Raw genomic sequence first — 144,179 nt, forward strand, 5'->3', positions numbered from 1 at the left:
ACTTTCAGCCACATTACTAGCTTGGAAATACTTAGCTAAATCCCAACTTCACACCAAAAAAGGCTCAAAGTTTCAACAAATCAAAAACGTACCCCTCAAAATTTTTGGTTTAATATTAGAAACGGAAATTCCCTCTAATTGGAAACAAGTAGGTATTAAAAAACTAATGGATTTTCATGATGGTAAACACTTTATCAGTGATGATATACTCCGAATTAAATTTAAATTTACATCCGATGATTTTCACATTTTATCTAACCTAAAAAAACTCATTAAGAAGCTTTTGAGAAAAAGAACATATATAACAGACTCCACTAGTCTACTCATATGTAATCCTGGCAATAAGTATTATTGGAAATCTAGAAACATTTACGATTTTCTTAACTCTAGTAATAATCCCGAAAAAACTACCTTTATGTTTAACTGGGAAAAGGACCTCAACACTTCAAGAACTCAACAACAGTGGTCCAAAGCATTAAAATCAACATACTCGTCTAATATCTGTGCAAATCTTCACGAATCATACTTTAAAATTTTATCTAGGTGGTACTTCACCCCTTTTAAACTAGCAAAAATTTTTCCTGGTAGATCTCCTGAATGCTGGAGAAATTGTGGTGAAATAGGTAGTTTACTCCATATGTTTTGGGACTGTCCAAAAATCAGACCTTTATGGTCTGAAATTTCTGGTTTAATTGATGAAATCACCAAAACTAAAATCACTTTAACTCCACATAAAGCCCTGCTATCCCTTGATCTCGAAGATATTCATCCCTTTTATCGCTCCGTCATTATCCATCTATTCTTAATAACTAAAAATGCTATAGCACTTTTTTGGAAGGATGACACAATCCCCAAAATTAACGACATAATTGATAAAATGAATCTTCACGAGTCTTACGAAAGAAGCCATGCTACTGCAAACAACTACTATTTAACTTATAGTAAGAGATGGAAATGTTGGACAGATTTTAGAGCTACCTAACTTAGTCTTGGTCTCTCTCCTACTCCTACTTTTAGTCCAATTTGATTATCTGTACTACTGTTTATACTTAACAATCCCTAACCTCATTATTGTTTTACTAAACAACGGTTAAGTTTTTCACTTTATTTCTGTATTAAAATACATGATTTGCACCTGCAATGTACTTGTAATTGTACTGTTATAATTAGATATGTCTCTACTTATTTCATATTTGTAACATTACTGCTATATTTCCTTCCTCCCCCCCCCTCCCCCCCCTTTTTTCCTCTTTCCTTTGTTTGACCTTTGTCTGTTTAATAAAACAATTAAACTCATTCCAATACCCCCTCCCTTCTCCCCCCCTTTTATAAATGTAACATGTACATTTAAATGCTACTAAAGATACATTACTGTTACTTTAAAATTTAATAAAGTTAATTGAAAATGGAGAAAATTCAAAACATTCATTATTCAATATGGCCCAAACTATCAAAAACCAGCGGTTTGAATGAACACACATTTCTTGGTAGAATCATGCAGGACTGAAATTTTTGATGTTTTTCTACTCCTCTCATGAGCCCAAACAAGTCTCTAAAAGCATGAGTTTGCAACTACTTTACTTTTGGAGAAAATTCAAAACATTCATTATTCAATAGAGCCCAATAGCAAAAACCAGCGTTTTGAATGAAGAATCACATTTCTTGGTAGAATCATGCAGGATTGAAATTTTTGATGGTTTTTTACTCCTCTCAACAGCCCAAACAAGTTTCTAAAAGGATGAGTTTGCAACTACTTTACTTTTGGAGAAAATTCAAAACATTCATTATTCAATAGGGCCCAAACTATCAAAAACCAGCCGTTTCAATGAACACACATGTCTTGGTAGAATCATGCAGGACTGAAATTTTTGATGTTTTTCTACTCATCTCATGAGCCCAAACAAGTCTCTAAAAGCATGAGTTTGCAACTACTTTACTTTTGGAGAAAATTCAAAACATTCATTATTCAATAGAGCCCAATAGCAAAAACCAGCGTTTTGAATGAAGAATCACATTTCTTGGTAGAATCATGCAGGATTGAAATTTTTGATGGTTTTTTACTCCTCTCAACAGCGCAAACAAGTTTCTAAAAGGATGAGTTTGCAACTACTTTACTTTTGGAGAAAATTCAAAACATTCATTATTCAATAGGGCCCAAACTATCAAAAACCAGCGGTTTCAATGAACACACATTTCTTGGTAGAATCATGCAGGACTGAAATTTTTGATGTTTTTCTACTCCTCTCATGAGCCCAAACAAGTCTCTAAAAGCATGAGTTTGCAACTACTTTACTTTTGGAGAAAATTCAAAACATTCATTATTCAATAGAGCCCAATAGCAAAAACCAGCGTTTTGAATGAAGAATCACATTTCTTGGTAGAATCATGCAGGATTGAAATTTTTGATGGTTTTTTACTCTCTCAACAGCCCAAACAAGTTTCTAAAAGGATGAGTTTGCAACTACTTTACTTTTGGAGAAAATTCAAAACATTCATTATTCAATAGGGCCCAAACTATCAAAAACCAGCGGTTTGAATGAACACATTTCTTGGTAGAATCATGCAGGACTGAAATTTTTGATGTTTTTCTACTCCTCTCATGAGCCCAAACAAGTCTCTAAAAGCATGAGTTTGCAACTACTTTACTTTTGGAGAAAATTCAAAACATTCATTATTCAATAGAGCCCAATAGCAAAAACCAGCGTTTTGAATGAAGAATCACATTTCTTGGTAGAATCATGCAGGATTGAAATTTTTGATGGTTTTTTACTCCTCTCAACAGCCCAAACAAGTTTCTAAAAGGATGAGTTTGCAACTACTTTACTTTTGGAGAAAATTCAAAACATTCATTATTCAATAGGGCCCAAACTATCAAAAACCAGCCGTTTCAATGAACACACATGTCTTGGTAGAATCATGCAGGACTGAAATTTTTGATGTTTTTCTACTCATCTCATGAGCCCAAACAAGTCTCTAAAAGCATGAGTTTGCAACTACTTTACTTTTGGAGAAAATTCAAAACATTCATTATTCAATAGAGCCCAATAGCAAAAACCAGCGTTTTGAATGAAGAATCACATTTCTTGGTAGAATCATGCAGGATTGAAATTTTTGATGTTTTTTTACTCCTCTCAACAGCCCAAACAAGTTTCTAAAAGGATGAGTTTGCAACTACTTTACTTTTGGAGAAAATTCAAAACATTCATTATTCAATAGGGCCCAAACTATCAAAAACCAGCGGTTTCAATGAACACACATTTCTTGGTAGAATCATGCAGGACTGAAATTTTTGATGTTTTTCTACTCCTCTCATGAGCCCAAACAAGTCTCTAAAAGCATGAGTTTGCAACTACTTTACTTTTGGAGAAAATTCAAAACATTCATTATTCAATAGAGCCCAATAGCAAAAACCAGCGTTTTGAATGAAGAATCACATTTCTTGGTAGAATCATGCAGGATTGAAATTTTTGATGGTTTTTTACTCCTCTCAACAGCCCAAACAAGTTTCTAAAAGGATGAGTTTGCAACTACTTTACTTTTGGAGAAAATTCAAAACATTCATTATTCAATAGGGCCCAAACTATCAAAAACCAGCGGTTTGAATGAACACATTTCTTGGTAGAATCATGCAGGACTGAAATTTTTGATGTTTTTCTACTCCTCTCATGAGCCCAAACAAGTCTCTAAAAGCATGAGTTTGCAACTACTTTACTTTTGGAGAAAATTCAAAACATTCATTATTCAATAGAGCCCAATAGCAAAAACCAGCGTTTTGAATGAAGAATCACATTTCTTGGTAGAATCATGCAGGATTGAAATTTTTGATGGTTTTTTACTCCTCTCAACAGCCCAAACAAGTTTCTAAAAGGATGAGTTTGCAACTACTTTACTTTTGGAGAAAATTCAAAACATTCATTATTCAATAGGGCCCAAACTATCAAAAACCAGCGGTTTCAATGAACACACATTTCTTGGTAGAATCATGCAGGACTGAAATTTTTGATGTTTTTCTACTCCTCTCATGAGCCCAAACAAGTCTCTAAAAGCATGAGTTTGCAACTACTTTACTTTTGGAGAAAATTCAAAACATTCATTATTCAATAGAGCCCAATAGCAAAAACCAGCGTTTTGAATGAAGAATCACATTTCTTGGTAGAATCATGCAGGATTGAAATTTTTGATGGTTTCTTACTCCTCTCAACAGCCCAAACAAGTTTCTAAAAGGATGAGTTTGCAACTACTTTACTTTTGGAGAAAATTCAAAACATTCATTATTCAATAGGGCCCAAACGATCAAAAACCAGCCGTTTCAATGAACACACATGTCTTGGTAGAATCATGCAGGACTGAAATTTTTGATGTTTTTCTACTCATCTCATGAGCCCAAACAAGTCTCTAAAAGCATGAGTTTGCAACTACTTTACTTTTGGAGAAAATTCAAAACATTCATTATTCAATAGAGCCCAATAGCAAAAACCAGCGTTTTGAATGAAGAATCACATTTCTTGGTAGAATCATGCAGGATTGAAATTTTTGATGGTTTTTTACTCCTCTCAACAGCCCAAACAAGTTTCTAAAAGGATGAGTTTGCAACTACTTTACTTTTGGAGAAAATTCAAAACATTCATTATTCAATAGGGCCCAAACTATCAAAAACCAGCGGTTTCAATGAACACACATTTCTTGGTAGAATCATGCAGGACTGAAATTTTTGATGTTTTTCTACTCCTCTCATGAGCCCAAACAAGTCTCTAAAAGCATGAGTTTGCAACTACTTTACTTTTGGAGAAAATTCAAAACATTCATTATTCAATAGAGCCCAATAGCAAAAACCAGCGTTTTGAATGAAGAATCACATTTCTTGGTAGAATCATGCAGGATTGAAATTTTTGATGGTTTTTTACTCCTCTCAACAGCCCAAACAAGTTTCTAAAAGGATGAGTTTGCAACTACTTTACTTTTGGAGAAAATTCAAAACATTCATTATTCAATAGGGCCCAAACTATCAAAAACCAGCGGTTTGAATGAACACATTTCTTGGTAGAATCATGCAGGACTGAAATTTTTGATGTTTTTCTACTCCTCTCATGAGCCCAAACAAGTCTCTAAAAGCATGAGTTTGCAACTACTTTACTTTTGGAGAAAATTCAAAACATTCATTATTCAATAGAGCCCAATAGCAAAAACCAGCGTTTTGAATGAAGAATCACATTTCTTGGTAGAATCATGCAGGATTGAAATTTTTGATGGTTTTTTACTCCTCTCAAAAGCCCAAACAAGTTTCTAAAAGGATGAGTTTGCAATTACTTTACTTTTGGAGAAAATTCAAAACATTCATTATTCAATAGGGCCCAAACTATCAAAAACCAGCGGTTTCAATGAACACACATTTCTTGGTAGAATCATGCAGGACTGAAATTTTTGATGTTTTTCTACTCCTCTCATGAGCCCAAACAAGTCTCTAAAAGCATGAGTTTGCAACTACTTTACTTTTGGAGAAAATTCAAAACATTCATTATTCAATAGAGCCCAATAGCAAAAACCAGCGTTTTGAATGAAGAATCACATTTCTTGGTAGAATCATGCAGGATTGAAATTTTTGATGGTTTTTTACTCCTCTCAACAGCCCAAACAAGTTTCTAAAAGGATGAGTTTGCAACTACTTTACTTTTGGAGAAAATTCAAAACATTCATTATTCAATAGGGCCCAAACTATCAAAAACCAGCCGTTTCAATGAACACACATTTCTTGGTAGAATCATGCAGGACTGAAATTTTTGATGTTTTTCTACTCCTCTCATGAGCCCAAACAAGTCTCTAAAAGCATGAGTTTGCAACTACTTTACTTTTGGAGAAAATTCAAAACATTCATTATTCAATAGGGCCCAAACTATCAAAAACCAGCGGTTTGAATGAACACACATTTCTTGGTAGAATCATGCAGGACTGAAATTTTTGATGTTTTTCTACTCCTCTCATGAGCCCAAACAAGTCTCTAAAAGCATGAGTTTGCAACTACTTTACTTTTGGAGAAAATTCAAAACATTCATTATTCAATAGAGCCCAATAGCAAAAACCAGCGTTTTGAATGAAGAATCACATTTCTTGGTAGAATCATGCAGGATTGAAATTTTTGATGGTTTTTTACTCCTCTCAACAGCCCAAACAAGTTTCTAAAAGGATGAGTTTGCAACTACTTTACTTTTGGAGAAAATTCAAAACATTCATTATTCAATAGGGCCCAAACTATCAAAAACCAGCCGTTTCAATGAACACACATGTCTTGGTAGAATCATGCAGGACTGAAATTTTTGATGTTTTTCTACTCATCTCATGAGCCCAAACAAGTCTCTAAAAGCATGAGTTTGCAACTACTTTACTTTTGGAGAAAATTCAAAACATTCATTATTCAATAGAGCCCAATAGCAAAAACCAGCGTTTTGAATGAAGAATCACATTTCTTGGTAGAATCATGCAGGATTGAAATTTTTGATGGTTTTTTACTCCTCTCAACAGCCCAAACAAGTTTCTAAAAGGATGAGTTTGCAACTACTTTACTTTTGGAGAAAATTCAAAACATTCATTATTCAATAGGGCCCAAACTATCAAAAACCAGCGGTTTCAATGAACACACATTTCTTGGTAGAATCATGCTGGACTGAAATTTTTGATGTTTTTCTACTCCTCTCATGAGCCCAAACAAGTCTCTAAAAGCATGAGTTTGCAACTACTTTACTTTTGGAGAAAATTATTCAAAACATTCATTATTCAATAGGGCCCAAACTATCAAAAACCAGCGGTTTGAATGAACACACATTTCTTGGTAGAATCATGCAGGACTGAAATTTTTGATGTTTTTCTACTCCTCTCATGAGCCCAAACAAGTCTCTAAAAGCATGAGTTTGCAACTACTTTACTTTTGGAGAAAATTCAAAACATTCATTATTCAATAGAGCCCAATAGCAAAAACCAGCGTTTTGAATGAAGAATCACATTTCTTGGTAGAATCATGCAGGATTGAAATTTTTGATGGTTTTTTACTCCTCTCAACAGCCCAAACAAGTTTCTAAAAGGATGAGTTTGCAACTACTTTACTTTTGGAGAAAATTCAAAACATTCATTATTCAATAGGGCCCAAACTATCAAAAACCAGCCGTTTCAATGAACACACATTTCTTGGTAGAATCATGCAGGACTGAAATTTTTGATGTTTTTCTACTCCTCTCATGAGCCCAAACAAGTCTCTAAAAGCATGAGTTTGCAACTACTTTACTGTTGGAGAAAATTCAAAACATTCATTATTCAATAGGGCCCAAACTATCAAAAACCAGCGGTTTGAATGAACACACATTTCTTGGTAGAATCATGCAGGACTGAAATTTTTGATGTTTTTCTACTCCTCTCATGAGCCCAAACAAGTCTCTAAAAGCATGAGTTTGCAACTACTTTACTTTTGGAGAAAATTCAAAACATTCATTATTCAATAGAGCCCAATAGCAAAAACCAGCGTTTTGAATGAAGAATCACATTTCTTGGTAGAATCATGCAGGATTGAAATTTTTGATGGTTTTTTACTCCTCTCAACAGCCCAAACAAGTTTCTAAAAGGATGAGTTTGCAACTACTTTACTTTTGGAGAAAATTCAAAACATTCATTATTCAATAGGGCCCAAACTATCAAAAACCAGCTGTTTCAATGAACACACATGTCTTGGTAGAATCATGCAGGACTGAAATTTTTGATGTTTTTCTACTCATCTCATGAGCCCAAACAAGTCTCTAAAAGCATGAGTTTGCAACTACTTTACTTTTGGAGAAAATTCAAAACATTCATTATTCAATAGAGCCCAATAGCAAAAACCAGCGTTTTGAATGAAGAATCACATTTCTTGGTAGAATCATGCAGGATTGAAATTTTTGATGGTTTTTTACTCCTCTCAACAGCCCAAACAAGTTTCTAAAAGGATGAGTTTGCAACTACTTTACTTTTGGAGAAAATTCAAAACATTCATTATACAATAGGGCCCAAACTATCAAAAACCAGCGGTTTCAATGAACACACATTTCTTGGTAGAATCATGCCGGACTGAAATTTTTGATGTTTTTCTACTCCTCTCATGAGCCCAAACAAGTCTCTAAAAGCATGAGTTTGCAACTACTTTACTTTTGGAGAAAATTCAAAACATTCATTATTCAATAGAGCCCAATAGCAAAAACCAGCGTTTTGAATGAAGAATCACATTTCTTGGTAGAATCATGCAGGATTGAAATTTTTGATGGTTTTTTACTCCTCTCAACAGCCCAAACAAGTTTCTAAAAGGATGAGTTTGCAACTACTTTACTTTTGGAGAAAATTCAAAACATTCATTATTCAATAGGGCCCAAACTATCAAAAACCAGCGGTTTGAATGAACACATTTCTTGGTAGAATCATGCAGGACTGAAATTTTTGATGTTTTTCTACTCCTCTCATGAGCCCAAACAAGTCTCTAAAAGCATGAGTTTGCAACTACTTTACTTTTGGAGAAAATTCAAAACATTCACTATTCAATAGAGCAAAATAGCAAAAATCAGGTTTTGAATGAAGAATCACATTTCTTGGTAAAATCATGCAGGATTGAAATTTTTGATGGTTTTTTACTCCTCTCAACAGCCCAAACAAGTTTCTAAAAGGATGAGTTTGCAACTACTTTACTTTTGGAGAAAATTCAAAACATTCATTATTCAATAGGGCCTAAACTATCAAAAACCAGCGGTTTCAATGAACACACATTTCTTGGTAGAATCATGCAGGACTGAAATTTTTGATGTTTTTCTACTCCTCTCATGAGCCCAAACAAGTCTCTAAAAGCATGAGTTTGCAACTACTTTACTTTTGAAGAAAATTCAAAACATTCATTATTCAATAGAGCCCAATAGCAAAAACCAGCGTTTTGAATGAAGAATCACATTTCTTGGTAGAATCATGCAGGATTGAAATTTTTGATGGTTTTTTACTCCTCTCAACAGCCCAAACAAGTTTCTAAAAGGATGAGTTTGCAACTACTTTACTTTTGGAGAAAATTCAAAACATTCATTATTCAATAGGGCCCAAACTATCAAAAACCAGCGGTTTCAATGAACACACATTTCTTGGTAGAATCATGCAGGACTGAAATTTTTGATGTTTTTCTACTCCTCTCATGAGCCCAAACAAGTCTCTAAAAGCATGAGTTTGCAACTACTTTACTTTTGGAGAAAATTCAAAACATTCATTATTCAATAGAGCCCAATAGCAAAAACCAGCGTTTTGAATGAAGAATCACATTTCTTGGTAGAATCATGCAGGATTGAAATTTTTGATGGTTTTTTACTCCTCTCAACAGCCCAAACAAGTTTCTAAAAGGATGAGTTTGCAACTACTTTACTTTTGGAGAAAATTCAAAACATTCATTATTCAATAGGGCCCAAACTATCAAAAACCAGCGGTTTGAATGAACACACATTTCTTGGTAGAATCATGCAGGACTGAAATTTTTGATGTTTTTCTACTCCTCTCATGAGCCCAAACAAGTCTCTAAAAGCATGAGTTTGCAACTACTTTACTTTTGGAGAAAATTCAAAACATTCATTATTCAATAGGGCCCAAACTATCAAAAACCAGCGGTTTCAATGAACACACATTTCTTGGTAGAATCATGCAGGACTGAAATTTTTGATGTTTTTCTACTCCTCTCATGAGCCCAAACAAGTCTCTAAAAGCATGAGTTTGCAACTACTTTACTTTTGGAGAAAATTCAAAACATTCATTATTCAATAGAGCCCAATAGCAAAAACCAGCGTTTTGAATGAAGAATCACATTTCTTGGTAGAATCATGCAGGATTGAAATTTTTGATGGTTTTTTACTCCTCTCAACAGCCCAAACAAGTTTCTAAAAGGATGAGTTTGCAACTACTTTACTTTTGGAGAAAATTCAAAACATTCATTATTCAATAGGGCCCAAACTATCAAAAACCAGCCGTTTCAATGAACACACATGTCTTGGTAGAATCATGCAGGACTGAAATTTTTGATGTTTTTCTACTCATCTCATGAGCCCAAACAAGTCTCTAAAAGCATGAGTTTGCAACTACTTTACTTTTGGAGAAAATTCAAAACATTCATTATTCAATAGAGCCCAATAGCAAAAACCAGCGTTTTGAATGAAGAATCACATTTCTTGGTAGAATCATGCAGGATTGAAATTTTTGATGGTTTTTTACTCCTCTCAACAGCCCAAACAAGTTTCTAAAAGGATGAGTTTGCAACTACTTTACTTTTGGAGAAAATTCAAAACATTCATTATTCAATAGGGCCCAAACTATCAAAAACCAGCGGTTTCAATGAACACACATTTCTTGGTAGAATCATGCTGGACTGAAATTTTTGATGTTTTTCTACTCCTCTCATGAGCCCAAACAAGTCTCTAAAAGCATGAGTTTGCAACTACTTTACTTTTGGAGAAAATTATTCAAAACATTCATTATTCAATAGGGCCCAAACTATCAAAAACCAGCGGTTTGAATGAACACACATTTCTTGGTAGAATCATGCAGGACTGAAATTTTTGATGTTTTTCTACTCCTCTCATGAGCCCAAACAAGTCTCTAAAAGCATGAGTTTGCAACTACTTTACTTTTGGAGAAAATTCAAAACATTCATTATTCAATAGAGCCCAATAGCAAAAACCAGCGTTTTGAATGAAGAATCACATTTCTTGGTAGAATCATGCAGGATTGAAATTTTTGATGGTTTTTTACTCCTCTCAACAGCCCAAACAAGTTTCTAAAAGGATGAGTTTGCAACTACTTTACTTTTGGAGAAAATTCAAAACATTCATTATTCAATAGGGCCCAAACTATCAAAAACCAGCCGTTTCAATGAACACACATTTCTTGGTAGAATCATGCAGGACTGAAATTTTTGATGTTTTTCTACTCCTCTCATGAGCCCAAACAAGTCTCTAAAAGCATGAGTTTGCAACTACTTTACTGTTGGAGAAAATTCAAAACATTCATTATTCAATAGGGCCCAAACTATCAAAAACCAGCGGTTTGAATGAACACACATTTCTTGGTAGAATCATGCAGGACTGAAATTTTTGATGTTTTTCTACTCCTCTCATGAGCCCAAACAAGTCTCTAAAAGCATGAGTTTGCAACTACTTTACTTTTGGAGAAAATTCAAAACATTCATTATTCAATAGAGCCCAATAGCAAAAACCAGCGTTTTGAATGAAGAATCACATTTCTTGGTAGAATCATGCAGGATTGAAATTTTTGATGGTTTTTTACTCCTCTCAACAGCCCAAACAAGTTTCTAAAAGGATGAGTTTGCAACTACTTTACTTTTGGAGAAAATTCAAAACATTCATTATTCAATAGGGCCCAAACTATCAAAAACCAGCTGTTTCAATGAACACACATGTCTTGGTAGAATCATGCAGGACTGAAATTTTTGATGTTTTTCTACTCATCTCATGAGCCCAAACAAGTCTCTAAAAGCATGAGTTTGCAACTACTTTACTTTTGGAGAAAATTCAAAACATTCATTATTCAATAGAGCCCAATAGCAAAAACCAGCGTTTTGAATGAAGAATCACATTTCTTGGTAGAATCATGCAGGATTGAAATTTTTGATGGTTTTTTACTCCTCTCAACAGCCCAAACAAGTTTCTAAAAGGATGAGTTTGCAACTACTTTACTTTTGGAGAAAATTCAAAACATTCATTATACAATAGGGCCCAAACTATCAAAAACCAGCGGTTTCAATGAACACACATTTCTTGGTAGAATCATGCCGGACTGAAATTTTTGATGTTTTTCTACTCCTCTCATGAGCCCAAACAAGTCTCTAAAAGCATGAGTTTGCAACTACTTTACTTTTGGAGAAAATTCAAAACATTCATTATTCAATAGAGCCCAATAGCAAAAACCAGCGTTTTGAATGAAGAATCACATTTCTTGGTAGAATCATGCAGGATTGAAATTTTTGATGGTTTTTTACTCCTCTCAACAGCCCAAACAAGTTTCTAAAAGGATGAGTTTGCAACTACTTTACTTTTGGAGAAAATTCAAAACATTCATTATTCAATAGGGCCCAAACTATCAAAAACCAGCGGTTTGAATGAACACATTTCTTGGTAGAATCATGCAGGACTGAAATTTTTGATGTTTTTCTACTCCTCTCATGAGCCCAAACAAGTCTCTAAAAGCATGAGTTTGCAACTACTTTACTTTTGGAGAAAATTCAAAACATTCACTATTCAATAGAGCAAAATAGCAAAAATCAGGTTTTGAATGAAGAATCACATTTCTTGGTAAAATCATGCAGGATTGAAATTTTTGATGGTTTTTTACTCCTCTCAACAGCCCAAACAAGTTTCTAAAAGGATGAGTTTGCAACTACTTTACTTTTGGAGAAAATTCAAAACATTCATTATTCAATAGGGCCTAAACTATCAAAAACCAGCGGTTTCAATGAACACACATTTCTTGGTAGAATCATGCAGGACTGAAATTTTTGATGTTTTTCTACTCCTCTCATGAGCCCAAACAAGTCTCTAAAAGCATGAGTTTGCAACTACTTTACTTTTGAAGAAAATTCAAAACATTCATTATTCAATAGAGCCCAATAGCAAAAACCAGCGTTTTGAATGAAGAATCACATTTCTTGGTAGAATCATGCAGGATTGAAATTTTTGATGGTTTTTTACTCCTCTCAACAGCCCAAACAAGTTTCTAAAAGGATGAGTTTGCAACTACTTTACTTTTGGAGAAAATTCAAAACATTCATTATTCAATAGGGCCCAAACTATCAAAAACCAGCGGTTTCAATGAACACACATTTCTTGGTAGAATCATGCAGGACTGAAATTTTTGATGTTTTTCTACTCCTCTCATGAGCCCAAACAAGTCTCTAAAAGCATGAGTTTGCAACTACTTTACTTTTGGAGAAAATTCAAAACATTCATTATTCAATAGAGCCCAATAGCAAAAACCAGCGTTTTGAATGAAGAATCACATTTCTTGGTAGAATCATGCAGGATTGAAATTTTTGATGGTTTTTTACTCCTCTCAACAGCCCAAACAAGTTTCTAAAAGGATGAGTTTGCAACTACTTTACTTTTGGAGAAAATTCAAAACATTCATTATTCAATAGGGCCCAAACTATCAAAAACCAGCGGTTTGAATGAACACACATTTCTTGGTAGAATCATGCAGGACTGAAATTTTTGATGTTTTTCTACTCCTCTCATGAGCCCAAACAAGTCTCTAAAAGCATGAGTTTGCAACTACTTTACTTTTGGAGAAAATTCAAAACATTCATTATTCAATAGGGCCCAAACTATCAAAAACCAGCGGTTTCAATGAACACACATTTCTTGGTAGAATCATGCAGGACTGAAATTTTTGATGTTTTTCTACTCCTCTCATGAGCCCAAACAAGTCTCTAAAAGCATGAGTTTGCAACTACTTTACTTTTGGAGAAAATTCAAAACATTCATTATTCAATAGAGCCCAATAGCAAAAACCAGCGTTTTGAATGAAGAATCACATTTCTTGGTAGAATCATGCAGGATTGAAATTTTTGATGGTTTTTTACTCCTCTCAACAGCCCAAACAAGTTTCTAAAAGGATGAGTTTGCAACTACTTTACTTTTGGAGAAAATTCAAAACATTCATTATTCAATAGGGCCCAAACTATCAAAAACCAGCCGTTTCAATGAACACACATGTCTTGGTAGAATCATGCAGGACTGAAATTTTTGATGTTTTTCTACTCATCTCATGAGCCCAAACAAGTCTCTAAAAGCATGAGTTTGCAACTACTTTACTTTTGGAGAAAATTCAAAACATTCATTATTCAATAGAGCCCAATAGCAAAAACCAGCGTTTTGAATGAAGAATCACATTTCTTGGTAGAATCATGCAGGATTGAAATTTTTGATGGTTTTTTACTCCTCTCAACAGCCCAAACAAGTTTCTAAAAGGATGAGTTTGCAACTACTTTACATTTGGAGAAAATTCAAAACATTCATTATACAATAGGGCCCAAACTATCAAAAACCAGCGGTTTCAATGAACACACATTTCTTGGTAGAATCATGCAGGACTGAAATTTTTGATGTTTTTCTACTCCTCTCATGAGCCCAAACAAGTCTCTAAAAGCATGAGTTTGCAACTACTTTACTTTTGGAGAAAATTCAAAACATTCATTATTCAATAGAGCCCAATAGCAAAAACCAGCGTTTTGAATGAAGAATCACATTTCTTGGTAGAATCATGCAGGATTGAAATTTTTGATGGTTTTTTACTCCTCTCAACAGCCCAAACAAGTTTCTAAAAGGATGAGTTTGCAACTACTTTACTTTTGGAGAAAATTCAAAACATTCATTATTCAATAGGGCCCAAACTATCAAAAACCAGCGGTTTCAATGAACACACATTTCTTGGTAGAATCATGCAGGACTGAAATTTTTGATGTTTTTCTACTCCTCTCATGAGCCCAAACAAGTCTCTAAAAGCATGAGTTTGCAACTACTTTACTTTTGGAGAAAATTCAAAACATTCATTATTCAATAGAGCCCAATAGCAAAAACCAGCGTTTTGAATGAAGAATCACATTTCTTGGTAGAATCATGCAGGATTGAAATTTTTGATGGTTTTTTACTCCTCTCAACAGCCCAAACAAGTTTCTAAAAGGATGAGTTTGCAACTACTTTACTTTTGGAGAAAATTCAAAACATTCATTATTCAATAGGGCCCAAACTATCAAAAACCAGCGGTTTGAATGAACACACATTTCTTGGTAGAATCATGCAGGACTGAAATTTTTGATGTTTTTCTACTCCTCTCATGAGCCCAAACAAGTCTCTAAAAGCATGAGTTTGCAACTACTTTACTTTTGGAGAAAATTCAAAACATTCATTATTCAATAGGGCCCAAACTATCAAAAACCAGCGGTTTCAATGAACACACATTTCTTGGTAGAATCATGCAGGACTGAAATTTTTGATGTTTTTCTACTCCTCTCATGAGCCCAAACAAGTCTCTAAAATCATGAGTTTGCAACTACTTTACTTTTGGAGAAAATTCAAAACATTCATTATTCAATAGAGCCCAATAGCAAAAACCAGCGTTTTGAATGAAGAATCACATTTCTTGGTAGAATCATGCAGGATTGAAATTTTTGATGGTTTTTTACTCCTCTCAACAGCCCAAACAAGTTTCTAAAAGGATGAGTTTGCAACTACTTTACTTTTGGAGAAAATTCAAAACATTCATTATACAATAGGGCCCAAACTATCAAAAACCAGCGGTTTCAATGAACACACATTTCTTGGTAGAATCATGCAGGACTGAAATTTTTGATGTTTTTCTACTCCTCTCATGAGCCCAAACAAGTCTCTAAAAGCATGAGTTTGCAACTACTTTACTTTTGGAGAAAATTCAAAACATTCATTATTCAATAGAGCCCAATAGCAAAAACCAGCGTTTTGAATGAAGAATCACATTTCTTGGTAGAATCATGCAGGATTGAAATTTTTGATGGTTTTTTACTCCTCTCAACAGCCCAAACAAGTTTCTAAAAGGATGAGTTTGCAACTACTTTACTTTTGGAGAAAATTGAAAACATTCATTATTCAATAGGGCCCAAACTATCAAAAACCAGCGGTTTCAATGAACACACATTTCTTGGTAGAATCATGCAGGACTGAAATTTTTGATGTTTTTCTACTCCTCTCATGAGCCCAAACAAGTCTCTAAAAGCATGAGTTTGCAACTACTTTACTTTTGGAGAAAATTCAAAACATTCATTATTCAATAGAGCCCAATAGCAAAAACCAGCGTTTTGAATGAAGAATCACATTTCTTGGTAGAATCATGCAGGATTGAAATTTTTGATGGTTTTTTACTCCTCTCAACAGCCCAAACAAGTTTCTAAAAGGATGAGTTTGCAACTACTTTACTTTTGGAGAAAATTCAAAACATTCATTATTCAATAGGGCCCAAACTATCAAAAACCAGCGGTTTGAATGAACACACATTTCTTGGTAGAATCATGCAGGACTGAAATTTTTGATGTTTTTCTACTCCTCTCATGAGCCCAAACAAGTCTCTAAAAGCATGAGTTTGCAACTACTTTACTTTTGGAGAAAATTCAAAACATTCATTATTCAATAGGGCCCAAACTATCAAAAACCAGCGGTTTGAATGAACACACATTTCTTGGTAGAATCATGCAGGACTGAAATTTTTGATGTTTTTCTACTCCTCTCATGAGCCCAAACAAGTCTCTAAAAGCATGAGTTTGCAACTACTTTACTTTTGGAGAAAATTCAAAACATTCATTATTCAATAGAGCCCAATAGCAAAAACCAGCGTTTTGAATGAAGAATCACATTTCTTGGTAGAATCATGCAGGATTGAAATTTTTGATGGTTTTTTACTCCTCTCAACAGCCCAAACAAGTTTCTAAAAGGATGAGTTTGCAACTACTTTACTTTTGGAGAAAATTCAAAACATTCATTATTCAATAGGGCCCAAACTATCAAAAACCAGCCGTTTCAATGAACACACATGTCTTGGTAGAATCATGCAGGACTGAAATTTTTGATGTTTTTCTACTCATCTCATGAGCCCAAACAAGTCTCTAAAATCATGAGTTTGCAACTACTTTACTTTTGGAGAAAATTCAAAACATTCATTATTCAATAGAGCCCAATAGCAAAAACCAGCGTTTTGAATGAAGAATCACATTTCTTGGTAGAATCATGCAGGATTGAAATTTTTGATGGTTTTTTACTCCTCTCAACAGCCCAAACAAGTTTCTAAAAGGATGAGTTTGCAACTACTTTACTTTTGGAGAAAATTCAAAACATTCATTATACAATAGGGCCCAAACTATCAAAAACCAGCGGTTTCAATGAACACACATTTCTTGGTAGAATCATGCAGGACTGAAATTTTTGATGTTTTTCTACTCCTCTCATGAGCCCAAACAAGTCTCTAAAAGCATGAGTTTGCAACTACTTTACTTTTGGAGAAAATTCAAAACATTCATTATTCAATAGAGCCCAATAGCAAAAACCAGCGTTTTGAATGAAGAATCACATTTCTTGGTAGAATCATGCAGGATTGAAATTTTTGATGGTTTTTTACTCCTCTCAACAGCCCAAACAAGTTTCTAAAAGGATGAGTTTGCAACTACTTTACTTTTGGAGAAAATTCAAAACATTCATTATTCAATAGGGCCCAAACTATCAAAAACCAGCGGTTTCAATGAACACACATTTCTTGGTAGAATCATGCAGGACTGAAATTTTTGATGTTTTTCTACTCCTCTCATGAGCCCAAACAAGTCTCTAAAAGCATGAGTTTGCAACTACTTTACTTTTGGAGAAAATTCAAAACATTCATTATTCAATAGAGCCCAATAGCAAAAACCAGCGTTTTGAATGAAGAATCACATTTCTTGGTAGAATCATGCAGGATTGAAATTTTTGATGGTTTTTTACTCCTCTCAACAGCCCAAACAAGTTTCTAAAAGGATGAGTTTGCAACTACTTTACTTTTGGAGAAAATTCAAAACATTCATTATTCAATAGGGCCCAAACTATCAAAAACCAGCGGTTTCAATGAACACACATTTCTTGGTAGAATCATGCTGGACTGAAATTTTTGATGTTTTTCTACTCCTCTCATGAGCCCAAACAAGTCTCTAAAAGCATGAGTTTGCAACTACTTTACTTTTGGAGAAAATTATTCAAAACATTCATTATTCAATAGGGCCCAAACTATCAAAAACCAGCGGTTTGAATGAACACACATTTCTTGGTAGAATCATGCAGGACTGAAATTTTTGATGTTTTTCTACTCCTCTCATGAGCCCAAACAAGTCTCTAAAAGCATGAGTTTGCAACTACTTTACTTTTGGAGAAAATTCAAAACATTCATTATTCAATAGAGCCCAATAGCAAAAACCAGCGTTTTGAATGAAGAATCACATTTCTTGGTAGAATCATGCAGTATTGAAATTTTTGATGGTTTTTTACTCCTCTCAACAGCCCAAACAAGTTTCTAAAAGGATGAGTTTGCAACTACTTTACTTTTGGAGAAAATTCAAAACATTCATTATTCAATAGGGCCCAAACTATCAAAAACCAGCCGTTTCAATGAACACACATTTCTTGGTAGAATCATGCAGGACTGAAATTTTTGATGTTTTTCTACTCCTCTCATGAGCCCAAACAAGTCTCTAAAAGCATGAGTTTGCAACTACTTTACTGTTGGAGAAAATTCAAAACATTCATTATTCAATAGGGCCCAAACTATCAAAAACCAGCGGTTTGAATGAACACACATTTCTTGGTAGAATCATGCAGGACTGAAATTTTTGATGTTTTTCTACTCCTCTCATGAGCCCAAACAAGTCTCTAAAAGCATGAGTTTGCAACTACTTTACTTTTGGAGAAAATTCAAAACATTCATTATTCAATAGAGCCCAATAGCAAAAACCAGCGTTTTGAATGAAGAATCACATTTCTTGGTAGAATCATGCAGGATTGAAATTTTTGATGGTTTTTTACTCCTCTCAACAGCCCAAACAAGTTTCTAAAAGGATGAGTTTGCAACTACTTTACTTTTGGAGAAAATTCAAAACATTCATTATTCAATAGGGCCCAAACTATCAAAAACCAGCTGTTTCAATGAACACACATGTCTTGGTAGAATCATGCAGGACTGAAATTTTTGATGTTTTTCTACTCATCTCATGAGCCCAAACAAGTCTCTAAAAGCATGAGTTTGCAACTACTTTACTTTTGGAGAAAATTCAAAACATTCATTATTCAATAGAGCCCAATAGCAAAAACCAGCGTTTTGAATGAAGAATCACATTTCTTGGTAGAATCATGCAGGATTGAAATTTTTGATGGTTTTTTACTCCTCTCAACAGCCCAAACAAGTTTCTAAAAGGATGAGTTTGCAACTACTTTACTTTTGGAGAAAATTCAAAACATTCATTATACAATAGGGCCCAAACTATCAAAAACCAGCGGTTTCAATGAACACACATTTCTTGGTAGAATCATGCAGGACTGAAATTTTTGATGTTTTTCTACTCCTCTCATGAGCCCAAACAAGTCTCTAAAAGCATGAGTTTGCAACTACTTTACTTTTGGAGAAAATTCAAAACATTCATTATTCAATAGAGCCCAATAGCAAAAACCAGCGTTTTGAATGAAGAATCACATTTCTTGGTAGAATCATGCAGGATTGAAATTTTTGATGGTTTTTTACTCCTCTCAACAGCCCAAACAAGTTTCTAAAAGGATGAGTTTGCAACTACTTTACTTTTGGAGAAAATTGAAAACATTCATTATTCAATAGGGCCCAAACTATCAAAAACCAGCGGTTTCAATGAACACACATTTCTTGGTAGAATCATGCAGGACTGAAATTTTTGATGTTTTTCTACTCCTCTCATGAGCCCAAACAAGTCTCTAAAAGCATGAGTTTGCAACTACTTTACTTTTGGAGAAAATTCAAAACATTCATTATTCAATAGAGCCCAATAGCAAAAACCAGCGTTTTGAATGAAGAATCACATTTCTTGGTAGAATCATGCAGGATTGAAATTTTTGATGGTTTTTTACTCCTCTCAACAGCCCAAACAAGTTTCTAAAAGGATGAGTTTGCAACTACTTTACTTTTGGAGAAAATTCAAAACATTCATTATTCAATAGGGCCCAAACTATCAAAAACCAGCGGTTTGAATGAACACACATTTCTTGGTAGAATCATGCAGGACTGAAATTTTTGATGTTTTTCTACTCCTCTCATGAGCCCAAACAAGTCTCTAAAAGCATGAGTTTGCAACTACTTTACTTTTGGAGAAAATTCAAAACATTCATTATTCAATAGGGCCCAAACTATCAAAAACCAGCGGTTTCAATGAACACACATTTCTTGGTAGAATCATGCAGGACTGAAATTTTTGATGTTTTTCTACTCCTCTCATGAGCCCAAACAAGTCTCTAAAATCATGAGTTTGCAACTACTTTACTTTTGGAGAAAATTCAAAACATTCATTATTCAATAGAGCCCAATAGCAAAAACCAGCGTTTTGAATGAAGAATCACATTTCTTGGTAGAATCATGCAGGATTGAAATTTTTGATGGTTTTTTACTCCTCTCAACAGCCCAAACAAGTTTCTAAAAGGATGAGTTTGCAACTACTTTACTTTTGGAGAAAATTCAAAACATTCATTATACAATAGGGCCCAAACTATCAAAAACCAGCGGTTTCAATGAACACACATTTCTTGGTAGAATCATGCAGGACTGAAATTTTTGATGTTTTTCTACTCCTCTCATGAGCCCAAACAAGTCTCTAAAAGCATGAGTTTGCAACTACTTTACTTTTGGAGAAAATTCAAAACATTCATTATTCAATAGAGCCCAATAGCAAAAACCAGCGTTTTGAATGAAGAATCACATTTCTTGGTAGAATCATGCAGGATTGAAATTTTTGATGGTTTTTTACTCCTCTCAACAGCCCAAACAAGTTTCTAAAAGGATGAGTTTGCAACTACTTTACTTTTGGAGAAAATTCAAAACATTCATTATTCAATAGGGCCCAAACTATCAAAAACCAGCGGTTTCAATGAACACACATTTCTTAGTAGAATCATGCAGGACTGAAATTTTTGATGTTTTTCTACTCCTCTCATGAGCCCAAACAAGTCTCTAAAAGCATGAGTTTGCAACTACTTTACTTTTGGAGAAAATTCAAAACATTCATTATTCAATAGAGCCCAATAGCAAAAACCAGCGTTTTGAATGAAGAATCACATTTCTTGGTAGAATCATGCAGGATTGAAATTTTTGATGGTTTTTTACTCCTCTCAACAGCCCAAACAAGTTTCTAAAAGGATGAGTTTGCAACTACTTTACTTTTGGAGAAAATTCAAAACATTCATTATTCAATAGGGCCCAAACTATCAAAAACCAGCGGTTTGAATGAACACACATTTCTTGGTAGAATCATGCAGGACTGAAATTTTTGATGTTTTTCTACTCCTCTCATGAGCCCAAACAAGTCTCTAAAAGCATGAGTTTGCAACTACTTTACTTTTGGAGAAAATTCAAAACATTCATTATTCAATAGGGCCCAATAGCAAAAACCAGCGTTTTGAATGAAGAATCACATTTCTTGGTAGAATCATGCAGGATTGAAATTTTTGATGGTTTTTTACTCCTCTCAACAGCCCAAACAAGTTTCTAAAAGGATGAGTTTGCAACTACTTTACTTTTGGAGAAAATTCAAAACATTCATTATTCAATAGGGCCCAAACTATCAAAAACCAGCCGTTTCAATGAACACACATGTCTTGGTAGAATCATGCAGGACTGAAATTTTTGATGTTTTTCTACTCATCTCATGAGCCCAAACAAGTCTCTAAAATCATGAGTTTGCAACTACTTTACTTTTGGAGAAAATTCAAAACATTCATTATTCAATAGAGCCCAATAGCAAAAACCAGCGTTTTGAATGAAGAATCACATTTCTTGGTAGAATCATGCAGGATTGAAATTTTTGATGGTTTTTTACTCCTCTCAACAGCCCAAACAAGTTTCTAAAAGGATGAGTTTGCAACTACTTTACTTTTGGAGAAAATTCAAAACATTCATTATACAATAGGGCCCAAACTATCAAAAACCAGCGGTTTCAATGAACACACATTTCTTGGTAGAATCATGCAGGACTGAAATTTTTGATGTTTTTCTACTCCTCTCATGAGCCCAAACAAGTCTCTAAAAGCATGAGTTTGCAACTACTTTACTTTTGGAGAAAATTCAAAACATTCATTATTCAATAGAGCCCAATAGCAAAAACCAGCGTTTTGAATGAAGAATCACATTTCTTGGTAGAATCATGCAGGATTGAAATTTTTGATGGTTTTTTACTCCTCTCAACAGCCCAAACAAGTTTCTAAAAGGATGAGTTTGCAACTACTTTACTTTTGGAGAAAATTCAAAACATTCATTATTCAATAGGGCCCAAACTATCAAAAACCAGCGGTTTCAATGAACACACATTTCTTGGTAGAATCATGCAGGACTGAAATTTTTGATGTTTTTCTACTCCTCTCATGAGCCCAAACAAGTCTCTAAAAGCATGAGTTTGCAACTACTTTACTTTTGGAGAAAATTCAAAACATTCATTATTCAATAGAGCCCAATAGCAAAAACCAGCGTTTTGAATGAAGAATCACATTTCTTGGTAGAATCATGCAGGATTGAAATTTTTGATGGTTTTTTACTCCTCTCAACAGCCCAAACAAGTTTCTAAAAGGATGAGTTTGCAACTACTTTACTTTTGGAGAAAATTCAAAACATTCATTATTCAATAGGGCCCAAACTATCAAAAACCAGCGGTTTCAATGAACACACATTTCTTGGTAGAATCATGCTGGACTGAAATTTTTGATGTTTTTCTACTCCTCTCATGAGCCCAAACAAGTCTCTAAAAGCATGAGTTTGCAACTACTTTACTTTTGGAGAAAATTATTCAAAACATTCATTATTCAATAGGGCCCAAACTATCAAAAACCAGCGGTTTGAATGAACACACATTTCTTGGTAGAATCATGCAGGACTGAAATTTTTGATGTTTTTCTACTCCTCTCATGAGCCCAAACAAGTCTCTAAAAGCATGAGTTTGCAACTACTTTACTTTTGGAGAAAATTCAAAACATTCATTATTCAATAGAGCCCAATAGCAAAAACCAGCGTTTTGAATGAAGAATCACATTTCTTGGTAGAATCATGCAGTATTGAAATTTTTGATGGTTTTTTACTCCTCTCAACAGCCCAAACAAGTTTCTAAAAGGATGAGTTTGCAACTACTTTACTTTTGGAGAAAATTCAAAACATTCATTATTCAATAGGGCCCAAACTATCAAAAACCAGCCGTTTCAATGAACACACATTTCTTGGTAGAATCATGCAGGACTGAAATTTTTGATGTTTTTCTACTCCTCTCATGAGCCCAAACAAGTCTCTAAAAGCATGAGTTTGCAACTACTTTACTGTTGGAGAAAATTCAAAACATTCATTATTCAATAGGGCCCAAACTATCAAAAACCAGCGGTTTGAATGAACACACATTTCTTGGTAGAATCATGCAGGACTGAAATTTTTGATGTTTTTCTACTCCTCTCATGAGCCCAAACAAGTCTCTAAAAGCATGAGTTTGCAACTACTTTACTTTTGGAGAAAATTCAAAACATTCATTATTCAATAGAGCCCAATAGCAAAAACCAGCGTTTTGAATGAAGAATCACATTTCTTGGTAGAATCATGCAGGATTGAAATTTTTGATGGTTTTTTACTCCTCTCAACAGCCCAAACAAGTTTCTAAAAGGATGAGTTTGCAACTACTTTACTTTTGGAGAAAATTCAAAACATTCATTATTCAATAGGGCCCAAACTATCAAAAACCAGCTGTTTCAATGAACACACATGTCTTGGTAGAATCATGCAGGACTGAAATTTTTGATGTTTTTCTACTCATCTCATGAGCCCAAACAAGTCTCTAAAAGCATGAGTTTGCAACTACTTTACTTTTGGAGAAAATTCAAAACATTCATTATTCAATAGAGCCCAATAGCAAAAACCAGCGTTTTGAATGAAGAATCACATTTCTTGGTAGAATCATGCAGGATTGAAATTTTTGATGGTTTTTTACTCCTCTCAACAGCCCAAACAAGTTTCTAAAAGGATGAGTTTGCAACTACTTTACTTTTGGAGAAAATTCAAAACATTCATTATACAATAGGGCCCAAACTATCAAAAACCAGCGGTTTCAATGAACACACATTTCTTGGCAGAATCATGCCGGACTGAAATTTTTGATGTTTTTCTACTCCTCTCATGAGCCCAAACAAGTCTCTAAAAGCATGAGTTTGCAACTACTTTACTTTTGGAGAAAATTCAAAACATTCATTATTCAATAGAGCCCAATAGCAAAAACCAGCGTTTTGAATGAAGAATCACATTTCTTGGTAGAATCATGCAGGATTGAAATTTTTGATGGTTTTTTACTCCTCTCAACAGCCCAAACAAGTTTCTAAAAGGATGAGTTTGCAACTACTTTACTTTTGGAGAAAATTCAAAACATTCATTATTCAATAGGGCCCAAATTATCAAAAACCAGCGGTTTGAATGAACACATTTCTTGGTAGAATCATGCAGGACTGAAATTTTTGATGTTTTTCTACTCCTCTCATGAGCCCAAACAAGTCTCTAAAAGCATGAGTTTGCAACTACTTTACTTTTGGAGAAAATTCAAAACATTCACTATTCAATAGAGCAAAATAGCAAAAATCAGGTTTTGAATGAAGAATCACATTTCTTGGTAAAATCATGCAGGATTGAAATTTTTGATGGTTTTTTACTCCTCTCAACAGCCCAAACAAGTTTCTAAAAGGATGAGTTTGCAACTACTTTACTTTTGGAGAAAATTCAAAACATTCATTATTCAATAGGGCCCAAACTATCAAAAACCAGCGGTTTCAATGAACACACATTTCTTGGTAGAATCATGCAGGACTGAAATTTTTGATGTTTTTCTACTCCTCTCATGAGCCCAAACAAGTCTCTAAAAGCATGAGTTTGCAACTACTTTACTTTTGGAGAAAATTCAAAACATTCATTATTCAATAGAGCCCAATAGCAAAAACCAGCGTTTTGAATGAAGAATCACATTTCTTGGTAGAATCATGCAGGATTGAAATTTTTGATGGTTTTTTACTCCTCTCAACAGCCCAAACAAGTTTCTAAAAGGATGAGTTTGCAACTACTTTACTTTTGGAGAAAATTCAAAACATTCATTATACAATAGGGCCCAAACTATCAAAAACCAGCGGTTTCAATGAACACACATTTCTTGGTAGAATCATGCCGGACTGAAATTTTTGATGTTTTTCTACTCCTCTCATGAGCCCAAACAAGTCTCTAAAAGCATGAGTTTGCAACTACTTTACTTTTGGAGAAAATTCAAAACATTCATTATTCAATAGAGCCCAATAGCAAAAACCAGCGTTTTGAATGAAGAATCACATTTCTTGGTAGAATCATGCAGGATTGAAATTTTTGATGGTTTTTTACTCCTCTCAACAGCCCAAACAAGTTTCTAAAAGGATGAGTTTGCAACTACTTTACTTTTGGAGAAAATTCAAAACATTCATTATTCAATAGGGCCCAAACTATCAAAAACCAGCGGTTTGAATGAACACATTTCTTGGTAGAATCATGCAGGACTGAAATTTTTGATGTTTTTCTACTCCTCTCATGAGCCCAAACAAGTCTCTAAAAGCATGAGTTTGCAACTACTTTACTTTTGGAGAAAATTCAAAACATTCACTATTCAATAGAGCAAAATAGCAAAAATCAGGTTTTGAATGAAGAATCACATTTCTTGGTAAAATCATGCAGGATTGAAATTTTTGATGGTTTTTTACTCCTCTCAACAGCCCAAACAAGTTTCTAAAAGGATGAGTTTGCAACTACTTTACTTTTGGAGAAAATTCAAAACATTCATTATTCAATAGGGCCCAAACTATCAAAAACCAGCGGTTTCAATGAACACACATTTCTTGGTAGAATCATGCAGGACTGAAATTTTTGATGTTTTTCTACTCCTCTCATGAGCCCAAACAAGTCTCTAAAAGCATGAGTTTGCAACTACTTTACTTTTGGAGAAAATTCAAAACATTCATTATTCAATAGAGCCCAATAGCAAAAACCAGCGTTTTGAATGAAGAATCACATTTCTTGGTAGAATCATGCAGGATTGAAATTTTTGATGGTTTTTTACTCCTCTCAACAGCCCAAACAAGTTTCTAAAAGGATGAGTTTGCAACTACTTTACTTTTGGAGAAAATTCAAAACATTCATTATTCAATAGGGCCCAAACTATCAAAAACCAGCGGTTTGAATGAACACACATTTCTTGGTAGAATCATGCAGGACTGAAATTTTTGATGTTTTTCTACTCCTCTCATGAGCCCAAACAAGTCTCTAAAAGCATGAGTTTGCAACTACTTTACTTTTGGAGAAAATTCAAAACATTCATTATTCAATAGGGCCCAAACTATCAAAAACCAGCGGTTTCAATGAACACACATTTCTTGGTAGAATCATGCAGGACTGAAATTTTTGATGTTTTTCTACTCCTCTCATGAGCCCAAACAAGTCTCTAAAAGCATGAGTTTGCAACTACTTTACTTTTGGAGAAAATTCAAAACATTCATTATTCAATAGAGCCCAATAGCAAAAACCAGCGTTTTGAATGAAGAATCACATTTCTTGGTAGAATCATGCAGGATTGAAATTTTTGATGGTTTTTTACTCCTCTCAACAGCCCAAACAAGTTTCTAAAAGGATGAGTTTGCAACTACTTTACTTTTGGAGAAAATTCAAAACATTCATTATTCAATAGGGCCCAAACTATCAAAAACCAGCCGTTTCAATGAACACACATGTCTTGGTAGAATCATGCAGGACTGAAATTTTTGATGTTTTTCTACTCATCTCATGAGCCCAAACAAGTCTCTAAAAGCATGAGTTTGCAACTACTTTACTTTTGGAGAAAATTCAAAACATTCATTATTCAATAGAGCCCAATAGCAAAAACCAGCGTTTTGAATGAAGAATCACATTTCTTGGTAGAATCATGCAGGATTGAAATTTTTGATGGTTTTTTACTCCTCTCAACAGCCCAAACAAGTTTCTAAAAGGATGAGTTTGCAACTACTTTACTTTTGGAGAAAATTCAAAACATTCATTATACAATAGGGCCCAAACTATCAAAAACCAGCGGTTTCAATGAACACACATTTCTTGGTAGAATCATGCAGGACTGAAATTTTTGATGTTTTTCTACTCCTCTCATGAGCCCAAACAAGTCTCTAAAAGCATGAGTTTGCAACTACTTTACTTTTGGAGAAAATTCAAAACATTCATTATTCAATAGAGCCCAATAGCAAAAACCAGCGTTTTGAATGAAGAATCACATTTCTTGGTAGAATCATGCAGGATTGAAATTTTTGATGGTTTTTTACTCCTCTCAACAGCCCAAACAAGTTTCTAAAAGGATGAGTTTGCAACTACTTTACTTTTGGAGAAAATTCAAAACATTCATTATTCAATAGGGCCCAAACTATCAAAAACCAGCGGTTTGAATGAACACATTTCTTGGTAGAATCATGCAGGACTGAAATTTTTGATGTTTTTCTACTCCTCTCATGAGCCCAAACAAGTCTCTAAAAGCATGAGTTTGCAACTACTTTACTTTTGGAGAAAATTCAAAACATTCACTATTCAATATAGCAAAATAGCAAAAATCAGGTTTTGAATGAAGAATCACATTTCTTGGTAAAATCATGCAGGATTGAAATTTTTGATGGTTTTTTACTCCTCTCAACAGCCCAAACAAGTTTCTAAAAGGATGAGTTTGCAACTACTTTACTTTTGGAGAAAATTCAAAACATTCATTATTCAATAGGGCCCAAACTATCAAAAACCAGCGGTTTCAATGAACACACATTTCTTGGTAGAATCATGCAGGACTGAAATTTTTGATGTATTTCTACTCCTCTCATGAGCCCAAACAAGTCTCTAAAAGCATGAGTTTGCAACTACTTTACTTTTGGAGAAAATTCAAAACATTCATTATTCAATAGAGCCCAATAGCAAAAACCAGCGTTTTGAATGAAGAATCACATTTCTTGGTAGAATCATGCAGGATTGAAATTTTTGATGGTTTTTTACTCCTCTCAACAGCCCAAACAAGTTTCTAAAAGGATGAGTTTGCAACTACTTTACTTTTGGAGAAAATTCAAAACATTCATTATTCAATAGGGCCCAAACTATCAAAAACCAGCGGTTTGAATGAACACATTTCTTGGTAGAATCATGCAGGACTGAAATTTTTGATGTTTTTCTACTCCTCTCATGAGCCCAAACAAGTCTCTAAAAGCATGAGTTTGCAACTACTTTACTTTTGGAGAAAATTCAAAACATTCATTATTCAATAGAGCCCAATAGCAAAAACCAGCGTTTTGAATGAAGAATCACATTTCTTGGTAGAATCATGCAGGATTGAAATTTTTGATGGTTTTTTACTCCTCTCAACAGCCCAAACAAGTTTCTAAAAGGATGAGTTTGCAACTACTTTACTTTTGGAGAAAATTCAAAACATTCATTATTCAATAGGGCCCAAACTATCAAAAACCAGCGGTTTCAATGAACACACATTTCTTGGTAGAATCATGCAGGACTGAAATTTTTGATGTTTTTCTACTCCTCTCATGAGCCCAAACAAGTCTCTAAAAGCATGAGTTTGCAACTACTTTACTTTTGGAGAAAATTCAAAACATTCATTATTCAATATGGCCCAAACTATCAAAAACCAGCGGTTTGAATGAACACACATTTCTTGGTAGAATCATGCAGGACTGAAATTTTTGATGTTTTTCTACTCCTCTCATGAGCCCAAACAAGTCTCTAAAAGCATGAGTTTGCAACTACTTTACTTTTGGAGAAAATTCAAAACATTCATTATTCAATAGAGCCCAATAGCAAAAACCAGCGTTTTGAATGAAGAATCACATTTCTTGGTAGAATCATGCAGGATTGAAATTTTTGATGGTTTTTTACTCCTCTCAACAGCCCAAACAAGTTTCTAAAAGGATGAGTTTGCAACTACTTTACTTTTGGAGAAAATTCAAAACATTCATTATTCAATAGGGCCCAAACTATCAAAAACCAGCCGTTTCAATGAACACACATGTCTTGGTAGAATCATGCAGGACTGAAATTTTTGATGTTTTTCTACTCATCTCATGAGCCCAAACAAGTCTCTAAAAGCATGAGTTTGCAACTACTTTACTTTTGGAGAAAATTCAAAACATTCATTATTCAATAGAGCCCAATAGCAAAAACCAGCGTTTTGAATGAAGAATCACATTTCTTGGTAGAATCATGCAGGATTGAAATTTTTGATGGTTTTTTACTCCTCTCAACAGCCCAAACAAGTTTCTAAAAGGATGAGTTTGCAACTACTTTACTTTTGGAGAAAATTCAAAACATTCATTATTCAATAGGGCCCAAAGTATCAAAAACCAGCGGTTTCAATGAACACACATTTCTTGGTAGAATCATGCAGGACTGAAATTTTTGATGTTTTTCTACTCCTCTCATGAGCCCAAACAAGTCTCTAAAAGCATGAGTTTGCAACTACTTTACTTTTGGAGAAAATTCAAAACATTCATTATTCAATAGAGCCCAATAGCAAAAACCAGCGTTTTGAATGAAGAATCACATTTCTTGGTAGAATCATGCAGGATTGAAATTTTTGATGGTTTTTTACTCCTCTCAACAGCCCAAACAAGTTTCTAAAAGGATGAGTTTGCAACTACTTTACTTTTGGAGAAAATTCAAAACATTCATTATTCAATAGGGCCCAAACTATCAAAAACCAGCGGTTTGAATGAACACATTTCTTGGTAGAATCATGCAGGACTGAAATTTTTGATGTTTTTCTACTCCTCTCATGAGCCCAAACAAGTCTCTAAAAGCATGAGTTTGCAACTACTTTACTTTTGGAGAAAATTCAAAACATTCATTATTCAATAGGGCCCAAACTATCAAAAACCAGCGGTTTGAATGAACACACATTTCTTGGTAGAATCATGCAGGACTGAAATTTTTGATGTTTTTCTACTCCTCTCATGAGCCCAAACAAGTCTCTAAAAGCATGAGTTTGCAACTACTTTACTTTTGGAGAAAATTCAAAACATTCATTATTCAATAGAGCCCAATAGCAAAAACCAGCGTTTTGAATGAAGAATCACATTTCTTGGTAGAATCATGCAGGATTGAAATTTTTGATGGTTTTTTACTCCTCTCAACAGCCCAAACAAGTTTCTAAAAGGATGAGTTTGCAACTACTTTACTTTTGGAGAAAATTCAAAACATTCATTATTCAATAGGGCCCAAACTATCAAAAACCAGCTGTTTCAATGAACACACATGTCTTGGTAGAATCATGCAGGACTGAAATTTTTGATGTTTTTCTACTCATCTCATGAGCCCAAACAAGTCTCTAAAAGCATGAGTTTGCAACTACTTTACTTTTGGAGAAAATTCAAAACATTCATTATTCAATAGAGCCCAATAGCAAAAACCAGCGTTTTGAATGAAGAATCACATTTCTTGGTAGAATCATGCAGGATTGAAATTTTTGATGGTTTTTTACTCCTCTCAACAGCCCAAACAAGTTTCTAAAAGGATGAGTTTGCAACTACTTTACTTTTGGAGAAAATTCAAAACATTCATTATTCAATAGGGCCCAAACTATCAAAAACCAGCCGTTTCAATGAACACACATGTCTTGGTAGAATCATGCAGGACTGAAATTTTTGATGTTTTTCTACTCATCTCATGAGCCCAAACAAGTCTCTAAAAGCATGAGTTTGCAACTACTTTACGAGAAAATTCAAAACATTCATTATTCAATAGAGCCCAATAGCAAAAACCAGCGTTTTGAATGAAGAATCACATTTCTTGGTAGAATCATGCAGGATTGAAATTTTTGATGGTTTTTTACTCCTCTCAACAGCCCAAACAAGTTTCTAAAAGGATGAGTTTGCAACTACTTTACTTTTGGAGAAAATTCAAAACATTCATTATACAATAGGGCCCAAACTATCAAAAACCAGCGGTTTCAATGAACACACATTTCTTGGTAGAATCATGCAGGACTGAAATTTTTGATGTTTTTCTACTCCTCTCATGAGCCCAAACAAGTCTCTAAAAGCATGAGTTTGCAACTACTTTACTTTTGGAGAAAATTCAAAACATTCATTATTCAATAGAGCCCAATAGCAAAAACCAGCGTTTTGAATGAAGAATCACATTTCTTGGTAGAATCATGCAGGATTGAAATTTTTGATGGTTTTTTACTCCTCTCAACAGCCCAAACAAGTTTCTAAAAGGATGAGTTTGCAACTACTTTACTTTTGGAGAAAATTCAAAACATTCATTATTCAATAGGGCCCAAACTATCAAAAACCAGCGGTTTCAATGAACACACATTTCTTGGTAGAATCATGCAGGACTGAAATTTTTGATGTTTTTCTACTCCTCTCATGAGCCCAAACAAGTCTCTAAAAGCATGAGTTTGCAACTACTTTACTTTTGGAGAAAATTCAAAACATTCATTATTCAATAGAGCCCAATAGCAAAAACCAGCGTTTTGAATGAAGAATCACATTTCTTGGTAGAATCATGCAGGATTGAAATTTTTGATGGTTTTTTACTCCTCTCAACAGCCCAAACAAGTTTCTAAAAGGATGAGTTTGCAACTACTTTACTTTTGGAGAAAATTCAAAACATTCATTATTCAATAGGGCCCAAACTATCAAAAACCAGCGGTTTCAATGAACACACATTTCTTGGTAGAATCATGCTGGACTGAAATTTTTGATGTTTTTCTACTCCTCTCATGAGCCCAAACAAGTCTCTAAAAGCATGAGTTTGCAACTACTTTACTTTTGGAGAAAATTATTCAAAACATTCATTATTCAATAGGGCCCAAACTATCAAAAACCAGCGGTTTGAATGAACACACATTTCTTGGTAGAATCATGCAGGACTGAAATTTTTGATGTTTTTCTACTCCTCTCATGAGCCCAAACAAGTCTCTAAAAGCATGAGTTTGCAACTACTTTACTTTTGGAGAAAATTCAAAACATTCATTATTCAATAGAGCCCAATAGCAAAAACCAGCGTTTTGAATGAAGAATCACATTTCTTGGTAGAATCATGCAGTATTGAAATTTTTGATGGTTTTTTACTCCTCTCAACAGCCCAAACAAGTTTCTAAAAGGATGAGTTTGCAACTACTTTACTTTTGGAGAAAATTCAAAACATTCATTATTCAATAGGGCCCAAACTATCAAAAACCAGCCGTTTCAATGAACACACATTTCTTGGTAGAATCATGCAGGACTGAAATTTTTGATGTTTTTCTACTCCTCTCATGAGCCCAAACAAGTCTCTAAAAGCATGAGTTTGCAACTACTTTACTGTTGGAGAAAATTCAAAACATTCATTATTCAATAGGGCCCAAACTATCAAAAACCAGCGGTTTGAATGAACACACATTTCTTGGTAGAATCATGCAGGACTGAAATTTTTGATGTTTTTCTACTCCTCTCATGAGCCCAAACAAGTCTCTAAAAGCATGAGTTTGCAACTACTTTACTTTTGGAGAAAATTCAAAACATTCATTATTCAATAGAGCCCAATAGCAAAAACCAGCGTTTTGAATGAAGAATCACATTTCTTGGTAGAATCATGCAGGATTGAAATTTTTGATGGTTTTTTACTCCTCTCAACAGCCCAAACAAGTTTCTAAAAGGATGAGTTTGCAACTACTTTACTTTTGGAGAAAATTCAAAACATTCATTATTCAATAGGGCCCAAACTATCAAAAACCAGCGGTTTCAATGAACACACATTTCTTGGTAGAATCATGCAGGACTGAAATTTTTGATGTTTTTCTACTCCTCTCATGAGCCCAAACAAGTCTCTAAAAGCATGAGTTTGCAACTACTTTACTTTTGGAGAAAATTCAAAACATTCATTATTCAATAGAGCCCAATAGCAAAAACCAGCGTTTTGAATGAAGAATCACATTTCTTGGTAGAATCATGCAGGATTGAAATTTTTGATGGTTTTTTACTCCTCTCAACAGCCCAAACAAGTTTCTAAAAGGATGAGTTTGCAACTACTTTACTTTTGGAGAAAATTCAAAACATTCATTATTCAATAGGGCCCAAACTATCAAAAACCAGCGGTTTGAATGAACACACATTTCTTGGTAGAATCATGCAGGACTGAAATTTTTGATGTTTTTCTACTCCTCTCATGAGCCCAAACAAGTCTCTAAAAGCATGAGTTTGCAACTACTTTACTTTTGGAGAAAATTCAAAACATTCATTATTCAATAGGGCCCAAACTATCAAAAACCAGCGGTTTGAATGAACACACATTTCTTGGTACAATCATGCAGGACTGAAATTTTTGATGTTTTTCTACTCCTCTCATGAGCCCAAACAAGTCTCTAAAAGCATGAGTTTGCAACTACTTTACTTTTGGAGAAAATTCAAAACATTCATTATTCAATAGGGCCCAAACTATCAAAAACCAGCCGTTTCAATGAACACACATGTCTTGGTAGAATCATGCAGGACTGAAATTTTTGATGTTTTTCTACTCATCTCATGAGCCCAAACAAGTCTCTAAAAGCATGAGTTTGCAACTACTTTACGAGAAAATTCAAAACATTCATTATTCAATAGAGCCCAATAGCAAAAACCAGCGTTTTGAATGAAGAATCACATTTCTTGGTAGAATCATGCAGGATTGAAATTTTTGATGGTTTTTTACTCCTCTCAACAGCCCAAACAAGTTTCTAAAAGGATGAGTTTGCAACTACTTTACTTTTGGAGAAAATTCAAAACATTCATTATACAATAGGGCCCAAACTATCAAAAACCAGCGGTTTCAATGAACACACATTTCTTGGTAGAATCATGCAGGACTGAAATTTTTGATGTTTTTCTACTCCTCTCATGAGCCCAAACAAGTCTCTAAAAGCATGAGTTTGCAACTACTTTACTTTTGGAGAAAATTCAAAACATTCATTATTCAATAGAGCCCAATAGCAAAAACCAGCGTTTTGAATGAAGAATCACATTTCTTGGTAGAATCATGCAGGATTGAAATTTTTGATGGTTTTTTACTCCTCTCAACAGCCCAAACAAGTTTCTAAAAGGATGAGTTTGCAACTACTTTACTTTTGGAGAAAATTCAAAACATTCATTATTCAATAGGGCCCAAACTATCAAAAACCAGCGGTTTCAATGAACACACATTTCTTGGTAGAATCATGCAGGACTGAAATTTTTGATGTTTTTCTACTCCTCTCATGAGCCCAAACAAGTCTCTAAAAGCATGAGTTTGCAACTACTTTACTTTTGGAGAAAATTCAAAACATTCATTATTCAATAGAGCCCAATAGCAAAAACCAGCGTTTTGAATGAAGAATCACATTTCTTGGTAGAATCATGCAGGATTGAAATTTTTGATGGTTTTTTACTCCTCTCAACAGCCCAAACAAGTTTCTAAAAGGATGAGTTTGCAACTACTTTACTTTTGGAGAAAATTCAAAACATTCATTATTCAATAGGGCCCAAACTATCAAAAACCAGCGGTTTCAATGAACACACATTTCTTGGTAGAATCATGCTGGACTGAAATTTTTGATGTTTTTCTACTCCTCTCATGAGCCCAAACAAGTCTCTAAAAGCATGAGTTTGCAACTACTTTACTTTTGGAGAAAATTATTCAAAACATTCATTATTCAATAGGGCCCAAACTATCAAAAACCAGCGGTTTGAATGAACACACATTTCTTGGTAGAATCATGCAGGACTGAAATTTTTGATGTTTTTCTACTCCTCTCATGAGCCCAAACAAGTCTCTAAAAGCATGAGTTTGCAACTACTTTACTTTTGGAGAAAATTCAAAACATTCATTATTCAATAGAGCCCAATAGCAAAAACCAGCGTTTTGAATGAAGAATCACATTTCTTGGTAGAATCATGCAGTATTGAAATTTTTGATGGTTTTTTACTCCTCTCAACAGCCCAAACAAGTTTCTAAAAGGATGAGTTTGCAACTACTTTACTTTTGGAGAAAATTCAAAACATTCATTATTCAATAGGGCCCAAACTATCAAAAACCAGCCGTTTCAATGAACACACATTTCTTGGTAGAATCATGCAGGACTGAAATTTTTGATGTTTTTCTACTCCTCTCATGAGCCCAAACAAGTCTCTAAAAGCATGAGTTTGCAACTACTTTACTGTTGGAGAAAATTCAAAACATTCATTATTCAATAGGGCCCAAACTATCAAAAACCAGCGGTTTGAATGAACACACATTTCTTGGTAGAATCATGCAGGACTGAAATTTTTGATGTTTTTCTACTCCTCTCATGAGCCCAAACAAGTCTCTAAAAGCATGAGTTTGCAACTACTTTACTTTTGGAGAAAATTCAAAACATTCATTATTCAATAGAGCCCAATAGCAAAAACCAGCGTTTTGAATGAAGAATCACATTTCTTGGTAGAATCATGCAGGATTGAAATTTTTGATGGTTTTTTACTCCTCTCAACAGCCCAAACAAGTTTCTAAAAGGATGAGTTTGCAACTACTTTACTTTTGGAGAAAATTCAAAACATTCATTATTCAATAGGGCCCAAACTATCAAAAACCAGCGGTTTCAATGAACACACATTTCTTGGTAGAATCATGCAGGACTGAAATTTTTGATGTTTTTCTACTCCTCTCATGAGCCCAAACAAGTCTCTAAAAGCATGAGTTTGCAACTACTTTACTTTTGGAGAAAATTCAAAACATTCATTATTCAATAGAGCCCAATAGCAAAAACCAGCGTTTTGAATGAAGAATCACATTTCTTGGTAGAATCATGCAGGATTGAAATTTTTGATGGTTTTTTACTCCTCTCAACAGCCCAAACAAGTTTCTAAAAGGATGAGTTTGCAACTACTTTACTTTTGGAGAAAATTCAAAACATTCATTATTCAATAGGGCCCAAACTATCAAAAACCAGCGGTTTGAATGAACACACATTTCTTGGTAGAATCATGCAGGACTGAAATTTTTGATGTTTTTCTACTCCTCTCATGAGCCCAAACAAGTCTCTAAAAGCATGAGTTTGCAACTACTTTACTTTTGGAGAAAATTCAAAACATTCATTATTCAATAGGGCCCAAACTATCAAAAACCAGCGGTTTGAATGAACACACATTTCTTGGTACAATCATGCAGGACTGAAATTTTTGATGTTTTTCTACTCCTCTCATGAGCCCAAACAAGTCTCTAAAAGCATGAGTTTGCAACTACTTTACTTTTGGAGAAAATTCAAAACATTCATTATTCAATAGAGCCCAATAGCAAAAACCAGCGTTTTGAATGAAGAATCACATTTCTTGGTAGAATCATGCAGGATTGAAATTTTTGATGGTTTTTTACTCCTCTCAACAGCCCAAACAAGTTTCTAAAAGGATGAGTTTGCAACTACTTTACTTTTGGAGAAAATTCAAAACATTCATTATTCAATAGGGCCCAAACTATCAAAAACCAGCCGTTTCAATGAACACACATGTCTTGGTAGAATCATGCAGGACTGAAATTTTTGATGTTTTTCTACTCATCTCATGAGCCCAAACAAGTCTCTAAAAGCATGAGTTTGCAACTACTTTACTTTTGGAGAAAATTCAAAACATTCATTATTCAATAGAGCCCAATAGCAAAAACCAGCGTTTTGAATGAAGAATCACATTTCTTGGTAGAATCATGCAGGATTGAAATTTTTGATGGTTTTTTACTCCTCTCAACAGCCCAAACAAGTTTCTAAAAGGATGAGTTTGCAACTACTTTACTTTTGGAGAAAATTCAAAACATTCATTATACAATAGGGCCCAAACTATCAAAAACCAGCGGTTTCAATGAACACACATTTCTTGGTAGAATCATGCAGGACTGAAATTTTTGATGTTTTTCTACTCCTCTCATGAGCCCAAACAAGTCTCTAAAAGCATGAGTTTGCAACTACTTTACTTTTGGAGAAAATTCAAAACATTCATTATTCAATAGAGCCCAATAGCAAAAACCAGCGTTTTGAATGAAGAATCACATTTCTTGGTAGAATCATGCAGGATTGAAATTTTTGATGGTTTTTTACTCCTCTCAACAGCCCAAACAAGTTTCTAAAAGGATGAGTTTGCAACTACTTTACTTTTGGAGAAAATTCAAAACATTCATTATTCAATAGGGCCCAAACTATCAAAAACCAGCGGTTTCAATGAACACATTTCTTGGTAGAATCATGCAGGACTGAAATTTTTGATGTTTTTCTACTCCTCTCATGAGCCCAAACAAGTCTCTAAAAGCATGAGTTTGCAACTACTTTACTTTTGGAGAAAATTCAAAACATTCACTATTCAATATAGCAAAATAGCAAAAATCAGGTTTTGAATGAAGAATCACATTTCTTGGTAAAATCATGCAGGATTGAAATTTTTGATGGTTTTTTACTCCTCTCAACAGCCCAAACAAGTTTCTAAAAGGATGAGTTTGCAACTACTTTACTTTTGGAGAAAATTCAAAACATTCATTATTCAATAGGGCCCAAACTATCAAAAACCAGCGGTTTCAATGAACACACATTTCTTGGTAGAATCATGCAGGACTGAAATTTTTGATGTATTTCTACTCCTCTCATGAGCCCAAACAAGTCTCTAAAAGCATGAGTTTGCAACTACTTTACTTTTGGAGAAAATTCAAAACATTCATTATTCAATAGAGCCCAATAGCAAAAACCAGCGTTTTGAATGAAGAATCACATTTCTTGGTAGAATCATGCAGGATTGAAATTTTTGATGGTTTTTTACTCCTCTCAACAGCCCAAACAAGTTTCTAAAAGGATGAGTTTGCAACTACTTTACTTTTGGAGAAAATTCAAAACATTCATTATTCAATAGGGCCCAAACTATCAAAAACCAGCGGTTTGAATGAACACATTTCTTGGTAGAATCATGCAGGACTGAAATTTTTGATGTTTTTCTACTCCTCTCATGAGCCCAAACAAGTCTCTAAAAGCATGAGTTTGCAACTACTTTACTTTTGGAGAAAATTCAAAACATTCATTATTCAATAGAGCCCAATAGCAAAAACCAGCGTTTTGAATGAAGAATCACATTTCTTGGTAGAATCATGCAGGATTGAAATTTTTGATGGTTTTTTACTCCTCTCAACAGCCCAAACAAGTTTCTAAAAGGATGAGTTTGCAACTACTTTACTTTTGGAGAAAATTCAAAACATTCATTATTCAATAGGGCCCAAACTATCAAAAACCAGCGGTTTCAATGAACACACATTTCTTGGTAGAATCATGCAGGACTGAAATTTTTGATGTTTTTCTACTCCTCTCATGAGCCCAAACAAGTCTCTAAAAGCATGAGTTTGCAACTACTTTACTTTTGGAGAAAATTCAAAACATTCATTATTCAATATGGCCCAAACTATCAAAAACCAGCGGTTTGAATGAACACACATTTCTTGGTAGAATCATGCAGGACTGAAATTTTTGATGTTTTTCTACTCCTCTCATGAGCCCAAACAAGTCTCTAAAAGCATGAGTTTGCAACTACTTTACTTTTGGAGAAAATTCAAAACATTCATTATTCAATAGAGCCCAATAGCAAAAACCAGCGTTTTGAATGAAGAATCACATTTCTTGGTAGAATCATGCAGGATTGAAATTTTTGATGGTTTTTTACTCCTCTCAACAGCCCAAACAAGTTTCTAAAAGGATGAGTTTGCAACTACTTTACTTTTGGAGAAAATTCAAAACATTCATTATTCAATAGGGCCCAAACTATCAAAAACCAGCCGTTTCAATGAACACACATGTCTTGGTAGAATCATGCAGGACTGAAATTTTTGATGTTTTTCTACTCATCTCATGAGCCCAAACAAGTCTCTAAAAGCATGAGTTTGCAACTACTTTACTTTTGGAGAAAATTCAAAACATTCATTATTCAATAGAGCCCAATAGCAAAAACCAGCGTTTTGAATGAAGAATCACATTTCTTGGTAGAATCATGCAGGATTGAAATTTTTGATGGTTTTTTACTCCTCTCAACAGCCCAAACAAGTTTCTAAAAGGATGAGTTTGCAACTACTTTACTTTTGGAGAAAATTCAAAACATTCATTATTCAATAGGGCCCAAACTATCAAAAACCAGCGGTTTCAATGAACACACATTTCTTGGTAGAATCATGCAGGACTGAAATTTTTGATGTTTTTCTACTCCTCTCATGAGCCCAAACAAGTCTCTAAAAGCATGAGTTTGCAACTACTTTACTTTTGGAGAAAATTCAAAACATTCATTATTCAATAGAGCCCAATAGCAAAAACCAGCGTTTTGAATGAAGAATCACATTTCTTGGTAGAATCATGCAGGATTGAAATTTTTGATGGTTTTTTACTCCTCTCAACAGCCCAAACAAGTTTCTAAAAGGATGAGTTTGCAACTACTTTACTTTTGGAGAAAATTCAAAACATTCATTATTCAATAGGGCCCAAACTATCAAAAACCAGCGGTTTGAATGAACACATTTCTTGGTAGAATCATGCAGGACTGAAATTTTTGATGTTTTTCTACTCCTCTCATGAGCCCAAACAAGTCTCTAAAAGCATGAGTTTGCAACTACTTTACTTTTGGAGAAAATTCAAAACATTCATTATTCAATAGGGCCCAAACTATCAAAAACCAGCGGTTTGAATGAACACACATTTCTTGGTAGAATCATGCAGGACTGAAATTTTTGATGTTTTTCTACTCCTCTCATGAGCCCAAACAAGTCTCTAAAAGCATGAGTTTGCAACTACTTTACTTTTGGAGAAAATTCAAAACATTCATTATTCAATAGAGCCCAATAGCAAAAACCAGCGTTTTGAATGAAGAATCACATTTCTTGGTAGAATCATGCAGGATTGAAATTTTTGATGGTTTTTTACTCCTCTCAACAGCCCAAACAAGTTTCTAAAAGGATGAGTTTGCAACTACTTTACTTTTGGAGAAAATTCAAAACATTCATTATTCAATAGGGCCCAAACTATCAAAAACCAGCCGTTTCAATGAACACACATGTCTTGGTAGAATCATGCAGGACTGAAATTTTTGATGTTTTTCTACTCATCTCATGAGCCCAAACAAGTCTCTAAAAGCATGAGTTTGCAACTACTTTACTTTTGGAGAAAATTCAAAACATTCATTATTCAATAGAGCACAATAGCAAAAACCAGCGTTTTGAATGAAGAATCACATTTCTTGGTAGAATCATGCAGGATTGAAATTTTTGATGGTTTTTTACTCCTCTCAACAGCCCAAACAAGTTTCTAAAAGGATGAGTTTGCAACTACTTTACTTTTGGAGAAAATTCAAAACATTCATTATACAATAGGGCCCAAACTATCAAAAACCAGCGGTTTCAATGAACACACATTTCTTGGTAGAATCATGCAGGACTGAAATTTTTGATGTTTTTCTACTCCTCTCATGAGCCCAAACAAGTCTCTAAAAGCATGAGTTTGCAACTACTTTACTTTTGGAGAAAATTCAAAACATTCATTATTCAATAGAGCCCAATAGCAAAAACCAGCGTTTTGAATGAAGAATCACATTTCTTGGTAGAATCATGCAGGATTGAAATTTTTGATGGTTTTTTACTCCTCTCAACAGCCCAAACAAGTTTCTAAAAGGATGAGTTTGCAACTACTTTACTTTTGGAGAAAATTCAAAACATTCATTATTCAATAGGGCCCAAACTATCAAAAACCAGCGGTTTCAATGAACACATTTCTTGGTAGAATCATGCAGGACTGAAATTTTTGATGTTTTTCTACTCCTCTCATGAGCCCAAACAAGTCTCTAAAAGCATGAGTTTGCAACTACTTTACTTTTGGAGAAAATTCAAAACATTCACTATTCAATATAGCAAAATAGCAAAAATCAGGTTTTGAATGAAGAATCACATTTCTTGGTAAAATCATGCAGGATTGAAATTTTTGATGGTTTTTTACTCCTCTCAACAGCCCAAACAAGTTTCTAAAAGGATGAGTTTGCAACTACTTTACTTTTGGAGAAAATTCAAAACATTCATTATTCAATAGGGCCCAAACTATCAAAAACCAGCGGTTTCAATGAACACACATTTCTTGGTAGAATCATGCAGGACTGAAATTTTTGATGTATTTCTACTCCTCTCATGAGCCCAAACAAGTCTCTAAAAGCATGAGTTTGCAACTACTTTACTTTTGGAGAAAATTCAAAACATTCATTATTCAATAGAGCCCAATAGCAAAAACCAGCGTTTTGAATGAAGAATCACATTTCTTGGTAGAATCATGCAGGATTGAAATTTTTGATGGTTTTTTACTCCTCTCAACAGCCCAAACAAGTTTCTAAAAGGATGAGTTTGCAACTACTTTACTTTTGGAGAAAATTCAAAACATTCATTATTCAATAGGGCCCAAACTATCAAAAACCAGCGGTTTGAATGAACACATTTCTTGGTAGAATCATGCAGGACTGAAATTTTTGATGTTTTTCTACTCCTCTCATGAGCCCAAACAAGTCTCTAAAAGCATGAGTTTGCAACTACTTTACTTTTGGAGAAAATTCAAAACATTCATTATTCAATAGAGCCCAATAGCAAAAACCAGCGTTTTGAATGAAGAATCACATTTCTTGGTAGAATCATGCAGGATTGAAATTTTTGATGGTTTTTTACTCCTCTCAACAGCCCAAACAAGTTTCTAAAAGGATGAGTTTGCAACTACTTTACTTTTGGAGAAAATTCAAAACATTCATTATTCAATAGGGCCCAAACTATCAAAAACCAGCGGTTTCAATGAACACACATTTCTTGGTAGAATCATGCAGGACTGAAATTTTTGATGTTTTTCTACTCCTCTCATGAGCCCAAACAAGTCTCTAAAAGCATGAGTTTGCAACTACTTTACTTTTGGAGAAAATTCAAAACATTCATTATTCAATATGGCCCAAACTATCAAAAACCAGCGGTTTGAATGAACACACATTTCTTGGTAGAATCATGCAGGACTGAAATTTTTGATGTTTTTCTACTCCTCTCATGAGCCCAAACAAGTCTCTAAAAGCATGAGTTTGCAACTACTTTACTTTTGGAGAAAATTCAAAACATTCATTATTCAATAGAGCCCAATAGCAAAAACCAGCGTTTTGAATGAAGAATCACATTTCTTGGTAGAATCATGCAGGATTGAAATTTTTGATGGTTTTTTACTCCTCTCAACAGCCCAAACAAGTTTCTAAAAGGATGAGTTTGCAACTACTTTACTTTTGGAGAAAATTCAAAACATTCATTATTCAATAGGGCCCAAACTATCAAAAACCAGCCGTTTCAATGAACACACATGTCTTGGTAGAATCATGCAGGACTGAAATTTTTGATGTTTTTCTACTCATCTCATGAGCCCAAACAAGTCTCTAAAAGCATGAGTTTGCAACTACTTTACTTTTGGAGAAAATTCAAAACATTCATTATTCAATAGAGCCCAATAGCAAAAACCAGCGTTTTGAATGAAGAATCACATTTCTTGGTAGAATCATGCAGGATTGAAATTTTTGATGGTTTTTTACTCCTCTCAACAGCCCAAACAAGTTTCTAAAAGGATGAGTTTGCAACTACTTTACTTTTGGAGAAAATTCAAAACATTCATTATTCAATAGGGCCCAAACTATCAAAAACCAGCGGTTTGAATGAACACATTTCTTGGTAGAATCATGCAGGACTGAAATTTTTGATGTTTTTCTACTCCTCTCATGAGCCCAAACAAGTCTCTAAAAGCATGAGTTTGCAACTACTTTACTTTTGGAGAAAATTCAAAACATTCATTATTCAATAGGGCCCAAACTATCAAAAACCAGCGGTTTGAATGAACACACATTTCTTGGTAGAATCATGCAGGACTGAAATTTTTGATGTTTTTCTACTCCTCTCATGAGCCCAAACAAGTCTCTAAAAGCATGAGTTTGCAACTACTTTACTTTTGGAGAAAATTCAAAACATTCATTATTCAATAGAGCCCAATAGCAAAAACCAGCGTTTTGAATGAAGAATCACATTTCTTGGTAGAATCATGCAGGATTGAAATTTTTGATGGTTTTTTACTCCTCTCAACAGCCCAAACAAGTTTCTAAAAGGATGAGTTTGCAACTACTTTACTTTTGGAGAAAATTCAAAACATTCATTATTCAATAGGGCCCAAACTATCAAAAACCAGCTGTTTCAATGAACACACATGTCTTGGTAGAATCATGCAGGACTGAAATTTTTGATGTTTTTCTACTCATCTCATGAGCCCAAACAAGTCTCTAAAAGCATGAGTTTGCAACTACTTTACTTTTGGAGAAAATTCAAAACATTCATTATTCAATAGAGCCCAATAGCAAAAACCAGCGTTTTGAATGAAGAATCACATTTCTTGGTAGAATCATGCAGGATTGAAATTTTTGATGGTTTTTTACTCCTCTCAACAGCCCAAACAAGTTTCTAAAAGGATGAGTTTGCAACTACTTTACTTTTGGAGAAAATTCAAAACATTCATTATTCAATAGGGCCCAAACTATCAAAAACCAGCGGTTTCAATGAACACACATTTCTTGGTAGAATCATGCTGGACTGAAATTTTTGATGTTTTTCTACTCCTCTCATGAGCCCAAACAAGTCTCTAAAAGCATGAGTTTGCAACTACTTTACTTTTGGAGAAAATTATTCAAAACATTCATTATTCAATAGGGCCCAAACTATCAAAAACCAGCGGTTTGAATGAACACACATTTCTTGGTAGAATCATGCAGGACTGAAATTTTTGATGTTTTTCTACTCCTCTCATGAGCCCAAACAAGTCTCTAAAAGCATGAGTTTGCAACTACTTTACTTTTGGAGAAAATTCAAAACATTCATTATTCAATAGAGCCCAATAGCAAAAACCAGCGTTTTGAATGAAGAATCACATTTCTTGGTAGAATCATGCAGGATTGAAATTTTTGATGGTTTTTTACTCCTCTCAACAGCCCAAACAAGTTTCTAAAAGGATGAGTTTGCAACTACTTTACTTTTGGAGAAAATTCAAAACATTCATTATTCAATAGGGCCCAAACTATCAAAAACCAGCCGTTTCAATGAACACACATTTCTTGGTAGAATCATGCAGGACTGAAATTTTTGATGTTTTTCTACTCCTCTCATGAGCCCAAACAAGTCTCTAAAAGCATGAGTTTGCAACTACTTTACTGTTGGAGAAAATTCAAAACATTCATTATTCAATAGGGCCCAAACTATCAAAAACCAGCGGTTTGAATGAACACACATTTCTTGGTAGAATCATGCAGGACTGATATTTTTGATGTTTTTCTACTCCTCTCATGAGCCCAAACAAGTCTCTAAAAGCATGAGTTTGCAACTACTTTACTTTTGGAGAAAATTCAAAACATTCATTATTCAATAGAGCCCAATAGCAAAAACCAGCGTTTTGAATGAAGAATCACATTTCTTGGTAGAATCATGCAGGATTGAAATTTTTGATGGTTTTTTACTCCTCTCAACAGCCCAAACAAGTTTCTAAAAGGATGAGTTTGCAACTACTTTACTTTTGGAGAAAATTCAAAACATTCATTATTCAATAGGGCCCAAACTATCAAAAACCAGCTGTTTCAATGAACACACATGTCTTGGTAGAATCATGCAGGACTGAAATTTTTGATGTTTTTCTACTCATCTCATGAGCCCAAACAAGTCTCTAAAAGCATGAGTTTGCAACTACTTTACTTTTGGAGAAAATTCAAAACATTCATTATTCAATAGAGCCCAATAGCAAAAACCAGCGTTTTGAATGAAGAATCACATTTCTTGGTAGAATCATGCAGGATTGAAATTTTTGATGGTTTTTTACTCCTCTCAACAGCCCAAACAAGTTTCTAAAAGGATGAGTTTGCAACTACTTTACTTTTGGAGAAAATTCAAAACATTCATTATACAATAGGGCCCAAACTATCAAAAACCAGCGGTTTCAATGAACACACATTTCTTGGTAGAATCATGCCGGACTGAAATTTTTGATGTTTTTCTACTCCTCTCATGAGCCCAAACAAGTCTCTAAAAGCATGAGTTTGCAACTACTTTACTTTTGGAGAAAATTCAAAACATTCATTATTCAATAGAGCCCAATAGCAAAAACCAGCGTTTTGAATGAAGAATCACATTTCTTGGTAGAATCATGCAGGATTGAAATTTTTGATGGTTTTTTACTCCTCTCAACAGCCCAAACAAGTTTCTAAAAGGATGAGTTTGCAACTACTTTACTTTTGGAGAAAATTCAAAACATTCATTATTCAATAGGGCCCAAACTATCAAAAACCAGCCGTTTCAATGAACACACATGTCTTGGTAGAATCATGCAGGACTGAAATTTTTGATGTTTTTCTACTCATCTCATGAGCCCAAACAAGTCTCTAAAAGCATGAGTTTGCAACTACTTTACTTTTGGAGAAAATTCAAAACATTCATTATTCAATAGAGCCCAATAGCAAAAACCAGCGTTTTGAATGAAGAATCACATTTCTTGGTAGAATCATGCAGGATTGAAATTTTTGATGGTTTTTTTACTCCTCTCAACAGCCCAAACAAGTTTCTAAAAGGATGAGTTTGCAACTACTTTACTTTTGGAGAAAATTCAAAACATTCATTATACAATAGGGCCCAAACTATCAAAAACCAGCGGTTTCAATGAACACACATTTCTTGGTAGAATCATGCAGGACTGAAATTTTTGATGTTTTTCTACTCCTCTCATGAGCCCAAACAAGTCTCTAAAAGCATGAGTTTGCAACTACTTTACTTTTGGAGAAAATTCAAAACATTCATTATTCAATAGAGCCCAATAGCAAAAACCAGCGTTTTGAATGAAGAATCACATTTCTTGGTAGAATCATGCAGGATTGAAATTTTTGATGGTTTTTTACTCCTCTCAACAGCCCAAACAAGTTTCTAAAAGGATGAGTTTGCAACTACTTTACTTTTGGAGAAAATTCAAAACATTCATTATTCAATAGGGCCCAAACTATCAAAAACCAGCGGTTTCAATGAACACACATTTCTTGGTAGAATCATGCAGGACTGAAATTTTTGATGTTTTTCTACTCCTCTCATGAGCCCAAACAAGTCTCTAAAAGCATGAGTTTGCAACTACTTTACTTTTGGAGAAAATTCAAAACATTCATTATTCAATAGAGCCCAATAGCAAAAACCAGCGTTTTGAATGAAGAATCACATTTCTTGGTAGAATCATGCAGGATTGAAATTTTTGATGGTTTTTTACTCCTCTCAACAGCCCAAACAAGTTTCTAAAAGGATGAGTTTGCAACTACTTTACTTTTGGAGAAAATTCAAAACATTCATTATTCAATAGGGCCCAAACTATCAAAAACCAGCGGTTTGAATGAACACACATTTCTTGGTAGAATCATGCAGGACTGAAATTTTTGATGTTTTTCTACTCCTCTCATGAGCCCAAACAAGTCTCTAAAAGCATGAGTTTGCAACTACTTTACTTTTGGAGAAAATTCAAAACATTCATTATTCAATAGTGCCCAAACTATCAAAAACCAGCGGTTTGAATGAACACACATTTCTTGGTAGAATCATGCAGGACTGAAATTTTTGATGTTTTTCTACTCCTCTCATGAGCCCAAACAAGTCTCTAAAAGCATGAGTTTGCAACTACTTTACTTTTGGAGAAAATTCAAAACATTCATTATTCAATAGAGCCCAATAGCAAAAACCAGCGTTTTGAATGAAGAATCACATTTCTTGGTAGAATCATGCAGGATTGAAATTTTTGATGGTTTTTTACTCCTCTCAACAGCCCAAACAAGTTTCTAAAAGGATGAGTTTGCAACTACTTTACTTTTGGAGAAAATTCAAAACATTCATTATTCAATAGGGCCCAAACTATCAAAAACCAGCCGTTTCAATGAACACACATGTCTTGGTAGAATCATGCAGGACTGAAATTTTTGATGTTTTTCTACTCATCTCATGAGCCCAAACAAGTCTCTAAAAGCATGAGTTTGCAACTACTTTACTTTTGGAGAAAATTCAAAACATTCATTATTCAATAGAGCCCAATAGCAAAAACCAGCGTTTTGAATGAAGAATCACATTTCTTGGTAGAATCATGCAGGATTGAAATTTTTGATGGTTTTTTACTCCTCTCAACAGCCCAAACAAGTTTCTAAAAGGATGAGTTTGCAACTACTTTACTTTTGGAGAAAATTCAAAACATTCATTATACAATAGGGCCCAAACTATCAAAAACCAGCGGTTTCAATGAACACACATTTCTTGGTAGAATCATGCAGGACTGAAATTTTTGATGTTTTTCTACTCCTCTCATGAGCCCAAACAAGTCTCTAAAAGCATGAGTTTACAACTACTTTACTTTTGGAGAAAATTCAAAACATTCATTATTCAATAGAGCCCAATAGCAAAAACCAGCGTTTTGAATGAAGAATCACATTTCTTGGTAGAATCATGCAGGATTGAAATTTTTGATGGTTTTTTACTCCTCTCAACAGCCCAAACAAGTTTCTAAAAGGATGAGTTTGCAACTACTTTACTTTTGGAGAAAATTCAAAACATTCATTATTCAATAGGGCCCAAACTATCAAAAACCAGCGGTTTGAATGAACACATTTCTTGGTAGAATCATGCAGGACTGAAATTTTTGATGTTTTTCTACTCCTCTCATGAGCCCAAACAAGTCTCTAAAAGCATGAGTTTGCAACTACTTTACTTTTGGAGAAAATTCAAAACATTCACTATTCAATATAGCAAAATAGCAAAAATCAGGTTTTGAATGAAGAATCACATTTCTTGGTAAAATCATGCAGGATTGAAATTTTTGATGGTTTTTTACTCCTCTCAACAGCCCAAACAAGTTTCTAAAAGGATGAGTTTGCAACTACTTTACTTTTGGAGAAAATTCAAAACATTCATTATTCAATAGGGCCCAAACTATCAAAAACCAGCGGTTTCAATGAACACACATTTCTTGGTAGAATCATGCAGGACTGAAATTTTTGATGTTTTTCTACTCCTCTCATGAGCCCAAACAAGTCTCTAAAAGCATGAGTTTGCAACTACTTTACTTTTGGAGAAAATTCAAAACATTCATTATTCAATAGAGCCCAATAGCAAAAACCAGCGTTTTGAATGAAGAATCACATTTCTTGGTAGAATTATGCAGGATTGAAATTTTTGATGGTTTTTTACTCCTCTCAACAGCCCAAACAAGTTTCTAAAAGGATGAGTTTGCAACTACTTTACTTTTGGAGAAAATTCAAAACATTCATTATTCAATAGGGCCCAAACTATCAAAAACCAGCGGTTTCAATGAACACACATTTCTTGGTAGAATCATGCAGGACTGAAATTTTTGATGTTTTTCTACTCCTCTCATGAGCCCAAACAAGTCTCTAAAAGCATGAGTTTGCAACTACTTTACTTTTGGAGAAAATTCAAAACATTCATTATTCAATAGAGCCCAATAGCAAAAACCAGCGTTTTGAATGAAGAATCACATTTCTTGGTAGAATCATGCAGGATTGAAATTTTTGATGGTTTTTTACTCCTCTCAACAGCCCAAACAAGTTTCTAAAAGGATGAGTTTTCAACTACTTTACTTTTGGAGAAAATTCAAAACATTCATTATTCAATAGGGCCCAAACTATCAAAAACCAGCGGTTTGAATGAACACACATTTCTTGGTAGAATCATGCAGGACTGAAATTTTTGATGTTTTTCTACTCCTCTCATGAGCCCAAACAAGTCTCTAAAAGCATGAGTTTGCAACTACTTTACTTTTGGAGAAAATTCAAAACATTCATTATTCAATAGGGCCCAAACTATCAAAAACCAGCGGTTTCAATGAACACACATTTCTTGGTAGAATCATGCAGGACTGAAATTTTTGATGTTTTTCTACTCCTCTCATGAGCCCAAACAAGTCTCTAAAAGCATGAGTTTGCAACTACTTTACTTTTGGAGAAAATTCAAAACATTCATTATTCAATAGAGCCCAATAGCAAAAACCAGCGTTTTGAATGAAGAATCACATTTCTTGGTAGAATCATGCAGGATTGAAATTTTTGATGGTTTTTTACTCCTCTCAACAGCCCAAACAAGTTTCTAAAAGGATGAGTTTGCAACTACTTTACTTTTGGAGAAAATTCAAAACATTCATTATTCAATAGGGCCCAAACTATCAAAAACCAGCGGTTTCAATGAACACACATTTCTTGGTAGAATCATGCAGGACTGAAATTTTTGATGTTTTTCTACTCCTCTCATGAGCCCAAACAAGTCTCTAAAAGCATGAGTTTGCAACTACTTTACTTTTGGAGAAAATTCAAAACATTCATTATTCAATAGAGCCCAATAGCAAAAACCAGCGTTTTGAATGAAGAATCACATTTCTTGGTAGAATCATGCAGGATTGAAATTTTTGATGGTTTTTTACTCCTCTCAACAGCCCAAACAAGTTTCTAAAAGGATGAGTTTGCAACTACTTTACTTTTGGAGAAAATTCAAAACATTCATTATTCAATAGGGCACAAACTATCAAAAACCAGCGGTTTGAATGAACACACATTTCTTGGTAGAATCATGCAGGACTGAAATTTTTGATGTTTTTCTACTCCTCTCATGAGCCCAAACAAGTCTCTAAAAGCATGAGTTTGCAACTACTTTACTTTTGGAGAAAATTCAAAACATTCATTATTCAATAGAGCCCAAACTATCAAAAACCAGCGGTTTCAATGAACACACATTTCTTGGTAGAATCATGCAGGACTGACATTTTTGATGTTTTTCTACTCCTCTCATGAGCCCAAACAAGTCTCTAAAAGCATGAGTTTGCAACTACTTTACTTTTGGAGAAAATTCAATACATTCATTATTCAATAGAGCCCAATAGCAAAAACCAGCGTTTTGAATGAAGAATCACATTTCTTGGTAGAATCATGCAGGATTGAAATTTTTGATGGTTTTTTACTCCTCTCAACAGCCCAAACAAGTTTCTAAAAGGATGAGTTTGCAACTACTTTACTTTTGGAGAAAATTCAAAACATTCATTATTCAATAGGGCCCAAACTATCAAAAACCAGCCGTTTCAATGAACACACATTTCTTGGTAGAATCATGCAGGACTGAAATTTTTGATGTTTTTCTACTCCTCTCATGAGCCCAAACAAGTCTCTAAAAGCATGAGTTTGCAACTACTTTACTTTTGGAGAAAATTCAAAACATTCATTATTCAATAGGGCCCAAACTATCAAAAACCAGCGGTTTGAATGAACACACATTTCTTGGTAGAATCATGCAGGACTGAAATTTTTGATGTTTTTCTACTCCTCTCATGAGCCCAAACAAGTCTCTAAAAGCATGAGTTTGCAACTACTTTACTTTTGGAGAAAATTCAAAACATTCATTATTCAATAGAGCCCAATAGCAAAAACCAGCGTTTTGAATGAAGAATCACATTTCTTGGTAGAATCATGCAGGATTGAAATTTTTGATGGTTTTTTACTCCTCTCAACAGCCCAAACAAGTTTCTAAAAGGATGAGTTTGCAACTACTTTACTTTTGGAGAAAATTCAAAACATTCATTATTCAATAGGGCCCAAACTATCAAAAACCAGCGGTTTCAATGAACACACATTTCTTGGTAGAATCATGCAGGACTGAAATTTTTGATGTTTTTCTACTCCTCTCATGAGCCCAAACAAGTCTCTAAAAGCATGAGTTTGCAACTACTTTACTTTTGGAGAAAATTCAAAACATTCATTATTCAATAGAGCCCAATAGCAAAAACCAGCGTTTTGAATGAAGAATCACATTTCTTGGTAGAATCATGCAGGATTGAAATTTTTGATGGTTTTTTACTCCTCTCAACAGCCCAAACAAGTTTCTAAAAGGATGAGTTTGCAACTACTTTACTTTTGGAGAAAATTCAAAACATTCATTATTCAATAGGGCACAAACTATCAAAAACCAGCGGTTTGAATGAACACACATTTCTTGGTAGAATCATGCAGGACTGAAATTTTTGATGTTTTTCTACTCCTCTCATGAGCCCAAACAAGTCTCTAAAAGCATGAGTTTGCAACTACTTTACTTTTGGAGAAAATTCAAAACATTCATTATTCAATAGAGCCCAAACTATCAAAAACCAGCGGTTTCAATGAACACACATTTCTTGGTAGAATCATGCAGGACTGACATTTTTGATGTTTTTCTACTCCTCTCATGAGCCCAAACAAGTCTCTAAAAGCATGAGTTTGCAACTACTTTACTTTTGGAGAAAATTCAATACATTCATTATTCAATAGAGCCCAATAGCAAAAACCAGCGTTTTGAATGAAGAATCACATTTCTTGGTAGAATCATGCAGGATTGAAATTTTTGATGGTTTTTTACTCCTCTCAACAGCCCAAACAAGTTTCTAAAAGGATGAGTTTGCAACTACTTTACTTTTGGAGAAAATTCAAAACATTCATTATTCAATAGGGCCCAAACTATCAAAAACCAGCCGTTTCAATGAACACACATTTCTTGGTAGAATCATGCAGGACTGAAATTTTTGATGTTTTTCTACTCCTCTCATGAGCCCAAACAAGTCTCTAAAAGCATGAGTTTGCAACTACTTTACTTTTGGAGAAAATTCAAAACATTCATTATTCAATAGGGCCCAAACTATCAAAAACCAGCGGTTTGAATGAACACACATTTCTTGGTAGAATCATGCAGGACTGAAATTTTTGATGTTTTTCTACTCCTCTCATGAGCCCAAACAAGTCTCTAAAAGCATGAGTTTGCAACTACTTTACTTTTGGAGAAAATTCAAAACATTCATTATTCAATAGAGCCCAATAGCAAAAACCAGCGTTTTGAATGAAGAATCACATTTCTTGGTAGAATCATGCAGGATTGAAATTTTTGATGGTTTTTTACTCCTCTCAACAGCCCAAACAAGTTTCTAAAAGGATGAGTTTGCAACTACTTTACTTTTGGAGAAAATTCAAAACATTCATTATTCAATAGGGCCCAAACTATCAAAAACCAGCCGTTTCAATGAACACACATGTCTTGGTAGAATCATGCAGGACTGAAATTTTTGATGTTTTTCTACTCATCTCATGAGCCCAAACAAGTCTCTAAAAGCATGAGTTTGCAACTACTTTACTTTTGGAGAAAATTCAAAACATTCATTATTCAATAGAGCCCAATAGCAAAAACCAGCGTTTTGAATGAAGAATCACATTTCTTGGTAGAATCATGCAGGATTGAAATTTTTGATGGTTTTTTACTCCTCTCAACAGCCCAAACAAGTTTCTAAAAGGATGAGTTTGCAACTACTTTACTTTTGGAGAAAATTCAAAACATTCATTATACAATAGGGCCCAAACTATCAAAAACCAGCGGTTTCAATGAACACACATTTCTTGGTAGAATCATGCAGGACTGAAATTTTTGATGTTTTTCTACTCCTCTCATGAGCCCAAACAAGTCTCTAAAAGCATGAGTTTGCAACTACTTTACTTTTGGAGAAAATTCAAAACATTCATTATTCAATAGAGCCCAACAGCAAAAACCAGCGTTTTGAATGAAGAATCACATTTCTTGGTAGAATCATGCAGGATTGAAATTTTTGATGGTTTTTTACTCCTCTCAACAGCCCAAACAAGTTTCTAAAAGGATGAGTTTGCAACTACTTTACTTTTGGAGAAAATTCAAAACATTCATTATTCAATAGGGCCCAAACTATCAAAAACCAGCGGTTTCAATGAACACACATTTCTTGGTAGAATCATGCAGGACTGAAATTTTTGATGTTTTTCTACTCCTCTCATGAGCCCAAACAAGTCTCTAAAAGCATGAGTTTGCAACTACTTTACTTTTGGAGAAAATTCAAAACATTCATTATTCAATAGGGCCCAAACTATCAAAAACCAGCGGTTTCAATGAACACACATTTCTTGGTAGAATCATGCAGGACTGAAATTTTTGATGTTTTTCTACTCCTCTCATGAGCCCAAACAAGTCTCTAAAAGCATGAGTTTGCAACTACTTTTGGAGAAAATTCAAAACATTCATTATTCAATAGAGCCCAATAGCAAAAACCAGCGTTTTGAATGAAGAATCACATTTCTTGGTAGAATCATGCAGGATTGAAATTTTTGATGGTTTTTTACTCCTCTCAACAGCCCAAACAAGTTTCTAAAAGGATGAGTTTGCAACTACTTTACTTTTGGAGAAAATTCAAAACATTCATTATTCAATAGGGCCCAAACTATCAAAAACCAGCGGTTTGAATGAACACATTTCTTGGTAGAATCATGCAGGACTGAAATTTTTGATGTTTTTCTACTCCTCTCATGAGCCCAAACAAGTCTCTAAAAGCATGAGTTTGCAACTACTTTACTTTTGGAGAAAATTCAAAACATTCACTATTCAATATAGCAAAATAGCAAAAATCAGGTTTTGAATGAAGAATCACATTTCTTGGTAAAATCATGCAGGATTGAAATTTTTGATGGTTTTTTACTCCTCTCAACAGCCCAAACAAGTTTCTAAAAGGATGAGTTTGCAACTACTTTACTTTTGGAGAAAATTCAAAACATTCATTATTCAATAGGGCCCAAACTATCAAAAACCAGCGGTTTCAATGAACACACATTTCTTGGTAGAATCATGCAGGACTGAAATTTTTGATGTTTTTCTACTCCTCTCATGAGCCCAAACAAGTCTCTAAAAGCATGAGTTTGCAACTACTTTACTTTTGGAGAAAATTCAAAACATTCATTATTCAATAGAGCCCAATAGCAAAAACCAGCGTTTTGAATGAAGAATCACATTTCTTGGTAGAATTATGCAGGATTGAAATTTTTGATGGTTTTTTACTCCTCTCAACAGCCCAAACAAGTTTCTAAAAGGATGAGTTTGCAACTACTTTACTTTTGGAGAAAATTCAAAACATTCATTATTCAATAGGGCCCAAACTATCAAAAACCAGCGGTTTCAATGAACACACATTTCTTGGTAGAATCATGCAGGACTGAAATTTTTGATGTTTTTCTACTCCTCTCATGAGCCCAAACAAGTCTCTAAAAGCATGAGTTTGCAACTACTTTACTTTTGGAGAAAATTCAAAACATTCATTATTCAATAGAGCCCAATAGCAAAAACCAGCGTTTTGAATGAAGAATCACATTTCTTGGTAGAATCATGCAGGATTGAAATTTTTGATGGTTTTTTACTCCTCTCAACAGCCCAAACAAGTTTCTAAAAGGATGAGTTTTCAACTACTTTACTTTTGGAGAAAATTCAAAACATTCATTATTCAATAGGGCCCAAACTATCAAAAACCAGCGGTTTGAATGAACACACATTTCTTGGTAGAATCATGCAGGACTGAAATTTTTGATGTTTTTCTACTCCTCTCATGAGCCCAAACAAGTCTCTAAAAGCATGAGTTTGCAACTACTTTACTTTTGGAGAAAATTCAAAACATTCATTATTCAATAGGGCCCAAACTATCAAAAACCAGCGGTTTCAATGAACACACATTTCTTGGTAGAATCATGCAGGACTGAAATTTTTGATGTTTTTCTACTCCTCTCATGAGCCCAAACAAGTCTCTAAAAGCATGAGTTTGCAACTACTTTACTTTTGGAGAAAATTCAAAACATTCATTATTCAATAGAGCCCAATAGCAAAAACCAGCGTTTTGAATGAAGAATCACATTTCTTGGTAGAATCATGCAGGATTGAAATTTTTGATGGTTTTTTACTCCTCTCAACAGCCCAAACAAGTTTCTAAAAGGATGAGTTTGCAACTACTTTACTTTTGGAGAAAATTCAAAACATTCATTATTCAATAGGGCCCAAACTATCAAAAACCAGCGGTTTCAATGAACACACATTTCTTGGTAGAATCATGCAGGACTGAAATTTTTGATGTTTTTCTACTCCTCTCATGAGCCCAAACAAGTCTCTAAAAGCATGAGTTTGCAACTACTTTACTTTTGGAGAAAATTCAAAACATTCATTATTCAATAGAGCCCAATAGCAAAAACCAGCGTTTTGAATGAAGAATCACATTTCTTGGTAGAATCATGCAGGATTGAAATTTTTGATGGTTTTTTACTCCTCTCAACAGCCCAAACAAGTTTCTAAAAGGATGAGTTTGCAACTACTTTACTTTTGGAGAAAATTCAAAACATTCATTATTCAATAGGGCACAAACTATCAAAAACCAGCGGTTTGAATGAACACACATTTCTTGGTAGAATCATGCAGGACTGAAATTTTTGATGTTTTTCTACTCCTCTCATGAGCCCAAACAAGTCTCTAAAAGCATGAGTTTGCAACTACTTTACTTTTGGAGAAAATTCAAAACATTCATTATTCAATAGAGCCCAAACTATCAAAAACCAGCGGTTTCAATGAACACACATTTCTTGGTAGAATCATGCAGGACTGACATTTTTGATGTTTTTCTACTCCTCTCATGAGCCCAAACAAGTCTCTAAAAGCATGAGTTTGCAACTACTTTACTTTTGGAGAAAATTCAATACATTCATTATTCAATAGAGCCCAATAGCAAAAACCAGCGTTTTGAATGAAGAATCACATTTCTTGGTAGAATCATGCAGGATTGAAATTTTTGATGGTTTTTTACTCCTCTCAACAGCCCAAACAAGTTTCTAAAAGGATGAGTTTGCAACTACTTTACTTTTGGAGAAAATTCAAAACATTCATTATTCAATAGGGCCCAAACTATCAAAAACCAGCCGTTTCAATGAACACACATTTCTTGGTAGAATCATGCAGGACTGAAATTTTTGATGTTTTTCTACTCCTCTCATGAGCCCAAACAAGTCTCTAAAAGCATGAGTTTGCAACTACTTTACTTTTGGAGAAAATTCAAAACATTCATTATTCAATAGGGCCCAAACTATCAAAAACCAGCGGTTTGAATGAACACACATTTCTTGGTAGAATCATGCAGGACTGAAATTTTTGATGTTTTTCTACTCCTCTCATGAGCCCAAACAAGTCTCTAAAAGCATGAGTTTGCAACTACTTTACTTTTGGAGAAAATTCAAAACATTCATTATTCAATAGAGCCCAATAGCAAAAACCAGCGTTTTGAATGAAGAATCACATTTCTTGGTAGAATCATGCAGGATTGAAATTTTTGATGGTTTTTTACTCCTCTCAACAGCCCAAACAAGTTTCTAAAAGGATGAGTTTGCAACTACTTTACTTTTGGAGAAAATTCAAAACATTCATTATTCAATAGGGCCCAAACTATCAAAAACCAGCGGTTTCAATGAACACACATTTCTTGGTAGAATCATGCAGGACTGAAATTTTTGATGTTTTTCTACTCCTCTCATGAGCCCAAACAAGTCTCTAAAAGCATGAGTTTGCAACTACTTTACTTTTGGAGAAAATTCAAAACATTCATTATTCAATAGAGCCCAATAGCAAAAACCAGCGTTTTGAATGAAGAATCACATTTCTTGGTAGAATCATGCAGGATTGAAATTTTTGATGGTTTTTTACTCCTCTCAACAGCCCAAACAAGTTTCTAAAAGGATGAGTTTGCAACTACTTTACTTTTGGAGAAAATTCAAAACATTCATTATTCAATAGGGCACAAACTATCAAAAACCAGCGGTTTGAATGAACACACATTTCTTGGTAGAATCATGCAGGACTGAAATTTTTGATGTTTTTCTACTCCTCTCATGAGCCCAAACAAGTCTCTAAAAGCATGAGTTTGCAACTACTTTACTTTTGGAGAAAATTCAAAACATTCATTATTCAATAGAGCCCAAACTATCAAAAACCAGCGGTTTCAATGAACACACATTTCTTGGTAGAATCATGCAGGACTGACATTTTTGATGTTTTTCTACTCCTCTCATGAGCCCAAACAAGTCTCTAAAAGCATGAGTTTGCAACTACTTTACTTTTGGAGAAAATTCAATACATTCATTATTCAATAGAGCCCAATAGCAAAAACCAGCGTTTTGAATGAAGAATCACATTTCTTGGTAGAATCATGCAGGATTGAAATTTTTGATGGTTTTTTACTCCTCTCAACAGCCCAAACAAGTTTCTAAAAGGATGAGTTTGCAACTACTTTACTTTTGGAGAAAATTCAAAACATTCATTATTCAATAGGGCCCAAACTATCAAAAACCAGCCGTTTCAATGAACACACATTTCTTGGTAGAATCATGCAGGACTGAAATTTTTGATGTTTTTCTACTCCTCTCATGAGCCCAAACAAGTCTCTAAAAGCATGAGTTTGCAACTACTTTACTTTTGGAGAAAATTCAAAACATTCATTATTCAATAGGGCCCAAACTATCAAAAACCAGCGGTTTGAATGAACACACATTTCTTGGTAGAATCATGCAGGACTGAAATTTTTGATGTTTTTCTACTCCTCTCATGAGCCCAAACAAGTCTCTAAAAGCATGAGTTTGCAACTACTTTACTTTTGGAGAAAATTCAAAACATTCATTATTCAATAGAGCCCAATAGCAAAAACCAGCGTTTTGAATGAAGAATCACATTTCTTGGTAGAATCATGCAGGATTGAAATTTTTGATGGTTTTTTACTCCTCTCAACAGCCCAAACAAGTTTCTAAAAGGATGAGTTTGCAACTACTTTACTTTTGGAGAAAATTCAAAACATTCATTATTCAATAGGGCCCAAACTATCAAAAACCAGCCGTTTCAATGAACACACATGTCTTGGTAGAATCATGCAGGACTGAAATTTTTGATGTTTTTCTACTCATCTCATGAGCCCAAACAAGTCTCTAAAAGCATGAGTTTGCAACTACTTTACTTTTGGAGAAAATTCAAAACATTCATTATTCAATAGAGCCCAATAGCAAAAACCAGCGTTTTGAATGAAGAATCACATTTCTTGGTAGAATCATGCAGGATTGAAATTTTTGATGGTTTTTTACTCCTCTCAACAGCCCAAACAAGTTTCTAAAAGTATGAGTTTGCAACTACTTTACTTTTGGAGAAAATTCAAAACATTCATTATACAATAGGGCCCAAACTATCAAAAACCAGCGGTTTCAATGAACACACATTTCTTGGTAGAATCATGCAGGACTGAAATTTTTGATGTTTTTCTACTCCTCTCATGAGCCCAAACAAGTCTCTAAAAGCATGAGTTTGCAACTACTTTACTTTTGGAGAAAATTCAAAACATTCATTATTCAATAGAGCCCAACAGCAAAAACCAGCGTTTTGAATGAAGAATCACATTTCTTGGTAGAATCATGCAGGATTGAAATTTTTGATGGTTTTTTACTCCTCTCAACAGCCCAAACAAGTTTCTAAAAGGATGAGTTTGCAACTACTTTACTTTTGGAGAAAATTCAAAACATTCATTATTCAATAGGGCCCAAACTATCAAAAACCAGCGGTTTCAATGAACACACATTTCTTGGTAGAATCATGCAGGACTGAAATTTTTGATGTTTTTCTACTCCTCTCATGAGCCCAAACAAGTCTCTAAAAGCATGAGTTTGCAACTACTTTACTTTTGGAGAAAATTCAAAACATTCATTATTCAATAGGGCCCAAACTATCAAAAACCAGCGGTTTCAATGAACACACATTTCTTGGTAGAATCATGCAGGACTGAAATTTTTGATGTTTTTCTACTCCTCTCATGAGCCCAAACAAGTCTCTAAAAGCATGAGTTTGCAACTACTTTTGGAGAAAATTCAAAACATTCATTATTCAATAGAGCCCAATAGCAAAAACCAGCGTTTTGAATGAAGAATCACATTTCTTGGTAGAATCATGCAGGATTGAAATTTTTGATGGTTTTTTACTCCTCTCAACAGCCCAAACAAGTTTCTAAAAGGATGAGTTTGCAACTACTTTACTTTTGGAGAAAATTCAAAACATTCATTATTCAATAGGGCCCAAACTATCAAAAACCAGCGGTTTCAATGAACACACATTTCTTGGTAGAATCATGCAGGACTGAAATTTTTGATGTTTTTCTACTCCTCTCATGAGCCCAAACAAGTCTCTAAAAGCATGAGTTTGCAACTACTTTACTTTTGGAGAAAATTCAAAACATTCATTATTCAATAGGGTCCACACTATCAAAAACCAGCGGTTTGAATGAACACACATTTCTTGGTAGAATCATGCAGGACTGAAATTTTTGATGTTTTTCTACTCCTCTCATGAGCCCAAACAAGTCTCTAAAAGCATGAGTTTGCAACTACTTTACTTTTGGAGAAAATTCAAAACATTCATTATTCAATAGAGCCCAATAGCAAAAACCAGCGTTTTGAATGAAGAATCACATTTCTTGGTAGAATCATGCAGGATTGAAATTTTTGATGGTTTTTTACTCCTCTCAACAGCCCAAACAAGTTTCTAAAAGGATGAGTTTGCAACTACTTTACTTTTGGAGAAAATTCAAAACATTCATTATTCAATAGGGCCCAAACTATCAAAAACCAGCGGTTTCAATGAACACACATTTCTTGGTAGAATCATGCAGGACTGAAATTTTTGATGTTTTTCTACTCCTCTCATGAGCCCAAACAAGTCTCTAAAAGCATGAGTTTGCAACTACTTTACTTTTGGAGAAAATTCAAAACATTCATTATTCAATAGAGCCCAATAGCAAAAACCAGCGTTTTGAATGAAGAATCACATTTCTTGGTAGAATCATGCAGGATTGAAATTTTTGATGGTTTTTTACTCCTCTCAACAGCCCAAACAAGTTTCTAAAAGGATGAGTTTGCAACTACTTTACTTTTGGAGAAAATTCAAAACATTCATTATTCAATAGGGCCCAAACTATCAAAAACCAGCGGTTTGAATGAACACACATTTCTTGGTAGAATCATGCAGGACTGAAATTTTTGATGTTTTTCTACTCCTCTCATGAGCCCAAACAAGTCTCTAAAAGCATGAGTTTGCAACTACTTTACTTTTGGAGAAAATTCAAAACATTCATTATTCAATAGGGCCCAAACTATCAAAAACCAGCGGTTTGAATGAACACACATTTCTTGGTAGAATCATGCAGGACTGAAATTTTTGATGTTTTTCTACTCCTCTCATGAGCCCAAACAAGTCTCTAAAAGCATGAGTTTGCAACTACTTTACTTTTGGAGAAAATTCAAAACATTCATTATTCAATAGAGCCCAATAGCAAAAACCAGCGTTTTGAATGAAGAATCACATTTCTTGGTAGAATCATGCAGGATTGAAATTTTTGATGGTTTTTTACTCCTCTCAACAGCCCAAACAAGTTTCTAAAAGGATGAGTTTGCAACTACTTTACTTTTGGAGAAAATTCAAAACATTCATTATTCAATAGGGCCCAAACTATCAAAAACCAGCCGTTTCAATGAACACACATGTCTTGGTAGAATCATGCAGGACTGAAATTTTTGATGTTTTTCTACTCATCTCATGAGCCCAAACAAGTCTCTAAAAGCATGAGTTTGCAACTACTTTACTTTTGGAGAAAATTCAAAACATTCATTATTCAATAGAGCCCAATAGCAAAAACCAGCGTTTTGAATGAAGAATCACATTTCTTGGTAGAATCATGCAGGATTGAAATTTTTGATGGTTTTTTACTCCTCTCAACAGCCCAAACAAGTTTCTAAAAGGATGAGTTTGCAACTACTTTACTTTTGGAGAAAATTCAAAACATTCATTATTCAATAGGGCCCAAACTATCAAAAACCAGCGGTTTCAATGAACACACATTTCTTGGTAGAATCATGCAGGACTGAAATTTTTGATGTTTTTCTACTCCTCTCATGAGCCCAAACAAGTCTCTAAAAGCATGAGTTTGCAACTACTTTACTTTTGGAGAAAATTCAAAACATTCATTATTCAATAGAGCCCAATAGCAAAAACCAGCGTTTTGAATGAAGAATCACATTTCTTGGTAGAATCATGCAGGATTGAAATTTTTGATGGTTTTTTACTCCTCTCAACAGCCCAAACAAGTTTCTAAAATGATGAGTTTGCAACTACTTTACTTTTGGAGAAAATTCAAAACATTCATTATTCAATAGGGCCCAAACTATCAAAAACCAGCGGTTTCAATGAACACACATTTCTTGGTAGAATCATGCAGGACTGAAATTTTTGATGTTTTTCTACTCCTCTCATGAGCCCAAACAAGTCTCTAAAAGCATGAGTTTGCAACTACTTTACTTTTGGAGAAAATTCAAAACATTCATTATTCAATAGAGCCCAATAGCAAAAACCAGCGTTTTGAATGAAGAATCACATTTCTTGGTAGAATCATGCAGGATTGAAATTTTTGATGGTTTTTTACTCCTCTCAACAGCCCAAACAAGTTTCTAAAAGGATGAGTTTGCAACTACTTTACTTTTGGAGAAAATTCAAAACATTCATTATTCAATAGGGCCCAAACTATCAAAAACCAGCGGTTTCAATGAACACACATTTCTTGGTAGAATCATGCAGGACTGAAATTTTTGATGTTTTTCTACTCCTCTCATGAGCCCAAACAAGTCTCTAAAAGCATGAGTTTGCAACTACTTTACTTTTGGAGAAAATTCAAAACATTCATTATTCAATAGAGCCCAATAGCAAAAACCAGCGTTTTGAATGAAGAATCACATTTCTTGGTAGAATCATGCAGGATTGAAATTTTTGATGGTTTTTTACTCCTCTCAACAGCCCAAACAAGTTTCTAAAAGGATGAGTTTGCAACTACTTTACTTTTGGAGAAAATTCAAAACATTCATTATTCAATAGGGCCCAAACTATCAAAAACCAGCCGTTTCAATGAACACACATTTCTTGGTAGAATCATGCAGGACTGAAATTTTTGATGTTTTTCTACTCCTCTCATGAGCCCAAACAAGTCTCTAAAAGCATGAGTTTGCAACTACTTTACTTTTGGAGAAAATTCAAAACATTCATTATTCAATAGGGCCCAAACTATCAAAAACCAGCGGTTTGAATGAACACACATTTCTTGGTAGAATCATGCAGGACTGAAATTTTTGATGTTTTTCTACTCCTCTCATGAGCCCAAACAAGTCTCTAAAAGCATGAGTTTGCAACTACTTTACTTTTGGAGAAAATTCAAAACATTCATTATTCAATAGAGCCCAATAGCAAAAACCAGCGTTTTGAATGAAGAATCACATTTCTTGGTAGAATCATGCAGGATTGAAATTTTTGATGGTTTTTTACTCCTCTCAACAGCCCAAACAAGTTTCTAAAAGGATGAGTTTGCAACTACTTTACTTTTGGAGAAAATTCAAAACATTCATTATTCAAGAGGGCCCAAACTATCAAAAACCAGCCGTTTCAATGAACACACATTTCTTGGTAGAATCATGCAGGACTGAAATTTTTGATGTTTTTCTACTCCTCTCATGAGCCCAAACAAGTCTCTAAAAGCATGAGTTTGCAACTACTTTACTTTTGGAGAAAATTCAAAACATTCATTATTCAATAGGGCCCAAACTATCAAAAACCAGCGGTTTGAATGAACACACATTTCTTGGTAGAATCATGCAGGACTGAAATTTTTGATGTTTTTCTACTCCTCTCATGAGCCCAAACAAGTCTCTAAAAGCATGAGTTTGCAACTACTTTACTTTTGGAGAAAATTCAAAACATTCATTATTCAATAGAGCCCAATAGCAAAAACCAGCGTTTTGAATGAAGAATCACATTTCTTGGTAGAATCATGCAGGATTGAAATTTTTGATGGTTTTTTACTCCTCTCAACAGCCCAAACAAGTTTCTAAAAGGATGAGTTTGCAACTACTTTACTTTTGGAGAAAATTCAAAACATTCATTATTCAATAGGGCCCAAACTATCAAAAACCAGCCATTTCAATGAACACACATGTCTTGGTAGAATCATGCAGGACTGAAATTTTTGATGTTTTTCTACTCATCTCATGAGCCCAAACAAGTCTCTAAAAGCATGAGTTTGCAACTACTTTACTTTTGGAGAAAATTCAAAACATTCATTATTCAATAGAGCCCAATAGCAAAAACCAGCGTTTTGAATGAAGAATCACATTTCTTGGTAGAATCATGCAGGATTGAAATTTTTGATGGTTTTTTACTCCTCTCAACAGCCCAAACAAGTTTCTAAAAGGATGAGTTTGCAACTACTTTACTTTTGGAGAAAATTCAAAACATTCATTATACAATAGGGCCCAAACTATCAAAAACCAGCGGTTTCAATGAACACACATTTCTTGGTAGAATCATGCAGGACTGAAATTTTTGATGTTTTTCTACTCCTCTCATGAGCCCAAACAAGTCTCTAAAAGCATGAGTTTGCAACTACTTTACTTTTGGAGAAAATTCAAAACATTCATTATTCAATAGAGCCCAAGAGCAAAAACCAGCGTTTTGAATGAAGAATCACATTTCTTGGTAGAATCATGCAGGATTGAAATTTTTGATGGTTTTTTACTCCTCTCAACAGCCCAAACAAGTTTCTAAAAGGATGAGTTTGCAACTACTTTACTTTTGGAGAAAATTCAAAACATTCATTATTCAATAGGGCCCAAACTATCAAAAACCAGCGGTTTGAATGAACACATTTCTTGGTAGAATCATGCAGGACTGAAATTTTTGATGTTTTTCTACTCCTCTCATGAGCCCAAACAAGTCTCTAAAAGCATGAGTTTGCAACTACTTTACTTTTGGAGAAAATTCAAAACATTCACTATTCAATAGAGCCCAATAGCAAAAATCAGGTTTTGAATGAAGAATCACATTTCTTGGTAAAATCATGCAGGATTGAAATTTTTGATGGTTTTTTACTCCTCTCAACAGCCCAAACAAGTTTCTAAAAGGATGAGTTTGCAACTACTTTACTTTTGGAGAAAATTCAAAACATTCATTATTCAATAGGGCCCAAACTATCAAAAACCAGCGGTTTCAATAAACACACATTTCTTGGTAGAATCATGCAGGACTGAAATTTTTGATGTTTTTCTACTCCTCTCATGAGCCCAAACAAGTCTCTAAAAGCATGAGTTTGCAACTACTTTACTTTTGGAGAAAATTCAAAACATTCATTATTCAATAGAGCCCAATAGCAAAAACCAGCGTTTTGAATGAAGAATCACATTTCTTGGTAGAATCATGCAGGATTGAAATTTTTGATGGTTTTTTACTCCTCTCAACAGCCCAAACAAGTTTCTAAAAGGATGAGTTTGCAACTACTTTACTTTTGGAGAAAATTCAAAACATTCATTATTCAATAGGGCCCAAACTATCAAAAACCAGCGGTTTCAATGAACACACATTTCTTGGTAGAATCATGCAGGACTGAAATTTTTGATGTTTTTCTACTCCTCTCATGAGCCCAAACAAGTCTCTAAAAGCATGAGTTTGCAACTACTTTACTTTTGGAGAAAATTCAAAACATTCATTATTCAATAGAGCCCAATAGCAAAAACCAGCGTTTTGAATGAAGAATCACATTTCTTGGTAGAATCATGCAGGATTGAAATTTTTGATGGTTTTTTACTCCTCTCAACAGCCCAAACAAGTTTCTAAAAGGATGAGTTTGCAACTACTTTACTTTTGGAGAAAATTCAAAACATTCATTATTCAATAGGGCCCAAACTATCAAAAACCAGCGGTTTCAATGAACACACATTTCTTGGTAGAATCATGCAGGACTGAAATTTTTGATGTTTTTCTACTCCTCTCATGAGCCCAAACAAGTCTCTAAAAGCATGAGTTTGCAACTACTTTACTTTTGGAGAAAATTCAAAACATTCATTATTCAATAGAGCCCAATAGCAAAAACCAGCGTTTTGAATGAAGAATCACAATTCTTGGTAGAATCATGCAGGATTGAAATTTTTGATGGTTTTTTACTCCTCTCAACAGCCCAAACAAGTTTCTAAAAGGATGAGTTTGCAACTACTTTACTTTTGGAGAAAATTCAAAACATTCATTATTCAATAGGGCCCAAACTATCAAAAACCAGCCGTTTCAATGAACACACATTTCTTGGTAGAATCATGCACGACTGAAATTTTTGATGTTTTTCTACTCCTCTCATGAGCCCAAACAAGTCTCTAAAAGCATGAGTTTGCAACTACTTTACTTTTGGAGAAAATTCAAAACATTCATTATTCAATAGAGCCCAAGAGCAAAAACCAGCGTTTTGAATGAAGAATCACATTTCTTGGTAGAATCATGCAGGATTGAAATTTTTGATGGTTTTTTACTCCTCTCAACAGCCCAAACAAGTTTCTAAAAGGATGAGTTTGCAACTACTTTACTTTTGGAGAAAATTCAAAACATTCATTATTCAATAGGGCCCAAACTATCAAAAACCAGCGGTTTGAATGAACACATTTCTTGGTAGAATCATGCAGGACTGAAATTTTTGATGTTTTTCTACTCCTCTCATGAGCCCAAACAAGTCTCTAAAAGCATGAGTTTGCAACTACTTTACTTTTGGAGAAAATTCAAAACATTCACTATTCAATAGAGCCCAATAGCAAAAATCAGGTTTTGAATGAAGAATCACATTTCTTGGTAAAATCATGCAGGATTGAAATTTTTGATGGTTTTTTACTCCTCTCAACAGCCCAAACAAGTTTCTAAAAGGATGAGTTTGCAACTACTTTACTTTTGGAGAAAATTCAAAACATTCATTATTCAATAGGGCCCAAACTATCAAAAACCAGCGGTTTCAATAAACACACATTTCTTGGTAGAATCATGCAGGACTGAAATTTTTGATGTTTTTCTACTCCTCTCATGAGCCCAAACAAGTCTCTAAAAGCATGAGTTTGCAACTACTTTACTTTTGGAGAAAATTCAAAACATTCATTATTCAATAGAGCCCAATAGCAAAAACCAGCGTTTTGAATGAAGAATCACATTTCTTGGTAGAATCATGCAGGATTGAAATTTTTGATGGTTTTTTACTCCTCTCAACAGCCCAAACAAGTTTCTAAAAGGATGAGTTTGCAACTACTTTACTTTTGGAGAAAATTCAAAACATTCATTATTCAATAGGGCCCAAACTATCAAAAACCAGCGGTTTCAATGAACACACATTTCTTGGTAGAATCATGCAGGACTGAAATTTTTGATGTTTTTCTACTCCTCTCATGAGCCCAAACAAGTCTCTAAAAGCATGAGTTTGCAACTACTTTACTTTTGGAGAAAATTCAAAACATTCATTATTCAATAGAGCCCAATAGCAAAAACCAGCGTTTTGAATGAAGAATCACATTTCTTGGTAGAATCATGCAGGATTGAAATTTTTGATGGTTTTTTACTCCTCTCAACAGCCCAAACAAGTTTCTAAAAGGATGAGTTTGCAACTACTTTACTTTTGGAGAAAATTCAAAACATTCATTATTCAATAGGGCCCAAACTATCAAAAACCAGCGGTTTCAATGAACACACATTTCTTGGTAGAATCATGCAGGACTGAAATTTTTGATGTTTTTCTACTCCTCTCATGAGCCCAAACAAGTCTCTAAAAGCATGAGTTTGCAACTACTTTACTTTTGGAGAAAATTCAAAACATTCATTATTCAATAGAGCCCAATAGCAAAAACCAGCGTTTTGAATGAAGAATCACAATTCTTGGTAGAATCATGCAGGATTGAAATTTTTGATGGTTTTTTACTCCTCTCAACAGCCCAAACAAGTTTCTAAAAGGATGAGTTTGCAACTACTTTACTTTTGGAGAAAATTCAAAACATTCATTATTCAATAGGGCCCAAACTATCAAAAACCAGCCGTTTCAATGAACACACATTTCTTGGTAGAATCATGCACGACTGAAATTTTTGATGTTTTTCTACTCCTCTCATGAGCCCAAACAAGTCTCTAAAAGCATGAGTTTGCAAATACTTTACTTTTGGAGAAAATTCAAAACATTCATTATTCAATAGAGCCCAATAGCAAAAACCAGCGTTTTGAATGAAGAATCACATTTCTTGGTAGAATCATGCAGGATTGATATTTTTGATGGTTTTTTACTCCTCTCAACAGCCCAAACAAGTTTCTAAAAGGATGAGTTTGCAACTACTTTACTTTTGGAGAAAATTCAAAACATTCATTATTCAATAGGGCCCAAACTATCAAAAACCAGCGGTTTCAATGAACACACATTTCTTGGTAGAATCATGCAGGACTGAAATTTTTGATGTTTTTCTACTCCTCTCATGAGCCCAAACAAGTCTCTAAAAGCATGAGTTTGCAACTACTTTACTTTTGGAGAAAATTCAAAACATTCATTATTCAATAGAGCCCAATAGCAAAAACCAGCGTTTTGAATGAAGAATCACATTTCTTGGTAGAATCATGCAGGATTGAAATTTTTGATGGTTTTTTACTCCTCTCAACAGCCCAAACAAGTTTCTAAAAGGATGAGTTTGCAACTACTTTACTTTTGGAGAAAATTCAAAACATTCATTATTCAATAGGGCCCAAACTATCAAAAACCAGCGGTTTGAATGAACACACATTTCTTGGTAGAATCATGCAGGACTGAAATTTTTGATGTTTTTCTACTCCTCTCATGAGCCCAAACAAGTCTCTAAAAGCATGAGTTTGCAACTACTTTACTTTTGGAGAAAATTCAAAACATTCATTATTCAATAGGGCCCAAACTATCAAAAAACAGCGGTTTCAATGAACACACATTTCTTGGTAGAATCATGCAGGACTGAAATTTTTGATGTTTTTCTACTCCTCTCATGAGCCCAAACAAGTCTCTAAAAGCATGAGTTTGCAACTACTTTACTTTTGGAGAAAATTCAAAACATTCATTATTCAATAGAGCCCAATAGCAAAAACCAGCGTTTTGAATGAAGAATCACATTTCTTGGTAGAATCATGCAGGATTGAAATTTTTGATGGTTTTTTACTCCTCTCAACAGCCCAAACAAGTTTCTAAAAGGATGAGTTTGCAACTACTTTACTTTTGGAGAAAATTCAAAACATTCATTATTCAATAGGGCCCAAACTATCAAAAACCAGCCGTTTCAATGAACACACATTTCTTGGTAGAATCATGCAGGACTGAAATTTTTGATGTTTTTCTACTCCTCTCATGAGCCCAAACAAGTCTCTAAAAGCATGAGTTTGCAACTACTTTACTTTTGGAGAAAATTCAAAACATTCATTATTCAATAGGGCCCAAACTATCAAAAACCAGCGGTTTGAATGAACACACATTTCTTGGTAGAATCATGCAGGACTGAAATTTTTGATGTTTTTCTACTCCTCTCATGAGCCCAAACAAGTCTCTAAAAGCATGAGTTTGCAACTACTTTACTTTTGGAGAAAATTCAAAACATTCATTATTCAATAGAGCCCAATAGCAAAAACCAGCGTTTTGAATGAAGAATCACATTTCTTGGTAGAATCATGCAGGATTGAAATTTTTGATGGTTTTTTACTCCTCTCAACAGCCCAAACAAGTTTCTAAAAGGATGAGTTTGCAACTACTTTACTTTTGGAGAAAATTCAAAACATTCATTATTCAAGAGGGCCCAAACTATCAAAAACCAGCCGTTTCAATGAACACACATTTCTTGGTAGAATCATGCAGGACTGAAATTTTTGATGTTTTTCTACTCCTCTCATGAGCCCAAACAAGTCTCTAAAAGCATGATTTTGCAACTACTTTACTTTTGGAGAAAATTCAAAACATTCATTATTCAATAGGGCCCAAACTATCAAAAACCAGCGGTTTGAATGAACACACATTTCTTGGTAGAATCATGCAGGACTGAAATTTTTGATGTTTTTCTACTCCTCTCATGAGCCCAAACAAGTCTCTAAAAGCATGAGTTTGCAACTACTTTACTTTTGGAGAAAATTCAAAACATTCATTATTCAATAGAGCCCAATAGCAAAAACCAGCGTTTTGAATGAAGAATCACATTTCTTGGTAGAATCATGCAGGATTGAAATTTTTGATGGTTTTTTACTCCTCTCAACAGCCCAAACAAGTTTCTAAAAGGATGAGTTTGCAACTACTTTACTTTTGGAGAAAATTCAAAACATTCATTATTCAATAGGGCCCAAACTATCAAAAACCAGCCATTTCAATGAACACACATGTCTTGGTAGAATCATGCAGGACTGAAATTTTTGATGTTTTTCTACTCATCTCATGAGCCCAAACAAGTCTCTAAAAGCATGAGTTTGCAACTACTTTACTTTTGGAGAAAATTCAAAACATTCATTATTCAATAGAGCCCAATAGCAAAAACCAGCGTTTTGAATGAAGAATCACATTTCTTGGTAGAATCATGCAGGATTGAAATTTTTGATGGTTTTTTACTCCTCTCAACAGCCCAAACAAGTTTCTAAAAGGATGAGTTTGCAACTACTTTACTTTTGGAGAAAATTCAAAACATTCATTATTCAATAGGGCCCAAACTATCAAAAACCAGCGGTTTCAATGAACACACATTTCTTGGTAGAATCATGCAGGACTGAAATTTTTGATGTTTTTCTACTCCTCTCATGAGCCCAAACAAGTCTCTAAAAGCATAAGTTTGCAACTACTTTACTTTTGGAGAAAATTCAAAACATTCATTATTCAATAGAGCCCAAGAGCAAAAACCAGCGTTTTGAATGAAGAATCACATTTCTTGGTAGAATCATGCAGGATTGAAATTTTTGATGGTTTTTTACTCCTCTCAACAGCCCAAACAAGTTTCTAAAAGGATGAGTTTGCAACTACTTTACTTTTGGAGAAAATTCAAAACATTCATTATTCAATAGGGCCCAAACTATCAAAAACCAGCGGTTTGAATGAACACATTTCTTGGTAGAATCATGCAGGACTGAAATTTTTGATGTTTTTCTACTCCTCTCATGAGCCCAAACAAGTCTCTAAAAGCATGAGTTTGCAACTACTTTACTTTTGGAGAAAATTCAAAACATTCACTATTCAATAGAGCCCAATAGCAAAAATCAGGTTTTGAATGAAGAATCACATTTCTTGGTAAAATCATGCAGGATTGAAATTTTTGATGGTTTTTTACTCCTCTCAACAGCCCAAACAAGTTTCTAAAAGGATGAGTTTGCAACTACTTTACTTTTGGAGAAAATTCAAAACATTCATTATTCAATAGGGCCCAAACTATCAAAAACCAGCGGTTTCAATAAACACACATTTCTTGGTAGAATCATGCAGGACTGAAATTTTTGATGTTTTTCTACTCCTCTCATGAGCCCAAACAAGTCTCTAAAAGCATGAGTTTGCAACTACTTTACTTTTGGAGAAAATTCAAAACATTCATTATTCAATAGAGCCCAATAGCAAAAACCAGCGTTTTGAATGAAGAATCACATTTCTTGGTAGAATCATGCAGGATTGAAATTTTTGATGGTTTTTTACTCCTCTCAACAGCCCAAACAAGTTTCTAAAAGGATGAGTTTGCAACTACTTTACTTTTGGAGAAAATTCAAAACATTCATTATTCAATAGGGCCCAAACTATCAAAAACCAGCGGTTTCAATGAACACACATTTCTTGGTAGAATCATGCAGGACTGAAATTTTTGATGTTTTTCTACTCCTCTCATGAGCCCAAACAAGTCTCTAAAAGCATGAGTTTGCAACTACTTTACTTTTGGAGAAAATTCAAAACATTCATTATTCAATAGAGCCCAATAGCAAAAACCAGCGTTTTGAATGAAGAATCACATTTCTTGGTAGAATCATGCAGGATTGAAATTTTTGATGGTTTTTTACTCCTCTCAACAGCCCAAACAAGTTTCTAAAAGGATGAGTTTGCAACTACTTTACTTTTGGAGAAAATTCAAAACATTCATTATACAATAGGGCCCAAACTATCAAAAACCAGCGGTTTCAATGAACACACATTTCTTGGTAGAATCATGCAGGACTGAAATTTTTGATGTTTTTCTACTCCTCTCATGAGCCCAAACAAGTCTCTAAAAGCATAAGTTTGCAACTACTTTACTTTTGGAGAAAATTCAAAACATTCATTATTCAATAGAGCCCAAGAGCAAAAACCAGCGTTTTGAATGAAGAATCACATTTCTTGGTAGAATCATGCAGGATTGAAATTTTTGATGGTTTTTTACTCCTCTCAACAGCCCAAACAAGTTTCTAAAAGGATGAGTTTGCAACTACTTTACTTTTGGAGAAAATTCAAAACATTCATTATTCAATAGGGCCCAAACTATCAAAAACCAGCGGTTTGAATGAACACATTTCTTGGTAGAATCATGCAGGACTGAAATTTTTGATGTTTTTCTACTCCTCTCATGAGCCCAAACAAGTCTCTAAAAGCATGAGTTTGCAACTACTTTACTTTTGGAGAAAATTCAAAACATTCACTATTCAATAGAGCCCAATAGCAAAAATCAGGTTTTGAATGAAGAATCACATTTCTTGGTAAAATCATGCAGGATTGAAATTTTTGATGGTTTTTTACTCCTCTCAACAGCCCAAACAAGTTTCTAAAAGGATGAGTTTGCAACTACTTTACTTTTGGAGAAAATTCAAAACATTCATTATTCAATAGGGCCCAAACTATCAAAAACCAGCGGTTTCAATAAACACACATTTCTTGGTAGAATCATGCAGGACTGAAATTTTTGATGTTTTTCTACTCCTCTCATGAGCCCAAACAAGTCTCTAAAAGCATGAGTTTGCAACTACTTTACTTTTGGAGAAAATTCAAAACATTCATTATTCAATAGAGCCCAATAGCAAAAACCAGCGTTTTGAATGAAGAATCACATTTCTTGGTAGAATCATGCAGGATTGAAATTTTTGATGGTTTTTTACTCCTCTCAACAGCCCAAACAAGTTTCTAAAAGGATGAGTTTGCAACTACTTTACTTTTGGAGAAAATTCAAAACATTCATTATTCAATAGGGCCCAAACTATCAAAAACCAGCGGTTTCAATGAACACACATTTCTTGGTAGAATCATGCAGGACTGAAATTTTTGATGTTTTTCTACTCCTCTCATGAGCCCAAACAAGTCTCTAAAAGCATGAGTTTGCAACTACTTTACTTTTGGAGAAAATTCAAAACATTCATTATTCAATAGAGCCCAATAGCAAAAACCAGCGTTTTGAATGAAGAATCACATTTCTTGGTAGAATCATGCAGGATTGAAATTTTTGATGGTTTTTTACTCCTCTCAACAGCCCAAACAAGTTTCTAAAAGGATGAGTTTGCAACTACTTTACTTTTGGAGAAAATTCAAAACATTCATTATTCAATAGGGCCCAAACTATCAAAAACCAGCCGTTTCAATGAACACACATTTCTTGGTAGAATCATGCACGACTGAAATTTTTGATGTTTTTCTACTCCTCTCATGAGCCCAAACAAGTCTCTAAAAGCATGAGTTTGCAACTACTTTACTTTTGGAGAAAATTCAAAACATTCATTATTCAATAGAGCCCAATAGCAAAAACCAGCGTTTTGAATGAAGAATCACATTTCTTGGTAGAATCATGCAGGATTGAAATTTTTGATGGTTTTTTACTCCTCTCAACAGCCCAAACAAGTTTCTAAAAGGATGAGTTTGCAACTACTTTACTTTTGGAGAAAATTCAAAACATTCATTATTCAATAGGGCCCAAACTATCAAAAACCAGCGGTTTCAATGAACACACATTTCTTGGTAGAATCATGCAGGACTGAAATTTTTGATGTTTTTCTACTCCTCTCATGAGCCCAAACAAGTCTCTAAAAGCATGAGTTTGCAACTACTTTACTTTTGGAGAAAATTCAAAACATTCATTATTCAATAGAGCCCAATAGCAAAAACCAGCGTTTTGAATGAAGAATCACATTTCTTGGTAGAATCATGCAGGATTGAAATTTTTGATGGTTTTTTACTCCTCTCAACAGCCCAAACAAGTTTCTAAAAGGATGAGTTTGCAACTACTTTACTTTTGGAGAAAATTCAAAACATTCATTATTCAATAGGGCCCAAACTATCAAAAACCAGCGGTTTGAATGAACACACATTTCTTGGTAGAATCATGCAGGACTGAAATTTTTGATGTTTTTCTACTCCTCTCATGAGCCCAAACAAGTCTCTAAAAGCATGAGTTTGCAACTACTTTACTTTTGGAGAAAATTCAAAACATTCATTATTCAATAGGGCCCAAACTATCAAAAAACAGCGGTTTCAATGAACACACATTTCTTGGTAGAATCATGCAGGACTGAAATTTTTGATGTTTTTCTACTCCTCTCATGAGCCCAAACAAGTCTCTAAAAGCATGAGTTTGCAACTACTTTACTTTTGGAGAAAATTCAAAACATTCATTATTCAATAGAGCCCAATAGCAAAAACCAGCGTTTTGAATGAAGAATCACATTTCTTGGTAGAATCATGCAGGATTGAAATTTTTGATGGTTTTTTACTCCTCTCAACAGCCCAAACAAGTTTCTAAAAGGATGAGTTTGCAACTACTTTACTTTTGGAGAAAATTCAAAACATTCATTATTCAATAGGGCCCAAACTATCAAAAACCAGCGGTTTCAATGAACACACATTTCTTGGTAGAATCATGCAGGACTGAAATTTTTGATGTTTTTCTACTCCTCTCATGAGCCCAAACAAGTCTCTAAAAGCATGAGTTTGCAACTACTTTACTTTTGGAGAAAATTCAAAACATTCATTATTCAATAGGGCCCAAACTATCAAAAACCAGCGGTTTGAATGAACACACATTTCTTGGTAGAATCATGCAGGACTGAAATTTTTGATGTTTTTCTACTCCTCTCATGAGCCCAAACAAGTCTCTAAAAGCATGAGTTTGCAACTACTTTACTTTTGGAGAAAATTCAAAACATTCATTATTCAATAGAGCCCAATAGCAAAAACCAGCGTTTTGAGTGAAGAATCACATTTCTTGGTAGAATCATGCAGGATTGAAATTTTTGATGGTTTTTTACTCCTCTCAACAGCCAAAACAAGTTTCTAAAAGGATGAGTTTGCAACTACTTTACTTTTGGAGAAAATTCAAAACATTCATTATTCAATAGGGCCCAAACTATCAAAAACCAGCCGTTTCAATGAACATACATTTCTTGGTAGAATCATGCAGGACTGAAATTTTTGATGTTTTTCTACTCCTCTCATGAGCCCAAACAAGTCTCTAAAAGCATGAGTTTGCAACTACTTTACTTTTGGAGAAAATTCAAAACATTCATTATTCAATAGGGCCCAAACTATCAAAAACCAGCGGTTTGAATGAACACACATTTCTTGGTAGAATCATGCAGGACTGAAATTTTTGATGTTTTTCTACTCCTCTCATGAGCCCAAACAAGTCTCTAAAAGCATGAGTTTGCAACTACTTTACTTTTGGAGAAAATTCAAAACATTCATTATTCAATAGAGCCCAATAGCAAAAACCAGCGTTTTGAATGAAGAATCACATTTCTTGGTAGAATCATGCAGGATTGAAATTTTTGATGGTTTTTTACTCCTCTCAACAGCCCAAACAAGTTTCTAAAAGGATGAGTTTGCAACTACTTTACTTTTGGAGAAAATTCAAAACATTCATTATTCAATAGGGCCCAAACTATCAAAAACCAGCCGTTTCAATGAACACACATGTCTTGGTAGAATCATGCAGGACTGAAATTTTTGATGTTTTTCTACTCATCTCATGAGCCCAAACAAGTCTCTAAAAGCATGAGTTTGCAACTACTTTACTTTTGGAGAAAATTCAAAACATTCATTATTCAATAGAGCCCAATAGCAAAAACCAGCGTTTTGAATGAAGAATCACATTTCTTGGTAGAATCATGCAGGATTGAAATTTTTGATGGTTTTTTACTCCTCTCAACAGCCCAAACAAGTTTCTAAAAGGATGAGTTTGCAACTACTTTACTTTTGGAGAAAATTCAAAACATTCATTATACAATAGGGCCCAAACTATCAAAAACCAGCGGTTTCAATGAACACACATTTCTTGGTAGAATCATGCAGGACTGAAATTTTTGATGTTTTTCTACTCCTCTCATGAGCCCAAACAAGTCTCTAAAAGCATGAGTTTGCAACTACTTTACTTTTGGAGAAAATTCAAAACATTCATTATTCAATAGAGCCCAATAGCAAAAACCAGCGTTTTGAATGAAGAATCACATTTCTTGGTAGAATCATGCAGGATTGAAATTTTTGATGGTTTTTTACTCCTCTCAACAGCCCAAACAAGTTTCTAAAAGGATGAGTTTGCAACTACTTTACTTTTGGAGAAAATTCAAAACATTCATTATTCAATAGGGTCCAAACTATCAAAAACCAGCGGTTTGAATGAACACATTTCTTGGTAGAATCATGCAGGACTGAAATTTTTGATGTTTTTCTACTCCTCTCATGAGCCCAAACAAGTCTCTAAAAGCATGAGTTTGCAACTACTTTACTTTTGGAGAAAATTCAAAACATTCACTACTCAATAGAGCCCAATAGCAAAAATCAGGTTTTGAATGAAGAATCACATTTCTTGGTAAAATCATGCAGGATTGAAATTTTTGATGGTTTTTTACTCCTCTCAACAGCCCAAACAAGTTTCTAAAAGGATGAGTTTGCAACTACTTTACTTTTGGAGAAAATTCAAAACATTCATTATTCAATAGGGCCCAAACTATCAAAAACCAGCGGTTTGAATGAACACATTTCTTGGTAGAATCATGCAGGACTGAAATTTTTGATGTTTTTCTACTCCTCTCATGAGCCCAAACAAGTCTCTAAAAGCATGAGTTTGCAACTACTTTACTTTTGGAGAAAATTCAAAACATTCACTACTCAATAGAGCCCAATAGCAAAAATCAGGTTTTGAATGAAGAATCACATTTCTTGGTAAAATCATGCAGGATTGAAATTTTTGATGGTTTTTTACTCCTCTCAACAGCCCAAACAAGTTTCTAAAAGGATGAGTTTGCAACTACTTTACTTTTGGAGAAAATTCAAAACATTCATTATTCAATAGGGCCCAAACTATCAAAAACCAGCGGTTTCAATGAACACACATTTCTTGGTAGAATCATGCACGACTGAAATTTTTGATGTTTTTCTACTCCTCTCATGAGCCCAAACAAGTCTCTAAAAGCATGAGTTTGCAAATACTTTACTTTTGGAGAAAATTCAAAACATTCATTATTCAATAGAGCCCAATAGCGAAAACCAGCGTTTTGAATGAAGAATCACATTTCTTGGTAGAATCATGCAGGATTGAAATTTTTGATGGTTTTTTACTCCTCTCAACAGCCCTAACAAGTTTCTAAAAGGATGAGTTTGCAACTACTTTACTTTTGGAGAAAATTCAAAACATTCATTATTCAATAGGGCCCAAACTATCAAAAACCAGCGGTTTGAATGAACACACATTTCTTGGTAGAATCATGCAGGACTGAAATTTTTGATGTTTTTCTACTCCTCTCATGAGCCCAAACAAGTCTCTAAAAGCATGAGTTTGCAACTACTTTACTTTTGGAGAAAATTCAAAACATTCATTATTCAATAGAGCCCAATAGCAAAAACCAGCGTTTTGAATGAAGAATCACATTTCTTGGTAGAATCATGCAGGATTGAAATTTTTGATGGTTTTTTACTCCTCTCAACAGCCCAAACAAGTTTCTAAAAGGATGAGTTTGCAACTACTTTACTTTTGGAGAAAATTCAAAACATTCATTATTCAATAGGGCCCAAACTATCAAAAACCAGCGGTTTCAATGAACACACATTTCTTGGTAGAATCATGCAGGACTGAAATTTTTGATGTTTTTCTACTCCTCTCATGAGCCCAAACAAGTCTCTAAAAGCATGAGTTTGCAACTACTTTACTTTTGGAGAAAATTCTAAACATTCATTATTCAATATGGCCCAAACTATCAAAAACCAGCGGTTTGAATGAACACACATTTCTTGGTAGAATCATGTAGGACTGAAATTTTTGATGTTTTTCTACTCCTCTCATGAGCCCAAACAAGTCTCTAAAAGCATGAGTTTGCAACTACTTTACTTTTGGAGAAAATTCAAAACATTCATTATTCAATAGAGCCCAATAGCAAAAACCAGCGTTTTGAATGAAGAATCACATTTCTTGGTAGAATCATGCAGGATTGAAATTTTTGATGGTTTTTTACTCCTCTCAACAGCCCAAACAAGTTTCTAAAAGGATGAGTTTGCAACTACTTTACTTTTGGAGAAAATTCAAAACATTCATTATTCAATAGGGCCCAAACTATCAAAAACCAGCCGTTTCAATGAACACACATGTCTTGGTAGAATCATGCAGGACTGATATTTTTGATGTTTTTCTACTCATCTCATGAGCCCAAACAAGTCTCTAAAAGCATGAGTTTGCAACTACTTTACTTTTGGAGAAAATTCAAAACATTCATTATTCAATAGAGCCCAATAGCAAAAACCAGCGGTTTCAATGAACACACATTTCTTGGTAGAATCATGCAGGACTGAAATTTTTGATGTTTTTCTACTCCTCTCATGAGCCCAAACAAGTCTCTAAAAGCATGAGTTTGCAACTACTTTACTTTTGGAGAAAATTCTAAACATTCATTATTCAATATGGCCCAAACTATCAAAAACCAGCGGTTTGAATGAACACACATTTCTTGGTAGAATCATGCAGGACTGAAATTTTTGATGTTTTTCTACTCCTCTCATGAGCCCAAACAAGTCTCTAAAAGCATGAGTTTGCAACTACTTTACTTTTGGAGAAAATTCAAAACATTCATTATTCAATAGAGCCCAATAGCAAAAACCAGCGTTTTGAATGAAGAATCACATTTCTTGGTAGAATCATGCAGGATTGAAATTTTTGATGGTTTTTTACTCCTCTCAACAGCCCAAACAAGTTTCTAAAAGGATGAGTTTGCAACTACTTTACTTTTGGAGAAAATTCAAAACATTCATTATTCAATAGGGCCCAAACTATCAAAAAACAGCCGTTTCAATGAACACACATGTCTTGGTAGAATCATGCAGGACTGATATTTTTGATGTTTTTCTACTCATCTCATGAGCCCAAACAAGTCTCTAAAAGCATGAGTTTGCAACTACTTTACTTTTGGAGAAAATTCAAAACATTCATTATTCAATAGAGCCCAATAGCAAAAACCAGCGTTTTGAATGAAGAATCACATTTCTTGGTAGAATCATGCAGGATTGAAATTTTTGATGGTTTTTTACTCCTCTCAACAGCCCAAACAAGTTTCTAAAAGGATGAGTTTGCAACTACTTTACTTTTGGAGAAAATTCAAAACATTCATTATTCAATAGGGCCCAAACTATCAAAAACCAGCGGTTTCAATGAACACACATTTCTTGGTAGAATCATGCAGGACTGAAATTTTTGATGTTTTTCTACTCCTCTCATGAGCCCAAACAAGTCTCTAAAAGCATGAGTTTGCAACTACTTTACTTTTGGAGAAAATTCTAAACATTCATTATTCAATATGGCCCAAACTATCAAAAACCATCGGTTTGAATGAACACACATTTCTTGGTAGAATCATGCAGGACTGAAATTTTTGATGTTTTTCTACTCCTCTCATGAGCCCAAACAAGTCTCTAAAAGCATGAGTTTGCAACTACTTTACTTTTGGAGAAAATTCAAAACATTCATTATTCAATAGAGCCCAATAGAAAAAACCAGCGTTTTGAATGAAGAATCACATTTCTTGGTAGAATCATGCAGGATTGAAATTTTTGATGGTTTTTTACTCCTCTCAACAGCCCAAACAAGTTTCTAAAAGGATGAGTTTGCAACTACTTTACTTTTGGAGAAAATTCAAAACATTCATTATTCAATAGGGCCCAACTATCAAAAACCAGCCGTTTCAATGAACACACATGTCTTGGTAGAATCATGCAGGACTGAAATTTTTGATGTTTTTCTACTCATCTCATGAGCCCAAACAAGTCTCTAAAAGCATGAGTTTGCAACTACTTTACTTTTGGAGAAAATTCAAAACATTCATTATTCAATAGAGCCCAATAGCAAAAACCAGCGTTTTGAATGAAGAATCACATTTCTTGGTAGAATCATGCAGGATTGAAATTTTTGATGGTTTTTTACTCCTCTCAACAGCCCAAACAAGTTTCTAAAAGGATGAGTTTGCAACTACTTTACTTTTGGAGAAAATTCAAAACATTCATTATTCAATAGGGCCCAAACTATCAAAAACCAGCGGTTTCAATGAACACACATTTCTTGGTAGAATCATGCAGGACTGAAATTTTTGATGTTTTTCTACTCCTCTCATGAGCCCAAACAAGTCTCTAAAAGCATGAGTTTGCAACTACTTTACTTTTGGAGAAAATTCAAAACATTCATTATTCAATAGAGCCCAATAGCAAAAACCAGCGTTTTGAATGAAGAATCACATTTCTTGGTAGAATCATGCAGGATTGAAATTTTTGATGGTTTTTTACTCCTCTCAACAGCCCAAACAAGTTTCTAAAAGGATGAGTTTGCAACTACTTTACTTTTGGAGAAAATTCAAAACATTCATTATTCAATAGGGCCCAAACTATCAAAAACCAGCGGTTTCAATGAACACACATTTCTTGGTAGAATCATGCAGGACTGAAATTTTTGATGTTTTTCTACTCCTCTCATGAGCCCAAACAAGTCTCTAAAAGCATGAGTTTGCAACTACTTTACTTTTGGAGAAAATTCAAAACATTCATTATTCAATAGAGCCCAATAGCAAAAACCAGCGTTTTGAATGAAGAATCACATTTCTTGGTAGAATCATGCAGGATTGAAATTTTTGATGGTTTTTTACTCCTCTCAACAGCCCAAACAAGTTTCTAAAAGGATGAGTTTGCAACTACTTTACTTTTGGAGAAAATTCAAAACATTCATTATTCAATAGGGCCCAAACTATCAAAAACCAGCCGTTTCAATGAACACACATTTCTTGGTAGAATCATGCACGACTGAAATTTTTGATGTTTTTCTACTCCTCTCATGAGCCCAAACAAGTCTCTAAAAGCATGAGTTTGCAACTACTTTACTTTTGGAGAAAATTCAAAACATTCATTATTCAATAGAGCCCAATAGCAAAAACCAGCGTTTTGAATGAAGAATCACATTTCTTGGTAGAATCATGCAGGATTGAAATTTTTGATGGTTTTTTACTCCTCTCAACAGCCCAAACAAGTTTCTAAAAGGATGAGTTTGCAACTACTTTACTTTTGGAGAAAATTCAAAACATTCATTATTCAATAGGGCCCAAACTATCAAAAACCAGCGGTTTCAATGAACACACATTTCTTGGTAGAATCATGCAGGACTGAAATTTTTGATGTTTTTCTACTCCTCCCATGAGCCCAAACAAGTCTCTAAAAGCATGAGTTTGCAACTGCTTTACTTTTGGAGAAAATTCAAAACATTCATTATTCAATAGAGCCCAATAGCAAAAACCAGCGTTTTGAATGAAGAATCACATTTCTTGGTAGAATCATGCAGGATTGAAATTTTTGATGGTTTTTTACTCCTCTCAACAGCCCAAACAAGTTTCTAAAAGGATGAGTTTGCAACTACTTTACTTTTGGAGAAAATTCAAAACATTCATTATTCAATAGGGCCCAAACTATCAAAAACCAGCGGTTTGAATGAACACACATTTCTTGGTAGAATCATGCAGGACTGAAATTTTTGATGTTTTTCTACTCCTCTCATGAGCCCAAACAAGTCTCTAAAAGCATGAGTTTGCAACTACTTTACTTTTGGAGAAAATTCAAAACATTCATTATTCAATAGGGCCCAAACTATCAAAAAACAGCGGTTTCAATGAACACACATTTCTTGGTAGAATCATGCAGGACTGAAATTTTTGATGTTTTTCTACTCCTCTCATGAGCCCAAACAAGTCTCTAAAAGCATGAGTTTGCAACTACTTTACTTTTGGAGAAAATTCAAAACATTCATTATTCAATAGAGCCCAATAGCAAAAACCAGCGTTTTGAATGAAGAATCACAATTCTTGGTAGAATCATGCAGGATTGAAATTTTTGATGGTTTTTTACTCCTCTCAACAGCCCAAACAAGTTTCTAAAAGGATGAGTTTGCAACTACTTTACTTTTGGAGAAAATTCAAAACATTCATTATTCAATAGGGCCCAAACTATCAAAAACCAGCGGTTTCAATGAACACACATTTCTTGGTAGAATCATGCAGGACTGAAATTTTTGATGTTTTTCTACTCCTCTCATGAGCCCAAACAAGTCTCTAAAAGCATGAGTTTGCAACTACTTTACTTTTGGAGAAAATTCAAAACATTCATTATTCAATAGGGCCCAAACTATCAAAAACCAGCGGTTTGAATGAACACACATTTCTTGGTAGAATCATGCAGGACTGAAATTTTTGATGTTTTTCTACTCCTCTCATGAGCCCAAACAAGTCTCTAAAAGCATGAGTTTGCAACTACTTTACTTTTGGAGAAAATTCAAAACATTCATTATTCAATAGAGCCCAATAGCAAAAACCAGCGTTTTGAGTGAAGAATCACATTTCTTGGTAGAATCATGCAGGATTGAAATTTTTGATGGTTTTTTACTCCTCTCAACAGCCAAAACAAGTTTCTAAAAGGATGAGTTTGCAACTACTTTACTTTTGGAGAAAATTCAAAACATTCATTATTCAATAGGGCCCAAACTATCAAAAACCAGCCGTTTCAATGAACATACATTTCTTGGTAGAATCATGCAGGACTGAAATTTTTGATGTTTTTCTACTCCTCTCATGAGCCCAAACAAGTCTCTAAAAGCATGAGTTTGCAACTACTTTACTTTTGGAGAAAATTCAAAACATTCATTATTCAATAGGGCCCAAACTATCAAAAACCAGCGGTTTGAATGAACACACATTTCTTGGTAGAATCATGCAGGACTGAAATTTTTGATGTTTTTCTACTCCTCTCATGAGCCCAAACAAGTCTCTAAAAGCATGAGTTTGCAACTACTTTACTTTTGGAGAAAATTCAAAACATTCATTATTCAATAGAGCCCAATAGCAAAAACCAGCGTTTTGAATGAAGAATCACATTTCTTGGTAGAATCATGCAGGATTGAAATTTTTGATGGTTTTTTACTCCTCTCAACAGCCCAAACAAGTTTCTAAAAGGATGAGTTTGCAACTACTTTACTTTTGGAGAAAATTCAAAACATTCATTATTCAATAGGGCCCAAACTATCAAAAACCAGCCGTTTCAATGAACACACATGTCTTGGTAGAATCATGCAGGACTGAAATTTTTGATGTTTTTCTACTCATCTCATGAGCCCAAACAAGTCTCTAAATGCATGAGTTTGCAACTACTTTACTTTTGGAGAAAATTCAAAACATTCATTATTCAATAGAGCCCAATAGCAAAAACCAGCGTTTTGAATGAAGAATCACATTTCTTGGTAGAATCATGCAGGATTGAAATTTTTGATGGTTTTTTACTCCTCTCAACAGCCCAAACAAGTTTCTAAAAGGATGAGTTTGCAACTACTTTACTTTTGGAGAAAATTCAAAACATTCATTATACAATAGGGCCCAAACTATCAAAAACCAGCCGTTTCAATGAACACACATTTCTTGGTAGAATCATGCAGGACTGAAATTTTTGATGTTTTTCTACTCCTCTCATGAGCCCAAACAAGTCTCTAAAAGCATGAGTTTGCAACTACTTTACTTTTGGAGAAAATTCAAAACATTCATTATTCAATAGAGCCCAATAGCAAAAACCAGCGTTTTGAATGAAGAATCACATTTCTTGGTAGAATCATGCAGGATTGAAATTTTTGATGGTTTTTTACTCCTCTCAACAGCCCAAACAAGTTTCTAAAAGGATGAGTTTGCAACTACTTTACTTTTGGAGAAAATTCAAAACATTCATTATTCAATAGGGCCCAAACTATCAAAAACCAGCGGTTTGAATGAACACATTTCTTGGTAGAATCATGCAGGACTGAAATTTTTGATGTTTTTCTACTCCTCTCATGAGCCCAAACAAGTCTCTAAAAGCATGAGTTTGCAACTACTTTACTTTTGGAGAAAATTCAAAACATTCACTACTCAATAGAGCCCAATAGCAAAAATCAGGTTTTGAATGAAGAATCACATTTCTTGGTAAAATCATGCAGGATTGAAATTTTTGATGGTTTTTTACTCCTCTCAACAGCCCAAACAAGTTTCTAAAAGGATGAGTTTGCAACTACTTTACTTTTGGAGAAAATTCAAAACATTCATTATTCAATAGGGCCCAAACTATCAAAAACCAGCGGTTTCAATGAACACACATTTCTTGGTAGAATCATGCAGGACTGAAATTTTTGATGTTTTTCTACTCCTCTCATGAGCCCAAACAAGTCTCTAAAAGCATGAGTTTGCAACTACTTTACTTTTGGAGAAAATTCAAAACATTCATTATTCAATAGAGCCCAATAGCAAAAACCAGCGTTTTGAATGAAGAATCACATTTCTTGGTAGAATCATGCAGGATTGAAATTTTTGATGGTTTTTTACTCCTCTCAACAGCCCAAACAAGTTTCTAAAAGGATGAGTTTGCAACTACTTTACTTTTGGAGAAAATTCAAAACATTCATTATTCAATAGGGCCCAAACTATCAAAAACCAGCGGTTTCAATGAACACACATTTCTTGGTAGAATCATGCACGACTGAAATTTTTGATGTTTTTCTACTCCTCTCATGAGCCCAAACAAGTCTCTAAAAGCATGAGTTTGCAACTACTTTACTTTTGGAGAAAATTCAAAACATTCATTATTCAATAGAGCCCAATAGCGAAAACCAGCGTTTTGAATGAAGAATCACATTTCTTGGTAGAATCATGCAGGATTGAAATTTTTGATGGATTTTTACTCCTCTCAACAGCCCTAACAAGTTTCTAAAAGGATGAGTTTGCAACTACTTTACTTTTGGAGAAAATTCAAAACATTCATTATTCAATAGGGCCCAAACTATCAAAAACCAGCGGTTTGAATGAACACACATTTCTTGGTAGAATCATGCAGGACTGAAATTTTTGATGTTTTTCTACTCCTCTCATGAGCCCAAACAAGTCTCTAAAAGCATGAGTTTGCAACTACTTTACTTTTGGAGAAAATTCAAAACATTCATTATTCAATAGAGCCCAATAGCAAAAACCAGCGTTTTGAATGAAGAATCACATTTCTTGGTAGAATCATGCAGGATTGAAATTTTTGATGGTTTTTTACTCCTCTCAACAGCCCAAACAAGTTTCTAAAAGGATGAGTTTGCAACTACTTTACTTTTGGAGAAAATTCAAAACATTCATTATTCAATAGGGCCCAAACTATCAAAAACCAGCCGTTTCAATGAACACACATGTCTTGGTAGAATCATGCAGGACTGATATTTTTGATGTTTTTCTACTCATCTCATGAGCCCAAACAAGTCTCTAAAAGCATGAGTTTGCAACTACTTTACTTTTGGAGAAAATTCAAAACATTCATTATTCAATAGAGCCCAATAGGAAAAACCAGCGGTTTCAATGAACACACATTTCTTGGTAGAATCATGCAGGACTGAAATTTTTGATGTTTTTCTACTCCTCTCATGAGCCCAAACAAGTCTCTAAAAGCATGAGTTTGCAACTACTTTACTTTTGGAGAAAATTCTAAACATTCATTATTCAATATGGCCCAAACTATCAAAAACCAGCGGTTTGAATGAACACACATTTCTTGGTAGAATCATGCAGGACTGAAATTTTTGATGTTTTTCTACTCCTCTCATGAGCCCAAACAAGTCTCTAAAAGCATGAGTTTGCAAGTACTTTACTTTTGGAGAAAATTCAAAACATTCATTATTCAATAGAGCCCAATAGCAAAAACCAGCGTTTTGAATGAAGAATCACATTTCTTGGTAGAATCATGCAGGATTGAAATTTTTGATGGTTTTTTACTCCTCTCAACAGCCCAAACAAGTTTCTAAAAGGATGAGTTTGCAACTACTTTACTTTTGGAGAAAATTCAAAACATTCATTATTCAATAGGGCCCAAACTATCAAAAAACAGCAGTTTCAATGAAAACACATGTCTTGGTAGAATCATGCAGGACTGATATTTTTGATGTTTTTCTACTCATCTCATGAGCCCAAACAAGTCTCTAAAAGCATGAGTTTGCAACTACTTTACTTTTGGAGAAAATTCAAAACATTCATTATTCAATAGAGCCCAATAGCAAAAACCAGCGTTTTGAATGAAGAATCACATTTCTTGGTAGAATCATGCAGGATTGAAATTTTTGATGGTTTTTTACTCCTCTCAACAGCCCAAACAAGTTTCTAAAAGGATGAGTTTGCAACTACTTTACTTTTGGAGAAAATTCAAAACATTCATTATTCAATAGGGCCCAAACTATCAAAAACCAGCGGTTTCAATGAACACACATTTCTTGGTAGAATCATGCAGGACTGAAATTTTTGATGTTTTTCTACTCCTCTCATGAGCCCAAACAAGTCTCTAAAAGCATGAGTTTGCAACTACTTTACTTTTGGAGAAAATTCTAAACATTCATTATTCAATATGGCCCAAACTATCAAAAACCAGCGGTTTGAATGAACACACATTTCTTGGTAGAATCATGCAGGACTGAAATTTTTGATGTTTTTCTACTCCTCTCATGAGCCCAAACAAGTCTCTAAAAGCATGAGTTTGCAACTACTTTACTTTTGGAGAAAATTCAAAACATTCATTATTCAATAGAGCCCAATAGAAAAAACCAGCGTTTTGAATGAAGAATCACATTTCTTGGTAGAATCATGCAGGATTGAAATTTTTGATGGTTTTTTACTCCTCTCAACAGCCCAAACAAGTTTCTAAAAGGATGAGTTTGCAACTACTTTACTTTTGGAGAAAATTCAAAACATTCATTATTCAATAGGGCCCAACTATCAAAAACCAGCCGTTTCAATGAACACACATGTCTTGGTAGAATCATGCAGGACTGAAATTTTTGATGTTTTTCTACTCATCTCATGAGCCCAAACAAGTCTCTAAAAGCATGAGTTTGCAACTACTTTACTTTTGGAGAAAATTCAAAACATTCATTATTCAATAGAGCCCAATAGCAAAAACCAGCGTTTTGAATGAAGAATCACATTTCTTGGTAGAATCATGCAGGATTGAAATTTTTGATGGTTTTTTACTCCTCTCAACAGCCCAAACAAGTTTCTAAAAGGATGAGTTTGCAACTACTTTACTTTTGGAGAAAATTCAAAACATTCATTATTCAATAGGGCCCAAACTATCAAAAACCAGCGGTTTCAATGAACACACATTTCTTGGTAGAATCATGCAGGACTGAAATTTTTGATGTTTTTCTACTCCTCTCATGAGCCCAAACAAGTCTCTAAAAGCATGAGTTTGCAACTACTTTACTTTTGGAGAAAATTCAAAACATTCATTATTCAATAGGGCCCAAACTATCAAAAACCAGCGGTTTGAATCAACACACATTTCTTGGTAGAATCATGCAGGACTGAAATTTTTGATGTTTTTCTACTCCTCTCATGAGCCCAAACAAGTCTCTAAAAGCATGAGTTTGCAACTACTTTACTTTTGGAGAAAATTCAAAACATTCATTATTCAATAGAGCCCAATAGCAAAAACCAGCGTTTTGAATGAAGAATCACATTTCTTGGTAGAATCATGCAGGATTGAAATTTTTGATGGTTTTTTACTCCTCTCAACAGCCCAAACAAGTTTCTAAAAGGATGAGTTTGCAACTACTTTACTTTTGGAGAAAATTCAAAACATTCATTATTCAATAGGGCCCAAACTATCAAAAACCAGCGGTTTCAATGAACACACATTTCTTGGTAGAATCATGCAGGACTGAAATTTTTGATGTTTTTCTACTCCTCTCATGAGCCCAAACAAGTCTCTAAAAGCATGAGTTTGCAAATACTTTACTTTTGGAGAAAATTCAAAACATTCATTATTCAATAGGGCCCAAACTATCAAAAACCAGCGGTTTGAATGAACACATTTCTTGGTAGAATCATGCAGGACTGAAATTTTTGATGTTTTTCTACTCCTCTCATGAGCCCAAACAAGTCTCTAAAAGCATGAGTTTGCAACTACTTTACTTTTGGAGAAAATTCAAAACATTCACTATTCAATAGAGCCCAATAGCAAAAATCAGGTTTTGAATGAAGAATCACATTTCTTGGTAAAATCATGCAGGATTGAAATTTTTGATGTTTTTTTACTCCTCTCAACAGCCCAAACAAGTTTCTAAAAGGATGAGTTTGCAACTACTTTACTTTTGGAGAAAATTCAAAACATTCATTATTCAATAGGGCCCAAACTATCAAAAACCAGCGGTTTCAATGAACACACATTTCTTGGTAGAATCATGCAGGACTGAAATTTTTGATGTTTTTCTACTCCTCTCATGAGCCCAAACAAGTCTCTAAAAGCATGAGTTTGCAACTACTTTACTTTTGGAGAAAATTCAAAACATTCATTACTCAATAGAGCCCAATAGCAAAAACCAGCGTTTTGAATGAAGAATCACATTTCTTGGTAGAATCATGCAGGATTGAAATTTTTGATGGTTTTTTACTCCTCTCAACAGCCCAAACAAGTTTCTAAAAGGATGAGTTTGCAACTACTTTACTTTTGGAGAAAATTCAAAACATTCATTATTCAATAGGGCCCAAACTATCAAAAACCAGCCGTTTCAATGAACACACATTTCTTGGTAGAATCATGCAGGACTGAAATTTTTGATGTTTTTCTACTCCTCTCATGAGCCCAAACAAGTCTCTAAAAGCATGAGTTTGCAACTACTTTACTTTTGGAGAAAATTCAAAACATTCATTATTCAATAGGGCCCAAACTGTCAAAAACCAGCGGTTTGAATGAACACACATTTCTTGGTAGAATCATGCAGGACTGAAATTTTTGATGTTTTTCTACTCCTCTCATGAGCCCAAACAAGTCTCTAAAAGCATGAGTTTGCAACTACTTTACTTTTGGAGAAAATTCAAAACATTCATTATTCAATAGAGCCCAATAGCAAAAACCAGCGTTTTGAATGAAGAATCACATTTCTTGGTAGAATCATGCAGGATTGAAATTTTTGATGGTTTTTTACTCCTCTCAACAGCCCAAACAAGTTTCTAAAAGGATGAGTTTGCAACTACTTTACTTTTGGAGAAAATTCAAAACATTCATTATTCAATAGGGCCCAAACTATCAAAAACCAACCGTTTCAATGAACACACATGTCTTGGTAGAATCATGCAGGACTGAAATTTTTGATGTTTTTCTACTCATCTCATGAGCCCAAACAAGTCTCTAAAAGCATGAGTTTGCAACTACTTTACTTTTGGAGAAAATTCAAAACATTCATTATTCAATAGAGCCCAATAGCAAAAACCAGCGTTTTGAATGAAGAATCACATTTCTTGGTAGAATCATGCAGGATTGAAATTTTTGATGGTTTTTTACTCCTCTCAACAGCCCAAACAAGTTTCTAAAAGGATGAGTTTGCAACTACTTTACTTTTGGAGAAAATTCAAAACATTCATTATACAATAGGGCCCAAACTATCAAAAACCAGCGGTTTCAATGAACACACATTTCTTGGTAGAATCATGCAGGACTGAAATTTTTGATGTTTTTCTACTCCTCTCATGAGCCCAAACAAGTCTCTAAAAGCATGAGTTTGCAACTACTTTACTTTTGGAGAAAATTCAAAACATTCATTATTCAATAGAGCCCAATAGCAAAAACCAGCGTTTTGAATGAAGAATCACATTTCTTGGTAGAATCATGCAGGATTGAAATTTTTGATGGTTTTTTACTCCTCTCAACAGCCCAAACAAGTTTCTAAAAGGATGAGTTTGCAACTACTTTACTTTTGGAGAAAATTCAAAACATTCATTATTCAATAGGGCCCAAACTATCAAAAACCAGCGGTTTGAATGAACACATTTCTTGGTAGAATCATGCAGGACTGAAATTTTTGATGTTTTTCTACTCCTCTCATGAGCCCAAACAAGTCTCTAAAAGCATGAGTTTGCAACTACTTTACTTTTGGAGAAAATTCAAAACATTCACTATTCAATAGAGCAAAATAGCAAAAATCAGGTTTTGAATGAAGAATCACATTTCTTGGTAAAATCATGCAGGATTGAAATTTTTGATGGTTTTTTACTCCTCTCAACAGCCCAAACAAGTTTCTAAAAGGATGAGTTTGCAACTACTTTACTTTTGGAGAAAATTCAAAACATTCATTATTCAATAGGGCCCAAACTATCAAAAACCAGCGGTTTAATGAACACACATTTCTTGGTAGAATCATGCAGGACTGAAATTTTTGATGTTTTTCTACTCCTCTCATGAGCCCAAACAAGTCTCTAAAAGCATGAGTTTGCAACTACTTTACTTTTGGAGAAAATTCAAAACATTCATTATTCAATAGAGCCCAATAGCAAAAACCAGCGTTTTGAATGAAGAATCACATTTCTTGGTAGAATCATGCAGGATTGAAATTTTTGATGGTTTTTTACTCCTCTCAACAGCCCAAACAAGTTTCTAAAAGGATGAGTTTGCAACTACTTTACTTTTGGAGAAAATTCAAAACATTCATTATTCAATAGGGCCCAACTATCAAAAACCAGCCGTTTCAATGAACACACATGTCTTGGTAGAATCATGCAGGACTGAAATTTTTGATGTTTTTCTACTCATCTCATGAGCCCAAACAAGTCTCTAAAAGCATGAGTTTGCAACTACTTTACTTTTGGAGAAAATTCAAAACATTCATTATTCAATAGAGCCCAATAGCAAAAACCAGCGTTTTGAATGAAGAATCACATTTCTTGGTAGAATCATGCAGGATTGAAATTTTTGATGGTTTTTTACTCCTCTCAACAGCCCAAACAAGTTTCTAAAAGGATGAGTTTGCAACTACTTTACTTTTGGAGAAAATTCAAAACATTCATTATTCAATAGGGCCCAAACTATCAAAAACCAGCGGTTTCAATGAACACACATTTCTTGGTAGAATCATGCAGGACTGAAATTTTTGATGTTTTTGTACTCCTCTCATGAGCCCAAACAAGTCTCTAAAAGCATGAGTTTGCAACTACTTTACTTTTGGAGAAAATTCAAAACATTCATTATTCAATAGGGCCCAAACTATCAAAAACCAGCGGTTTGAATCAACACACATTTCTTGGTAGAATCATGCAGGACTGAAATTTTTGATGTTTTTCTACTCCTCTCATGAGCCCAAACAAGTCTCTAAAAGCATGAGTTTGCAACTACTTTACTTTTGGAGAAAATTCAAAACATTCATTATTCAATAGAGCCCAATAGCAAAAACCAGCGTTTTGAATGAAGAATCACATTTCTTGGTAGAATCATGCAGGATTGAAATTTTTGATGGTTTTTTACTCCTCTCAACAGCCCAAACAAGTTTCTAAAAGGATGAGTTTGCAACTACTTTACTTTTGGAGAAAATTCAAAACATTCATTATTCAATAGGGCCCAAACTATCAAAAACCAGCGGTTTCAATGAACACACATTTCTTGGTAGAATCATGCAGGACTGAAATTTTTGATGTTTTTCTACTCCTCTCATGAGCCCAAACAAGTCTCTAAAAGCATGAGTTTGCAAATACTTTACTTTTGGAGAAAATTCAAAACATTCATTATTCAATAGGGCCCAAACTATCAAAAACCAGCGGTTTGAATGAACACATTTCTTGGTAGAATCATGCAGGACTGAAATTTTTGATGTTTTTCTACTCCTCTCATGAGCCCAAACAAGTCTCTAAAAGCATGAGTTTGCAACTACTTTACTTTTGGAGAAAATTCAAAACATTCACTATTCAATAGAGCCCAATAGCAAAAATCAGGTTTTGAATGAAGAATCACATTTCTTGGTAAAATCATGCAGGATTGAAATTTTTGATGTTTTTTTACTCCTCTCAACAGCCCAAACAAGTTTCTAAAAGGATGAGTTTGCAACTACTTTACTTTTGGAGAAAATTCAAAACATTCATTATTCAATAGGGCCCAAACTATCAAAAACCAGCGGTTTCAATGAACACACATTTCTTGGTAGAATCATGCAGGACTGAAATTTTTGATGTTTTTCTACTCCTCTCATGAGCCCAAACAAGTCTCTAAAAGCATGAGTTTGCAACTACTTTACTTTTGGAGAAAATTCAAAACATTCATTACTCAATAGAGCCCAATAGCAAAAACCAGCGTTTTGAATGAAGAATCACATTTCTTGGTAGAATCATGCAGGATTGAAATTTTTGATGGTTTTTTACTCCTCTCAACAGCCCAAACAAGTTTCTAAAAGGATGAGTTTGCAACTACTTTACTTTTGGAGAAAATTCAAAACATTCATTATTCAATAGGGCCCAAACTATCAAAAACCAGCCGTTTCAATGAACACACATTTCTTGGTAGAATCATGCAGGACTGAAATTTTTGATGTTTTTCTACTCCTCTCATGAGCCCAAACAAGTCTCTAAAAGCATGAGTTTGCAACTACTTTACTTTTGGAGAAAATTCAAAACATTCATTATTCAATAGGGCCCAAACTATCAAAAACCAGCGGTTTGAATGAACACACATTTCTTGGTAGAATCATGCAGGACTGAAATTTTTGATGTTTTTCTACTCCTCTCATGAGCCCAAACAAGTCTCTAAAAGCATGAGTTTGCAACTACTTTACTTTTGGAGAAAATTCAAAACATTCATTATTCAATAGAGCCCAATAGCAAAAACCAGCGTTTTGAATGAAGAATCACATTTCTTGGTAGAATCATGCAGGATTGAAATTTTTGATGGTTTTTTACTCCTCTCAACAGCCCAAACAAGTTTCTAAAAGGATGAGTTTGCAACTACTTTACTTTTGGAGAAAATTCAAAACATTCATTATTCAATAGGGCCCAAACTATCAAAAACCAACCGTTTCAATGAACACACATGTCTTGGTAGAATCATGCAGGACTGAAATTTTTGATGTTTTTCTACTCATCTCATGAGCCCAAACAAGTCTCTAAAAGCATGAGTTTGCAACTACTTTACTTTTGGAGAAAATTCAAAACATTCATTATTCAATAGAGCCCAATAGCAAAAACCAGCGTTTTGAATGAAGAATCACATTTCTTGGTAGAATCATGCAGGATTGAAATTTTTGATGGTTTTTTACTCCTCTCAACAGCCCAAACAAGTTTCTAAAAGGATGAGTTTGCAACTACTTTACTTTTGGAGAAAATTCAAAACATTCATTATACAATAGGGCCCAAACTATCAAAAACCAGCGGTTTCAATGAACACACATTTCTTGGTAGAATCATGCAGGACTGAAATTTTTGATGTTTTTCTACTCCTCTCATGAGCCCAAACAAGTCTCTAAAAGCATGAGTTTGCAACTACTTTACTTTTGGAGAAAATTCAAAACATTCATTATTCAATAGAGCCCAATAGCAAAAACCAGCGTTTTGAATGAAGAATCACATTTCTTGGTAGAATCATGCAGGATTGAAATTTTTGATGGTTTTTTACTCCTCTCAACAGCCCAAACAAGTTTCTAAAAGGATGAGTTTGCAACTACTTTACTTTTGGAGAAAATTCAAAACATTCATTATTCAATAGGGCCCAAACTATCAAAAACCAGCGGTTTGAATGAACACATTTCTTGGTAGAATCATGCAGGACTGAAATTTTTGATGTTTTTCTACTCCTCTCATGAGCCCAAACAAGTCTCTAAAAGCATGAGTTTGCAACTACTTTACTTTTGGAGAAAATTCAAAACATTCACTATTCAATAGAGCAAAATAGCAAAAATCAGGTTTTGAATGAAGAATCACATTTCTTGGTAAAATCATGCAGGATTGAAATTTTTGATGGTTTTTTACTCCTCTCAACAGCCCAAACAAGTTTCTAAAAGGATGAGTTTGCAACTACTTTACTTTTGGAGAAAATTCAAAACATTCATTATTCAATAGGGCCCAAACTATCAAAAACCAACCGTTTCAATGAACACACATGTCTTGGTAGAATCATGCAGGACTGAAATTTTTGATGTTTTTCTACTCATCTCATGAGCCCAAACAAGTCTCTAAAAGCATGAGTTTGCAACTACTTTACTTTTGGAGAAAATTCAAAACATTCATTATTCAATAGAGCCCAATAGCAAAAACCAGCGTTTTGAATGAAGAATCACATTTCTTGGTAGAATCATGCAGGATTGAAATTTTTGATGGTTTTTTACTCCTCTCAACAGCCCAAACAAGTTTCTAAAAGGATGAGTTTGCAACTACTTTACTTTTGGAGAAAATTCAAAACATTCATTATACAATAGGGCCCAAACTATCAAAAACCAGCGGTTTCAATGAACACACATTTCTTGGTAGAATCATGCAGGACTGAAATTTTTGATGTTTTTCTACTCCTCTCATGAGCCCAAACAAGTCTCTAAAAGCATGAGTTTGCAACTACTTTACTTTTGGAGAAAATTCAAAACATTCATTATTCAATAGAGCCCAATAGCAAAAACCAGCGTTTTGAATGAAGAATCACATTTCTTGGTAGAATCATGCAGGATTGAAATTTTTGATGGTTTTTTACTCCTCTCAACAGCCCAAACAAGTTTCTAAAAGGATGAGTTTGCAACTACTTTACTTTTGGAGAAAATTCAAAACATTCATTATTCAATAGGGCCCAAACTATCAAAAACCAGCGGTTTGAATGAACACATTTCTTGGTAGAATCATGCAGGACTGAAATTTTTGATGTTTTTCTACTCCTCTCATGAGCCCAAACAAGTCTCTAAAAGCATGAGTTTGCAACTACTTTACTTTTGGAGAAAATTCAAAACATTCACTATTCAATAGAGCAAAATAGCAAAAATCAGGTTTTGAATGAAGAATCACATTTCTTGGTAAAATCATGCAGGATTGAAATTTTTGATGGTTTTTTACTCCTCTCAACAGCCCAAACAAGTTTCTAAAAGGATGAGTTTGCAACTACTTTACTTTTGGAGAAAATTCAAAACATTCATTATTCAATAGGGCCCAAACTATCAAAAACCAGCGGTTTAATGAACACACATTTCTTGGTAGAATCATGCAGGACTGAAATTTTTGATGTTTTTCTACTCCTCTCATGAGCCCAAACAAGTCTCTAAAAGCATGAGTTTGCAACTACTTTACTTTTGGAGAAAATTCAAAACATTCATTATTCAATAGAGCCCAATAGCAAAAACCAGCGTTTTGAATGAAGAATCACATTTCTTGGTAGAATCATGCAGGATTGAAATTTTTGATGGTTTTTTACTCCTCTCAACAGCCCAAACAAGTTTCTAAAAGGATGAGTTTGCAACTACTTTACTTTTGGAGAAAATTCAAAACATTCATTATTCAATAGGGCCCAACTATCAAAAACCAGCCGTTTCAATGAACACACATGTCTTGGTAGAATCATGCAGGACTGAAATTTTTGATGTTTTTCTACTCATCTCATGAGCCCAAACAAGTCTCTAAAAGCATGAGTTTGCAACTACTTTACTTTTGGAGAAAATTCAAAACATTCATTATTCAATAGAGCCCAATAGCAAAAACCAGCGTTTTGAATGAAGAATCACATTTCTTGGTAGAATCATGCAGGATTGAAATTTTTGATGGTTTTTTACTCCTCTCAACAGCCCAAACAAGTTTCTAAAAGGATGAGTTTGCAACTACTTTACTTTTGGAGAAAATTCAAAACATTCATTATTCAATAGGGCCCAAACTATCAAAAACCAGCGGTTTCAATGAACACACATTTCTTGGTAGAATCATGCAGGACTGAAATTTTTGATGTTTTTCTACTCCTCTCATGAGCCCAAACAAGTCTCTAAAAGCATGAGTTTGCAACTACTTTACTTTTGGAGAAAATTCAAAACATTCATTATTCAATAGGGCCCAAACTATCAAAAACCAGCGGTTTGAATCAACACACATTTCTTGGTAGAATCATGCAGGACTGAAATTTTTGATGTTTTTCTACTCCTCTCATGAGCCCAAACAAGTCTCTAAAAGCATGAGTTTGCAACTACTTTACTTTTGGAGAAAATTCAAAACATTCATTATTCAATAGAGCCCAATAGCAAAAACCAGCGTTTTGAATGAAGAATCACATTTCTTGGTAGAATCATGCAGGATTGAAATTTTTGATGGTTTTTTACTCCTCTCAACAGCCCAAACAAGTTTCTAAAAGGATGAGTTTGCAACTACTTTACTTTTGGAGAAAATTCAAAACATTCATTATTCAATAGGGCCCAAACTATCAAAAACCAGCGGTTTCAATGAACACACATTTCTTGGTAGAATCATGCAGGACTGAAATTTTTGATGTTTTTCTACTCCTCTCATGAGCCCAAACAAGTCTCTAAAAGCATGAGTTTGCAAATACTTTACTTTTGGAGAAAATTCAAAACATTCATTATTCAATAGGGCCCAAACTATCAAAAACCAGCGGTTTGAATGAACACATTTCTTGGTAGAATCATGCAGGACTGAAATTTTTGATGTTTTTCTACTCCTCTCATGAGCCCAAACAAGTCTCTAAAAGCATGAGTTTGCAACTACTTTACTTTTGGAGAAAATTCAAAACATTCACTATTCAATAGAGCCCAATAGCAAAAATCAGGTTTTGAATGAAGAATCACATTTCTTGGTAAAATCATGCAGGATTGAAATTTTTGATGTTTTTTTACTCCTCTCAACAGCCCAAACAAGTTTCTAAAAGGATGAGTTTGCAACTACTTTACTTTTGGAGAAAATTCAAAACATTCATTATTCAATAGGGCCCAAACTATCAAAAACCAGCGGTTTCAATGAACACACATTTCTTGGTAGAATCATGCAGGACTGAAATTTTTGATGTTTTTCTACTCCTCTCATGAGCCCAAACAAGTCTCTAAAAGCATGAGTTTGCAACTACTTTACTTTTGGAGAAAATTCAAAACATTCATTATTCAATAGGGCCCAAACTATCAAAAACCAGCGGTTTGAATGAACACACATTTCTTGGTAGAATCATGCAGGACTGAAATTTTTGATGTTTTTCTACTCCTCTCATGAGCCCAAACAAGTCTCTAAAAGCATGAGTTTGCAACTACTTTACTTTTGGAGAAAATTCAAAACATTCATTATTCAATAGAGCCCAATAGCAAAAACCAGCGTTTTGAATGAAGAATCACATTTCTTGGTAGAATCATGCAGGATTGAAATTTTTGATGGTTTTTTACTCCTCTCAACAGCCCAAACAAGTTTCTAAAAGGATGAGTTTGCAACTACTTTACTTTTGGAGAAAATTCAAAACATTCATTATTCAATAGGGCCCAAACTATCAAAAACCAGCCGTTTCAATGAACACACATGTCTTGGTAGAATCATGCAGGACTGAAATTTTTGATGTTTTTCTACTCATCTCATGAGCCCAAACAAGTCTCTAAAAGCATGAGTTTGCAACTACTTTACTTTTGGAGAAAATTCAAAACATTCATTATTCAATAGAGCCCAATAGCAAAAACCAGCGTTTTGAATGAAGAATCACATTTCTTGGTAGAATCATGCAGGATTGAAATTTTTGATGGTTTTTTACTCCTCTCAACAGCCCAAACAAGTTTCTAAAAGGATGAGTTTGCAACTACTTTACTTTTGGAGAAAATTCAAAACATTCATTATACAATAGGGCCCAAACTATCAAAAACCAGCGGTTTCAATGAACACACATTTCTTGGTAGAATCATGCAGGACTGAAATTTTTGATGTTTTTCTACTCCTCTCATGAGCCCAAACAAGTCTCTAAAAGCATGAGTTTGCAACTACTTTACTTTTGGAGAAAATTCAAAACATTCATTATTCAATAGGGCCCAAACTATCAAAAACCAGCGGTTTGAATGAACACACATTTCTTGGTAGAATCATGCAGGACTGAAATTTTTGATGTTTTTCTACTCCTCTCATGAGCCCAAACAAGTCTCTAAAAGCATGAGTTTGCAACTACTTTACTTTTGGAGAAAATTCAAAACATTCATTATTCAATAGAGCCCAATAGCCAAAACCAGCGTTTTGAATGAAGAATCACATTTCTTGGTAGAATCATGCAGGATTGAAATTTTTGATGGTTTTTTACTCCTCTCAACAGCCCAAACAAGTTTCTAAAAGGATGAGTTTGCAACTACTTTACTTTTGGAGAAAATTCAAAACATTCATTATTCAATAGGGCCCAAACTATCAAAAACCAGCCGTTTCAATGAACACACATGTCTTGGTAGAATCATGCAGGACTGAAATTTTTGATGTTTTTCTACTCATCTCATGAGCCCAAACAAGTCTCTAAAAGCATGAGTTTGCAACTACTTTACTTTTGGAGAAAATTCAAAACATTCATTATTCAATAGAGCCCAATAGCAAAAACCAGCGTTTTGAATGAAGAATCACATTTCTTGGTAGAATCATGCAGGATTGAAATTTTTGATGGTTTTTTACTCCTCTCAACAGCCCAAACAAGTTTCTAAAAGGATGAGTTTGCAACTACTTTACTTTTGGAGAAAATTCAAAACATTCATTATACAATAGGGCCCAAACTATCAAAAACCAGCGGTTTCAATGAACACACATTTCTTGGTAGAATCATGCAGGACTGAAATTTTTGATGTTTTTCTACTCCTCTCATGAGCCCAAACAAGTCTCTAAAAGCATGAGTTTGCAACTACTTTACTTTTGGAGAAAATTCAAAACATTCATTATTCAATAGAGCCCAATAGCAAAAACCAGCGTTTTGAATGAAGAATCACATTTCTTGGTAGAATCATGCAGGATTGAAATTTTTGATGGTTTTTTACTCCTCTCAACAGCCCAAACAAGTTTCTAAAAGGATGAGTTTGCAACTACTTTACTTTTGGAGAAAATTCAAAACATTCATTATTCAATAGGGCCCAAACTATCAAAAACCAGCGGTTTGAATGAACACATTTCTTGGTAGAATCATGCAGGACTGAAATTTTTGATGTTTTTCTACTCCTCTCATGAGCCCAAACAAGTCTCTAAAAGCATGAGTTTGCAACTACTTTACTTTTGGAGAAAATTCAAAACATTCACTATTCAATAGAGCAAAATAGCAAAAATCAGGTTTTGAATGAAGAATCACATTTCTTGGTAAAATCATGCAGGATTGAAATTTTTGATGGTTTTTTACTCCTCTCAACAGCCCAAACAAGTTTCTAAAAGGATGAGTTTGCAACTACTTTACTTTTGGAGAAAATTCAAAACATTCATTATTCAATAGGGCCCAAACTATCAAAAACCAGCGGTTTAATGAACACACATTTCTTGGTAGAATCATGCAGGACTGAAATTTTTGATGTTTTTCTACTCCTCTCATGAGCCCAAACAAGTCTCTAAAAGCATGAGTTTGCAACTACTTTACTTTTGGAGAAAATTCAAAACATTCATTATTCAATAGAGCCCAATAGCAAAAACCAGCGTTTTGAATGAAGAATCACATTTCTTGGTAGAATCATGCAGGATTGAAATTTTTGATGGTTTTTTACTCCTCTCAACAGCCCAAACAAGTTTCTAAAAGGATGAGTTTGCAACTACTTTACTTTTGGAGAAAATTCAAAACATTCATTATTCAATAGGGCCCAACTATCAAAAACCAGCCGTTTCAATGAACACACATGTCTTGGTAGAATCATGCAGGACTGAAATTTTTGATGTTTTTCTACTCATCTCATGAGCCCAAACAAGTCTCTAAAAGCATGAGTTTGCAACTACTTTACTTTTGGAGAAAATTCAAAACATTCATTATTCAATAGAGCCCAATAGCAAAAACCAGCGTTTTGAATGAAGAATCACATTTCTTGGTAGAATCATGCAGGATTGAAATTTTTGATGGTTTTTTACTCCTCTCAACAGCCCAAACAAGTTTCTAAAAGGATGAGTTTGCAACTACTTTACTTTTGGAGAAAATTCAAAACATTCATTATTCAATAGGGCCCAAACTATCAAAAACCAGCGGTTTCAATGAACACACATTTCTTGGTAGAATCATGCAGGACTGAAATTTTTGATGTTTTTCTACTCCTCTCATGAGCCCAAACAAGTCTCTAAAAGCATGAGTTTGCAACTACTTTACTTTTGGAGAAAATTCAAAACATTCATTATTCAATAGGGCCCAAACTATCAAAAACCAGCGGTTTGAATCAACACACATTTCTTGGTAGAATCATGCAGGACTGAAATTTTTGATGTTTTTCTACTCCTCTCATGAGCCCAAACAAGTCTCTAAAAGCATGAGTTTGCAACTACTTTACTTTTGGAGAAAATTCAAAACATTCATTATTCAATAGAGCCCAATAGCAAAAACCAGCGTTTTGAATGAAGAATCACATTTCTTGGTAGAATCATGCAGGATTGAAATTTTTGATGGTTTTTTACTCCTCTCAACAGCCCAAACAAGTTTCTAAAAGGATGAGTTTGCAACTACTTTACTTTTGGAGAAAATTCAAAACATTCATTATTCAATAGGGCCCAAACTATCAAAAACCAGCGGTTTCAATGAACACACATTTCTTGGTAGAATCATGCAGGACTGAAATTTTTGATGTTTTTCTACTCCTCTCATGAGCCCAAACAAGTCTCTAAAAGCATGAGTTTGCAAATACTTTACTTTTGGAGAAAATTCAAAACATTCATTATTCAATAGGGCCCAAACTATCAAAAACCAGCGGTTTGAATGAACACATTTCTTGGTAGAATCATGCAGGACTGAAATTTTTGATGTTTTTCTACTCCTCTCATGAGCCCAAACAAGTCTCTAAAAGCATGAGTTTGCAACTACTTTACTTTTGGAGAAAATTCAAAACATTCACTATTCAATAGAGCCCAATAGCAAAAATCAGGTTTTGAATGAAGAATCACATTTCTTGGTAAAATCATGCAGGATTGAAATTTTTGATGTTTTTTTACTCCTCTCAACAGCCCAAACAAGTTTCTAAAAGGATGAGTTTGCAACTACTTTACTTTTGGAGAAAATTCAAAACATTCATTATTCAATAGGGCCCAAACTATCAAAAACCAGCGGTTTCAATGAACACACATTTCTTGGTAGAATCATGCAGGACTGAAATTTTTGATGTTTTTCTACTCCTCTCATGAGCCCAAACAAGTCTCTAAAAGCATGAGTTTGCAACTACTTTACTTTTGGAGAAAATTCAAAACATTCATTACTCAATAGAGCCCAATAGCAAAAACCAGCGTTTTGAATGAAGAATCACATTTCTTGGTAGAATCATGCAGGATTGAAATTTTTGATGGTTTTTTACTCCTCTCAACAGCCCAAACAAGTTTCTAAAAGGATGAGTTTGCAACTACTTTACTTTTGGAGAAAATTCAAAACATTCATTATTCAATAGGGCCCAAACTATCAAAAACCAGCCGTTTCAATGAACACACATTTCTTGGTAGAATCATGCAGGACTGAAATTTTTGATGTTTTTCTACTCCTCTCATGAGCCCAAACAAGTCTCTAAAAGCATGAGTTTGCAACTACTTTACTTTTGGAGAAAATTCAAAACATTCATTATTCAATAGGGCCCAAACTATCAAAAACCAGCGGTTTGAATGAACACACATTTCTTGGTAGAATCATGCAGGACTGAAATTTTTGATGTTTTTCTACTCCTCTCATGAGCCCAAACAAGTCTCTAAAAGCATGAGTTTGCAACTACTTTACTTTTGGAGAAAATTCAAAACATTCATTATTCAATAGAGCCCAATAGCAAAAAACAGCGTTTTGAATGAAGAATCACATTTCTTGGTAGAATCATGCAGGATTGAAATTTTTGATGGTTTTTTACTCCTCTCAACAGCCCAAACAAGTTTCTAAAAGGATGAGTTTGCAACTACTTTACTTTTGGAGAAAATTCAAAACATTCATTATTCAATAGGGCCCAAACTATCAAAAACCAACCGTTTCAATGAACACACATGTCTTGGTAGAATCATGCAGGACTGAAATTTTTGATGTTTTTCTACTCATCTCATGAGCCCAAACAAGTCTCTAAAAGCATGAGTTTGCAACTACTTTACTTTTGGAGAAAATTCAAAACATTCATTATTCAATAGAGCCCAATAGCAAAAACCAGCGTTTTGAATGAAGAATCACATTTCTTGGTAGAATCATGCAGGATTGAAATTTTTGATGGTTTTTTACTCCTCTCAACAGCCCAAACAAGTTTCTAAAAGGATGAGTTTGCAACTACTTTACTTTTGGAGAAAATTCAAAACATTCATTATTCAATAGGGCCCAAACTATCAAAAACCAGCGGTTTGAATGAACACATTTCTTGGTAGAATCATGCAGGACTGAAATTTTTGATGTTTTTCTACTCCTCTCATGAGCCCAAACAAGTCTCTAAAAGCATGAGTTTGCAACTACTTTACTTTTGGAGAAAATTCAAAACATTCACTATTCAATAGAGCAAAATAGCAAAAATCAGGTTTTGAATGAAGAATCACATTTCTTGGTAAAATCATGCAGGATTGAAATTTTTGATGGTTTTTTACTCCTCTCAACAGCCCAAACAAGTTTCTAAAAGGATGAGTTTGCAACTACTTTACTTTTGGAGAAAATTCAAAACATTCATTATTCAATAGGGCCCAAACTATCAAAAACCAACCGTTTCAATGAACACACATGTCTTGGTAGAATCATGCAGGACTGAAATTTTTGATGTTTTTCTACTCATCTCATGAGCCCAAACAAGTCTCTAAAAGCATGAGTTTGCAACTACTTTACTTTTGGAGAAAATTCAAAACATTCATTATTCAATAGAGCCCAATAGCAAAAACCAGCGTTTTGAATGAAGAATCACATTTCTTGGTAGAATCATGCAGGATTGAAATTTTTGATGGTTTTTTACTCCTCTCAACAGCCCAAACAAGTTTCTAAAAGGATGAGTTTGCAACTACTTTACTTTTGGAGAAAATTCAAAACATTCATTATACAATAGGGCCCAAACTATCAAAAACCAGCGGTTTCAATGAACACACATTTCTTGGTAGAATCATGCAGGACTGAAATTTTTGATGTTTTTCTACTCCTCTCATGAGCCCAAACAAGTCTCTAAAAGCATGAGTTTGCAACTACTTTACTTTTGGAGAAAATTCAAAACATTCATTATTCAATAGAGCCCAATAGCAAAAACCAGCGTTTTGAATGAAGAATCACATTTCTTGGTAGAATCATGCAGGATTGAAATTTTTGATGGTTTTTTACTCCTCTCAACAGCCCAAACAAGTTTCTAAAAGGATGAGTTTGCAACTACTTTACTTTTGGAGAAAATTCAAAACATTCATTATTCAATAGGGCCCAAACTATCAAAAACCAGCGGTTTGAATGAACACATTTCTTGGTAGAATCATGCAGGACTGAAATTTTTGATGTTTTTCTACTCCTCTCATGAGCCCAAACAAGTCTCTAAAAGCATGAGTTTGCAACTACTTTACTTTTGGAGAAAATTCAAAACATTCACTATTCAATAGAGCAAAATAGCAAAAATCAGGTTTTGAATGAAGAATCACATTTCTTGGTAAAATCATGCAGGATTGAAATTTTTGATGGTTTTTTACTCCTCTCAACAGCCCAAACAAGTTTCTAAAAGGATGAGTTTGCAACTACTTTACTTTTGGAGAAAATTCAAAACATTCATTATTCAATAGGGCCCAAACTATCAAAAACCAGCGGTTTAATGAACACACATTTCTTGGTAGAATCATGCAGGACTGAAATTTTTGATGTTTTTCTACTCCTCTCATGAGCCCAAACAAGTCTCTAAAAGCATGAGTTTGCAACTACTTTACTTTTGGAGAAAATTCAAAACATTCATTATTCAATAGAGCCCAATAGCAAAAACCAGCGTTTTGAATGAAGAATCACATTTCTTGGTAGAATCATGCAGGATTGAAATTTTTGATGGTTTTTTACTCCTCTCAACAGCCCAAACAAGTTTCTAAAAGGATGAGTTTGCAACTACTTTACTTTTGGAGAAAATTCAAAACATTCATTATTCAATAGGGCCCAACTATCAAAAACCAGCCGTTTCAATGAACACACATGTCTTGGTAGAATCATGCAGGACTGAAATTTTTGATGTTTTTCTACTCATCTCATGAGCCCAAACAAGTCTCTAAAAGCATGAGTTTGCAACTACTTTACTTTTGGAGAAAATTCAAAACATTCATTATTCAATAGAGCCCAATAGCAAAAACCAGCGTTTTGAATGAAGAATCACATTTCTTGGTAGAATCATGCAGGATTGAAATTTTTGATGGTTTTTTACTCCTCTCAACAGCCCAAACAAGTTTCTAAAAGGATGAGTTTGCAACTACTTTACTTTTGGAGAAAATTCAAAACATTCATTATTCAATAGGGCCCAAACTATCAAAAACCAGCGGTTTCAATGAACACACATTTCTTGGTAGAATCATGCAGGACTGAAATTTTTGATGTTTTTCTACTCCTCTCATGAGCCCAAACAAGTCTCTAAAAGCATGAGTTTGCAACTACTTTACTTTTGGAGAAAATTCAAAACATTCATTATTCAATAGGGCCCAAACTATCAAAAACCAGCGGTTTGAATCAACACACATTTCTTGGTAGAATCATGCAGGACTGAAATTTTTGATGTTTTTCTACTCCTCTCATGAGCCCAAACAAGTCTCTAAAAGCATGAGTTTGCAACTACTTTACTTTTGGAGAAAATTCAAAACATTCATTATTCAATAGAGCCCAATAGCAAAAACCAGCGTTTTGAATGAAGAATCACATTTCTTGGTAGAATCATGCAGGATTGAAATTTTTGATGGTTTTTTACTCCTCTCAACAGCCCAAACAAGTTTCTAAAAGGATGAGTTTGCAACTACTTTACTTTTGGAGAAAATTCAAAACATTCATTATTCAATAGGGCCCAAGCTATCAAAAACCAGCGGTTTCAATGAACACACATTTCTTGGTAGAATCATGCAGGACTGAAATTTTTGATGTTTTTCTACTCCTCTCATGAGCCCAAACAAGTCTCTAAAAGCATGAGTTTGCAAATACTTTACTTTTGGAGAAAATTCAAAACATTCATTATTCAATAGGGCCCAAACTATCAAAAACCAGCGGTTTGAATGAACACATTTCTTGGTAGAATCATGCAGGACTGAAATTTTTGATGTTTTTCTACTCCTCTCATGAGCCCAAACAAGTCTCTAAAAGCATGAGTTTGCAACTACTTTACTTTTGGAGAAAATTCAAAACATTCACTATTCAATAGAGCCCAATAGCAAAAATCAGGTTTTGAATGAAGAATCACATTTCTTGGTAAAATCATGCAGGATTGAAATTTTTGATGTTTTTTTACTCCTCTCAACAGCCCAAACAAGTTTCTAAAAGGATGAGTTTGCAACTACTTTACTTTTGGAGAAAATTCAAAACATTCATTATTCAATAGGGCCCAAACTATCAAAAACCAGCGGTTTCAATGAACACACATTTCTTGGTAGAATCATGCAGGACTGAAATTTTTGATGTTTTTCTACTCCTCTCATGAGCCCAAACAAGTCTCTAAAAGCATGAGTTTGCAACTACTTTACTTTTGGAGAAAATTCAAAACATTCATTACTCAATAGAGCCCAATAGCAAAAACCAGCGTTTTGAATGAAGAATCACATTTCTTGGTAGAATCATGCAGGATTGAAATTTTTGATGGTTTTTTACTCCTCTCAACAGCCCAAACAAGTTTCTAAAAGGATGAGTTTGCAACTACTTTACTTTTGGAGAAAATTCAAAACATTCATTATTCAATAGGGCCCAAACTATCAAAAACCAGCCGTTTCAATGAACACACATTTCTTGGTAGAATCATGCAGGACTGAAATTTTTGATGTTTTTCTACTCCTCTCATGAGCCCAAACAAGTCTCTAAAAGCATGAGTTTGCAACTACTTTACTTTTGGAGAAAATTCAAAACATTCATTATTCAATAGGGCCCAAACTATCAAAAACCAGCGGTTTGAATGAACACACATTTCTTGGTAGAATCATGCAGGACTGAAATTTTTGATGTTTTTCTACTCCTCTCATGAGCCCAAACAAGTCTCTAAAAGCATGAGTTTGCAACTACTTTACTTTTGGAGAAAATTCAAAACATTCATTATTCAATAGAGCCCAATAGCAAAAACCAGCGTTTTGAATGAAGAATCACATTTCTTGGTAGAATCATGCAGGATTGAAATTTTTGATGGTTTTTTACTCCTCTCAACAGCCCAAACAAGTTTCTAAAAGGATGAGTTTGCAACTACTTTACTTTTGGAGAAAATTCAAAACATTCATTATTCAATAGGGCCCAAACTATCAAAAACCAACCGTCTCAATGAACACACATGTCTTGGTAGAATCATGCAGGACTGAAATTTTTGATGTTTTTCTACTCATCTCATGAGCCCAAACAAGTCTCTAAAAGCATGAGTTTGCAACTACTTTACTTTTGGAGAAAATTCAAAACATTCATTATTCAATAGAGCCCAATAGCAAAAACCAGCGTTTTGAATGAAGAATCACATTTCTTGGTAGAATCATGCAGGATTGAAATTTTTGATGGTTTTTTACTCCTCTCAACAGCCCAAACAAGTTTCTAAAAGGATGAGTTTGCAACTACTTTACTTTTGGAGAAAATTCAAAACATTCATTATACAATAGGGCCCAAACTATCAAAAACCAGCGGTTTCAATGAACACACATTTCTTGGTAGAATCATGCAGGACTGAAATTTTTGATGTTTTTCTACTCCTCTCATGAGCCCAAACAAGTCTCTAAAAGCATGAGTTTGCAACTACTTTACTTTTGGAGAAAATTCAAAACATTCATTATTCAATAGAGCCCAATAGCAAAAACCAGCGTTTTGAATGAAGAATCACATTTCTTGGTAGAATCATGCAGGATTGAAATTTTTGATGGTTTTTTACTCCTCTCAACAGCCCAAACAAGTTTCTAAAAGGATGAGTTTGCAACTACTTTACTTTTGGAGAAAATTCAAAACATTCATTATTCAATAGGGCCCAAACTATCAAAAACCAGCGGTTTGAATGAACACATTTCTTGGTAGAATCATGCAGGACTGAAATTTTTGATGTTTTTCTACTCCTCTCATGAGCCCAAACAAGTCTCTAAAAGCATGAGTTTGCAACTACTTTACTTTTGGAGAAAATTCAAAACATTCACTATTCAATAGAGCAAAATAGCAAAAATCAGGTTTTGAATGAAGAATCACATTTCTTGGTAAAATCATGCAGGATTGAAATTTTTGATGGTTTTTTACTCCTCTCAACAGCCCAAACAAGTTTCTAAAAGGATGAGTTTGCAACTACTTTACTTTTGGAGAAAATTCAAAACATTCATTATTCAATAGGGCCCAAACTATCAAAAACCAGCGGTTTAATGAACACACATTTCTTGGTAGAATCATGCAGGACTGAAATTTTTGATGTTTTTCTACTCCTCTCATGAGCCCAAACAAGTCTCTAAAAGCATGAGTTTGCAACTACTTTACTTTTGGAGAAAATTCAAAACATTCATTATTCAATAGAGCCCAATAGCAAAAACCAGCGTTTTGAATGAAGAATCACATTTCTTGGTAGAATCATGCAGGATTGAAATTTTTGATGGTTTTTTACTCCTCTCAACAGCCCAAACAAGTTTCTAAAAGGATGAGTTTGCAACTACTTTACTTTTGGAGAAAATTCAAAACATTCATTATTCAATAGGGCCCAAACTATCAAAAACCAGCGGTTTGAATGAACACACATTTCTTGGTAGAATCATGCAGGACTGAAATTTTTGATGTTTTTCTACTCCTCTCATGAGCCCAAACAAGTCTCTAAAAGCATGAGTTTGCAACTACTTTACTTTTGGAGAAAATTCAAAACATTCATTATTCAATAGGGCCCAAACTATCAAAAACCAGCGGTTTGAATGAACACACATTTCTTGGTAGAATCATGCAGGACTGAAATTTTTGATGTTTTTCTACTCCTCTCATGAGCCCAAACAAGTCTCTAAAAGCATGAGTTTGCAACTACTTTACTTTTGGAGAAAATTCAAAACATTCATTATTCAATAGAGCCCAATAGCAAAAACCAGCGTTTTGAATGAAGAATCACATTTCTTGGTAGAATCATGCAGGATTGAAATTTTTGATGGTTTTTTACTCCTCTCAACAGCCCAAACAAGTTTCTAAAAGGATGAGTTTGCAACTACTTTACTTTTGGAGAAAATTCAAAACATTCATTATTCAATAGGGCCCAAACTATCAAAAACCAGCGGTTTCAATGAACACACATTTCTTGGTAGAATCATGCAGGACTGAAATTTTTGATGTTTTTCTACTCCTCTCATGAGCCCAAACAAGTCTCTAAAAGCATGAGTTTGCAACTACTTTACTTTTGGAGAAAATTCAAAACATTCATTATTCAATAGGGCCCAAACTATCAAAAACCAGCGGTTTGAATGAACACACATTTCTTGGTAGAATCATGCAGGACTGAAATTTTTGATGTTTTTCTACTCCTCTCATGAGCCCAAACAAGTCTCTAAAAGCATGAGTTTGCAACTACTTTACTTTTGGAGAAAATTCAAAACATTCATTATTCAATAGAGCCCAATAGCAAAAACCAGCGTTTTGAATGAAGAATCACATTTCTTGGTAGAATCATGCAGGATTGAAATTTTTGATGGTTTTTTACTCCTCTCAACAGCCCAAACAAGTTTCTAAAAGGATGAGTTTGCAACTACTTTACTTTTGGAGAAAATTCAAAACATTCATTATTCAAGAGGGCCCAAACTATCAAAAACCAGCCGTTTCAATGAACACACATTTCTTGGTAGAATCATGCAGGACTGAAATTTTTGATGTTTTTCTACTCCTCTCATGAGCCCAAACAAGTCTCTAAAAGCATGAGTTTGCAACTACTTTACTTTTGGAGAAAATTCAAAACATTCATTATTCAATAGGGCCCAAACTATCAAAAACCAGCGGTTTGAATGAACACACATTTCTTGGTAGAATCATGCAGGACTGAAATTTTTGATGTTTTTCTACTCCTCTCATGAGCCCAAACAAGTCTCTAAAAGCATGAGTTTGCAACTACTTTACTTTTGGAGAAAATTCAAAACATTCATTATTCAATAGAGCCCAATAGCAAAAACCAGCGTTTTGAATGAAGAATCACATTTCTTGGTAGAATCATGCAGGATTGAAATTTTTGATGGTTTTTTACTCCTCTCAACAGCCCAAACAAGTTTCTAAAAGGATGAGTTTGCAACTACTTTACTTTTGGAGAAAATTCAAAACATTCATTATTCAATAGGGCCCAAACTATCAAAAACCAGCCGTTTCAATGAACACACATGTCTTGGTAGAATCATGCAGGACTGAAATTTTTGATGTTTTTCTACTCATCTCATGAGCCCAAACAAGTCTCTAAAAGCATGAGTTTGCAACTACTTTACTTTTGGAGAAAATTCAAAACATTCATTATTCAATAGAGCCCAATAGCAAAAACCAGCGTTTTGAATGAAGAATCACATTTCTTGGTAGAATCATGCAGGATTGAAATTTTTGATGGTTTTTTACTCCTCTCAACAGCCCAAACAAGTTTCTAAAAGGATGAGTTTGCAACTACTTTACTTTTGGAGAAAATTCAAAACATTCATTATACAATAGGGCCCAAACTATCAAAAACCAGCGGTTTCAATGAACACACATTTCTTGGTAGAATCATGCAGGACTGAAATTTTTGATGTTTTTCTACTCCTCTCATGAGCCCAAACAAGTCTCTAAAAGCATGAGTTTGCAACTACTTTACTTTTGGAGAAAATTCAAAACATTCATTATTCAATAGAGCCCAAGAGCAAAAACCAGCGTTTTGAATGAAGAATCACATTTCTTGGTAGAATCATGCAGGATTGAAATTTTTGATGGTTTTTTACTCCTCTCAACAGCCCAAACAAGTTTCTAAAAGGATGAGTTTGCAACTACTTTACTTTTGGAGAAAATTCAAAACATTCATTATTCAATAGGGCCCAAACTATCAAAAACCAGCGGTTTGAATGAACACATTTCTTGGTAGAATCATGCAGGACTGAAATTTTTGATGTTTTTCTACTCCTCTCATGAGCCCAAACAAGTCTCTAAAAGCATGAGTTTGCAACTACTTTACTTTTGGAGAAAATTCAAAACATTCACTATTCAATAGAGCCCAATAGCAAAAATCAGGTTTTGAATGAAGAATCACATTTCTTGGTAAAATCATGCAGGATTGAAATTTTTGATGGTTTTTTACTCCTCTCAACAGCCCAAACAAGTTTCTAAAAGGATGAGTTTGCAACTACTTTACTTTTGGAGAAAATTCAAAACATTCATTATTCAATAGGGCCCAAACTATCAAAAACCAGCGGTTTCAATAAACACACATTTCTTGGTAGAATCATGCGGGACTGAAATTTTTGATGTTTTTCTACTCCTCTCATGAGCCCAAACAAGTCTCTAAAAGCATGAGTTTGCAACTACTTTACTTTTGGAGAAAATTCAAAACATTCATTATTCAATAGAGCCCAATAGCAAAAACCAGCGTTTTGAATGAAGAATCACATTTCTTGGTAGAATCATGCAGGATTGAAATTTTTGATGGTTTTTTACTCCTCTCAACAGCCCAAACAAGTTTCTAAAAGGATGAGTTTGCAACTACTTTACTTTTGGAGAAAATTCAAAACATTCATTATTCAATAGGGCCCAAACTATCAAAAACCAGCGGTTTCAATGAACACACATTTCTTGGTAGAATCATGCAGGACTGAAATTTTTGATGTTTTTCTACTCCTCTCATGAGCCCAAACAAGTCTCTAAAAGCATGAGTTTGCAACTACTTTACTTTTGGAGAAAATTCAAAACATTCATTATTCAATAGAGCCCAATAGCAAAAACCAGCGTTTTGAATGAAGAATCACATTTCTTGGTAGAATCATGCAGGATTGAAATTTTTGATGGTTTTTTACTCCTCTCAACAGCCCAAACAAGTTTCTAAAAGGATGAGTTTGCAACTACTTTACTTTTGGAGAAAATTCAAAACATTCATTATTCAATAGGGCCCAAACTATCAAAAACCAGCGGTTTGAATGAACACACATTTCTTGTTAGAATCATGCAGGACTGAAATTTTTGATGTTTTTCTACTCCTCTCATGAGCCCAAACAAGTCTCTAAAAGCATGAGTTTGCAACTACTTTACTTTTGGAGAAAATTCAAAACATTCATTATTCAATAGAGCCCAATAGCAAAAACCAGCGTTTTGAATGAAGAATCACATTTCTTGGTAGAATCATGCAGGATTGAAATTTTTGATGGTTTTTTACTCCTCTCAACAGCCCAAACAAGTTTCTAAAAGGATGAGTTTGCAACTACTTTACTTTTGGAGAAAATTCAAAACATTCATTATTCAATAGGGCCCAAACTATCAAAAACCAGCGGTTTCAATGAACACACATTTCTTGGTAGAATCATGCACGACTGAAATTTTTGATGTTTTTCTACTCCTCTCATGAGCCCAAACAAGTCTCTAAAAGCATGAGTTTGCAACTACTTTACTTTTGGAGAAAATTCAAAACATTCATTATTCAATAGAGCCCAATAGCAAAAACCAGCATTTTGAATGAAGAATCACATTTCTTGGTAGAATCATGCAGGATTGAAATTTTTGATGGTTTTTTACTCCTCTCAACAGCCCAAACAAGTTTCTAAAAGGATGAGTTTGCAACTACTTTACTTTTGGAGAAAATTCAAAACATTCATTATTCAATAGGGCCCAAACTATCAAAAACCAGCGGTTTCAATGAACACACATTTCTTGGTAGAATCATGCAGGACTGAAATTTTTGATGTTTTTCTACTCCTCTCATGAGCCCAAACAAGTCTCTAAAAGCATGAGTTTGCAACTACTTTACTTTTGGAGAAAATTCAAAACATTCATTATTCAATAGGGCCCAAACTATCAAAAACCAGCGGTTTGAATGAACACACATTTCTTGGTAGAATCATGCAGGACTGAAATTTTTGATGTTTTTCTACTCCTCTCATGAGCCCAAACAAGTCTCTAAAAGCATGAGTTTGCAACTACTTTACTTTTGGAGAAAATTCAAAACATTCATTATTCAATAGAGCCCAATAGCAAAAACCAGCGTTTTGAATGAAGAATCACATTTCTTGGTAGAATCATGCAGGATTGAAATTTTTGATGGTTTTTTACTCCTCTCAACAGCCCAAACAAGTTTCTAAAAGGATGAGTTTGCAACTACTTTACTTTTGGAGAAAATTCAAAACATTCATTATTCAATAGGGCCCAAACTATCAAAAACCAGCGGTTTCAATGAACACACATTTCTTGGTAGAATCATGCAGGACTGAAATTTTTGATGTTTTTCTACTCCTCTCATGAGCCCAAACAAGTCTCTAAAAGCATGAGTTTGCAACTACTTTACTTTTGGAGAAAATTCAAAACATTCATTATTCAATAGAGCCCAATAGCAAAAACCAGCGTTTTGAATGAAGAATCACATTTCTTGGTAGAATCATGCAGGATTGAAATTTTTGATGGTTTTTTACTCCTCTCAACAGCCCAAACAAGTTTCTAAAAGGATGAGTTTGCAACTACTTTACATTTGGAGAAAATTCAAAACATTCATTATTCAATAGGTCCCAAACTATCAAAAACCAGCGGTTTCAATGAACACACATTTCTTGGTAGAATCATGCAGGACTGAAATTTTTGATGTTTTTCTACTCCTCTCATGAGCCCAAACAAGTCTCTAAAAGCATGAGTTTGCAACTACTTTACTTTTGGAGAAAATTCAAAACATTCATTATTCAATAGGGCCCAAACTATCAAAAACCAGCGGTTTGAATCAACACACATTTCTTGGTAGAATCATGCAGGACTGAAATTTTTGATGTTTTTCTACTCCTCTCATGAGCCCAAACAAGTCTCTAAAAGCATGAGTTTGCAACTACTTTACTTTTGGAGAAAATTCAAAACATTCATTATTCAATAGAGCCCAATAGCAAAAACCAGCGTTTTGAATGAAGAATCACATTTCTTGGTAGAATCATGCAGGATTGAAATTTTTGATGGTTTTTTACTCCTCTCAACAGCCCAAACAAGTTTCTAAAAGGATGAGTTTGCAACTACTTTACTTTTGGAGAAAATTCAAAACATTCATTATTCAATAGGGCCCAAACTATCAAAAACCAGCCGTTTCAATGAACACACATGTCTCGGTAGAATCATGCAGGACTGAAATTTTTGATGTTTTTCTACTCATCTCATGAGCCCAAACAAGTCTCTAAAAGAATGAGTTTGCAACTACTTTACTTTTGAAGAAAATGCAAAACATTCATTATTCAATAGAGCCCAATAGCAAAAACCAGCGTTTTGAATGAAGAATCACATTTCTTGGTAGAATCATGCAGGATTGAAATTTTTGATGGTTTTTTACTCCTCTCAACAGCCCAAACAAGTTTCTAAAAGGATGAGTTTGCAACTACTTTACTTTTGGAGAAAATTCAAAACATTCATTATTCAATAGGGCCCAAACTATCAAAAACCAGTGGTTTGAATGAACACATTTCTTGGTAGAATCATGCAGGACTGAAATTTTTGATGTTTTTCTACTCCTCTCATGAGCCCAAACAAGTCTCTAAAAGCATGAGTTTGCAACTACTTTACTTTTGGAGAAAATTCAAAACATTCACTATTCAATAGAGCAAAATAGCAAAAATCAGGTTTTGAATGAAGAATCACATTTCTTGGTAAAATCATGCAGGATTGAAATTTTTGATGGTTTTTTACTCCTCTCAACAGCCCAAACAAGTTTCTAAAAGGATGAGTTTGCAACTACTTTACTTTTGGAGAAAATTCAAAACATTCATTATTCAATAGGGCCCAAACTATCAAAAACCAGCGGTTTAATGAACACACATTTCTTGGTAGAATCATGCAGGACTGAAATTTTTGATGTTTTTCTACTCCTCTCATGAGCCCAAACAAGTCTCTAAAAGCATGAGTTTGCAACTACTTTACTTTTGGAGAAAATTCAAAACATTCATTATTCAATAGAGCCCAATAGCAAAAACCAGCGTTTTGAATGAAGAATCACATTTCTTGGTAGAATCATGCAGGATTGAAATTTTTGATGGTTTTTTACTCCTCTCAACAGCCCAAACAAGTTTCTAAAAGGATGAGTTTGCAACTACTTTACTTTTGGAGAAAATTCAAAACATTCATTATTCAATAGGGCCCAAACTATCAAAAACCAGCGGTTTGAATGAACACACATTTCTTGGTAGAATCATGCAGGACTGAAATTTTTGATGTTTTTCTACTCCTCTCATGAGCCCAAACAAGTCTCTAAAAGCATGAGTTTGCAACTACTTTACTTTTGGAGAAAATTCAAAACATTCATTATTCAATAGGGCCCAAACTATCAAAAACCAGCGGTTTGAATGAACACACATTTCTTGGTAGAATCATGCAGGACTGAAATTTTTGATGTTTTTCTACTCCTCTCATGAGCCCAAACAAGTCTCTAAAAGCATGAGTTTGCAACTACTTTACTTTTGGAGAAAATTCAAAACATTCATTATTCAATAGAGCCCAATAGCAAAAACCAGCGTTTTGAATGAAGAATCACATTTCTTGGTAGAATCATGCAGGATTGAAATTTTTGATGGTTTTTTACTCCTCTCAACAGCCCAAACAAGTTTCTAAAAGGATGAGTTTGCAACTACTTTACTTTTGGAGAAAATTCAAAACATTCATTATTCAATAGGGCCCAAACTATCAAAAACCAGCCGTTTCAATGAACACACATTTCTTGGTAGAATCATGCAGGACTGAAATTTTTGATGTTTTTCTACTCCTCTCATGAGCCCAAACAAGTCTCTAAAAGCATGAGTTTGCAACTACTTTACTTTTGGAGAAAATTCAAAACATTCATTATTCAATAGGGCCCAAACTATCAAAAACCAGCGGTTTGAATGAACACACATTTCTTGGTAGAATCATGCAGGACTGAAATTTTTGATGTTTTTCTACTCCTCTCATGAGCCCAAACAAGTCTCTAAAAGCATGAGTTTGCAACTACTTTACTTTTGGAGAAAATTCAAAACATTCATTATTCAATAGAGCCCAATAGCAAAAACCAGCGTTTTGAATGAAGAATCACATTTCTTGGTAGAATCATGCAGGATTGAAATTTTTGATGGTTTTTTACTCCTCTCAACAGCCCAAACAAGTTTCTAAAAGGATGAGTTTGCAACTACTTTACTTTTGGAGAAAATTCAAAACATTCATTATTCAAGAGGGCCCAAACTATCAAAAACCAGCCGTTTCAATGAACACACATTTCTTGGTAGAATCATGCAGGACTGAAATTTTTGATGTTTTTCTACTCCTCTCATGAGCCCAAACAAGTCTCTAAAAGCATGAGTTTGCAACTACTTTACTTTTGGAGAAAATTCAAAACATTCATTATTCAATAGGGCCCAAACTATCAAAAACCAGCGGTTTGAATGAACACACATTTCTTGGTAGAATCATGCAGGACTGAAATTTTTGATGTTTTTCTACTCCTCTCATGAGCCCAAACAAGTCTCTAAAAGCATGAGTTTGCAACTACTTTACTTTTGGAGAAAATTCAAAACATTCATTATTCAATAGAGCCCAATAGCAAAAACCAGCGTTTTGAATGAAGAATCACATTTCTTGGTAGAATCATGCAGGATTGAAATTTTTGATGGTTTTTTACTCCTCTCAACAGCCCAAACAAGTTTCTAAAAGGATGAGTTTGCAACTACTTTACTTTTGGAGAAAATTCAAAACATTCATTATTCAATAGGGCCCAAACTATCAAAAACCAGCCGTTTCAATGAACACACATGTCTTGGTAGAATCATGCAGGACTGAAATTTTTGATGTTTTTCTACTCATCTCATGAGCCCAAACAAGTCTCTAAAAGCATGAGTTTGCAACTACTTTACTTTTGGAGAAAATTCAAAACATTCATTATTCAATAGAGCCCAATAGCAAAAACCAGCGTTTTGAATGAAGAATCACATTTCTTGGTAGAATCATGCAGGATTGAAATTTTTGATGGTTTTTTACTCCTCTCAACAGCCCAAACAAGTTTCTAAAAGGATGAGTTTGCAACTACTTTACTTTTGGAGAAAATTCAAAACATTCATTATACAATAGGGCCCAAACTATCAAAAACCAGCGGTTTCAATGAACACACATTTCTTGGTAGAATCATGCAGGACTGAAATTTTTGATGTTTTTCTACTCCTCTCATGAGCCCAAACAAGTCTCTAAAAGCATGAGTTTGCAACTACTTTACTTTTGGAGAAAATTCAAAACATTCATTATTCAATAGAGCCCAAGAGCAAAAACCAGCGTTTTGAATGAAGAATCACATTTCTTGGTAGAATCATGCAGGATTGAAATTTTTGATGGTTTTTTACTCCTCTCAACAGCCCAAACAAGATTCTAAAAGGATGAGTTTGCAACTACTTTACTTTTGGAGAAAATTCAAAACATTCATTATTCAATAGGGCCCAAACTATCAAAAACCAGCGGTTTGAATGAACACATTTCTTGGTAGAATCATGCAGGACTGAAATTTTTGATGTTTTTCTACTCCTCTCATGAGCCCAAACAAGTCTCTAAAAGCATGAGTTTGCAACTACTTTACTTTTGGAGAAAATTCAAAACATTCACTATTCAATAGAGCCCAATAGCAAAAATCAGGTTTTGAATGAAGAATCACATTTCTTGGTAAAATCATGCAGGATTGAAATTTTTGATGGTTTTTTACTCCTCTCAACAGCCCAAACAAGTTTCTAAAAGGATGAGTTTGCAACTACTTTACTTTTGGAGAAAATTCAAAACATTCATTATTCAATAGGGCCCAAACTATCAAAAACCAGCGGTTTCAATAAACACACATTTCTTGGTAGAATCATGCGGGACTGAAATTTTTGATGTTTTTCTACTCCTCTCATGAGCCCAAACAAGTCTCTAAAAGCATGAGTTTGCAACTACTTTACTTTTGGAGAAAATTCAAAACATTCATTATTCAATAGAGCCCAATAGCAAAAACCAGCGTTTTGAATGAAGAATCACATTTCTTGGTAGAATCATGCAGGATTGAAATTTTTGATGGTTTTTTACTCCTCTCAACAGCCCAAACAAGTTTCTAAAAGGATGAGTTTGCAACTACTTTACTTTTGGAGAAAATTCAAAACATTCATTATTCAATAGGGCCCAAACTATCAAAAACCAGCGGTTTCAATGAACACACATTTCTTGGTAGAATCATGCAGGACTGAAATTTTTGATGTTTTTCTACTCCTCTCATGAGCCCAAACAAGTCTCTAAAAGCATGAGTTTGCAACTACTTTACTTTTGGAGAAAATTCAAAACATTCATTATTCAATAGAGCCCAATAGCAAAAACCAGCGTTTTGAATGAAGAATCACATTTCTTGGTAGAATCATGCAGGATTGAAATTTTTGATGGTTTTTTACTCCTCTCAACAGCCCAAACAAGTTTCTAAAAGGATGAGTTTGCAACTACTTTACTTTTGGAGAAAATTCAAAACATTCATTATTCAATAGGGCCCAAACTATCAAAAACCAGCGGTTTGAATGAACACACATTTCTTGTTAGAATCATGCAGGACTGAAATTTTTGATGTTTTTCTACTCCTCTCATGAGCCCAAACAAGTCTCTAAAAGCATGAGTTTGCAACTACTTTACTTTTGGAGAAAATTCAAAACATTCATTATTCAATAGAGCCCAATAGCAAAAACCAGCGTTTTGAATGAAGAATCACATTTCTTGGTAGAATCATGCAGGATTGAAATTTTTGATGGTTTTTTACTCCTCTCAACAGCCCAAACAAGTTTCTAAAAGGATGAGTTTGCAACTACTTTACTTTTGGAGAAAATTCAAAACATTCATTATTCAATAGGGCCCAAACTATCAAAAACCAGCGGTTTCAATGAACACACATTTCTTGGTAGAATCATGCACGACTGAAATTTTTGATGTTTTTCTACTCCTCTCATGAGCCCAAACAAGTCTCTAAAAGCATGAGTTTGCAACTACTTTACTTTTGGAGAAAATTCAAAACATTCATTATTCAATAGAGCCCAATAGCAAAAACCAGCATTTTGAATGAAGAATCACATTTCTTGGTAGAATCATGCAGGATTGAAATTTTTGATGGTTTTTTACTCCTCTCAACAGCCCAAACAAGTTTCTAAAAGGATGAGTTTGCAACTACTTTACTTTTGGAGAAAATTCAAAACATTCATTATTCAATAGGGCCCAAACTATCAAAAACCAGCGGTTTCAATGAACACACATTTCTTGGTAGAATCATGCAGGACTGAAATTTTTGATGTTTTTCTACTCCTCTCATGAGCCCAAACAAGTCTCTAAAAGCATGAGTTTGCAACTACTTTACTTTTGGAGAAAATTCAAAACATTCATTATTCAATAGGGCCCAAACTATCAAAAACCAGCGGTTTGAATGAACACACATTTCTTGGTAGAATCATGCAGGACTGAAATTTTTGATGTTTTTCTACTCCTCTCATGAGCCCAAACAAGTCTCTAAAAGCATGAGTTTGCAACTACTTTACTTTTGGAGAAAATTCAAAACATTCATTATTCAATAGAGCCCAATAGCAAAAACCAGCGTTTTGAATGAAGAATCACATTTCTTGGTAGAATCATGCAGGATTGAAATTTTTGATGGTTTTTTACTCCTCTCAACAGCCCAAACAAGTTTCTAAAAGGATGAGTTTGCAACTACTTTACTTTTGGAGAAAATTCAAAACATTCATTATTCAATAGGGCCCAAACTATCAAAAACCAGCGGTTTCAATGAACACACATTTCTTGGTAGAATCATGCAGGACTGAAATTTTTGATGTTTTTCTACTCCTCTCATGAGCCCAAACAAGTCTCTAAAAGCATGAGTTTGCAACTACTTTACTTTTGGAGAAAATTCAAAACATTCATTATTCAATAGAGCCCAATAGCAAAAACCAGCGTTTTGAATGAAGAATCACATTTCTTGGTAGAATCATGCAGGATTGAAATTTTTGATGGTTTTTTACTCCTCTCAACAGCCCAAACAAGTTTCTAAAAGGATGAGTTTGCAACTACTTTACATTTGGAGAAAATTCAAAACATTCATTATTCAATAGGTCCCAAACTATCAAAAACCAGCGGTTTCAATGAACACACATTTCTTGGTAGAATCATGCAGGACTGAAATTTTTGATGTTTTTCTACTCCTCTCATGAGCCCAAACAAGTCTCTAAAAGCATGAGTTTGCAACTACTTTACTTTTGGAGAAAATTCAAAACATTCATTATTCAATAGGGCCCAAACTATCAAAAACCAGCGGTTTGAATCAACACACATTTCTTGGTAGAATCATGCAGGACTGAAATTTTTGATGTTTTTCTACTCCTCTCATGAGCCCAAACAAGTCTCTAAAAGCATGAGTTTGCAACTACTTTACTTTTGGAGAAAATTCAAAACATTCATTATTCAATAGAGCCCAATAGCAAAAACCAGCGTTTTGAATGAAGAATCACATTTCTTGGTAGAATCATGCAGGATTGAAATTTTTGATGGTTTTTTACTCCTCTCAACAGCCCAAACAAGTTTCTAAAAGGATGAGTTTGCAACTACTTTACTTTTGGAGAAAATTCAAAACATTCATTATTCAATAGGGCCCAAACTATCAAAAACCAGCCGTTTCAATGAACACACATGTCTCGGTAGAATCATGCAGGACTGAAATTTTTGATGTTTTTCTACTCATCTCATGAGCCCAAACAAGTCTCTAAAAGAATGAGTTTGCAACTACTTTACTTTTGAAGAAAATGCAAAACATTCATTATTCAATAGAGCCCAATAGCAAAAACCAGCGTTTTGAATGAAGAATCACATTTCTTGGTAGAATCATGCAGGATTGAAATTTTTGATGGTTTTTTACTCCTCTCAACAGCCCAAACAAGTTTCTAAAAGGATGAGTTTGCAACTACTTTACTTTTGGAGAAAATTCAAAACATTCATTATTCAATAGGGCCCAAACTATCAAAAACCAGCGGTTTGAATGAACACATTTCTTGGTAGAATCATGCAGGACTGAAATTTTTGATGTTTTTCTACTCCTCTCATGAGCCCAAACAAGTCTCTAAAAGCATGAGTTTGCAACTACTTTACTTTTGGAGAAAATTCAAAACATTCACTATTCAATAGAGCCCAATAGCAAAAATCAGGTTTTGAATGAAGAATCACATTTCTTGGTAAAATCATGCAGGATTGAAATTTTTGATGGTTTTTTACTCCTCTCAACAGCCCAAACAAGTTTCTAAAAGGATGAGTTTGCAACTACTTTACTTTTGGAGAAAATTCAAAACATTCATTATTCAATAGGGCCCAAACTATCAAAAACCAGCGGTTTCAATGAACACACATTTCTTGGTAGAATCATGCAGGACTGAAATTTTTGATGTTTTTCTACTCCTCTCATGAGCCCAAACAAGTCTCTAAAAGCATGAGTTTGCAACTACTTTACTTTTGGAGAAAATTCAAAACATTCATTATTCAATACAGCCCAATAGCAAAAACCAGCGTTTTGAATGAAGAATCACATTTCTTGGTAGAATCATGCAGGATTGAAATTTTTGATGGTTTTTTACTCCTCTCAACAGCCCAAACAAGTTTCTAAAAGGATGAGTTTGCAACTACTTTACTTTTGGAGAAAATTCAAAACATTCATTATTCAATAGGGCCCAAACTATCAAAAACCAGCGGTTTCAATGAACACACATTTCTTGGTAGAATCATGCAGGACTGAAATTTTTGATGTTTTTCTACTCCTCTCATGAGCCCAAACAAGTCTCTAAAAGCATGAGTTTGCAACTACTTTAGGCTGGTTTCACATTAGCGCTTTTGTGCGCAGCGCATCGTGCGCACCCGTGCGCATGCGCACTGCGCACCTATACTTAACATGACGTGCGCATGGTCTTGCGCATACTTGCGTTTTCGTGCGCATGCGGTTTTTTGTCTTTTGCGCCAGGCGCGCCAGACGCAACATGTTGCATTTTTGGTTCCGCCCTGTCTCGTCAAAAAAACGCATGCGCACACTTGCGCACGGAATGCGCTAAAACACCACATTGGAGCCTATGGGAACGCATGCGTGCGCATGGTCTTGCGCACGCTTGCGTTTTTTTTGCGCATGAGTTTTTGAGTTAAACAAGTCTAGAATGTTCTCTAGACAATGGAAAAAACGTCACACTTAAAAACGCATGCGCATAAAAAACGCCAACGCATGCAAAAAACGCATGTAAAACGCAAACAACGCTGCGTTTTTTTTACACATCAGCGTGCGCATGACGTTAAAAAAACGCGCGTTTGTTTTGCGTTTTTCTTTGCGTTTTTTATGCGCCCGATGCGCTGCGCAAAAAAACGCTAATGTGAAACTAGCCTTACTTTTGGAGAAAATTCAAAACATTCATTATTCAATAGAGCCCAATAGCAAAAACCAGCGTTTTGAATGAAGAATCACATTTCTTGGTAGAATCATGCAGGATTGAAATTTTTGATGGTTTTTTACTCCTCTCAACAGCCCAAACATGTTTCTAAAAGGATGAGTTTGCAACTACTTTACTTTTGGAGAAAATTCAAAACATTCATTATTCAATAGGGCCCAAACTATCAAAAACCAGCGGTTTCAATGAACACACATTTCTTGGTAGAATCATGCAGGACTGAAATTTTTGATGTTTTTCTACTCCTCTCATGAGCCCAAACAAGTCTCTAAAAGGATGAGTTTGCAACTACTTTACTTTTGGAGAAAATTCAAAGCATTAATTATTCAATAGAGCCCAATAGCAAAAACCAGCGTTTTGAATGAAGAATCACATTTCTTGGTAGAATCATGCAGGATTGAAATTTTTGATGGTTTTTTACTCCTCTCAACAGCCCAAACAAGTTTCTAAAAGGATGAGTTTGCAACTACTTTACTTTTGGAGAATATTCAAAACATTCATTATTCAATAGGGCCCAAACTATCAAAAACCAGCGGTTTCAATGAACACACATTTCTTGGTAGAATCATGCAGGACTGAAATTTTTGATGTTTTTCTACTCCTCTCATGAGCCCAAACAAGTCTCTAAAAGCATGAGTTTGCAACTACTTTACTTTTGGAGAAAATTCAAAACATTCATTATTCAATAGAGCCCAATAGCAAAAACCAGCGTTTTGAATGAAGAATCACATTTCTTGGTAGAATCATGCAGGATTGAAATTTTTGATGGTTTTTTACTCCTCTCAACAGCCCAAACAAGTTTCTAAAAGGATGAGTTTGCAACTACTTTACTTTTGGAGAAAATTCAAAACATTCATTATTCAATAGGGCCCAAACTATCAAAAACCAGCGGTTTCAATGAACACACATTTCTTGGTAGAATCATGCAGGACTGAAATTTTTGATGTTTTTCTACTCCTCTCATGAGCCCAAACAAGTCTCTAAAAGCATGAGTTTGCAACTACTTTACTTTTGGAGAAAATTCAAAACATTCATTATTCAATAGAGCCCAATAGCAAAAACCAGCGTTTTGAATGAAGAATCACATTTCTTGGTAGAATCATGCAGGATTGAAATTTTTGATGGTTTTTTACTCCTCTCAACAGCCCAAACAAGTTTCTAAAAGGATGAGTTTGCAACTACTTTACTTTTGGAGAAAATTCAAAACATTCATTATTCAATAGGGCCCAAACTATCAAAAACCAGCGGTTTCAATGAACACACATTTCTTGGTAGAATCATGCAGGACTGAAATTTTTGATGTTTTTCTACTCCTCTCATGAGCCCAAACAAGTCTCTAAAAGCATGAGTTTGCAACTACTTTACTTTTGGAGAAAATTCAAAACATTCATTATTCAATAGGGCCCAAACTATCAAAAACCAGCGGTTTGAATCAACACACATTTCTTGGTAGAATCATGCAGGACTGAAATTTTTGATGTTTTTCTACTCCTCTCATGAGCCCAAACAAGTCTCTAAAAGCATGAGTTTGCAACTACTTTACTTTTGGAGAAAATTCAAAACATTCATTATTCAATAGAGCCCAATAGCAAAAACCAGCGTTTTGAATGAAGAATCACATTTCTTGGTAGAATCATGCAGGATTGAAATTTTTGATGGTTTTTTACTCCTCTCAACAGCCCAAACAAGTTTCTAAAAGGATGAGTTTGCAACTACTTTACTTTTGGAGAAAATTCAAAACATTCATTATTCAATAGGGCCCAAACTATCAAAAACCAGCCGTTTCAATGAACACACATGTCTTGGTAGAATCATGCAGGACTGAAATTTTTGATGTTTTTCTACTCATCTCATGAGCCCAAACAAGTCTCTAAAAGCATGAGTTTGCAACTACTTTACTTTTGGAGAAAATTCAAAACATTCATTATTCAATAGAGCCCAATAGCAAAAACCAGCGTTTTGAATGAAGAATCACATTTCTTGGTAGAATCATGCAGGATTGAAATTTTTGATGGTTTTTTACTCCTCTCAACAGCCCAAACAAGTTTCTAAAAGGATGAGTTTGCAACTACTTTACTTTTGGAGAAAATTCAAAACATTCATTATTCAATAGGGCCCAAACTATCAAAAACCAGCGGTTTCAATGAACACACATTTCTTGGTAGAATCATGCAGGACTGAAATTTTTGATGTTTTTCTACTCCTCTCATGAGCCCAAACAAGTCTCTAAAAGCATGAGTTTGCAACTACTTTACTTTTGGAGAAAATTCAAAACATTCATTATTCAATAGAGCCCAATAGCAAAAACCAGCGTTTTGAATGAAGAATCACATTTCTTGGTAGAATCATGCAGGATTGAAATTTTTGATGGTTTTTTACTCCTCTCAACAGCCCAAACAAGTTTCTAAAAGGATGAGTTTGCAACTACTTTACTTTTGGAGAAAATTCAAAACATTCATTATTCAATAGGGCCCAAACTATCAAAAACCAGCGGTTTCAATGAACACACATTTCTTGGTAGAATCATGCAGGACTGAAATTTTTGATGTTTTTCTACTCCTCTCATGAGCCCAAACAAGTCTCTAAAAGCATGAGTTTGCAACTACTTTACTTTTGGAGAAAATTCAAAACATTCATTATTCAATAGGGCCCAAACTATCAAAAACCAGCGGTTTGAATCAACACACATTTCTTGGTAGAATCATGCAGGACTGAAATTTTTGATGTTTTTCTACTCCTCTCATGAGCCCAAACAAGTCTCTAAAAGCATGAGTTTGCAACTACTTTACTTTTGGAGAAAATTCAAAACATTCATTATTCAATAGAGCCCAATAGCAAAAACCAGCGTTTTGAATGAAGAATCACATTTCTTGGTAGAATCATGCAGGATTGAAATTTTTGATGGTTTTTTACTCCTCTCAACAGCCCAAACAAGTTTCTAAAAGGATGAGTTTGCAACTACTTTACTTTTGGAGAAAATTCAAAACATTCATTATTCAATAGGGCCCAAACTATCAAAAACCAGCCGTTTCAATGAACACACATGTCTTGGTAGAATCATGCAGGACTGAAATTTTTGATGTTTTTCTACTCATCTCATGAGCCCAAACAAGTCTCTAAAAGCATGAGTTTGCAACTACTTTACTTTTGGAGAAAATGCAAAACATTCATTATTCAATAGAGCCCAATAGCAAAAACCAGCGTTTTGAATGAAGAATCACATTTCTTGGTAGAATCATGCAGGATTGAAATTTTTGATGGTTTTTTACTCCTCTCAACAGCCCAAACAAGTTTCTAAAAGGATGAGTTTGCAACTACTTTACTTTTGGAGAAAATTCAAAACATTCATTATTCAATAGGGCCCAAACTATCAAAAACCAGCGGTTTGAATGAACACATTTCTTGGTAGAATCATGCAGGACTGAAATTTTTGATGTTTTTCTACTCCTCTCATGAGCCCAAACAAGTCTCTAAAAGCATGAGTTTGCAACTACTTTACTTTTGGAGAAAATGCAAAACATTCATTATTCAATAGAGCCCAATAGCAAAAACCAGCGTTTTGAATGAAGAATCACATTTCTTGGTAGAATCATGCAGGATTGAAATTTTTGATGGTTTTTTACTCCTCTCAACAGCCCAAACAAGTTTCTAAAAGGATGAGTTTGCAACTACTTTACTTTTGGAGAAAATTCAAAACATTCATTATTCAATAGGGCCCAAACTATCAAAAACCAGCGGTTTCAATGAACACATTTCTTGGTAGAATCATGCAGGACTGAAATTTTTGATGTTTTTCTACTCCTCTCATGAGCCCAAACAAGTCTCTAAAAGCATGAGTTTGCAACTACTTTACTTTTGGAGAAAATTCAAAACATTCATTATTCAATAGAGCCCAATAGCAAAAACCAGCGTTTTGAATGAAGAATCACATTTCTTGGTAGAATCATGCAGGATTGAAATTTTTGATGGTTTTTTACTCCTCTCAACAGCCCAAACAAGTTTCTAAAAGGATGAGTTTGCAACTACTTTACTTTTGGAGAAAATTCAAAACATTCATTATTCAATAGGGCCCAAACTATCAAAAACCAGCGGTTTCAATGAACACACATTTCTTGGTAGAATCATGCAGGACTGAAATTTTTGATGTTTTTCTACTCCTCTCATGAGCCCAAACAAGTCTCTAAAAGCATGAGTTTGCAACTACTTTAGGCTGGTTTCACATTAGCGCTTTTGTGCGCAGCACATCGTGCGCACCCGTGCGCATGCGCACTGCGCACCTATACTTAACATGACGTGCGCATGGTCTTGCGCATACTTGCGTTTTCGTGCGCATGCGGTTTTTTGTCTTTTGCGCCAGGCGCGCCAGACGCAACATGTTGCATTTTTGGTTCCGCCCTGTCTCATCAAAAAAACGCATGCGCACGCTTGCGCACGGAATGCGCTAAAACACCACATTGGAGCCTATGGGAACGCATGCGTGCGCATGGTCTTGCGCACGCTTGCGTTTTTTTTGCGCATGCGTTTTTGAGTTAAACAAGTCTAGAATGTTCTCTAGACAATGGAAAAAACGTCACACTTAAAAACGCATGCGCATAAAAAACGCCAACGCATGCAAAAAACGCATGTAAAACGCAAACAACGCTGCATTTTTTTTACACATCAGCGTGCGCATGACGTTAAAAAAACGCGCGTTTGTTTTGCGTTTTTCTTTGCGTTTTTTATGCGCCCGATGCGCTGCGCAAAAAAACGCTAATGTGAAACTAGCCTTACTTATGGAGAAAATTCAAAACATTCATTATTCAATAGAGCCCAATAGCAAAAACCAGCGTTTTGAATGAAGAATCACATTTCTTGGTAGAATCATGCAGGATTGAAATTTTTGATGGTTTTTTACTCCTCTCAACAGCCCAAACAAGTTTCTAAAAGGATGAGTTTGCAACTACTTTACTTTTGGAGAAAATTCAAAACATTCATTATTCAATAGGGCCCAAACTATCAAAAACCAGCGGTTTCAATGAACACACATTTCTTGGTAGAATCATGCAGGACTGAAATTTTTGATGTTTTTCTACTCCTCTCATGAGCCCAAACAAGTCTCTAAAAGGATGAGTTTGCAACTACTTTACTTTTGGAGAAAATTCAAAGCATTAATTATTCAATAGAGCCCAATAGCAAAAACCAGCGTTTTGAATGAAGAATCACATTTCTTGGTAGAATCATGCAGGATTGAAATTTTTGATGGTTTTTTACTCCTCTCAACAGCCCAAACAAGTTTCTAAAAGGATGAGTTTGCAACTACTTTACTTTTGGAGAAAATTCAAAACATTCATTATTCAACAGGGCCCAAACTATCAAAAACCAGCGGTTTCAATGAACACACATTTCTTGGTAGAATCATGCAGGACTGAAATTTTTGATGTTTTTCTACTCCTCTCATGAGCCCAAACAAGTATCTAAAAGCATGAGTTTGCAACTACTTTACTTTTGGAGAAAATTCAAAACATTCATTATTCAATAGGGCCCAAACTATCAAAAACCAGAGGTTTGAATCAACACACATTTCTTGGTAGAATCATGCAGGACTGAAATTTTTGATGTTTTTCTACTCCTCTCATGAGCCCAAACAAGTCTCTGAAAGCATGAGTTTGCAACTACTTTACTTTTGGAGAAAATTCAAAACATTCATTATTCAATAGAGCCCAATAGCAAAAACCAGCGTTTTGAATGAAAAATCACATTTCTTGGTAGAATCATGCAGGATTGAAATTTTTGATGGTTTTTTACTCCTCTCAACAGCCCAAACAAGTTTCTAAAAGGATGAGTTTGCAACTACTTTACTTTTGGAGAAAATTCAAAACATTCATTATTCAATAGGGCCCAAACTATCAAAAACCAGCCGTTTCAATGAACACACATGTCTTGGTAGAATCATGCAGGACTGAAATTTTTGATGTTTTTCTACTCATCTCATGAGCCCAAACAAGTCTCTAAAAGCATGAGTTTGCAACTACTTTAATTTTGGAGAAAATTCAAAACATTCATTATTCAATAGAGCCCAATAGCAAAAACCAGCGTTTTGAATGAAGAATCACATTTCTTGGTAGAATCATGCAGGATTGAAATTTTTGATGGTTTTTTACTCCTCTCAACAGCCCAAACAAGTTTCTAAAAGGATGAGTTTGCAACTACTTTACTTTTGGAGAAAATTCAAAACATTCATTATTCAATAGGGCCCAAACTATCAAAAACCAGCGGTTTGAATGAACACACATTTCTTGGTAGAATCATGCAGAACTGAAATTTTTGATGTTTTTCTACTCCTCTCATGAGCCCAAACAAGTCTCTAAAAGCATGAGTTTGCAACTACTTTACTTTTGGAGAAAATTCAAAACATTCATTATTCAATAGAGCCCAATAGCAAAAACCAGCGTTTTGAATGAAGAATCACATTTCTTGGTAGAATCATGCAGGATTGAAATTTTTGATGGTTTTTTACTCCTCTCAACAGCCCAAACAAGTTTCTAAAAGGATGAGTTTGCAACTACTTTACTTTTGGAGAAAATTCAAAACATTCATTATTCAATAGGGCCCAAACTATCAAAAACCAGCGGTTTCAATGAACACACATTTCTTGGTAGAATCATGCAGGACTGAAATTTTTGATGTTTTTCTACTCCTCTCATGAGCCCAAACAAGTCTCTAAAAGCATGAGTTTGCAACTACTTTACTTTTGGAGAAAATTCAAAACATTCATTATTCAATAGAGCCCAATAGCAAAAACCAGCGTTTTGAATGAAGAATCACATTTCTTGGTAGAATCATGCAGGATTGAAATTTTTGATGTTTTTTACTCCTCTCAACAGCCCAAACAAGTTTCTAAAAGGATGAGTTTGCAACTACTTTACTTTTGGAGAAAATTCAAAACATTCATTATTCAATAGGGCCCAAACTATCAAAAACCAGCGGTTTCAATGAACACACATTTCTTGGTAGAATCATGCAGGACTGAAATTTTTGATGTTTTTCTACTCCTCTCATGAGCCCAAACAAGTCTCTAAAAGCATGAGTTTGCAACTACTTTACTTTTGGAGAAAATTCAAAACATTCATTATTCAATAGGGCCCAAACTATCAAAAACCAGCGGTTTGAATCAACACACATTTCTTGGTAGAATCATGCAGGACTGAAATTTTTGATGTTTTTCTACTCCTCTCATGAGCCCAAACAAGTCTCTAAAAGCATGAGTTTGCAACTACTTTACTTTTGGAGAAAATTCAAAACATTCATTATTCAATAGAGCCCAATAGCAAAAACCAGCGTTTTGAATGAAGAATCACATTTCTTGGTAGAATCATGCAGGATTGAAATTTTTGATGTTTTTTACTCCTCTCAACAGCCCAAACAAGTTTCTAAAAGGATGAGTTTGCAACTACTTTACTTTTGGAGAAAATTCAAAACATTCATTATTCAATAGGGCCCAAACTATCAAAAACCAGCCGTTTCAATGAACACACATGTCTTGGTAGAATCATGCAGGACTGAAATTTTTGATGTTTTTCTACTCATCTCATGAGCCCAAACAATTCTCTAAAAGCATGAGTTTGCAACTACTTTACTTTTGGAGAAAATTCAAAACATTCATTATTCAATAGAGCCCAATAGCAAAAACCAGCGTTTTGAATGAAGAATCACATTTCTTGGTAGAATCATGCAGGATTGAAATTTTTGATGGTTTTTTACTCCTCTCAACAGCCCAAACAAGTTTCTAAAAGGATGAGTTTGCAACTACTTTACTTTTGGAGAAAATTCAAAACATTCATTATTCAATAGGGCCCAAACTATCAAAAACCAGCGGTTTCAATGAACACACATTTCTTGGTAGAATCATGCAGGACTGAAATTTTTGATGTTTTTCTACTCCTCTCATGAGCCCAAACAAGTCTCTAAAAGCATGAGTTTGCAACTACTTTACTTTTGGAGAAAATTCAAAACATTCATTATTCAATAGAGCCCAATAGCAAAAACCAGCGTTTTGAATGAAGAATCACATTTCTTGGTAGAATCATGCAGGATTGAAATTTTTGATGGTTTTTTACTCCTCTCAACAGCCCAAACAAGTTTCTAAAAGGATGAGTTTGCAACTACTTTACTTTTGGAGAAAATTCAAAACATTCATTATTCAATAGGGCCCAAACTATCAAAAACCAGCGGTTTCAATGAACACACATTTCTTGGTAGAATCATGCAGGACTGAAATTTTTGATGTTTTTCTACTCCTCTCATGAGCCCAAACAAGTCTCTAAAAGCATGAGTTTGCAACTACTTTACTTTTGGAGAAAATTCAAAACATTCATTATTCAATAGGGCCCAAACTATCAAAAACCAGCGGTTTGAATCAACACACATTTCTTGGTAGAATCATGCAGGACTGAAATTTTTGATGTTTTTCTACTCCTCTCATGAGCCCAAACAAGTCTCTAAAAGCATGAGTTTGCAACTACTTTACTTTTGGAGAAAATTCAAAACATTCATTATTCAATAGAGCCCAATAGCAAAAACCAGCGTTTTGAATGAAGAATCACATTTCTTGGTAGAATCATGCAGGATTGAAATTTTTGATGGTTTTTTACTCCTCTCAACAGCCCAAACAAGTTTCTAAAAGGATGAGTTTGCAACTACTTTACTTTTGGAGAAAATTCAAAACATTCATTATTCAATAGGGCCCAAACTATCAAAAACCAGCGGTTTGAATGAACACATTTCTTGGTAGAATCATGCAGGACTGAAATTTTTGATGTTTTTCTACTCCTCTCATGAGCCCAAACAAGTCTCTAAAAGCATGAGTTTGCAACTACTTTACTTTTGGAGAAAATGCAAAACATTCATTATTCAATAGAGCCCAATAGCAAAAACCAGCGTTTTGAATGAAGAATCACATTTCTTGGTAGAATCATGCAGGATTGAAATTTTTGATGGTTTTTTACTCCTCTCAACAGCCCAAACAAGTTTCTAAAAGGATGAGTTTGCAACTACTTTACTTTTGGAGAAAATTCAAAACATTCATTATTCAATAGGGCCCAAACTATCAAAAACCAGCGGTTTCAATGAACACATTTCTTGGTAGAATCATGCAGGACTGAAATTTTTGATGTTTTTCTACTCCTCTCATGAGCCCAAACAAGTCTCTAAAAGCATGAGTTTGCAACTACTTTACTTTTGGAGAAAATTCAAAACATTCATTATTCAATAGAGCCCAATAGCAAAAACCAGCGTTTTGAATGAAGAATCACATTTCTTGGTAGAATCATGCAGGATTGAAATTTTTGATGGTTTTTTACTCCTCTCAACAGCCCAAACAAGTTTCTAAAAGGATGAGTTTGCAACTACTTTACTTTTGGAGAAAATTCAAAACATTCATTATTCAATAGGGCCCAAACTATCAAAAACCAGCGGTTTCAATGAACACACATTTCTTGGTAGAATCATGCAGGACTGAAATTTTTGATGTTTTTCTACTCCTCTCATGAGCCCAAACAAGTCTCTAAAAGCATGAGTTTGCAACTACTTTAGGCTGGTTTCACATTAGCGCTTTTGTGCGCAGCACATCGTGCGCACCCGTGCGCATGCGCACTGCGCACCTATACTTAACATGACGTGCGCATGGTCTTGCGCATACTTGCGTTTTCGTGCGCATGCGGTTTTTTGTCTTTTGCGCCAGGCGCGCCAGACGCAACATGTTGCATTTTTGGTTCCGCCCTGTCTCATCAAAAAAACGCATGCGCACGCTTGCGCACGGAATGCGCTAAAACACCACATTGGAGCCTATGGGAACGCATGCGTGCGCATGGTCTTGCGCACGCTTGCGTTTTTTTGCGCATGCGTTTTTGAGTTAAACAAGTCTAGAATGTTCTCTAGACAATGGAAAAAACGTCACACTTAAAAACGCATGCGCATAAAAAACGCCAACGCATGCAAAAAACGCATGTAAAACGCAAACAACGCTGCGTTTTTTTTACACATCAGCGTGCGCATGACGTTAAAAAAACGCGCGTTTGTTTTGCGTTTTTCTTTGCGTTTTTTATGCGCCCGATGCGCTGCGCAAAAAAACGCTAATGTGAAACTAGCCTTACTTATGGAGAAAATTCAAAACATTCATTATTCAATAGAGCCCAATAGCAAAAACCAGCGTTTTGAATGAAGAATCACATTTCTTGGTAGAATCATGCAGGATTGAAATTTTTGATGGTTTTTTACTCCTCTCAACAGCCCAAACAAGTTTCTAAAAGGATGAGTTTGCAACTACTTTACTTTTGGAGAAAATTCAAAACATTCATTATTCAATAGGGCCCAAACTATCAAAAACCAGCGGTTTCAATGAACACACATTTCTTGGTAGAATCATGCAGGACTGAAATTTTTGATGTTTTTCTACTCCTCTCATGAGCCCAAACAAGTCTCTAAAAGGATGAGTTTGCAACTACTTTACTTTTGGAGAAAATTCAAAGCATTAATTATTCAATAGAGCCCAATAGCAAAAACCAGCGTTTTGAATGAAGAATCACATTTCTTGGTAGAATCATGCAGGATTGAAATTTTTGATGGTTTTTTACTCCTCTCAACAGCCCAAACAAGTTTCTAAAAGGATGAGTTTGCAACTACTTTACTTTTGGAGAAAATTCAAAACATTCATTATTCAACAGGGCCCAAACTATCAAAAACCAGCGGTTTCAATGAACACACATTTCTTGGTAGAATCATGCAGGACTGAAATTTTTGATGTTTTTCTACTCCTCTCATGAGCCCAAACAAGTATCCAAAAGCATGAGTTTGCAACTACTTTACTTTTGGAGAAAATTCAAAACATTCATTATTCAATAGGGCCCAAACTATCAAAAACCAGAGGTTTGAATCAACACACATTTCTTGGTAGAATCATGCAGGACTGAAATTTTTGATGTTTTTCTACTCCTCTCATGAGCCCAAACAAGTCTCTGAAAGCATGAGTTTGCAACTACTTTACTTTTGGAGAAAATTCAAAACATTCATTATTCAATAGAGCCCAATAGCAAAAACCAGCGTTTTGAATGAAAAATCACATTTCTTGGTAGAATCATGCAGGATTGAAATTTTTGATGGTTTTTTACTCCTCTCAACAGCCCAAACAAGTTTCTAAAAGGATGAGTTTGCAACTACTTTACTTTTGGAGAAAATTCAAAACATTCATTATTCAATAGGGCCCAAACTATCAAAAACCAGCCGTTTCAATGAACACACATGTCTTGGTAGAATCATGCAGGACTGAAATTTTTGATGTTTTTCTACTCATCTCATGAGCCCAAACAAGTCTCTAAAAGCATGAGTTTGCAACTACTTTAATTTTGGAGAAAATTCAAAACATTCATTATTCAATAGAGCCCAATAGCAAAAACCAGCGTTTTGAATGAAGAATCACATTTCTTGGTAGAATCATGCAGGATTGAAATTTTTGATGGTTTTTTACTCCTCTCAACAGCCCAAACAAGTTTCTAAAAGGATGAGTTTGCAACTACTTTACTTTTGGAGAAAATTCAAAACATTCATTATTCAATAGGGCCCAAACTATCAAAAACCAGCGGTTTGAATGAACACATTTCTTGGTAGAATCATGCAGAACTGAAATTTTTGATGTTTTTCTACTCCTCTCATGAGCCCAAACAAGTCTCTAAAAGCATGAGTTTGCAACTACTTTACTTTTGGAGAAAATTCAAAACATTCATTATTCAATAGAGCCCAATAGCAAAAACCAGCGTTTTGAATGAAGAATCACATTTCTTGGTAGAATCATGCAGGATTGAAATTTTTGATGGTTTTTTACTCCTCTCAACAGCCCAAACAAGTTTCTAAAAGGATGAGTTTGCAACTACTTTACTTTTGGAGAAAATTCAAAACATTCATTATTCAATAGGGCCCAAACTATCAAAAACCAGCGGTTTCAATGAACACACATTTCTTGGTAGAATCATGCAGGACTGAAATTTTTGATGTTTTTCTACTCCTCTCATGAGCCCAAACAAGTCTCTAAAAGCATGAGTTTGCAACTACTTTACTTTTGGAGAAAATTCAAAACATTCATTATTCAATAGAGCCCAATAGCAAAAACCAGCGTTTTGAATGAAGAATCACATTTCTTGGTAGAATCATGCAGGATTGAAATTTTTGATGTTTTTTACTCCTCTCAACAGCCCAAACAAGTTTCTAAAAGGATGAGTTTGCAACTACTTTACTTTTGGAGAAAATTCAAAACATTCATTATTCAATAGGGCCCAAACTATCAAAAACCAGCGGTTTCAATGAACACACATTTCTTGGTAGAATCATGCAGGACTGAAATTTTTGATGTTTTTCTACTCCTCTCATGAGCCCAAACAAGTCTCTAAAAGCATGAGTTTGCAACTACTTTACTTTTGGAGAAAATTCAAAACATTCATTATTCAATAGGGCCCAAACTATCAAAAACCAGCGGTTTGAATCAACACACATTTCTTGGTAGAATCATGCAGGACTGAAATTTTTGATGTTTTTCTACTCCTCTCATGAGCCCAAACAAGTCTCTAAAAGCATGAGTTTGCAACTACTTTACTTTTGGAGAAAATTCAAAACATTCATTATTCAATAGAGCCCAATAGCAAAAACCAGCGTTTTGAATGAAGAATCACATTTCTTGGTAGAATCATGCAGGATTGAAATTTTTGATGTTTTTTACTCCTCTCAACAGCCCAAACAAGTTTCTAAAAGGATGAGTTTGCAACTACTTTACTTTTGGAGAAAATTCAAAACATTCATTATTCAATAGGGCCCAAACTATCAAAAACCAGCCGTTTCAATGAACACACATGTCTTGGTAGAATCATGCAGGACTGAAATTTTTGATGTTTTTCTACTCATCTCATGAGCCCAAACAAGTCTCTAAAAGCATGAGTTTGCAACTACTTTACTTTTGGAGAAAATTCAAAACATTCATTATTCAATAGAGCCCAATAGCAAAAACCAGCGTTTTGAATGAAGAATCACATTTCTTGGTAGAATCATGCAGGATTGAAATTTTTGATGGTTTTTTACTCCTCTCAACAGCCCAAACAAGTTTCTAAAAGGATGAGTTTGCAACTACTTTACTTTTGGAGAAAATTCAAAACATTCATTATTCAATAGGGCCCAAACTATCAAAAACCAGCGGTTTCAATGAACACACATTTCTTGGTAGAATCATGCAGGACTGAAATTTTTGATGTTTTTCTACTCCTCTCATGAGCCCAAACAAGTCTCTAAAAGCATGAGTTTGCAACTACTTTACTTTTGGAGAAAATTCAAAACATTCATTATTCAATAGAGCCCAATAGCAAAAACCAGCGTTTTGAATGAAGAATCACATTTCTTGGTAGAATCATGCAGGATTGAAATTTTTGATGGTTTTTTACTCCGCTCAACAGTCCAAACAAGTTTCTAAAAGGATGAGTTTGCAACTACTTTACTTTTGGAGAAAATTCAAAACATTCATTATTCAATAGGGCCCAAACTATCAAAAACCAGCGGTTTGAATGAACACACATTTCTTGGTAGAATCATGCAGGACTGAAATTTTTGATGTTTTTCTACTCCTCTCATGAGCCCAAACAAGTCTCTAAAAGCATGAGTTTGCAACTACTTTACTTTTGGAGAAAATTCAAAACATTCATTATTCAATAGGGCCCAAACTATCAAAAACCAGCGGTTTCAATGAACACACATTTCTTGGTAGAATCATGCAGGACTGAAATTTTTGATGTTTTTCTACTCCTCTCATGAGCCCAAACAAGTCTCTAAAAGCATGAGTTTGCAACTACTTTACTTTTGGAGAAAATTCAAAACATTCATTATTCAATAGAGCCCAATAGCAAAAACCAGCGTTTTGAATGAAGAATCACATTTCTTGGTAGAATCATGCAGGATTGAAATTTTTGATGGTTTTTTACTCCTCTCAACAGCCCAAACAAGTTTCTAAAAGGATGAGTTTGCAACTACTTTACTTTTGTAGAAAATTCAAAACATTCATTATACAATAGGGCCCAAACTATCAAAAACCAGCCGTTTCAATGAACACACATTTCTTGGTAGAATCATGCAGGACTGAAATTTTTGATGTTTTTCTACTCCTCTCATGAGCCCAAACAAGTCTCTAAAAGCATGAGTTTGCAACTACTTTACTTTTGGAGAAAATTCAAAACATTCATTATTCAATAGAGCCCAATAGCAAAAACCAGCGTTTTGAATGAAGAATCACATTTCTTGGTAGAATCATGCAGGATTGAAATTTTTGATGGTTTTTTACTCCTCTCAACAGCCCAAACAAGTTTCTAAAAGGATGAGTTTGCAACTACTTTACTTTTGGAGAAAATTCAAAACATTCATTATTCAATAGGGCCCAAACTATCAAAAACCAGCGGTTTGAATGAATACATTTCTTGGTAGAATCATGCAGGACTGAAATTTTTGATGTTTTTCTACTCCTCTCATGAGCCCAAACAATCTCTAAAAGCATGAGTTTGCAACTACTTTACTTTTGGAGAAAATTCAAAACATTCACTACTCAATAGAGCCCAATAGCAAAAATCAGGTTTTGAATGAAGAATCACATTTCTTGGTAAAATCATGCAGGATTGAAATTTTTGATGGTTTTTTACTCCTCTCAACAGCCCAAACAAGTTTCTAAAAGGATGAGTTTGCAACTACTTTACTTTTGGAGAAAATTCAAAACATTCATTATTCAATAGGGCCCAAACTATCAAAAACCAGCGGTTTCAATGAACACACATTTCTTGGTAGAATCATGCACGACTGAAATTTTTGATGTTTTTCTACTCCTCTCATGAGCCCAAACAAGTCTCTAAAAGCATGAGTTTGCAACTACTTTACTTTTGGAGAAAATTCTAAACATTCATTATTCAATATGGCCCAAACTATCAAAAACCAGCGGTTTGAATGAACACACATTTCTTGGTAGAATCATGCAGGACTGAAATTTTTGATGTTTTTCTACTCCTCTCATGAGCCCAAACAAGTCTCTAAAAGCATGAGTTTGCAACTACTTTACTTTTGGAGAAAATTCAAAACATTCATTATTCAATAGAGCCCAATAGCAAAAACCAGCGTTTTGAATGAAGAATCACATTTCTTGGTAGAATCATGCAGGATTGAAAGTTTTGATGGTTTTTTACTCCTCTCAACAGCCCAAACAAGTTTCTAAAAGGATGAGTTTGCAACTACTTTACTTTTGGAGAAAATTCAAAACATTCATTATTCAATAGGGCCCAAACTATCAAAAACCAGCCGTTTCAATGAACACACATGTCTTGGTAGAATCATGCAGGACTGAAATTTTTGATGTTTTTCTACTCATCTCATGAGCCCAAACAACTCTCTAAAAGCATGAGTTTGCAACTACTTTACTTTTGGAGAAAATTCAAAACATTCATTATTCAATAGAGCCCAATAGCAAAAACCAGCGTTTTGAATGAAGAATCACATTTCTTGGTAGAATCATGCAGGATTGAAATTTTTGATGGTTTTTTACTCCTCTCAACAGCCCAAACAAGTTTCTAAAAGGATGAGTTTGCAACTACTTTACTTTTGGAGAAAATTCAAAACATTCATTATTCAATAGGGCCCAAACTATCAAAAACCAGCGGTTTCAATGAACACACATTTCTTGGTAGAATCATGCAGGACTGAAATTTTTGATGTTTTTCTACTCCTCTCATGAGCCCAAACAAGTCTCTAAAAGCATGAGTTTGCAACTACTTTACTTTTGGAGAAAATTCAAAACATTCATTATTCAATAGAGCCCAATAGCAAAAACCAGCGTTTTGAATGAAGAATCACATTTCTTGGTAGAATCATGCAGGATTGAAATTTTTGATGGTTTTTTACTCCTCTCAACAGCCCAAACAAGTTTCTAAAAGGATGAGTTTGCAACTACTTTACTTTTGGAGAAAATTCAAAACATTCATTATTCAATAGGGCCCAAACTATCAAAAACCAGCCGTTTCAATGAACACACATGTCTTGGTAGAATCATGCAGGACTGAAATTTTTGATGTTTTTCTACTCATCTCATGAGCCCAAACAAGTCTCTAAAAGCATGAGTTTGCAACTACTTTACTTTTGGAGAAAATTCAAAACATTCATTATTCAATAGAGCCCAATAGCAAAAACCAGCGTTTTGAATGAAGAATCACATTTCTTGGTAGAATCATGCAGGATTGAAATTTTTGATGGTTTTTTACTCCTCTCAACAGCCCAAACAAGTTTCTAAAAGGATGAGTTTGCAACTACTTTACTTTTGGAGAAAATTCAAAACATTCATTATTCAATAGGGCCCAAACTATCAAAAACCAGCGGTTTCAATGAACACACATTTCTTGGTAGAATCATGCAGGACTGAAATTTTTGATGTTTTTCTACTCCTCTCATGAGCCCAAACAAGTCTCTAAAAGCATGAGTTTGCAACTACTTTACTTTTGGAGAAAATTCAAAACATTCATTATTCAATAGGGCCCAAACTATCAAAAACCAGCGGTTTGAATGAACACACATTTCTTGGTAGAATCATGCAGGACTGAAATTTTTGATGGTTTTTTACTCCTCTCAACAGCCCAAACAAGTTTCTAAAAGGATGAGTTTGCAACTACTTTACTTTTGGAGAAAATTCAAAACATTCATTATTCAATAGGGCCCAAACTATCAAAAACCAGCGGTTTCAATGAACACACATTTCTTGGTAGAATCATGCAGGACTGAAATTTTTGATGTTTTTCTACTCCTCTCATGAGCCCAAACAAGTCTCTAAAAGCATGAGTTTGCAACTACTTTACTTTTGGAGAAAATTCAAAACATTCATTATTCAATAGGGCCCAAACTATCAAAAACCAGCGGTTTGAATGAACACACATTTCTTGGTAGAATCATGCAGGACTGAAATTTTTGATGTTTTTCTACTCCTCTCATGAGCCCAAACAAGTCTCTAAAAGCATGAGTTTGCAACTATACTTTTGGAGAAAATTCAAAACATTCATTATTCAATAGAGCCCAATAGCAAAAACCAGCGTTTTGAATGAAGAATCACATTTCTTGGTAGAATCATGCAGGATTGAAATTTTTGATGGTTTTTTACTCCTCTCAACAGCCCAAACAAGTTTCTAAAAGGATGAGTTTGCAACTACTTTACTTTTGGAGAAAATTCAAAACATTCATTATTCAATAGGGCCCAAACTATCAAAAACCAGCCGTTTCAATGAACACACATGTCTTGGTAGAATCATGCAGGACTGAAATTTTTGATGTTTTTCTACTCATCTCATGAGCCCAAACAAGTCTCTAAAAGCATGAGTTTGCAACTACTTTACTTTTGGAGAAAATTCAAAACATTCATTATTCAATAGAGCCCAATAGCAAAAACCAGCGTTTTGAATGAAGAATCACATTTCTTGGTAGAATCATGCAGGATTGAAATTTTTGATGGTTTTTTACTCCTCTCAACAGCCCAAACAAGTTTCTAAAAGGATGAGTTTGCAACTACTTTACTTTTGGAGAAAATTCAAAACATTCATTATACAATAGGGCCCAAACTATCAAAAACCAGCGGTTTCAATGAACACACATTTCTTGGTAGAATCATGCAGGACTGAAATTTTTGATGTTTTTCTACTCCTCTCATGAGCCCAAACAAGTCTCTAAAAGCATGAGTTTGCAACTACTTTACTTTTGGAGAAAATTCAAAACATTCACTATTCAATAGAGCAAAATAGCAAAAATCAGGTTTTGAATGAAGAATCACATTTCTTGGTAAAATCATGCAGGATTGAAATTTTTGATGGTTTTTTACTCCTCTCAACAGCCCAAACAAGTTTCTAAAAGGATGAGTTTGCAACTACTTTACTTTTGGAGAAAATTCAAAACATTCATTATTCAATAGGGCCCAAACTATCAAAAACCAGCGGTTTGAATGAACACACATTTCTTGGTAGAATCATGCAGGACTGAAATTTTTGATGTTTTTCTACTCCTCTCATGAGCCCAAACAAGTCTCTAAAAGCATGAGTTTGCAACTACTTTACTTTTGGAGAAAATTCAAAACATTCATTATTCAATAGGGCCCAAACTATCAAAAACCAGCGGTTTCAATGAACACACATTTCTTGGTAGAATCATGCAGGACTGAAATTTTTGATGTTTTTCTACTCCTCTCATGAGCCCAAGCAAGTCTCTAAAAGGATGAGTTTGCAACTACTTTACTTTTGGATAAAATTCAAAACATTCATTATTCAATAGGGCCCAAACTATCAAAAACCAGCGGTTTGAATGAACACACATTTCTTGGTAGAATCATGCAGGACTGAAATTTTTGATGTTTTTCTACTCCTCTCATGAGCCCAAACAAGTCTCTAAAAGCATGAGTTTGCAACTACTTTACTTTTGGAGAAAATTCAAAACATTCATTATTCAATAGAGCCCAATAGCAAAAACCAGCGTTTTGAATGAAGAATCACATTTCTTGGTAGAATCATGCAGGATTGAAATTTTTGATGGTTTTTTACTCCTCTCAACAGCCCAAACAAGTTTCTAAAAGGATGAGTTTGCAACTACTTTACTTTTGGAGAAAATTCAAAACATTCATTATTCAAGAGGGCCCAAACTATCAAAAACCAGCCGTTTCAATGAACACACATTTCTTGGTAGAATCATGCAGGACTGAAATTTTTGATGTTTTTCTACTCCTCTCATGAGCCCAAACAAGTCTCTAAAAGCATGAGTTTGCAACTACTTTACTTTTGGAGAAAATTCAAAACATTCATTATTCAATAGGGCCCAAACTATCAAAAACCAGCGGTTTGAATGAACACACATTTCTTGGTAGAATCATGCAGGACTGAAATTTTTGATGTTTTTCTACTCCTCTCATGAGCCCAAACAAGTCTCTAAAAGCATGAGTTTGCAACTACTTTACTTTTGGAGAAAATTCAAAACATTCATTATTCAATAGAGCCCAATAGCAAAAACCAGCGTTTTGAATGAAGAATCACATTTCTTGGTAGAATCATGCAGGATTGAAATTTTTGATGGTTTTTTACTCCTCTCAACAGCCCAAACAAGTTTCTAAAAGGATGAGTTTGCAACTACTTTACTTTTGGAGAAAATTCAAAACATTCATTATTCAATAGGGCCCAAACTATCAAAAACCAGCCGTTTCAATGAACACACATGTCTTGGTAGAATCATGCAGGACTGAAATTTTTGATGTTTTTCTACTCATCTCATGAGCCCAAACAAGTCTCTAAAAGCATGAGTTTGCAACTACTTTACTTTTGGAGAAAATTCAAAACATTCATTATTCAATAGAGCCCAATAGCAAAAACCAGCGTTTTGAATGAAGAATCACATTTCTTGGTAGAATCATGCAGGATTGAAATTTTTGATGGTTTTTTACTCCTCTCAACAGCCCAAACAAGTTTCTAAAAGGATGAGTTTGCAACTACTTTACTTTTGGAGAAAATTCAAAACATTCATTATACAATAGGGCCCAAACTATCAAAAACCAGCGGTTTCAATGAACACACATTTCTTGGTAGAATCATGCAGGACTGAAATTTTTGATGTTTTTCTACTCCTCTCATGAGCCCAAACAAGTCTCTAAAAGCATGAGTTTGCAACTACTTTACTTTTGGAGAAAATTCAAAACATTCATTATTCAATAGAGCCCAAGAGCAAAAACCAGCGTTTTGAATGAAGAATCACATTTCTTGGTAGAATCATGCAGGATTGAAATTTTTGATGGTTTTTTACTCCTCTCAACAGCCCAAACAAGTTTCTAAAAGGATGAGTTTGCAACTACTTTACTTTTGGAGAAAATTCAAAACATTCATTATTCAATAGGGCCCAAACTATCAAAAACCAGCGGTTTGAATGAACACATTTCTTGGTAGAATCATGCAGGACTGAAATTTTTGATGTTTTTCTACTCCTCTCATGAGCCCAAACAAGTCTCTAAAAGCATGAGTTTGCAACTACTTTACTTTTGGAGAAAATTCAAAACATTCACTATTCAATAGAGCCCAATAGCAAAAATCAGGTTTTGAATGAAGAATCACATTTCTTGGTAAAATCATGCAGGATTGAAATTTTTGATGGTTTTTTACTCCTCTCAACAGCCCAAACAAGTTTCTAAAAGGATGAGTTTGCAACTACTTTACTTTTGGAGAAAATTCAAAACATTCATTATTCAATAGGGCCCAAACTATCAAAAACCAGCGGTTTCAATAAACACACATTTCTTGGTAGAATCATGCAGGACTGAAATTTTTGATGTTTTTCTACTCCTCTCATGAGCCCAAACAAGTCTCTAAAAGCATGAGTTTGCAACTACTTTACTTTTGGAGAAAATTCAAAACATTCATTATTCAATAGAGCCCAATAGCAAAAACCAGCGTTTTGAATGAAGAATCACATTTCTTGGTAGAATCATGCAGGATTGAAATTTTTGATGGTTTTTTACTCCTCTCAACAGCCCAAACAAGTTTCTAAAAGGATGAGTTTGCAACTACTTTACTTTTGGAGAAAATTCAAAACATTCATTATTCAATAGGGCCCAAACTATCAAAAACCAGCGGTTTCAATGAACACACATTTCTTGGTAGAATCATGCAGGACTGAAATTTTTGATGTTTTTCTACTCCTCTCATGAGCCCAAACAAGTCTCTAAAAGCATGAGTTTGCAACTACTTTACTTTTGGAGAAAATTCAAAACATTCATTATTCAATAGAGCCCAATAGCAAAAACCAGCGTTTTGAATGAAGAATCACATTTCTTGGTAGAATCATGCAGGATTGAAATTTTTGATGGTTTTTTACTCCTCTCAACAGCCCAAACAAGTTTCTAAAAGGATGAGTTTGCAACTACTTTACTTTTGGAGAAAATTCAAAACATTCATTATTCAATAGGGCCCAAACTATCAAAAACCAGCGGTTTCAATGAACACACATTTCTTGGTAGAATCATGCAGGACTGAAATTTTTGATGTTTTTCTACTCCTCTCATGAGCCCAAACAAGTCTCTAAAAGCATGAGTTTGCAACTACTTTACTTTTGGAGAAAATTCAAAACATTCATTATTCAATAGAGCCCAATAGCAAAAACCAGCGTTTTGAATGAAGAATCACATTTCTTGGTAGAATCATGCAGGATTGAAATTTTTGATGGTTTTTTACTCCTCTCAACAGCCCAAACAAGTTTCTAAAAGGATGAGTTTGCAACTACTTTACTTTTGGAGAAAATTCAAAACATTCATTATTCAATAGGGCCCAAACTATCAAAAACCAGCGGTTTCAATGAACACACATTTCTTGGTAGAATCATGCAGGACTAAAATTTTTGATGTTTTTCTACTCCTCTCATGAGCCCAAACAAGTCTCTAAAAGCATGAGTTTGCAACTACTTTACTTTTGGAGAAAATTCAAAACATTCATTATTCAATAGAGCCCAATAGCAAAAACCAGCGTTTTGAATGAAGAATCACATTTCTTGGTAGAATCATGCAGGATTGAAATTTTTGATGGTTTTTTACTCCTCTCAACAGCCCAAACAAGTTTCTAAAAGGATGAGTTTGCAACTACTTTACTTTTGGAGAAAATTCAAAACATTCATTATTCAATAGGGCCCAAACTATCAAAAACCAGCGGTTTCAATGAACACACATTTCTTGGTAGAATCATGCAGGACTGAAATTTTTGATGTTTTTCTACTCCTCTCATGAGCCCAAACAAGTCTCTAAAAGCATGAGTTTGCAACTACTTTACTTTTGGAGAAAATTCAAAACATTCATTATTCAATAGGGCCCAAACTATCAAAAACCAGCGGTTTGAATGAACACACATTTCTTGGTAGAATCATGCAGGACTGAAATTTTTGATGTTTTTCTACTCCTCTCATGAGCCCAAACAAGTCTCTAAAAGCATGAGTTTGCAACTACTTTACTTTTGGAGAAAATGCAAAACATTCATTATTCAATAGAGCCCAATAGCAAAAACCAGCGTTTTGAATGAAGAATCACATTTCTTGGTAGAATCATGCAGGATTGAAATTTTTGATGGTTTTTTACTCCTCTCAACAGCCCAAACAAGTTTCTAAAAGGATGAGTTTGCAACTACTTTACTTTTGGAGAAAATTCAAAACATTCATTATTCAATAGGGCCCAAACTATCAAAAACCAGCGGTTTGAATGAACACATTTCTTGGTAGAATCATGCAGGACTGAAATTTTTGATGTTTTTCTACTCCTCTCATGAGCCCAAACAAGTCTCTAAAAGCATGAGTTTGCAACTACTTTACTTTTGGAGAAAATGCAAAACATTCATTATTCAATAGAGCCCAATAGCAAAAACCAGCGTTTTGAATGAAGAATCACATTTCTTGGTAGAATCATGCAGGATTGAAATTTTTGATGGTTTTTTACTCCTCTCAACAGCCCAAACAAGTTTCTAAAAGGATGAGTTTGCAACTACTTTACTTTTGGAGAAAATTCAAAACATTCATTATTCAATAGGGCCCAAACTATCAAAAACCAGCGGTTTCAATGAACACATTTCTTGGTAGAATCATGCAGGACTGAAATTTTTGATGTTTTTCTACTCCTCTCATGAGCCCAAACAAGTCTCTAAAAGCATGAGTTTGCAACTACTTTACTTTTGGAGAAAATTCAAAACATTCATTATTCAATAGAGCCCAATAGCAAAAACCAGCGTTTTGAATGAAGAATCACATTTCTTGGTAGAATCATGCAGGATTGAAATTTTTGATGGTTTTTTACTCCTCTCAACAGCCCAAACAAGTTTCTAAAAGGATGAGTTTGCAACTACTTTACTTTTGGAGAAAATTCAAAACATTCATTATTCAATAGGGCCCAAACTATCAAAAACCAGCGGTTTGAATGAACACACATTTCTTGGTAGAATCATGCAGGACTGAAATTTTTGATGTTTTTCTACTCCTCTCATGAGCCCAAACAAGTCTCTAAAAGCATGAGTTTGCAACTACTTTAGGCTGGTTTCACATTAGCGCTTTTGTGCGCAGCGCATCGTGCGCACCCTTGCGCATGCGCACTGCGCACCTATACTTAACATGACGTGCGCATGGTCTTGCGCATACTTGCGTTTTCGTGCGCATGCGGTTTTTTGTCTTTTGCGCCAGGCGCGCCAGACGCAACATGTTGCATTTTTGGTTCCGCCCTGTCTCATCAAAAAAACGCATGCGCACGCTTGCGCACGGAATGCGCTAAAACACCACATTGGAGCCTATGGGAACGCATGCGTGCGTAT

This window comes from Dendrobates tinctorius, unplaced genomic scaffold (assembly GCF_039654945.1).
Source record: "Dendrobates tinctorius isolate UK_male_01 unplaced genomic scaffold, ASM3965494v1 ptg000019l, whole genome shotgun sequence".
NCBI classification, from domain to species: domain Eukaryota; kingdom Metazoa; phylum Chordata; class Amphibia; order Anura; family Dendrobatidae; genus Dendrobates; species Dendrobates tinctorius.